At 30.9% G+C, this 105,788-nt stretch overlaps 8 protein-coding genes and 1 pseudogene across 15 annotated transcripts; 5 read left to right on the forward strand and 4 right to left on the reverse strand.

The window, feature by feature from the left end:
• The first annotated feature begins 3,713 nt into the window (after positions 1-3,713).
• Positions 3,714-11,670, forward strand: LOC137837831 (probable GPI-anchored adhesin-like protein PGA55). Of its 4 annotated transcripts, XM_068646977.1 has the most exons (8): positions 3,729-3,899; positions 4,011-4,182; positions 6,277-6,395; positions 6,506-6,549; positions 7,039-9,948; positions 10,238-10,342; positions 10,492-10,666; positions 11,132-11,670. In XM_068646977.1, the coding sequence occupies exons 5-8, from the start codon at positions 7,142-7,144 to the stop codon at positions 11,336-11,338; spliced, it is 3,294 nt and encodes a 1,097-aa protein (XP_068503078.1). In that variant the 5' UTR covers positions 3,729-3,899; positions 4,011-4,182; positions 6,277-6,395; positions 6,506-6,549; positions 7,039-7,141; the 3' UTR covers positions 11,339-11,670. The 4 variants fall into 4 exon arrangements, 3 of the variants coding, with proteins under 3 accessions (XP_068503079.1, XP_068503078.1, XP_068503080.1); XR_011085519.1 differs by lacking the exon at positions 4,011-4,182 and having other exon boundaries at positions 3,714-3,863; positions 10,238-10,422; XM_068646978.1 differs by lacking the exon at positions 4,011-4,182 and having other exon boundaries at positions 3,714-3,863.
• Positions 11,671-27,231: 15,561 nt separating this feature from the next.
• Positions 27,232-31,791, forward strand: LOC137837832 (probable metal-nicotianamine transporter YSL7). The gene is made up of 6 exons (XM_068646980.1): positions 27,232-27,959; positions 29,147-29,301; positions 29,664-29,761; positions 29,854-29,988; positions 30,121-30,310; positions 30,412-31,791. Exons 1-6 carry the CDS (start codon positions 27,536-27,538, stop codon positions 31,513-31,515), a joined length of 2,106 nt encoding a protein of 701 aa, XP_068503081.1. The 5' UTR covers positions 27,232-27,535; the 3' UTR covers positions 31,516-31,791.
• A 2,297-nt stretch (positions 31,792-34,088) lies between these two features.
• Positions 34,089-44,968, reverse strand: LOC137837833 (DNA-binding protein RHL1). Of its 2 annotated transcripts, none has more exons than XM_068646982.1 (12): positions 44,550-44,968; positions 43,343-43,453; positions 42,678-42,764; positions 42,344-42,555; positions 42,026-42,139; positions 41,539-41,743; positions 37,449-37,485; positions 37,318-37,367; positions 37,137-37,188; positions 35,180-35,214; positions 34,558-34,614; positions 34,089-34,431 (listed from the first exon to the last, which is right to left on the reverse strand). In XM_068646982.1, the coding sequence occupies exons 1-12, from the start codon at positions 44,871-44,873 to the stop codon at positions 34,393-34,395; spliced, it is 1,323 nt and encodes a 440-aa protein (XP_068503083.1). In that variant the 5' UTR covers positions 44,874-44,968; the 3' UTR covers positions 34,089-34,392. The 2 variants fall into 2 exon arrangements, with proteins under 2 accessions (XP_068503083.1, XP_068503082.1); XM_068646981.1 differs by having other exon boundaries at positions 37,449-37,488; positions 44,550-44,967.
• Positions 44,969-49,374: 4,406 nt separating this feature from the next.
• Positions 49,375-55,306, forward strand: LOC137837834 (plastid division protein CDP1, chloroplastic). 2 transcript variants are annotated; one of them, XM_068646983.1, is made up of 12 exons: positions 49,375-50,005; positions 50,748-50,861; positions 50,990-51,127; positions 51,227-51,331; positions 51,421-51,543; positions 52,206-52,574; positions 52,731-52,826; positions 52,934-53,050; positions 53,407-53,472; positions 53,557-54,333; positions 54,584-54,774; positions 54,924-55,306. In XM_068646983.1, exons 1-12 carry the CDS (start codon positions 49,751-49,753, stop codon positions 55,006-55,008), a joined length of 2,436 nt encoding a protein of 811 aa, XP_068503084.1. In that variant the 5' UTR covers positions 49,375-49,750; the 3' UTR covers positions 55,009-55,306. The 2 variants fall into 2 exon arrangements, with proteins under 2 accessions (XP_068503084.1, XP_068503085.1); XM_068646984.1 differs by having other exon boundaries at positions 49,445-50,005; positions 50,577-50,861.
• A 3,889-nt stretch (positions 55,307-59,195) lies between these two features.
• LOC137837842 (succinate--CoA ligase [ADP-forming] subunit alpha, mitochondrial) lies at positions 59,196-63,977 on the forward strand. Its single transcript, XM_068646992.1, has 7 exons — positions 59,196-59,474; positions 59,600-59,809; positions 60,499-60,669; positions 61,210-61,333; positions 61,496-61,557; positions 62,084-62,165; positions 63,645-63,977. Exons 1-7 carry the CDS (start codon positions 59,289-59,291, stop codon positions 63,782-63,784), a joined length of 975 nt encoding a protein of 324 aa, XP_068503093.1. The 5' UTR covers positions 59,196-59,288; the 3' UTR covers positions 63,785-63,977.
• A 1,747-nt stretch (positions 63,978-65,724) lies between these two features.
• Positions 65,725-71,596, forward strand: LOC137837841 (dolichyl-diphosphooligosaccharide--protein glycosyltransferase subunit STT3B). The gene is made up of 6 exons (XM_068646991.1): positions 65,725-66,886; positions 67,700-68,236; positions 68,652-69,106; positions 69,879-70,001; positions 70,640-70,699; positions 71,262-71,596. The coding sequence occupies exons 1-6, from the start codon at positions 66,020-66,022 to the stop codon at positions 71,389-71,391; spliced, it is 2,172 nt and encodes a 723-aa protein (XP_068503092.1). The 5' UTR covers positions 65,725-66,019; the 3' UTR covers positions 71,392-71,596.
• A 1,049-nt stretch (positions 71,597-72,645) lies between these two features.
• LOC137837837 (uncharacterized) lies at positions 72,646-75,791 on the reverse strand. The gene is made up of 3 exons (XM_068646985.1): positions 75,356-75,791; positions 74,301-74,437; positions 72,646-73,929 (listed from the first exon to the last, which is right to left on the reverse strand). Exons 1-3 carry the CDS (start codon positions 75,479-75,481, stop codon positions 73,140-73,142), a joined length of 1,053 nt encoding a protein of 350 aa, XP_068503086.1. The 5' UTR covers positions 75,482-75,791; the 3' UTR covers positions 72,646-73,139.
• Positions 75,792-86,782: 10,991 nt separating this feature from the next.
• Positions 86,783-98,055, reverse strand: LOC137837838 (E3 ubiquitin-protein ligase RING1-like). Of its 3 annotated transcripts, none has more exons than XM_068646986.1 (2): positions 96,682-98,055; positions 86,783-87,151 (listed from the first exon to the last, which is right to left on the reverse strand). In XM_068646986.1, the coding sequence occupies exon 1, from the start codon at positions 97,779-97,781 to the stop codon at positions 96,702-96,704; it is 1,080 nt and encodes a 359-aa protein (XP_068503087.1). In that variant the 5' UTR covers positions 97,782-98,055; the 3' UTR covers positions 86,783-87,151; positions 96,682-96,701. The 3 variants fall into 3 exon arrangements, with proteins under 3 accessions (XP_068503087.1, XP_068503089.1, XP_068503090.1); XM_068646988.1 differs by having other exon boundaries at positions 86,783-87,244; positions 96,682-97,922; XM_068646989.1 differs by lacking the exon at positions 86,783-87,151 and adding an exon at positions 89,419-89,739 and having other exon boundaries at positions 96,682-97,970.
• A 4,267-nt stretch (positions 98,056-102,322) lies between these two features.
• LOC137837839 (disease resistance protein Roq1-like) overlaps positions 102,323-105,788 on the reverse strand; it is a 4,020-nt pseudogene continuing 554 nt past the window's right edge.

The following is a 105,788-nucleotide window of genomic DNA, read 5'->3' on the forward strand; positions in this document are numbered from 1 at the left end:
TTACTCATCCACTTAGGATCACATATCACTATATCACATATGTTTTTTTTTTAAAAAAACGTATAATTGAAATTAAGGATGTGCCACTTAAGTGACCTACCTTTACTAAATAGAGGAAGGTCCTTCGCTTAAGCTATAATCCATAATCTATTGGTTGAATAATACCTTATGTAGCTTAAGTGAACTTATGTCACTTTAGTGATAATAACTTCAAAAGAGAGAAGGTATGCTTGACTTTTTCCTTGTTTGAACATAAAAAATGAGATTTTGAATGTCCAACTCTCACTGAAAAGATAATTAACGTTGACTTTAGTCGCTTAAGCGGACCACTTAAGCAATATGTCTTCTAACATCAAGCCACAAGTTCTAGTGTTATATATGTAACATTTCTAAATTATTCATAGCTTGGACAATGAAAGTTACAAATAGTTACTTCAAAATTTCTCTTGCTCAAATATGAAGTTATGGTTTAATAGAAGAAATTTATCTTTTGACCAATCACTTGAGCACTTAAATAATAATATTTTGTGCATACAATAAATATCATCTTTAAAGCTCACTCGAGTGATATATGTAAAAAAATAGAGAAACCTTACTCAAATCTACAAACTTTATAACACGTATTCCTATTATTTGATCATGAAACATACTCAAATTAGTTGTATTTATCCAATTTGACTACTATAATCTAAATAAGATCTAAACCATAATTACATAACACACTTACGGGTTAATTCACTGTCCAAATATACTTAGAAATATCTATTTCATTTCACCAAATTCAACAAATTTCCATTATACCAAAACTAACTACTTCCAAAATTTCTCTTGGTTTTCCTTACCAAGAGATAACTTGCTTTGATAAAATAAAAGTCTAACACCTAATTACTTTCAACTTAAACTTCCAAAATTTCAATCTATAAAATCAACACATCCATCCATTTGTTCAAATTACCAGGAAATTCTTATTCCTTAGTTGATTCAAACAAAATATAAAACTCTCGATGCAAGGAGAAGAAGGTAAAAAGATAAATCCAATTATAAGAAAGTCATAAACTTACTTAAATAAAGATTATTATAGGTCTATTTTTATTTATTTTTGTTATCTCCTCAAATATAAAATGCGATTCTGAAAAAAGAAGAAGTAAACAATGACTCTAAAAACTTAAAGATAATACATAGAATTTAGAAAGATATTTTTATTTATTTATTTTTGTTATCTCCTCAAATATAAAATGCGATTCTGAAAAAAAAGAGTAAACAATGAGTCTAAAAACTTAAAGATAATACATAGAATTTAGAAAGATAAAATTTTATATAAATTGTGAATGAAATGTTTAAATATATTTGTAGTATTTTTTAGAAGAAATATTCCTTCACCATTTATTTAACTTTGAATACCAAAAATTAAAATTAGGATGTCTTTCAAAAATCTCACAAAACACATTAGAAACTAACCATGCATAATTTATATTTTAATCACATTATTTTGTATACATATGTAATGTTACTATATAATTTATTTGTGATGTGGTGCATAGAGTTGGCTAATTTATTGTTTTTGGTAAAAAATTCACATAAACAAATTGTGTTGGACATATTTAAGCATACTCAAAAATGGGCATTTGCAAGTATAGAAATTTAACACTATTAACATGTTATTAAAAAAAATTAATGCCTAAAACAGGAATTAAGTGTTGACTTTATAAAAGATATACTAAATACAATAGTGAATCCTAAATTTTATTAGTTCTTTTGTTGCAAAGATATCAATTGGGTTAATGTTTTCTATGTTACATCAAAATGATCAAACAATTATTTAGTATGAATAATTCTAAATTCTCTTACAATGTATTTCTATTTTTGTATAGTAAATATTAAATGCATTTTATATTTTCAAGATATTAAATTTAATACTACTATCTCTATAGAAAATGAAGAAAATTAGATAAGAGAATATAACATTATACCATGTAGTTGTTATCCTTTGGTTGAGTGAGAACAAAACCAGAGAAAAAGTAAAGTTAAAAAAGAAATTCTCATACAGTAAACTACATAAAAGAAAAGGAAAGAGAAAACTATAAGCTAAAAATACATTTTCCCTTTTTTGGATGAAGAAAATTGAGAAAAGAATAATTTTTAAAATAAGAAATAACGTTTTTTTATGTTAAAAGAATGTAAAAATATTTAAATAAATCCTTTATGTCTAATAAACTTAAAGAAAATACATTAATTTTCTCTTTAATTAAATGATAAAAACTTTTTTTTTCTTTACACTTATCTTCATTTTGTTTCCTTTTATTTGGTTCTATGTCCCATTTGGAATGGGAAAATGAAATAGATAGGTTCCTAAACAAGAAAGTTTTTGCTTTGTTTACCTAAAAAAGAAGATTTCTGTTTAAACAAATCTCTTCTAAAAACGATGTTTATAACTATTAATTAAAAAGTTAATAAATAAATTTTAATAACTTTAAAAAAAATTATTTCTATATGAGATCAGTGTAAAAAGTTCTATAGAAGCTACCTATAAATTGTGAAATATTATGATTGAATAATAATATAATTCTTTTACATCATCAATATGTCACACACAAAATTTTATTGATTAAAATAAAATAATAATTAATTTTTATTTAATGTAACATTATCATCCAAAAAAATATTCAAAATAACTGATATTTTATTTTGATTTAAATATAATTTTGGTACTATAAATAGTTTTATTTGATATTTTTTTTCTATAAAAATAGTTTGTTAATTTTGCATTTTTCATTAACTGTAGTAATTACGTTTTTAAAGGATATTTTATAAAATTATTATTATTTTAAAAAATAAAATTTATAGGATATGATATAAAAAATAAGTAATTAAGTTATCTATAGAAAATAATAAATAAATTAATTAAATTATACACATAAAATGATTTAAATACCTTAAGTTAAAACACTTCTATTACCTTAATTATTTATACTAATATTGTCATATTTAATTCTAAAAATTAACTACAATTATTGCTGAAAAATAAACATGAAAAAGTGTCTATGATTTTTATGTAACTATTTCTTTTACGAGGACTCAAATTTAAGTCTTTTATTTTCAATGCCTTCTTTCCATTTTTTTTATATTATGCTTTAATAAAAGAACTTTAGAGACACTATTTTTTAAATGCGATCAGAAGAAGTAAATTATATTAATTAATTTTATTGAGTAGTGTAAATGCTTATTAATTCCTTATAATGCAACACTTTTTTATATTACAATTAAGTCCAAATATATAATAATTGGGTGAATTTTATTTATAATATCTATAAATTGATTGTAAATCTATATTAATTGTAGTTGTTTTTCAACAATCTTTTGTAATTAAAAAGTTGTTTTTTTCTGTTTTGCTAAAATGTCGTTTTTATTAATTATAGCCGAATAAACACATTTAAACAAGAAAAAAAGAAGTTAATTTTTTATAAATTAATATTAGTCTGTATAAAAAAAAATTCTTATATAATTTTGAGATAAATTATTTCAAATTTTTTCCATTTTATTTTATTTTAGAAAACTATGATGGGTTCTTGAAGGTGTATTTTCACTTCTCTGCAAAAAAAATTGTGTTCTCCATGAGTGCTGCATGCTTCACGCTTGGCTAGTTAATTTTTGTTTTATTTTGTTTATTGGTGGCACGTGTTTGAAAAGGAAACAGCAACACCAACACCAACACCAACCAACCAGTGATTGAATTTGGTCACATTCTTATAGAGCTTCGAATTTGACAAAGGAAAAACCCCACAGAGAGAAAAAGAATTTCCTTGTGTGCCAAAACGATTGGCATATTAAAGGGCATTTATGTGACGATATTGTCCCCTGATGATGTGAGTTTGCAGTCAAATCCAAATCATTTTTCTTTTGTGAGTTCTCATTTTCTTCAAGGCCTTGTCTGTCTGTTCTCTGTGTGTGTTTTGTGTATGGCCACTGAACTACCTCAGTGTTCTCTGGGTGTGTTTTTGTGTTCTCAACAGAAACCGGAGTCGCTTTCTCTCTGCAGAAAGTGACAAGAGAGAGGGAGAGAGATAAAAGGGGAGAGAGTTTTTCAACCCCAAAAGACAAAACGGGTGATTACTTGAGAAAAAAGAGAGCCGTTGAGGCTTGGAAGAGAGCCATTCAGTTCCGGCCCTTTGGAATTGTATCATGGTTTGTCCCAATTATCGTTTCTTTGCTTTTTACTATGTTTTTGTCTAGGTTCTTTTTTTTTTTTTTTATGTTTTTGGAAATGACCCTGTTTGAGCTTTGAGTGTGTGTGATTAGATTGTTTGAAAATTTTGGGTTTTGAAATTGGGAGTGATGGTGGGGTGTGGTTCTTTTGCTGATTTCTTTGGTTCTTTGAAAAAAAAAAGTGATTTTTTTATGTGGGGATAGATGATCGGGCTTATGGGGTGGGTGGAATCTATATTAGGAAATCTTTGACTAATTTGGGTGTTCTTGTGCGTATCTATATTCTGAAACTTGGCCTAAATCTGGGGCGAGTTTTATGGCTAAGGATGCGGTAGTCCTTCTTTTTGATATTTTAGGTTGGGGATTTGTGGTTCAGTCAAATTTTACTTGTAGATTTTGTGTGGATGGTTCAGATAAGCCATGCTTTCAAGTTTGATTTTCTTTATTTTCTTTGTTCCTCTTCGTTTTCTTATTTATGTAGTTTTCAGTTATTGAGGTTGGCTTTGTATAGGCTTTAGTGAGGTTTTGGTTAAATTAGAAGAGGGTAATCTTTGTTATGACTGGTAGATAGAACACAAATCCCTTTGGGTTAATTTAATCGTTTCCTGGTTTTAATTTGGAGAAACCCAAGTTGAGGTTTCTCCTTTCCTGCACATATCTATGTGTGTGTGGAATTGCATTCTTTGTTCATTTTTGAATTTTGAATAGTTTTCTTTAGACTTCAACTTCGTTGTTCGTGAAAACCCAGAAAAGTGGAGGGGTTTCGAGTTTGCATGCATGTCCTATAGAATATGAACCAAAGGCTATCAGCAGCTAGGGGGAACAAAGGCTTCATTGTCTTTAATTGAATGTGCTTGCATAGATTGGATCAGCTAGAAGTTGAATTTGTTGGGTTTAGATGCCATCTGTTATTATGTTAGAATCAAGAAGGTGCATTCGAATATTGCGAAAACAAGGTTAGGAATTTTCTTGTCTGACATGGAATTTTCCAATGAAATTTGTTGACAGAAGTTAATAATTTTCTATATTGGCTTATTTGTTATGTTTGACATGCCACTTGGACCCTGGTTTAGTCCAAGACAGTTTTATTAATTAATTATCCTTCAGCATGTCGCAATTTCAATTTGCCGCGTCGAATTTCTGATTTTTAGCCATTGCATTTCTGATAATGCCTGTCCTATTTCGACCATTTTGATATGAATATTATCATTGCATCTTTTCTTGGATAGAAGTCCCATTTCTGTGTGGCCATCTTCTTTTCAGATTGAAAAAATATGGCTAATTTATTGTGTTTCAGCAATGTGGCTGCTGTTTTTATTAGTTACCCCCAGTCATTGTTTTGAATGGTGGTGTTGTGTCGGAATTTTTCCAACAGCCATTGGCAATTTGTGTAGGGAGAGTCACTATTATGGCTCCATAAACTGCATTGACATGTCCATATGGTGGAATTTGGGCCTTGCCCCATGTTCTGCCACACCATCATTTGATAACATTGACCCCAGCAGTTGTTTGTTACCTAAGAAGAGAAATTAGTTTTGGTAATATGCATATAAGGTTAGGCACACCAGGTTATATGGGTTTAGGGCTTTTAATGCTGCAGGTTTTTTCGGGAATTTTCTTTCTTACTCTGTTGCCAATGTTTCTATTAGGACATTCTCTACTAAATGGCTTGTTCTACCTTTCCAAGGCCAAATTTTTCTGCAAGCAATCCTTTTTTTGTTATTTTTGTTAGAAACATTGAATTAAATTGTTATTGAAAGAAATAGGCTTATAAAATAAGAACGTAAAGAAGCATGCCATTTTTTGTCTGTTTCTTTCACTAATGTTTTCCTCATGTTCTTATTTTTAGCTTGTAAGTTTCTTAAGTTACCATTATCTGTTTATAACTTAGATTGATCTCTAGATGATTTTTAGTTCACTGAGAATCATTACAAGTTGGTAATGCAAAGATTAAAAGTATTTAAACATCAATTATCTAGAGTAATATCTTGTTTATCTTTGTTTTGAAAATTGTAATTTATTTCTTCTCATTGTTTTCCTTTTCTTGTTGGCCAATCATTCTAATGTGGGCAGGCGAGGAAGATGCATTGTGCCCCTCAAGAGATAGGTAATGATAGTCCAAAAGTTTCAGAAGCAAGAAAGGATTCCTTATCAACAATATATCAACAGCAAAATAATTCTCATCTTTAGAGGTGACTATAAATTTCAGTCCTGTTTTCCAAGATTTTTTAATTATAGTTTGGAAAGGTAGTTGATCCTTACCTCCATTTTTTTTTCCTTTAAATTGAATTCTTTTATTCAGGGTTGTCAAGAATCTTCTCTTTCCAGGATTAACTCTGATAGTAGGTAAAATATTTTTGTGTGACTAGCATTTCTTTCATTATCTTTTGTTCTTATGGTAATATGATTCTATGATTAATTTACGTCTTTCTTTGGTATTGTCATTTGGTCTCCATGTAAAGGAGTTGCTCACTCTATTCTACGTTTTTGCATTATTCTTGTATTACCTAATTTTTTTTATCTTGTCAACGGAGGAAATGGGGTTGGAAAAGATTGTTGCGTAGATGTATATCTGTGACAAAAAATTCCATGAGGTTGTCTGGTCTTTCTTTGCAATGAATGAGGGTTATAGAAGACACAAAGAGACCATAACACCCTTATTTGGAATAGCTATTACAATTTTTTTAATTTCTTCATAAAGTTGATGGCTAGTAATGGCTACATGATTCCATTTTCAAAAGTTTTGCCATTGTTTTATTGCTCCTTACTCTTTTATTTTTTATTTATGTATTCTTGGAAGTGATTTATGGTTAAGTTCTTCCCATTATTGACCAGGTGTGCCATTATTTCGTTCAACTTTGAGCCTGATGGAACCTGGAGAATTGTTGCCCTACCAGGGCAGTGTCTCAATTACATTAACTTAGCTTCTGGTGTAAATATGGATGGTGTGCAGCTGCTTGTCTCTCCACCGATTAATAGGTTGAAGATTGATCAATGTAAGGGCCCTAGAATGCCTCTTCCTTCCTATGCTTATTCTGCTAAATCATGTACAAAAAAAGGCTTTACTAGTTCAAATGTGCTTCGTCGATGTCAAAACAAGATTGCCAACAGAGCTTCTAAACTGAATGAATTACCTGACAATTCGAGTTCTCAGAGCTCATTAGTCTGCAGCACTGGTTTGTTCCCTGATAGTTCTGCAGAAGTTAATTCATCCAATAAGCATGCAAGTAAATCCAAGGAAGACGATAAGTCTTTGAAGAAAAACTCAAGAAAACGTGCAAGAAAGAAATTTAGACGGAATAAGAAGAAGTCAAGTGACAGTGGCTCTACTGAACTCGAAGTTCTTACCGAGGAATATGTCAGTGCAAGTTTGACTTCTGAAACCTGCAGCAGCATTGTTGGGGATAAGGAGGGCACGGCAGAATTTTCAACTTCTGATGATAGATTAATAAAATCTGATTGTGACAGAAATGAGATGAATGACAACATCAAAGTTATGGAAGCACCTAACAATAGTAACTCTTATCTTGATCAGGCAGCGATGTCAAAAGATTCTTCACCTATTATTCCAAGTTCTGCAGGAGAATGTGCCACATTTGAATCCAAGAATCAGCTTAAAGGTAGGGGCCCTGAGGCAGTCATTGATAGAGAAATAAAGAACATCCAACATGCTCAGCCATGCAGTTTTAATGATATACAAGACACTTTAGTGATTGATTCAGTTTCAGTTGGTTCCAGAAGTGATGGAAGTATAAATGCAGATGATATAGGAAAACAGTCCAACAAGGCAAATTGCACAACCATTTCAGATTCGCAAGACGGATATTTTCTTTGTCAAAACCTGACGAATGATATTCACAATAACTGTGAACATATGGAAGGGGTTATGCACAGTGGTCAAAATTGCATCAGTAATGATAAGAGAGTTAAGCAGAAGAGAACAATGTCAAACAGTTCAGGTTTAAACAAATTTGGGGGCGTTGGAATTTTGCACAGTCGAAAAGGGAAGGAAAACAGTCATTCTGTGTGGCAAAAGGTTCAGAAAAATAGTTCTGATGGATGTGGCAGTGATTTGAAGAAAGTAAACACTACTTTGTCACAACTTGCTTCCATTGTGGAAAAGGATCCCTCGGTTATCAAAGAATGTAATTCTGTTGGTGTACATGGTGTATCAAAAACTGAGGATAAGAAACAAATGAAAAATAAAATTGGTAAGAAATCAAAAGGTAAAATGGACTTGGTGTCAAAAAAGGGACAGAGCAATTATTCTAGGAAGAATTTGCATTTTAACAGGTCTTTGTCAAATGATCATGGGAAGGTTGGTGTTCAACAGAATGATATGTTGCATATCTCATCTCAGGAATTTGATCAGCATGGATTGATCAATGATTCTGGATTGAATTCTGATGTTCACTGCTTGCGGGACGGGGTCCAGACCGTTGGAGTTGAACAGGTAACATCTGAACAAATTCACAGTGCAGAATTTCATCTGGAGGAGTCAAATCCACAAAATAGTGCCTGCCATACTGTTGTAAAAACAAAAAAGGAAAGTATAGATAGTCAGGATAGCTCATTAGTAATGCCAAGTGAGAATGTCAATCAATCAAATATGTCTGTGGAGCTGTCTCCAGCGTCTTGCGATCTTGAAGGTGATGAGGTTGGTCAAACAGAGAAAGAAGTTTCTTCTGCAGATTGCAATGCACAAAACCAGTGCTCTGGAACTACCTTATGGAAATGGATACCAGTTGGGAAAAAAGATACAGGGCTGGAAAAATCTGAATCAAATATTTTACCACCGGATTATTTTGATGCATCCTCTAGTAACAATTTTAACTATGAAAGTAGTGTTGAACCAGAAGTGGTCTCTTCTGAAAGTAAGGATTCTTCACTAAATGCAAGCAGAACATCAAATGGCCAGAGTTACAACAATGTGTGCTGTCTAGGTGAGGGTGAGAACCATAAATTGGGTGGGCAGGTTGCATTTACATTGACACAGCATAGGGACAAGCAAGAAGTTTCTAATCACATGTTTTATGAAAGCAAAAATCAAGAAATGTTAGAAAAGGATTCTTACAGAATATCTCAAGCTGTGAATGATGCATGTAGGGCACAACTAGCTTGTGAAGCGGTGCACATGGCTACAGGTGGCCCAGTTGCAGAGTTTGAAAGACTACTTCATTTTGGTAGTCCTGTGATTTGTAAATCACTTGATTCAATCAGTTGTTCAACCTGTTCACACAACCATGCTGGTGCTGTCTCACTCTGCAGACATGAGATCCCTAACCTACCTTTGGGATGCCTGTGGCAGTGGTATGAGAAACATGGGAGCTATGGATTAGAGATAAGTGCTCAGGATCATGAAAATCCGAAGAGACAAGGAGGTGTTGGTGATTTTCCATTCCGGGCGTATTTTGTCCCTTCTTTATCAGCAGTTCAGCTGTTTAAGAACCATGAAAATCAATGTGTAAATAGCGGTGAAAATCTTTCAACTTGTGAAGTTTCAGAGGCATGCGAAATGATTGATATTTCAGAAAACTCATCTACTGCCAGTCAACAATCAATATTTTCTGTTCTCTTTCCTCAGCCTCGCAATCAGGATGCAAGCATTGAAACACCAAAGGAGACAGCTTCTATCAGCAATAGATCTATTCCGTCTATCAACTCAATGTGCTCTGGTGATTTAGAACTTCTTTTTGAATATTTTGAATTTGAGCAACCTCAACAAAGACAGCCTCTGTATGAGAAGTAAGATTGTTCTCCTTTATCATCAGAACATAATGGTTTTCAGTGTATCTATCTGTCTTCAATTTTCTGGAATAGTTGGTCCTTTCCATTTGTTTGTTCCTTGACAGATTATATTATACTGAGTAATTTAAATAAGACCATCAACAAAATTTATGTCATTATACTCTGGCAATTAGGAACATGAGGTTTTCATCTTTTTCTTGTCCATAGAGTAATAGATGTTTTGCTGCTATAAGAAACTGGTTTGGTGGTTCAACACATGGTTAATTTGATTTGGATCTTCTTTCAGGATACAAGAACTTGTTAGAGGAAATATACCAATCCAGTCTTCAACATATGGGGACCCAACAAAACTGGATTCAATAAACCTGCGAGATCTTCACCCTAGATCTTGGTAAGTGATCTACATGTCAACTATATTCCACGTGCAAAAGAAAATGTGATTGTATCTGCCTTAAGATCAGATAATCCGAAGTGAGTTTTTTCTTGACTTAATTTTAAGTGATGTTTCAAATGGTAGCGCTAAGACCACCTGAATTGCAGGTTCTCAGTTGCATGGTATCCTATTTACCGCATACCAGATGGCAACTTTCGTGCATCTTTTTTGACTTACCATTCACTTGGGCATTTGGTTCGTAGAAGAACAGGTTCAGATTTGTCAACAACAGGTTCTTGCATAGTATCCCCAGCTGTAGGTCTTCAAAGCTACAATGTCCAGGTATGAATTATCTTGCATCTTATTCTTCCAAGCATTGAAATGAACCTTTCAGGTTGTTCAAGCAAAAAATTTTCCGGATGAGTCCATTGCAAATAATATTTTAGGACACATTTACAGTTATTCTGTTTGTGTGGCTGATTTCAAGATAATTAGAGCTTTCATTGGCATAATCAATCATGTAAACCACAGTTTATTTGGAAGCAATCTTTCCAAGGGTGGAGAAGTTATTTACATTAGGAACATTATTGTAAGATGTAGGAAGTATGTTGTTGAATGGACTTGTTCAAAATATACTTAGTTTGTGTACTATGATTGTGGTTATGTTTGGATAATTTTTTTAATAGAAACTTATAGGAAAAGAAAAATAACAAGATAAAATGAATCAAGCTGCTTCCATAAGCATAAATGAATTTTCAAAACTTTTGATATGTAATATTTAGCACTTGATGTGTGATATGAACACAGGGAGAATGCTGGTTCAAGCTGAAGAACTCTGCAGTAGCAGCAGCAGAAATGGTGGCCTTAGACGCTTCTTTAGTTCTGAGAGAACGTTTGAAGACACTTGAGGAAACAGCATCTCTGATGGCAAGAGCTGTGGTGAACAAGGGGAAGCTAACATGTACAAACAGACATCCAGATTATGAGTTTTTCTTGTCTAGGCGACGGTATTGACACCTAAGTTTTCTCCAAAAATAATCATGAGTAGTAGACCAGCTAGTTACAACTTACAAATGATTTTGGCTACATTCATCTTATAGGATATTACTTCAAATAGGATCTAAGAATTGTTGATGGTGTTGCATGAGTCTTTTATGTCCTAGTTCCTCAACATAAATTCCTTTGTACATACATAGCTTTCTGCAGTACCATTTTTGTCTCCTCACTTTCGATTTTGCTTCTTGTTAGACACTGCAAGAAACACTTGTATCGATTATGTGAGAGATTATTTGCAGTTATTCTGTATTTTTCCTCCCTGTAGTTCAGTTCATCATTCTTGTTTTTCATACCTTCATCTTATTACTGAATGCTGCGTTCATACAATATTACTTTTTGTTGCATTAATGTGTAGATTACTTCATAACATCCACAAAACTATTTGTCATTTGAATTCACTTTGCATCTTTTGTAATAAAATTTTAAGGTTTTTCATCAAAGTGTGTCATCCTCACAAAATTCTTAACTCTTAGCTTATTTCCTTGTAAACATTTTAATACCATTTAGTCTCTCTTTTAGCTCGTATATTCTGTTTATTGAAGCTAAATATCATAATTTGCTATAAAAATATTAGCAGGAATGCTTTTCCAATTTTGTATATGTTTTTTTAATTCAAGATAGTATTGTTATTTTTTTCAAATAATGGTATCATTTATATACAATTAGGAATATTTTTATATTATTAATTATACTAGAATTTTCAAATACCCATTTATCTTTTTTTATTTAAATTATTAGTGCACTCAATTAATTAAATACATATTTTACAGCTATACATCGACCTTCTATATAAAATCTATCTATATCTACTATTTTTCAGTGCAACCTTGACTCATTTTTTTTCTGTAATTTTTTTACCCTTTTTTTCTATCTTTTCGGCAATTTCCCCTATATTGTTCATTTGATTAAAATTTACTAACGTTTCTTTTTTAAAATCTTTTACTAACAATACGTTACAATTATATTATAGGGGTGTGTTCGATATACACTCTGAACAATAACACATTTTCAGAAACAACAAAGAAAATAATTGATTAAGTCTTTTTCAAAACAAAATTCTGAAATGTTGAGTACTCTATTTATAGAATAAATAAATAAATGTTATAATTGACAGAGCACTCACAACTTAAAGATATATAATAGTTATAACTGATGATGATGGAGATATTGCATGATAAAATTGTTACAATTAATAGAGATAGATATTAATATTTCTTATATGAGATCGGCTAAAGCATGTATATCTTATGAAATAATCGAGGATGTAAATGTTTCATTATTTGATTAAAAAAAAATATGAATTAAATGAATAAGATCTTTTTGGAGTTTAGTCCTAACAAAATGACAACTGATTTTAATATGCTTTGTTCTCTTATGAAATGTGAGATTCTTTGTTATACATATAACAAATTTATTGTCACAATAGACGATACAAAAGTTAAAAAAATATTAGTATGACACAAATATTGTAACTAATGAAGTTCAGAAACAAGTGAATCAAGTGTTTTTGTATTCTGTCTCTAAAGAAGATCTGGATATTGTAGACTACTTTTTAGACTTCCATGAAATTAAAGAGTTTTCAATAAACACACAATAACCAAATAATCAATTATAGACCTTTTAGAATCAATGCAAGTTCTCCCATCAGAATCAGAAAAAACTTTGATAACAATTTGATTATTACTAGGAAAGAATAGACCAAGATTATGACATCCTTTCAAATATTGTAATACACGAAAAGTTGTTGTCATATGAGGTTCTTGTGGATTTGAAACAAACTCAAATATCAGACCTAGTGTGAGTAAGATATAACAAATGCCCAATCAATCTTCTATATTCACTAGATCCAAAAGTAATGAATCTTCACTTTCAAAGAGAGATGGTTCCATGTGAGAAGTGATGGGTTTGCAAGCCAATAAACCACTATTAGAAAGGAGATATAGATAATATTTTTGTATCTATATTATCATCTTTTTTATATTAGACGGTCTAGCATTGTGTTAGATGGTTTATGTTGAATCTTTTTTTAATTTGATTGTGAAACGATAGCGATTAGAGATGAAAATGTCTACAAGTTTCCAAGAGGATGTACCTAAAGAACATGGAGATCTACTTAAATGTTTTTCTTGTGCGATGTTACTCATACAACCTCCATTTGATTACATTTAAGGTCAACCAAGCACAAATAACCAGCCAACCAAATATTTGTCTATATGGGGAGCGCCCTTAACGTATTTAAATCCCTTATACCAATGTTGGGGATCAGAAAAACGTTCTGGATAAGCCAATCCGTAATGCGACATTCTATTATAGATTACATAATCTTGAATGTTTATCCAAATCCGAGAGAAAGTTATGGATTGCACAATTCGAAAGTTACACACACATTTCAATTAATTCTAGATTATGTAATCCATAAGGTATTTGCGGATTATAGAATTCAAAAGGTATTTTCAAATCTAGGAATATATTTTTGATTTTGTAATCCAAAAAGTATTTCTTTTTAAATATATATTTCAGATTGTAGAATCTGAAAGGTATTTATGGATCTAGAAATATCTTTCAAATTTTACAATCTGGAGGAGGTGTAAACAGAAAAAAAAAATACATTTTTGGATTATAGGATTTGGAATATATTTTTTAAGGACAAAATGGTCTTTTTACCTGAATTATGGGGGTGTAAGAGAACTTATGGAGTATGGAGGTGGAGGAAGAAATAGCTCATAATCAATGTCACTAATCAAGTGATTGATTATTTTAAGTAATCACTATTATCTTACCGTTGTTTTAAAACATACATGCACACTTTATCTCGTAAACAATTGATTTGTTTCATCTTTACTATTCACATTTTATTGATTAAGTGATGAAATAATATATTAAATAGTTCATTGTGTTTAGATTTATTTTTTTCTAAAAGTTGTTTGTAATGTTCCCTTAAAAAGTAACTTTCTCACATTTAAAAAAGAAACACTATATGAAATTGAAAAATACTCCTATATTAATTATTAAATCGAATGATCACTATTAAACAAAAAATATAGCTTATAGTAAGATGGATTTTTTTCTATTTAATAACATAATAATTCTAATATATATGACTTGATTTATTTCTTATCTTAAACGTTTGAGTTTTAACTCGCATCTCTTTAAATCTCATTTGAGAAACCCATTTAAAGACATAAAGGTTGAAGTTTAAAATAAAATTTTATATAGTAAATTTAAACTTGTGTTAAAACTTTTCTAAAAGTAATTGCAGATCATTAAAAAAAAAACTTGTATAACATGTTTAAATTATGATTAAAACTTTTGTAAATCTCAGCTTAAAAAATACAAAAGTATTTTTCTTAAAAGTATGGTTAACTCTCAAAAGTACTTTTTAAAAGTTATTTTTCACCAACCCAATCATCTACCTAGTAGTTTTCAAAAGTTATTTTTCACCAACCCTTCATCCCATATTTAAATATCATATGGAACTATTTTTTAAATTTTATTCTTGGTTGGTAATATTTATTAAATAGTAATATAAACACATTTACTTAATATTATTTAAACACGTTTCATTTTTATCAAGGTATTTAAAAAAATATGCAAACATAACTCATATCATAAGAAACTCTCTCTTTTTACTAAAGTTAAGATTACAAGATTGTTTTTATTCAAATTTATACTCATAGTTTGTTTTATGTATGCTTGTTATAATGATGAATTCTGATTATTTACGTTATCTTAGTTTAAAATAATTAAAAAAAAAAAGATGGCGCAAGCTTAACGCACATGGAATCGTCGTTATCAAACTTAAATAATCCTTAAAATAATAATAAACAAATAACGCACGCCATCACCTAAATTTCGTTCCATTTCACTATCTAACTTTCACCTTATTGCATTGGATAAAGTTATCATGTGATTTTTTAATAATATTTAAAAAAACTAAAAAACAAATACACCTATATTTTATATTTATTGGACAGTTTTTTTTTATATAAATTCAAGATACTTGCAATTGTCACATGCGACACATTTGTAAAAAGAAGTAAAGAAATTTCTGAAGTTGAGATTGAGACAATCATTTAGTTAAATTCAGGTCAACTCTATTTTGTTTAGTAATCTAAGTAACAAGTAGGTTTTCTTTTTACATTTTTATTTTAAACATCACTACCAACCTTAATATCACGGTACCCAAAGTGTAACAAATGATCATATACCATCACATAGATAGAAATTTGTATAAAAAAGAAGAAAATAAATAAATATAAAAACATAGAAAATTATTCTTATAAATTTTATTTTAGATATTACTATCAACCTTAACATCTCAATGTCAATCATGTTATGTTTGCTTAAAGGTTTCTTTTGTTCACGATGACGAATGTGAGAGGATATCGTGTGTTTGTATTAAGAGAAGTGCGGAGAAAAGGAGAGGGTGCATACCAAACAGAAAGTCACGTAGGCAAGAGTATTTTTTTTTCTTTTTTTTTCCAGTTTTTGGCTCTGTATGAAATGTGGGCACGATACTTTCTATATAGATTTCATGTAGAGATTTCCTGAAGTGCACCATTGAATGTGAAGAGCAATGTTAATGTCGTTGGTATGATTTTGAAATGCATAAATAAAATAGCAATGTGAGTAGCTTAAGTCTAGTGTCAAACGTTTGAAAATTTCTCTGGGAGTTTGATCGTGAGGGCTACTTCCATTCTTGCATTCTTGTTTGTTGTTGTTAAATCATGGTGTATAAAAGTGTCGTTCTCGGTGCCTGTGGGAACCATTGGAAGGTGCATGAAGGTGTATGCAACAAGTGGTCCCATTTCCAGAACTTCATAACACACAAAAAAGACACCACAATAAAGACATAATCAATTTTGTCTTTCATATAATCGATTAGAGACTAAATTTTAGTGCCTAATCAATTATCACACTTGGGTAATTGATTATGGTTTCAGTTTTTGGTTCTATGTGAACTTATGTTCTTATTTCACAAACTTAACTTGTTTGTTTTTGGTTTTTTTTGGTTTTGTTATTGTGTAGAATTGATAAAAACATGATTGTGTTGCTCATAATGGTTTATAAGTGTTAAATTATTTATTCCTGTCTAACTTGTTTAAATTTTTATATATATTGATAATTTCTATCTAAAATTTTGTACAATTATGAATGTCAAAATTTATTTTTAATACAGACACAATTATTGTTCTGACAATTTTTTACTTTTTACAAATTTACATAATTTATATTTTTATCTAAATTCAGTTAAGTAACCCGTATTTTTTTTAAAATAATTATTAAACTATAAAAAAAGATTATTCAACGGTACTTATAAAATTTATTTTATTATTCAAATATTTTTAAATACAATAATAAATTTGTAAACTTACATTTTACATATTTTAGAAAAATTAAAAAATCTCTTATAATCATCACATCACTCATAAATTTCAATAATTTTTTTTTATCTTACACTTTTTTTTCTCAAATCCTTATACACAAATTCTCTGAGTCATCATATATCATCTACTAAATTCAAACACGGTCTAGTAACAAATAACCATATATCATCACATCACCATCACATCAAATAAAAATTTGTATACTAAAAAAGAAAAATATATATATAAAAACATAGAAAATCAAAATAAATTCATGCCCAGAAAAAAAAATCACAAAGTTTACAAAAAAGTATTGAATCAAACAAAAATTAAGAAATTGATACCTATTTTGAAAAAAACACTAAACTAATGATAGGAGGTAAAATATTAAACAACTCAAAATCTAGTCTATTATTAATTCCAAACTTAACAAAATTATATTCACAATAACACGAATCTTAAAATTTATTAACATGAAAACAAAAAGAGAAAAAAATCTATTATCACATTCCAAATATTATTACCCCAAATAATATCATTACAGTGAGCAATGCCCATACCCAAGATTTGATTTTTCTTTGTCATAAATTAAGTTGAATTCTTCTCTTAGGATAATACAAAAAAAAAAAAAGTATGAACAGAAATTTGAAATGAAAGGAGTGGGCGAAAGATTTGCGCATGCATACAGGATATTCTGCAATCAAATTTTTCTCACTATTATGGTCCATGTTTGTGTGTACCACGTTTCAACTCTTTCACATACTTTATTATTATTTTTTTTCAATTCACACTGTTCTCATATTTTTAAAATTTTTGGTCTTCTTATTTTTTAAAATTCATATATTTGTACGGATGATGTGAAACTACAATGACGGTATCGAAAAACCTTTCATTTAAGGTCTAAGGGGAGTGGTTTCCCCCTAGTTGAAGGGCTAAGGAACATTTTTGTTTGATGATTCGTCACGGTTTTATCTTTAAAAGATATCTCAATGAGTTGGAGGAGGAAGTAGTATATAAATTGTCACTGGTCTCGACTCTTAAACGATGTGAGACTATATTGGTGGTACCGAAACATACAGTAATAATTATGTACATTTGTCTTGGTTGTTGTATTTATTTATATGACCTTGATATTGTTGTATCACTAATGTATTGTGATTAAGAATGTATTATCTAATTTATCATATGATTTATTTTAAGTTAATCGATTACTAACCTAAATGCATTTTTATATGCGACCAGTCAATATCGGATACAAGAGTATTTTTGAGTCATTTAGTGTCCTAATGATATAGTTAAATTAAAATTTATGAAACAAATATAGACAAAACTAAAAATTAAACCAAAATTAGAGATTGGAGTAAAAAAAAACCAAAATTATCAATTCATTTCATTCAATTTGTTATAAAAATAAAAGCAATAAAATCAATTAATTTTTTCACCTGTCTCAATTGAAATGCATTTAAATTCCACAAGGAACCTTTTGTTGCCTTCAATTTGAAGACGGTGAGGTAACGAGGTCAACATAAATACATCCATTGGATAAGTAACAAAATATTCTTCTTTCTCATGCCACCAAATATTTTTTAAATATAATAATAGATATTCCATGTTCTATAATTACTTTAAAATAAAAAGTGTTACAAATGTGTTTTATTGTATTATTCAAGATGAACACGATTCCTTCATAATCTAAGTATACGAATATAACTTAAGTTTAGTTGCTTCTAAAGATTGTACACATAGATGTAATTTTATATCATCAACCAATTATATGAATTGTTTTGGATGTGATTTTTAATAACTATTAGAAAACAACAATCTTATCATAATTAATGTTTCTTATTCATATAACTTCAAAATCTTTGAAGGAGATCAAAGGTCAGATAAAAAATTTCAACCAAAAGATATGAATATTATTTAGTATCATGGTAGAGAGTTTATTTATAAAGATAAATATTCAAAATATAAGAAAGACTTACTATGGATATAAAATAAAAGATAAATTATATTTAAGATCGTCAATTTTGTAATTTATTGAAGATCCTACATTGGGTGGAGATAAAAATATTTTATATTATATAAGTGAGTACAAATCTCATTTAAAAACTAGTTTTATAAGGTTGAGTTAGATTTAGAAGTGGACTTTAAGACTTTAAACAATTAAATGTCATTGTGCATTTTTTTTTCTATAATATAACATAACTTATATTCTTTTTTTAGCAATGATAGAGTATCTAAAATATTTTTCCTAAAGGATATAATTAGTAAAACCACAATGTAGTTTTAATTTTAAGAGTTGAATATAAATAGAAACAAAATTTTGAATAGAAGATTCAAAATTTAAAAAAAAAATAGAAGGAAGATATAAGAAATGCTAAAAGGAGATATTAATTTACTTGTCAATAACTTATATTTTGGTATTCACTCTTCAATATTTTGTTTTCTTCATATTACTCAAATCAAATTTTGTTTTGTATATTTATTTGTTTTTATGTGGATGTACTTTTGTAGAAAAAAATATTTCTTGTTGTTTAATTCCTACACAAATCACATATATCATTATTGTCCTCGACAATATAAATCTCAACATGCATATCAAACATGCCACCATATATCATCCACGACATGTAGTAATATTTCCCATAACTAGAAATGACTTCCTCACTTGAGTGATCTCATGTCACTTAAGTGAGATCATAATAGGTTCTAGTCATTCCTCACTCAAACCCCATCTCCACACATTTAGCATCATTACAATGCTTGAGCGACATGCATGTTGTGTCACTTCCAACAAGTTCTAAAATCATAAAACACATTGTTTCACTGCCATTTGAGAAACGAAATCTCGCTTGAGTTCCCTAATGTAATTGCATGTTAACCTCATAATTCTCATGCACACCACCACACCTTACACTTGAGCGACAACAAGTTACTTAAGTGTCAACACTTCCAGAAGAGTGAGATTTTCCTTAGTATGTCTCTTGTTCAAGCTACAAGCTCTAGTTTGAGCTATTCTCTTCATTGCTTAAGCATCCACACTGTTGTTCGAACGATGATTGTAATCATTATGTACCACTTGGGTGTTGCTTGAGTGGCAAGTAATCAGTTAAGTGTTATTTGAGTGGTGAGTCATCACTTGAGTGTTATTTAAGTGGTGAGCCACCACTTTAATAATATTAACCTTAAAAATTGGTTCTCACAAGACAGATAACAAAATCAATGAAAATACAACCAACCTTTATTATAAAGCATCAAATACTTCTTTTACATTGTTTCAACCAATTTACATACTTTATATTACTATATACATACTTTATATTATCACACAAATCATACTAAAACCTTTACATAAAATAACTTTCATGTATATATATCTAAACATTAACTCTCCTTACTTAGACTTACTTAGATGTAACGTGCATTACAAGCTTAAGTTTTTCTTTAACACTTCCAAAAATTCAATAAAAATTTAGGTAATCCACCAACTATCAATCTCTACACAACATTTCTCATTTGCCAAACACCCAAAAAGAAAAGAAAAGTACATAATTTTTAATAAAAATTAATCCATTTACCAAAACTTCTATTTTGATAGGTCTATTTTACTCTACGACAGTAGTTATACTTTTCTCTAAACATTAAAGAGTTAAAAAAATCTTAATTTTAAAAATAAAATGTGAAATAAACAAAAAATAAACATCTAATATTTATTGAGTTTCCATTTTATTTTTAAAAATTTAAAACTTATCTTTAAATAAAAATCAAATTTTATACATTGAAAAAGTCCACAAAAATTGTCATTTATGCATTCAGAGAAAACTTTTGTGTCTGATGAAAGAAACAAACGAAAACTAACTATATCCCAAAATAGACTATTTTTAATAGTGATTAATTGAATATCAAATGAAACATTCAATTTAGGTACACCAAAAACAATCGAAAGCATATAATTTGTTTTCTCTCTATTTTTTATAACAGATTACAAATATGAGAGAATCATGTTTAAATTAAATATTATTATTATGAATGATAAAATCAATTCCCTAATTGCGACGGAAATCATGACGTACGTGTTAAGACATTATTGACTGTATCTATAAAACCATATTAGAGACAAAAGTCCAAATCATGTTAGAATAGCAATCACACTCTCTTTTAATATAATCTTCTAATTTTATATTTTTCAATCTAGAAAAGAACATATTAATATTTTTTTTTGGGTTAAATGTATTTTTTTTTCTATAATACAAAATTAATTTTTGTTCTTAGTACAAATTTTAGATTATGCAGATGTTGTTGGTAATATAAAAATAATTAAAATAGTTCATTCTATATGTAAAATTGATTCAATTTGAAATTTCACTTATTCTATCCATTGAAATTAGTTACAGTGAATTTTCATCTGCAATCTGCAATCAAAACAACAACAAATTTTAAAATTTCTTAAAATATACAAAATGACTCATTTCAATCATTTTCATATTATAAGTATATGGATGGGCTAAATTTTAAACCAGAACGAAAACCAATTTTGTGTTAGAGTACCAACAACGGAAAAAAAATATTTAACCCTATTTTTTAATTTAGATTACAAAACTTTTTCTTCAAATATTTAATGCAACTATATATTTAAAACTTAAACCTGAGATTCGTGACTTAAGCTAAAACAATCTTAATTGTACATCTAATATTAACTAAACTTTTTTCTAATATGCATGATTGGTTCTCAACTTCTTTGTTTAAAGCTTACCAAATTTTTTTATTTTTTTATTTTTACATCAGAAGATCACGATGGCATCGATGTGATCTAAAAGAATATCTTATTACAGAGACAGAAAAGTTGGGAAAAGAACTATGTTGTGAATTTTGATTATCTTTTGTCAACTGTGTGTGATCTACCAAGAAAAAGTAGCAAATAAGAGAAGGTTTATGAGATTGTTAATGGGGTCCAATTATGCAAAATGAATAAGATTGAGACATAAATAGAAAGTGACAATAAATAAATGCAAAGATCGCCATTACCATCAATAGCCAGCTGTTTTTCACGTGAAACTTGCACGCTTTATTATAGCTTCGGAACCTACTACACCACACTTCTTCATTATTATTTTATAAGGAATATCATGTTTTCACATCCACCAAATCAAATATATTTACTTAATAACTTCAAATAATAATGGTTTCGCTGCACTACCTGTATGGATGACGGGCCTAGGTAATATTTATTCACTGATACATCATTTGTTGTCGTGTTGGTAGTCTCCTAATTCTTCGAAACTCTTATTTTCACTGTGTGTGTCCGTCGGTCGAGGTACCTGCTATTGCACTTTAACGCTCAAGTTAGTACTAGTATAATGGGTGTGTTCTCTTAGGATCTGAATACCTTTTTTCCCTTCAGAAGTTCTATTTATAGGTTGACTTAGGTCTCCACTTGTGTGGGCCAGATAATCATGTTGGTTAGAACGTGTGTAGTGATTTCCTGGAATCATGAGAATGGGAAATGTATTGTTCGGTTTATTGTTATGTTGAGATATTTGTTCGAGTATCTCGGAATGTGTCTTTGACTCATTCAACTTCATTTGTAATTGTCTTTTTATTATGTACTTATTATGTTGTAACCATTATTTGATCATGTATTTGGTCATCTGGGGTCCGACCGGTACATCATCCATTAAAATCGTTGAGACAGTATCATCAAAGTCAATCACTGTGTATAAAATATTGTTTGTTTTGAAACTTGAAACTCTGTCACAATTTTATTTGTAAAAGGTGTATGACAACTAAAAGATAATATATCAGTGATCACAGTTAAGATAGTATCACTAAAATCAATCACTGTATATAAGATATTATTTATTTTGAAATTTGAAATTCCGTCACGATTTTATGTGTAAAAAGTGTATCAGAGAACTAAAAGAGGAAGATGTATTCAAATTTTCCTTTATCTCAACTCCTAAACAACTGGAACTATTCAACATCCCGAAACAATAATGTTTTAATTATATTTATGTTATTTTTCACTTAAAATTTTAATATATATTATTATATTAATAGATTATAAAATGAGTGTACTTTTTTTTCAAAGATGTTAAAATATTGTTTTCCTAATTGCAAATATGTCAAAAGCTTTCATACAGTATAATTCTCTATATAATATCATTTAAAAGTTAATATAAAGAAAAACAATTTAAATACATTCTTTTTAACTTTCTAAAACGTTTTTCAGAAACAAAATTGAGATGCAACTCTAAATTTTAAAACAAATAATACTTTAAATATAGTAATTTTTTATAAGTCAATTGACTTAGGAAGGAATACCTTATTTTTTTTATTACTCTAATAATATGTAACTATTTGTTTGAAAAGATAAATTTTGAATAAAATTACTATTATTATTTTCCAATATATTTTTACAGATGAAAGTTGTAAGATTAATATATATATATATATATATATATATAATCCTAAAATGTAAAGATCATCAAAGTAGTTTTTCTAACTCTCTTGACAAAGTTTTTTCGTGCAAGAAATCGAATTTATGTTAGCATGTTTAAGGAATCACCCATCTACCAACTAATTTGTGTTGGACATTTTTGGCTTTGTTTTTTTCTGGAATAGGTAAAATAGTGTTGACTTTACACAACTTCTTTTGGTTTAAATTTATTTTAAATTAGAGTTCTTTATGCTTGAATTGATGATTTTATTCCAAAACAATATAGTCTTGTAACTTAACATATATTTTGTTTTAAATATGCTTTTAATTCTTGAAATATTTCTTCTCTAAATTTTGTAATTAAATATATTTTTTAATTCTATTATAATCAATGTGTAACTTTTGCCTTCCATTTTAAAACAGAGACATTTAATTCACAATTTTAAAAAACCTGTAAAGTTTTGGTTCAAACCTTCAAAAAAAAAAAAATTCCACTTTTGATTTGATTGAATCTAGACGTCTCATATTCATTTAAAATACTATAAAAAATTATTTAACTAATTAAAATATAAGAAGTTAAAGAAATAAATGTACACTAAATTAAGGATTGAATCTAAATTCTTTTTCTATGGATAGAGAGGGTTTTTTTTTTTCTAATCTCTTGAATAATCTCTTTTAAGTTGTATTCTCATATATGAAATAAGGGGGATTGTACTAGTAAAAGGTTGTTTGACACTCAAGTTAATTTTGATAGTTGAGAGTGATAAATATTATCAAAATGTACATTTTATGTGTGTCAAGTCAACCTATTTATTGATTTATATTGGACCTCTAAATGGATGAGTTTGAATTCGTACATATATTATAATTAACATTGTATTAGTTTTGACAATGAAGTTGATTTAAAATTAGTGTTATTGATAACTATGTTGTTTGGCCGATTTCTAAGATATACTCAACATTGTTTTCAAAACTATTTTGGTTAATTATGTTGTCATCAGCTAAATGTGTCGAGGTCTATCGAATTACATTTGAATTTTTGGGCCTTGTTGCAAGCTTTTCACTTGTTATGCGAGATGTTCAACTTGAAACTCTCACCTCAAGCCTTCTTCCATTATTATAGTGTTCGACCTACCGATATAATGGGTTGGTTGTCTCTGGTTGGTGAACCAGAGACATGTGTTCTCACCTTTTACACCTTGTCCTATAAAAATTTCAAGGGTGATTTTTTTTAAATTATAGTAAAGTTTCTAGGTCGCCAATTTTTTATGATAGGGATAAATCAAAGTTTCCCTTTTATGACCTCCGATGATAGCAAGGTCTTCGAGGTTTTAGATCTGTTGTTGAGAAGATCACTCACCTTAAAGATTCTCTTCATTTACCTTTCCCCAACAATAGATGGATTTTACCGGTATTTTTAGGTTTTTTTTTACCTTTTTTATGGTCAGTGTTAACTATAGTGAATGCTTTATTGGTTTTTAGGTGTCATGGCTCACACCACTCTTGATTTTAAACAAGTCTTGAAACAGTTGTAGCAGCAATGTGACAATGCCAACGAGAATGTTCATTAATTTCAACATTATTTTTGGATCCACGTTAAACGTCAATTGTTCTTGTAAGGGCCGAGAGGATATTCCTTCTAATCTTCTGGGATGATCAAGTTAGTTGAGAGCGATAAATACTATCAAAATGTACCATATATCTATATTAAGCCAACTTATTTATGAACTTGTATTAAGACTCTATATAAATAAGTCTGAATTAGTATTGATATTATAATTATTAATTCTAGACTATTTGTTAATTTTATTGTCATCAACTAGATATATCAAATCAATCTCAATTATATAATTTAAGTTATATGATTTCAGTTATATATTTATATGATACACATACTATAATGATAGAAACATTGCTATTTTAAAATGGAACCACTTATTCTACAAAGTAGAAGGATCAAACTAGTATTATAAAACATTATTAACTTTGAATTTCATTCATATTGTTACATCAACTTTATATAAGGTAGACAATATATTGAAAATTGCGATTAAAAACTCAAAAGTATTTCAAAAGTCACTTAACAAACTCAATTTTCTTAAGAGAATTTTATTAAAAACTAAAAACAAAATTATTTTATCAAGATCAGAAGAAAAGTCTAATGATATTTTGGAAAGAAAAGATTAGTCAGAGTAAGAAGGATCACAAGTCAAAGATATTAGTTATTGGATCAATTAATCATATGTTGTTATTAGATTATTTCCATCAAAGCAATTAGTCCTCTCTGAAGTTTATCAATCTTTCACTTGCTTGTTTAAACCTAAAATGTTGCATTCAATCTAAAGCCATTTATAATAAACTTGTATCTATTTTAGTCTTGGAAAACCAGTTTTTGAATTAGAAAAGTTCATCATGTAAAAGTTTCATCGATTAGTATTTGATGTAATTTAAGATAATTTAGCAGAATAGAAGAATGTGGAGAATAATGTTATGGCATGTGATGTGATGTGTGAACAAGTGTAGAGAAGAGACAACTTTGACTAAAAAGTGTGGAAATGAAAGAAGATAGGGTTCTGTTCTGACACCCTTCTGCAGAAAATGTATCCATGGATGGAAAAAAGAACAAGCACTAAAATACTACCAATTATTATCAATACACCATTTCTGCATATTCATTCATTCACCAATGAAACTCATTATTATTTTCCACATTCATTTATATAATGATAAAAATATAACAATAAATATATTATCTGCATCCCAAAGTTTTTTCCATCAGTAAAAAAAATCTTGTGTATCATGAATTTAATTGTTAAACTGTGTGACATTATGAGTTATGTTGATGTTGTCACTATTTTATATACATATCTGGAAAACTAATTTAATTATATTTGGTAAATTCAAAAGTTGAAGTCAAGAATTCTTTATATTTTTTTTTAATTTATTAAAATGTGTTTTTGAGATAGACAATTCTAAAAATATAATAATTTATTTTAACAATATTATCTTAACAGCTTGTAATGAATTGATTTTAATCTTTAGAATTATATACAAAAATTGAAAATAACTATTGCTTGAAATTAGAATCATAAATTAAATTTAATCTAAATATGTATTTAAGGTATCAATAATTATTTCACTTTTATTAAGAAAATCGATCAAATTATTTAATTGTTCTTTAATAGTATTCTTTTTCAAGATTAACTTTAAATAATTAGTGTATAGAAAGAAAATAATATAGCAATGAAGTTTTAACTTTTTAAATTAAACTCTTCAATTCTTGAAATCTCATAAAATAATTAATAATACTTTAATAGAAAATTAATATGTAAGGGAATATTTGTGAAAAAAGAACTAAAAAGTTTTAGACGAAGATTGGTTGGCACAAATCGTGATCATGCATTGGTTTTAGAAAATTTTAAAATAATATTATTAAGGGGAGAATAATATCAAAAAAAGTACTCATAATTTTCATATTAAATGAGTAATTAAGATTCTTTAACCACTACTTTCTTTTTATTAAGTATTTTATTCTATACTTTTGTACCTGAAAATTCATTTTAATGACAATAAAGATTGTGTGAATAAACGTAGAAATCTATTAAAGGGATTCTTCAAGTTTAGTTTAAAGCTAATAAACGATTTTTTCAAACCTAAGCTTTGACTCACTATTTTTTCCTTTTCTCAAAAAAGATTTCTTTTTAAAATATAAAGCTCTATCTTTATATTAATTTAATTATTTATGATATAATTAGTAACTTATTGTTAAAATATTCTTTAACTCGTCAGAAAAAACTTAAATGTTTTTATTTAGAATTATTAAATATTAATTTTTATTTTAACAGTTCAAAACATTTTTATTATAAGAAAAACTTTGTATTGGGATTGTAATTTTTTTTTTATATGGTTGTTTAATATGCTCTTTAAATTTTTCATCAAAAAACCCTTTTTAAAAAACCTTTAAAAAATAATATGTAGAAAAAATTATTGTTGTAGGATATATCAGAAAAAAACATAAAAAGAAAATAAAAATAAAAGATTTCAGTGACATGTATGAAAGTTTGTAGCTTTACATATTTGTCTTCAAACTTCTTAGTTATCACATTCACATTCTCTCTCTCCTCTCTCTGTCATCCACTACTGCTGATATTGATGTCTATGAGTTCATCAATAAATGTCAGTAAATAAACCACCATGCACATTCCAACTCAACCCTTCAAAAAGGTAAAACCTGAGACAAGAAGAGGGTAGTGGTATCTAAGGAGGTTTCATCATCCTTGGAGATTCCGAACTCCCACAAAAAGGTTGTCGGATTTGAATCACTTCACTTTTTCCAAGGACAATCCACACATCATGGCTCAAAATGGAAGTGGGGATAGGGTGGGGGAGGGTGGTTTTGAGTCCCTTGAGCATGTAGATGAGCATGATCACAGACTGAGCCTAAAGGGTAGCACCAAAGGCAAAGAGGAAGAGATTTCTGTGGAGAGGGTGTTCCAACACCTTCTGGTGCCATCATGGAGGAACCAGTTGACTGGGAGAGCCTTTGTGGTCAGCTTTGCACTCAGCATATTGTTCAGTTTCATTGTGATGAAGCTCAACCTCACCACTGGTATTATTCCTTCTCTCAATGTCTCTGCTGGCCTTCTGGGGTTCTTCTTTGTGAAGACTTGGACAAAGTTCTTGGAAAAATCTGGCATGTTGAGACAACCCTTCACAAGGCAAGAGAACACTGTCATCCAAACCTGTGTTGTGGCTTCCTCTGGCATAGCCTTTAGTGGTACCTTCTTCTTTTCACTCTGTCTTTTGGGGATTTGTTTACTGTTACCATGATATTGATATCTGTAGTTTTTTAATTGGTTAACTGTTGATTTTTGCCCCTTTTTGTTTCATGGGGTGGAAAGTTTTTATTTTTTGGTAATTGACTATAGATTTATCAAACAATAGGATTTTTGGTGCCTTTTCAGATTCAACAGTGCTAATTTGTGGGGGGATTTGGATTTGAGAAAGGCCTTGGTTAATTTCTCATGTTGACCTATTTTGTAATCTGATTCCTCAGAGAAAAAATGGAATTACTTTCTCAGTGTTAAATCTAAGTAATAATCACTTGAGTGGCTAATTGAATCAGTATACAATCAACTGTGTTATTTTTCTATGAAGATTTCCTAATTTAATAAATTGGAAGAAACTTCTTTTCATTAGTCCTGCTTCCCCCAGTCAATTTTTTTGTAATCAAAGGTTACTTCTTTTCACTGTGAGACATAACCTTCTAGAATATACTTACTGTGGAAAAGCCATAGGTGAGCCACAAAGTCATCAAATTTGTCCATGCTTTGAAAGATACTTTTTCTTTGTTTTGAATTTCAACTTCTGACAAGAAATTTGGAAACCTTGTTGATGTGATTGAATTAGTGTATGCTTCCACCATTTTCAACCCCACATAAGCAAAAATTCTGAGTCACTTTAACTCATCTTTCATCATTATTTAAATTTTTTTTTATCAATCTTGTATCATTAAATGTATTGCATAGTATTTTGAAATGAAGCAATGCAAAAACTGTCACATCTGGTTAATGTTGTGTTAGGTTTTTAGGCAAATTTGACTTCAGTGCATACTGAAACTCTATAGTGAGATGTTGATATTATACAAGTGAAAGGAATCTTAGGTCCTATTAAGATCATTTTTTTCAAAAGTGTTTATAGGAGAAGATAAAATGAAATAAATTTCTCTAATAAACCTAACTTTGCTCCCGTGTAAGTAAAATGAACTTTTGGAGAAGCTAAAACAAATGAACTTTGACTTATCATTTTATGTATAGACTAATTTTATCTAATGAGAGAAGATCATTTCTTCTCCTTTCTTAATTTTTTTTTATAAATGATCTATGAACACTTTTTTATATAGATATCATGATTATAGCTCAGTTAAATAAAAGTTTTCATTCTGTGATTGATTTGTATGAACAGGAGGGTTTGGAAGTTACCTCTTTGGAATGAGTGAAGAAATAGCAAACCAATCCACAGACACAAGTGATTTTAAGGACCCAAGTTTAGGGTGGATTATAGCTTTTCTCTTTGTTGTTAGCTTTCTTGGACTCTTCTCTGTTGTACCTCTCCGAAAGGTATCTGATACATTCTTGAAATATTGATTGCATTGTTCATTAAGGGTATGTTTAGATGAATTTCTCAATGAGTACTTTCTAAGAAAAGAGAATAAGAAAGTGCAATGAATTAATTAGCTTCTGTCATAAATTAAAATTTGCTTACTCATAATTAAAATTAGCTTTTAGAGATATAAATGAGTGAACCTTTGTAATTTCATTTTACCTTCTTATTTTCATCTTGAATTATTTATTGAGAAGAGCCTGTCCATACAAAACTCAATTTAGAAAACCTGCATGGTTTCATTTTTTTAATCCTTATCACTTTATTACATTTTCAATAATAAGTTATGGTTAAGTTATGCTTCTATTATTTGTGTTAGATTATGGTCGTTGACTTCAAATTGACATATCCAAGTGGTACTGCAACTGCACATCTCATCAACAGCTTCCACACTCCTCAAGGAGCCAAACTTGCAAAGTAGGCACTGTCTTTGACTCCATGTTAGTAGAAGTGACTGCATAAGTTGTTAGAATTCAAACTAATTTACTGTTTCTTTTGTACTCTTCCAGGAAGCAGGTGAAAATGTTGGGAAAATTCTTCAGTATGAGTTTTTTATGGGGTTTCTTTCAATGGTTTTATACAGCTACTGACCAGTGTGGATTTCAAGCCTTCCCTTCTCTGGGGCTTAAAGCATATGAAAACAGGTATGCTGTCAGATCTTCATTCTAAATGAAGTTTCTTGATCTAGATGTGTAAACATGCATAAATCTAAAAGCAAGATACTTCGAATTATGTTCTAATCCAGAATGGCTAATCATATCTTAACTTATTTGTAGGTTTTATTTTGATTTTTCTGCAATCTATGTTGGAGTGGGAATGATTTGCCCATATATCATAAATATATCAGTGCTTCTTGGGGGAATTCTTTCTTGGGGTATAATGTGGCCTCTCATAAAAACCAAAGAGGGTCATTGGTATGCCAAAGGCCTTGGTGAAGGCAATCTTCATGGCATCCAAGGTTATAGGGTAAGTTCCTTGATTTAAAGCACCTCCATTACCACAATTCCTTACATTATTCTTTCTAATGTTCATCAGTTAAACGGATTTACCATGTACTTTGAATTCAGGTATTTATAGCCATTGCCTTGATCCTAGGAGATGGTTTATATAACTTCATAAAGGTGATAACTCATACCCTCTCGGGGTTGTATCATCAATTCCAAGAGAGACAACAGGAGAATGAACTTCCAGTTGCAGATCAAGACTCCCCCTCAAATCCTCAGCTATCTTATGATGACCGGCGCCGCATCCAACTTTTCCTTAAAGATCAAATTCCCACATGGTTTGCAGTTGCAGGTTATGTTGCTATTGCTGCCATTTCAACAGCCACTCTGCCACACCTCTTCCCCCAACTAAAATGGTACTACATAATTGTTATCTATCTAGTTGCTCCCACCTTGGCATTTTGCAATGCTTATGGTTGTGGCCTAACTGATTGGTCCCTTGCATCCACCTATGGAAAGCTCGCCATCTTCACAATTGGAGCATGGGCCGGTGCCTCAAAAGGTGGAGTTCTTGCCGGCCTAGCCGCCTGTGGAGTGATGATGAACATTGTTTCCACTGCCTCAGACCTGATGCAGGATTTTAAGACCGGCTACCTTACACTGGCTTCGCCACGCTCCATGTTTGTGAGCCAAATAATCGGAACAACTATGGGTTGTGTGGTTTCTCCTTCTGTATTTTGGATTTTCTACAAAGCTTTTCCTGATCTGGGGAAGTCTACAAGTGAATATCCTGCCCCATATGCAATCATATACCGGAATATGGCCATATTGGGGGTGCAAGGTTTTGGCTCTCTACCAAAAAACTGCCTCTTGCTTTGCTACATATTCTTTGCAGCAGCCGTTGTGATAAACTTGTTTAAAGATTTTCTTGGTAAGAAAGGGAAGTTCATTCCACTTCCAATGGCTATGGCAATACCTTTCTACATAGGGCCATACTTTGCCATTGACATGTGTGTTGGAAGTCTGATATTGTATGTGTGGGAGAGGATTAACAAGGCTAAGGCAGATGCTTTTGCACCAGCTGTAGCTTCTGGTTTGATATGTGGAGATGGAATATGGACTCTTCCTGCTTCAATACTTGCTCTGGCTGAAGTTAAGCCACCAATTTGTATGAGGTTCTTCTCCAGAGCAGCAAATTCGAAGGTTGACACTCTCTTAGGGAGTTAAGGTGTTGCTTGAATTGGACTTGGTTGGTATCTTGTGAAAAATGACTGGCTTGTAAATCTGTGAAACATCATGAAGTTTGTGGTTTTAAACTTTTACAGCCATATAGTTGAACAAAACATATGTTTAGATTAGAATAGTGTGTATTATATATTTTAGAAAGAGATTAGTATATGTTTAGATTGCATTTGTTTTATATAGACCTCACAAAACATGTTCATTTCGAATATGCTTCCTCTGAACATGCCATGATTCTTTATGTACTGCCTAAGTTTTAAATTGCTGTTGCAGTTTCAGTTTCATTGCTTATCTTTAATGTTGCAGAAAACAGCTGACAAATATTGAGACAAGTTCCTATGCAGAAAAGACTCAAAATCTTAAAATTAGATGATACATAAAATAATATCTTTAATAAAGAGATTTATCAAAAATATTGAACTTAATTTCTTTAAGCAAGATCTGATATTGAACTCAATTTCTTTAAGCAAGATCTGATGTTCAAGTAAGAAAAGTCTGATGTTTAAGAGGGAAAAAACGTGATGGAGAGTAAAGATGTCACTGTCCTGACAGATATTTTGAATCAACAGCATGGTTGAGAAAAAGGTTTTATTTTTCTGGTTTAGATTTTGTTAAAACTATCTTTATGTATAAATAGTCATCAAATCCATCAAAATAAATTGTAAATATTGAATGAATTTTAAAAACTATTTCATAGTTTTATTTTTGCATAGAAAAAGTCATTGTGTTTGGGGAATCATGAAGTAGTCACATCCCTAATTACACTTGCTCATTATTATCTTTTAAAACTTTGGCTATTAGTTAGTGTTATGTGGATAACTTTTCTCTCCTTCTAACTGCTAAGTGCTCTTTCCACTTCATCACTTCTTTCTTTCAACTCATAACTTCAATAACCCAAAACTGCATTATTGTCAAAAATGATTGCAATCTTGACTGAGTTGTGGTTTATCAGAACCAGCATTTTCATACATAAAGACTCGAACTTAAAAAATTTAAAGAAAATTAGTGGGAGAATATTTTGTAAAATATGTCAATAATTAATTTTCATCGAAATTTAACTGATTATATTTATAGTGGAGTCCTCCTTTCAGTAAATATTTTTTAAAAACATTTTCAGAAATTGTTATTTAAAGGAATTAAATATATATTATTGATAATTTGGGATAATCAGAATGTGAAAAAACTGATTTAATGTCTTTACTATGGATAATAGAAGAATAAGAAAATTCATGGATTGTTGAGCAAATTTAATGAGTCAAGTAAAGCTTATAAAGTTTTGTTTTTATTTGACTAATTATAAAAGACGTGGGCATGAACCAAGATGCAACACCTTTTTTGAAAATGAACTATGCAGACAATCTTGACTTCTGAATCCTTTTCTTTACTGAGAATAATTTATTGTGTTGCCATATAAGAACATTGCTAAAAATTGGTGGGTTTCTTGTTCAGGGAAGACATTGTTTAATTGTTTTCCCTTTTTGCATGAAAAATAAAATATTTTATTAGAGTTTGGCTTAGTGAGGAAATGATCATATTATTGAAGTATTATATGAAGCTTTCAAAATGGCAGTTGAATAAAAGAGTCCATCTCTATTCTTTTTAAATTGTTATAGATAATTATAGATACATATAACACCCAAAATGACAATTTTACCTTTTTTTCATCTTTTTTATTGACACTCCTCTTCCCTTTTATTTTGATTCATTTATCTTTTAATATATAAAAAATTGTAGAATAAAGAATGAATTTTTTAGGTTTAAGAATACATTTTTGAACTCTAAAATTCAAAATACAATTTTGTATTATGAATTACAAATCCAAAAAATATCTTTCAAATTATAAAATAGTTTGAAATACAAAACTATATTCCAAATTCTAGTACTCAGAAGGTATTTTTGAATCTAGAATTCAGAATATAAAATTATATTTCAAATTCTAGAATTAAAAATGCATTTTCGACCAAAAAAATACATTTCAAACTCTAGAATTTGGTACAATTTCAAAAGGTATACAAATTATACAATTCAAAAATGAGAAAAAAAATCTTGTACCTTTTGCTTAAGGGTAATTCTGGAATTAAAAATTTATGGAGGTGCAGGGATAAACTATGGAGGTGGAGGAAGAAATTGCCCAAAGCTAAACACCATGACAAATGCATTCTTTTCATAAACATAAAGTAAAAAAAAAAAAAGTAAACTGATAGGCATATCAGATCTTGATGCTAGCAGAAATAATTATATTAATGCAACATATTTGATTTTCTTTGACTACTATATTGAAATTAATAGAACAAAGGAAAAAGGAACAAGGGTTTATGAAGTAAGAAAATTGTGTACAAACTGAGGTCAGTCATCAATTCTAAAATTATTTCTTTACTCAATAAGTCAAGAAAAGGGAACAAACCTGGTTCATTCATTCATTTTTTTATTCCCATCAAGTTCCTTTTAAAATTCAATAAAGCAAGAGTTTGATTCTACACAGATTCTCTCCTAATCACACATTAAAATGTCAATTATGTGATTTTAAGCAAACATTCAATGCTTAATTTAATTCTGAGTTGAAACAACTTTAAGTAATTTATACTTTAGACAAAAAATAATCAGTCAAATTCTACAAATTTCAAAGATAAATTACATCACTTTAAAATTGATTGGAATATATCAAATGACTCCCAACTGAGATAAAGATTGGACCAGTATGAACAAATTTTATTCTCTCTTCCTCATAATCACATGGTATTGTGGTATTATGCCTATTCTCATAATTCCATCACAACCACATGGTAAGCAAATCCAAGTTGTCACCTTCTTATGACAGAAATAAAGGGTACTATTTCTTGTGCCTAGCAACCACAACTTAGATTATGGTGAAGCAGTCCAGTCTTCATCACTTCCATTATCCTAAACAAAACAAATATTATAAGCACAATAGGTATGTAGATTAGCCCCATGCCTTTAATAAAACCATAAGATTGTGTAGGTACATGATCCATGTGAGTAGAGGCATGTGTAAGGTTAGGGAAATACCTCTGAAGCATTTGAAAATTCTTCAATTGCATCATCTTCGTTGTCATCATCTTCATCCTACATTATCATGTGAATATGAAACTAGTGGGTCATAGAGAACTGTAAAACTGATACCAAGTTTCCTATTTGTTAAGATATTTCAAGGAGATTGATGCTTTCAAATTTTAGAGATACCAGATGAAAATATCAATGTAATTATGTAACTATATGGATACATTATATGCTTATAGCAAAAACCAATGCCAGTAAAATTGGAATATCTCTAGTGAAATCAATGATAAGTGAAATACATAAAACATTAAAATGATATTGACTTCAATATATGTACAAATCAGACCAGGAGTGCTCCTAGAAGCATAAATTTAAGTAGATGAGTTTATTAGCATCGAAATCAAGAGTGAGAAGACAATTAGTGCTAAAAATTGTTGAAAGCAAAGCTGATCCCTTGAAAAAATGAAAGAAGCAAATAGATAAAAGGGTTGGAAAGTTACTTCCCCATCAGTAACTGGGTTAGGTAGCATTATTTATGATTAAGCATGAAACATAAGAATCCTCTTAAAGAAGATTCAATCACTAAAAGGTATGGAGTTTCAAGAATGAGAAAAAAAAAAAAAAAACTTACATCGGATTCCTTGCTTTTCGCCTTGATTTTTGTACCTGGAAAATTCACATGCATGGTAAGTTTGCCAAAGTTTTATTTATGCAACAGCTTCTTTTATGACACAAGCTTTCAATGCAGAGTGGTAGTTATATGAAAAGAAAGCAGCTGGATATAAATTATTTAAAATATTAAGACAGATACTACAACAATTAGAAAATCATTCCATAATCTTTCAGTTTCCTCCATTGATTTGATTATATGCTGGCAGAATCCCATCAGAAAACAAGCCTAATAATATATCAGTTTGACAGCATCAACCAGGCCCACTCCCACATCTAAATGAAAGACTAACTACAATACAAAGTCTTAAGTCACTGGCTATTTAAAATATTAACCTAGAACTTATCGTTACTGGATCATTATATTGCTGACAATTTTACTATTTTTGTTGAACAAAGAATTTACAGAGAAAGAAGATTGCAACAGACTAAGCAAGTGAAACACGTATTACAACACAACACCAATCACATTGAACATCTGTGAAAGACAACCTCTTAAAAGAAGACCTTTTGGACAACTCTTTACCAAAGGAATCCAAAGGAGACAATCGACTAGTGAAAGGGGTAACATTTCTTTCCAACTAAACAAATGCAAATTAAAAGGATTGCAAATTCTTTTAGCCTCTTCATTGCTAAGGTTAAAGATATGATTTGGTTGTACGAAGCAGATTGAAGATTTCTTTGAAATAGAGAAAGTCAATTCCGGAAAATATTTTCTAGCTGTCATTATTTACTTTGGCAACTCTAGCAACCAACTACTTGTTGACATGTTTGCTAAGTCTTTCAAGGGCCTTGTGTTAATGACATTTGTAACAAGTTTGTCTCATGATACATATGTTACAACTTGAGGAGGAGTGCCATTGATATGATTTGATTATGTTAGAGATATGATTGATTACATTAAGTAGGGAGATATGATTTGATTACTATTTTCCTATCAAATCATATCATATTTCCCTATTTAATGTAATCAAATCATATCTCTAACATAATCAAACCATATTTCTAACACTCTTCCTCAAATTGATGCATATGAACCATATGTAACAGGCTTGCTAAAAATGGTCAAAAGGCACAACAGTAGCCAAAAAACAAAAGTGCTCAAAAGACATGACAGTGGCAAGAAAGCAAAGGATTATAGGACAAGGTAGCTTCCAAAAAATAAAAATGCTCAAAGGACACGACACGACAGGCAGTCAAAAAGCAAGTGTTTGCTCAAGTAGCTACCAGAAAACAAAAAATGCTCCAGAAACAGTGACTGTGACTGCTAGGGAGCAAACAATGCTCAGTGGGCAGTGACTGTTAAAGAGAAAAAACAGCCATCACACAGCAAAGTGATGCTAGTGGGTGTCGATTGCCAGCCAGGAAAAGCACACTAAAAAAAACTCGCTGGAAAAATGTCAGTGGTGAACATTTATGCCGCCTGGAAAAGGCTTGCCAGAGGAAAGTTGTCAACAGTGAATGTCATATTCGTCATGAACATTGGCAGCAGAAAAATGCACACGGTTTCTAAGAACTTTGCACCTATGAATATTGGATTCACAAGGAAAACAGATTTGATTCCTTTCTCGTTAAGCTCCTGATACCATGTTCAAAAGGATTAGTAACAAAACTAGGTCACAGAAAATTGTACAGCTCTATCTAATACCATGTTGATAAGAAAGAAACTAAGAATAACAATAAATTTTGAGTGTTGAGTACACAAGAGTATTGTAATTTATAATGAAGAAGAGATACAATAATAAGGAACAAAATCAATATCTAATAATGAGAAATGTTTTCCCTATCAAATTATTTCATATCTTCTTATTTAATGTAATCAAATCATATCTCTAACAGCAAACAAATTTAAAGAGTTATCGACATTTGAAAAGGTTTTCATCATTAGAAGATATGTAGGAAAAAGGAATAATACTCACCACCAGGATTTTTGTCCTTGGTCTTTCTTCCCCTTTTCTTGGGTCCTTCATCCTACAACAATAGCCAATAACTCAGCATGCACCCCATTCCAATATGAAAAGCTTATAACCAATTAAGGAAGACTCTTATTCCCACTTGAATGGAAAGATATTCAGGAAATTTAGAAAAAGAAAATTCAACCAGATCAATTTTTCTTTTTGAACCAGCAGGCTGCAACTTCTGGCCAGAAGCTGAAAAACATTAATAATTTTTGTTACTCAATATTCATAATATTGCCTGTGATAATGTAAATGAAACTAGGAAAGTAAAACCTTTTGATGATGGAGATTTCCTTGAATTTCTAGTAGTCTTCTGAAAAATAAGATTTTTGTAAGATAATCAATTTGACCAATGTTGAGCCATAGCAGGCAATATGTATATGATTCAGAAGACTTCGTAGATTTAAACAACCTTGAACCATTTTTCTGTTCTTAGAAAGGTTTAATCAAAGAGATCAAACAAATAATAATAGCTCAGTGCATGAAAGATATTATTTTGCATAATCACAACCATTTCATAAGTGGTGGCTTTAAAAATTTGGGACAGAATGTGAAGACTCTCAAAGCAACCTATGCCTGTGGCTCAACCCAAGCTCTTAATTCAAGTTTCAAATTTTTCAATAGATTCTTAAAAGCAGCATTTTATGCCAGAAAGTGAACTGACAATACTTCTGGTTCTGGTTCAACCATTTAAATTGGCTGGAACTGGATGAAGCACCATAGAAACAATCCTCATGCAACAATATATATATACACGTGTGTGTGTGTGTGTGTGTGTGTGTGTGTGGGTGTATACTGGATGGTTTAGCCACTCAAAGCTCATTTCTTTAAATACTTCCATCTAGCACATCTTGAATGCAGAGCAAACACCTTTTTTATCCAAGAAAATCTAAATACAAACAGGTTGTAAATCTGTTAGTTCAACCAGTTATTATTGACAGGTTTTGATCAGTTCAAAGTGGGCCCAATCTTGAACTTAGTTAACCATAACTGACCAGATGTTGGCCTCACAATCAAACTGGTCCAAACATTCTTTCCAGACTTGACTTAAAACAAATAAGCAGGAAAACAACCCCCACCAGCTCCCACTTAGAAGCACTGCGCACTGATACTTATATCATTATATGCATTGCAACATGAGCTATGAGTCCAAATATTCTAAAAATGGAAAGGTACCAGTTTGTACTGATACATGTTTGACCTTCCTAGTTTCGTATCGTACCGAACAAGTGTCCTCCAATTCCCTATCACAATTTTAGAAATTTACACATGTTTGACATTCCTATCTAACGATTATCCTCCAATTTTCTATTATGTATTTAGAAATTTACTCACCGATACATTTGGAATACAAATCTAATACTTTAAATATGAACAAAATTATGTATAGATCTATCTTTTCCTCTATACCCTTAAAGCTATATTAAATATTAAACAATTATATAGATCCAGGACTTCATTTGAAAAGGACTAATATTTGGTGGCATTCTATCATGGGTTGGAAAAATATATAAATAATTCTTCAACATATTAAAAGGAAGGAGATATTCTTATACACCAAAGTAAACACATCTAACTATTAGTTCTTTTGTTGTGATTAATATAGGTGTAAGTAGGTTGCATCCAACTAAAGAAGCCGCACAACCCAATTACACTTTTGTGACATATGTTGGGTTTTATTTAGTACAGCCAGTTAGAATTGGGAAGGTAACAGGTTCACGAATTTCAAACTCAGTGAGCTCGACCGAACCTGACTACATAATAAATATATAATAAAAAATATTATTCATCTAATAATTTTATATTTTATTATGAGTATTATTTCTGCATGTATTAGTAGTAGTGTCGTGACCTTATAAGTTATAATTAACATTGAAAATATTTACTTTGACACATTTTTAAATAAATGATTTTTTTTTAAATTACTTAACCCAATGACCCAACCCAATCTTAGGTTGCTAAATGATAAAGTTAAACTCGACCCAACATAGGCCAATTACACCAAAATGATTAATATTAGTTTTTTTGTTAATTGAGTTTGAGACTATCACTAATCAATAGTCACCAATAAATGAGAAATGGCCAATATCTCTTTACAAATATTGTGCATTCATGTAAAGTGCTTTTTTTTACATTTAATATTCATGTTAATGTGTATAGCCCATATCTTATTTTGATTTTTTTATCAATTTCTTGTATTCCTCTCCGTCATATGAAGCATATGAGGTTCATAGTTATAAAGATGAACTTGACAAATTTCAGTGTTTGGTGGGAAATTTACTCTGCACTAAAGATTTATCAATTACTGGCAATACATCAAAACCAGGGTTTTAAATGCAGTCTATAGCACCACTATAGTGATGTGGAGCAGAGCAGTCTATTTCTGAGAGTTTATTTTCCAAAAATGAAATCTATAAATGCAATGATAGTGAAAATGATAAAGAAGACTTGGATTTAGAAGATGATGATGATGGTTGATGATTCCTATCTAGGAAACCATGTATTTGACTTTTGTTAGTATTTTTACTTGTATGTTTTGTTTAAAACACCTATGACTTTTTATTGTTAATTATAAATATCACTACTTTTGAATAAGTTCCCATTGTTTAGAATATATGTGTATAATAATATGCAGTATATTAACTATGTGCAAAATTTCAAGTGGCTATCTGACTGCACACGATCTCGCTAGTGCTTTTGGAGTTGGCTCCTACGTGATGCTATACGGGATTTAAAACATTGATGAAAACATAAATATACATGAATAGTTTACAGCTCTACTCATTGAAATTGCAAACAGCAAACATCAACAAAATCAAGCAATGAAGATACATATCAGCCATTTTTTTCTCCCTGGTTAATATAAATGAAAACTTAGCTACATAAACAAGACAAGACTCAAATATTATCATCAGTTCATATTGCATGCATTTATATTAATCTCAGTCCCACGGATATCTATACCCAGAATAATTACAATGTCCCAATATAGTAGGTACATCCTTGAATCTTCTAAAAATAACAGACAGTAAAACAATATCAAAAGGAGAAGGCTTTTTGATGAATGTTGGACCCGATGACTAGCAAGAGATCAAGATAACCTATCACATAGTTGCTTAGAGATAGAGTAAACATACAACTTCGAAGTATCATCACACATCTTATATGCTATTTTATCATAAATTTATTATGTATATATTATGAAATAAGAGGAACCTAATATTGACATGTTGTAAGGTACTGGTAAAGCTAGGTATAGGTGAAGAAAGAAAAAGAGTGCAAAAAAGTAACTTAATATTGAAATGTTGTAAGGTACTGGTACAGCTAGGTACGGATGAAGAAAGAGAAAGAATTCAAGAAAGTGTGAATCTTTGCTCTGACACCCTTGGAGAGAATTCCTTTAGAGGAAAATATAACCTATGTAGCATGGATACTGAACATACACCAAACATGACACAGATGAAGATATATATATATATATATAATCAAAATTTATAAATTAAAAATCATCTATAAACAAGATTAGTAAAATATGCAATCTAAACATACTGTCACCTATTACAAAAATGAATATAATCCATCTATCTAAAATCCAAAAAGTAAAAACAGGATCTAACTGATTTAAGACATTTCATCCCTTTTTTTATCATCATCGTTGAAAAAGACACTTTAGCCGAGATTCATCTTAAGACAAATTAACAATTTCAAAAAATTTCACATTATATGAAGATATGACAGGAGAATAAATAAAAATGTTCCTAATAATACATACATAATCTAAATATTCTTGACTGTATATGATCCACTCCTTATTTCTATCATTATAATAAAAACTTGCACAATAAGTTTATGAGTTTTCAGAACATCACCGTGTCTACCCTTATTAAGGTTGTATCAAAGCAGTGTTAGAACTGAGAGTCAAAACAAATATTTTTTAAATTGAACACTTCACTTATACATGTTGTACACGTGTCAAACACGGGAACACACCATTAAATAGGCATGTTCGAGCTTCATAAAGTATAACATACAACTCAGGGAAATTTGAGAGACCTCTATCCCCGAAACAAACTCCAATTGTCAAATTTGATCCCTCACGATCCTCTCAAATTATGTTCTCATCTCTTTCATAACTAGTCTGCCTCCCCTTTCATATTTTTTATTCAGCTAACTGCAAGTTACAACAGTGTTGGGTCTCTCTAATTCCACCCATTCAGTCCTTCTACTGCGGAATTTATTAATTAGGGGACTAATACATGCATGCAAATATTATATTTTTATAAAATAAGGGATGAACAAACAATTTAACATTTTTCTTTAAATCTAGTAGCTGGGTCTGATTCAAACAGTTTAAAAAGCTTACATTTTCTTCCACTTTTTTGAATAATGTGGATATAGTAGCCTGAACAAGTGAACCACGATTACTGGACTTAACTTCAGTAGATGCACTGACTGAAGCAGGCACTTCTTTATATTTTGATCGACCTGCAGACTCTTTATTTTCCTGGTTGAGTTGATGTACCGGTGCATCATCCTCATTATCTAGGTCAAAAACTACAGTTTTTTTCTGTATCTGGGTATTAAGGAATATAAAATACAAATTCAATGATGATATAAAATTTATAAGATCAATCAAGTTATCAATTCCAGGTTGACAAGTGATCAAAAGGAAAATGAAAGTTGAACACAACCATCCAATCAACTAATAAAGTATATGGGTTGGTTTGGTATAACCTTAGAAATGAGGTGCAAAATACAGGGACGAGGTTTATATAAGATAATTGTTAGAAAAAACACATCGACGGTTTTTCACCCACAATTTTAAGGGGATACCGAACTGACAAAGGATATTTGAGCTATTATAATCATTTACAGCTGTGTCAACTTCTACCACTTTCTCTTCATGATCAGAAAGGTCAGGGCTGTTTTTGCCAGAATCATCACCGGATAAAATCTCAGCAAATCTGGTCCAACAAAAAAACCAAATGAATAGGACTTTCAAAATTTGCTACAATTTTTACTTGAGTCAGACATTAGAATGGTCAAATAAAAACAGAAAAATTAGAATTAAATTTTTAGGGAAATAATGCTTTGCTTAACACAACGCAACAATTCTTCTTGTAACTTTGTAGCTGGAACATGTAAACTAATATAGAAGAGGCTAATACTTAAATGATTTTCCTGCAATTCTCGTTGAGTGCCGAGATGGACCCAATTCCTTCGTATCCTCTAAATTGATTTCACTGTCTGACAATTCATTTGCGAAGGGTGTCTTTGGTGACTCTGGTTCGGCACGTTGAATCCTGGTTCTAGGAACCCCTTGATTAACTACAGAAGCTGCACCTGCACCCCCTTTAAAGTCATATTCAGCTTGATGTCCCTGAAATAGGTCATTCGAAGAGTAGATAACAAAAATGAAATCCATTTTCTCTTCAGGCCAAACAAGGAAAAGAAAAGTTGATAATTATGATCAGACATTTATTATACAGTAAAAGCCCTAACCTCATACAATTCCTTTGGAAAATCCAGTTTGGCTTCTTCAGGGTTTTCATCTTTCCTCCCAATCCACCATGCATCCGAAAATACAATCTAATAAAATCACGATATTTCTGATAAGGAACATAGGTACCCAAAAGGTGCAATTCCAGAAGATACAAATTGGTAAATGAAGAAGAAAAAGGAAATGCATAAAATATTTATTCCTATACCAACAAGAAGTCAAAAGAAGACACAGAGGGAAGAATACCAGTGGTGATAGATATAGACACAAGTATATTTCAAAGAAGAAATGAACATTAACTCTAATATCATAAACACAGGAACTAAAACTGTTATGCATGAAATGGGAATCATGACAGCAGTAACTCATGTTTAGTTCTGTTGGTTACTTTTCCCTATATTCTTAGAAATCAATGCATCATTTCATCCATCTTCTATAACATGAATTCATCGGAGCCCCTACCTTCAGATATCGAGAACGTAACAAGAAACAAAGTGTGCTTACAATACCACAATTACCCCAATATAAAATTATCAAATGAAAAGGGCTATGATAGGCCAGTATGCACAATGAACTTCTTTGACTAAGCATTTATAAGTCCCATTTTAATTAAACATTAATCAATGTCTAAAAGGAAAAAAAAAACAGGAAGGATAAAAAAACCAACCATGTTATCAAAATAGTCCTCACACATTACACTTTTTCCACCTTTAGGGAACTGTAGAGTCAAGTATCTGTTCTTTGGATATACAATGGTCCCAAATAACTTCATTTGACCCTGAAAAGTGAAAGTGAAAATGCATCTTGTCAGTTACCAATGCAAAGCACAGTAGCAAATCTAAAGTCCTAAAAATGCTCGAATATTTGAAAAGAAAAATATTATTCTCTTGATTTCTACTCTCGTCGACAAGATTTTCACCCAACAGGTTATCATTTATAATTATGCTGAATCAGATTTGTGAACTACAACAACTAGCCACTTCAGCTCAGCTGAGTTAGTCAGATGAAATCACAGCCAATAAGGCACGAAACTAGGACCTGGTAAAACTTATAGATCAAGGCAGCCACCCCCAAGTGATGGGAATTCATGAGATGAGTCGTGAAGAAAAAGAATTGAGAGATGTTAGAGGGAGGGAAGGGATGAGGTAATTCGTATATAAAGTCTACACTCTTCTTTCTAACTTTTCTTTGAATTTCTGCCTACTCTACTTATTACTTCTTTTCCTTAACTCATTGAGTATTCTTTGATTGATAACATTAGTCTGTTATTAGTCCTGGAATTATCATATTATGGTTCCAGTTGATACATTCACTAATAGCAAGAATAAAGATTGGAAGAGCCCTTAAAACTTTACTAAGGTTTTCTTTACAGGTTGTCCTTAACTTCTGCTTATGAGCTGTCATTAGCATACACCAAATCCATTCATAACTGAAACAGTCATTCTAGTTCTAGCATATAAGCTTGATGTTCTCGGGCTCATGATAAATCCCCTTCCTTAACATTTCTCCAAAGAAGCCATTCAAAACCAAGATAAAAAACCAAAGCAATAGGTGAAACAAACAGATTGACACTTCCAATAATGTTTAGTTTGAGAACAAGTTCACTTCGTTTATTTTCTAGCTTCACTTTTTATCACAAAAATACAACTCAGCTTTCACTTTATTTCTGTTTTCAAATGTTCATATAGCAAATAGTAAAAATGATCCTTGTTTAAACATTTTATTGTTTCCTAAAATAAAGCACATGCTATTAAACTAAACGAGACCCAAATTACATTAAAAAAAAAACAATTCCAGATTCCACAACCCAGTTCCAAGCCAGCACACAAAATCCCAACTTGTATTCAAAATTCAAAACCCAGATCAAAACCCACCTGGGGAAAATCAAGATAGAGAACAGGGTTTTTGGTTCCCAAGTCCTTAAGGTCACCGATCTTGCCACCAGCAAGGGGCGCAATTAGCCCGGGGAAGGAGAAGAGGTACCTGCTGCTCTTCCTCTGCGACTTCTTGATGATGTCTTTTCCGTGGTGCTTGACCACGACGGAGGAAGGGTTGAGGTGGACGGAGCTGCTAGCAGGGGTCTCCGAGAGAATGTTGTTGGAAATGGCCAAGGATTTGAGCCTCTTGCGCTCTAACGCTTCTGGGTTTGCGACTTCAGTGTCTTCTTCTTCCTTCTTCTTCGCCTTCCCCCGCGCCATTGAAGGGTCAAGCTCGTTTGCTTCTTCGGTGTTCTCTTCCGCCTCTGCACCTGCTATGCTCTGTTACACGCGGGAACAGGGGAATTGCCTACATTTTATTTTGTTTTCTTTAATAGATATTTTGTTCTTTTCAAAAATTAAACTTTTTTCTTTGAATCATGTTTTTCGTGTAACGTCTATTTTCAATTTTAGTATGATAAAAAATTATCTATTTTCGTTAAATAATTGTACTTATGTTTAGTTTTTTTTTAGCATGTTAATGTATAATTACAGAAATTATTTTTGTTAATAATAGTGTCAAAAAGTTGTTTATCTTCTTTGGGTGATTATGTTTAGTCAAATACTAAACTGATAAATTAAGAAACATGAATAAAATTTAAAGAGGAATATACTATAAGCACTATTAAGACTAATAATTTTTTTGGGTAATTATAATAAAAAATAATTTTATATTTCTTTTTATTTTTATGTATAAAATGTGATTATTAATATCTATGTATTATTAATATTGTATTCTATTTTTTTACAAAAATAAACTTGGTGTATAACAACCTTAAATTTTAAGTATTGTTCTTTCTCATTTTAAGAGTATTTAAAAAAAAATTGGACATAACATATGCATGATTGTATAAATTAATGCAATGTTTTAGTTTGCACGCTTTTAAGTTGAGCTTTTCAAATGTTACAGAGATTTTCAAATCATGCATGTATAGAGATTCCTGAATATTGTGGATGAATCGTTTGACTATGGTTGTTAAGCGTTCCATTCAAAATGTGTTACTGCATATGACCTTGGTGCACCTTTGGTTCATGTTTTTTTTTTTTCGTTCTCGCTTGTGTCGGTCTTGTGGTTGGATTTGTTCTTTGTTTTTCCTTGAGGTGGTGGTGTGTGAAGAGCAATGTGGTGGTGTTATTCTGAAGAAAGGTGGTGGTTGCGCTAGTGTTTTTGTGACGGCTTGTTGAGAAACAACTTTTGCATGCATTGAGAAAATTTTTATTGTTTTGAAAAAACTTTAAACAAACATGTCAAGGAAGAAGCAAGGCATTGGTACAATGAAAGATCATAATCGATTATAGGATTAGCATAGCCAATTATGATAAGTAGAAGCAAAATTGATCATATTCATCATCAGAGACCTTCTTCACTTTAAGAGGTTGATTTTCTTCAAGAAATTGAAAAGTATATGGGTGCAAAATTGTAAAAGATGTGGTTTGCAGTGGGTATTTTTTTTACTTTTTGAGTTGGTTTTCCATTTTACTCTTTTCACTGCCTTAGAATTTCCAATTCCAATTCCAATTTTTTTACCTTTTTTCCTAATTTTGTAAGTAGGTTTTTCTGTTATTTCTACTTATATTGTTTTTCTCAATTCAGTTTTTACTGTTTAGTTATGGTTATTGTTTTCAAGTTCTGCTCTTATAATTCATTTTATGTTTTCATACCTTTCAATTTTAGTTTTGCACTTTAAATTCCAAGTTTAGTTTTGTTATAATTATGTAATTTCAAAAATTTACATTTTAGTATCCATTTCATTTCAGTTAATGTTTTATGTCTTCAATTTCAATTTAGTCTTTACATTTCATCCTCCACAGTGCATCCTCTCTATCCTTAATTTGTCAAGTAAAAAATCATCCAATAAACTCAATGCACTTATGTTCTTTGGGATTTGACCTAGGTTAACCCTATACCAAACTAGGGAGAAACTTAGTTTTGTTTGAAAATTGAATGCAAATAAAGCAGTTATCAAAATGGTGTTGTTGCCTTGTAAACAAAAAGCATACAACAACAAAATAAAAAAGGCCATAATTGATTATGTGACGACATAATCAATTATATTGGTTGGAGTTTACTTGGTTGTTGTGTTATATGAAAGCCAATTTGAACATTGTATAAACCATTTACAACATACAATATTACATGTAGGTTTATTGCAAGCAAGTGAAAAGAAAGTTTGAGGTTGAAAAACTTTAGTTCATAGTTTAAGTATGGTCGTTATTGTTGGTTCATTATTGTCACTCGTGCCTTTATTTTTTATTGAGTTAAATATATTTTTCGTCTCTATACTTTCATGCGAAATTAGTTCTTGTCTCTAATCCAAACTTTAAACCTTCTTGATACTTGTCGTAAGAAAACTATTAAATTAGTTTTTGTCAATTTTTTTTAGGTGAGAAACAAATTTTATGTATTATAATATCCACCGCAATGAATCAATATGAAATATTTTAACATCCTAGTTCACATTGAAAATCCGTTATAGTATTCTTACCACAAGTATCCAAAAGATATAAAGTTTAAACTGAAGACAAAAAAAAATTTCACGTTATAATATAATAATGAAAAACATATTTAATCATTTTTTATTTTGTTGTTAGAAGATTTTGTTCCATGTCTTTGAAACAAGTATTGATATTGTATAAGTAAAGATCTTGCTCCCATACGTGAAATTACACATTTTCACTAGGCTCATTGCTTTCAATTTTCTTTATATATTATTTACAATAGGTTGGAATGATTTTTTTTAGAAAAATAAATAAAAGAAACACACGTATTAAATAAAATTAATTTATGTACTAAGTATTAATAAACTCATTTTAAATTCTCAAAAAGTCAATTTTATTATTACTTTTATTTTATTTTATTTTTACAAAAATTAATGTAAATATCTTTTTTGGAATTTTAAGTATGAGAAGAATCACAATGCAATATAAAATATTAAAATAACAATGGTGCGTTATATTAGAACATAACATAAAATATGTTATTGGTCTATGTATTTCTATCATAAAAATTATGGATTATGATGTTGTATGTATGAACTTTAATTTAATTTTAGAGAGACTAAAACAATTATAAAAATCTATATAAGTAGTAGTGATGATCATTTGTATCGTTACTTATAAATTGCATATGTTGTGAAACAATATTAGAAAGTTTAAATTATAAACAAATTATCGTCGACAAAAGTTGATGTTCAAACAAATTAAAAATAATTTCTAATAAAAAAAAATATTTGCTTTCACTCTAAATAAACAGATAATGTGTATTTGTATAATAATAACTTAAAAACAAATAACCTTTTAGCAATAATTTTGTTTGGCACAATAACAAAATCTCCAATGTGAACAAAAACATTTAACAACATAATTAAATAATCAAATGATGTGACTAAAATTCAAATTAGATTATAATGATTGTGTAAAGATTAGACAACAATTGTTAGTAAAATATTTATAAAAAACATTTTAAAAAAAAATAGTATTCATAAGTTTTTTTTTTCTTTTTCATTTTGGCATATGTGATCAGTAAAGCTATGTTACATGCTAATGGCTTGTAATAAAATGTTAGATTTTGACTAATCATCCACACTAATTATTGTATATATAAAATAAACTTAAATATATGAATATTTTTAAATTTAATTGATTAATTAATATTTTGAATTAAATAAACCAACATCTGTAAGTAAATAAAGTGGAATAATTACTATTTTATTAAATTATCCCTTATGGTAAATAATTAAAATTTAATTTTTAATATATTTATCATTTAAATTATAATATTATTAATATTGACATCATTCAATATCATAACACAAAAATTATAATTTTTAAGTTATAGTTATGTTTATTCTAATTTCAATATCTGACACAAATATTATAAAAAATTTAGGACAACGAAAAAGTTGACTTAAACCTTAAACATGGATAAAACTTAAATTAGTCTTTAAAATGATACTTTCATGATAATATAATCTTATAAAATTCAAACAAAATTATATAAGTTTTATCATGTTTAAAAAATAAAATAAATATTTCGGTTCTTTTATACTCAAATTAACAATGTCTCATATACTTAAGGATTAAACTGATAATTTATTCTTTCTCGCTTATATATATATAAACTTTTATAAATAAAATATAAGATGATAAAAGTTTAAATGAAATAATTTTTTTTATTTAATTTCTTAAATTAGTAATTAGTAATTATATGAGTTAATTTTACCTTATAATTTTTTTTACTCTTTCAATGTTTATGAAAGAAATTGTCCAAATAAATCCTAAGATTAAGATTATATATATATATATATATTATCTTATTATTCAAAACATGTTGAACATACATAGATCCACGTCTCTGCTGATGAATCTAGATAAGTCAATTTAGAAAATGATAGAAGAAGTTGTAAATATGAAATAATTTAGTATAATATATAATTAATTTAGTAAGTGGAAAAAATACTGTTAAGTATTACTTTTATTTGTATAAAAAAAAAGTTTTTATATGAAATATATTGAAAAACTATTAGAACTACATAAATGTTAACATTAATATCTTAAACTATTTTTTCATTGCTAATAAAAAAAACTAAGCATACTTTATAAACGTTAAACTAAGAATAATTAATTAATGGATTATAACATATTTATTTATACATAAATATAATTAATAATTAGTATCTATGTTTTATCTATGTTTAAAAGCGCATGAAAGAACCATTAGGTTAAATTAAATCCCCAAAGATAGCTCAATCGGTGATAGATATATATTTGAGAAATACCAGAAATTTCCATTTAACACATTTATGTTCTAATTTTTCAATGTTATAATTTCCCTGAAAATTTTCATAATTTGCATTTTTTTGCTCTTAATTTTCTGTTACATTTCGCTCCTTTCTTTTGCCCTGCAACAACGTTTTCCACACTGATCACTTCGTTCTCACGTTTTCTGTTTCTCTACCAATTCGATTCCCCTAACCACCGATTCCAACTCGCGCAATGCGTTTCTCTGAGTTCCAATTCGAAGAAAAAGCGCTTCGAGGAAGCTGATTTAAGCGCTTTTCGCCGCTTAGGGTTTTAGGTCAGGGAATGAGTGTGAGCTCATGGCGTTCACTTACGCGGCTGCGATCGCTCCCTCTCTCAGCGGCATTGCTCGCATCGGTTTTTGTGACTACAAGGTTTCGCTCGCCGGCTCCCACGGCGAAGTGAATTCGGCGTCGTTTTGCGTTTCGTCGCGTTCGGGGAAGAATGATGTTGTGCTCGAAAGGAGGAAGTTGAAGTCGGCTGATACTCGCGTTGTCGACAATGCGCAGACGAATTCCAGCGTTGGAGTTGAAATTCCCGTTTCGTGCTACCAGGTGATAGGGCTCGCTGCGCTTGTCGTTTTGTGTGGGTTTTTGTTTTTGTTTTTTTTTTTTAATTTGTTTAATTTTTACTTGACGAAAATAGGTAAGTAAGGCTAAGGAAGAATCTTGTTGTGCGTTTCAATTTAGAAAATGTTGTTTATTTTTATAATATTTGTTCTGTTCAACGATACAGAATGCAATTTTTTAATGCAATTATTTTAAAACGTTAAATAAAGTAACTGCAGCGTGACATTTTGAAATGAAAATTATGAATAAAATTGTTCTCTGAAACTGAAAATGTCTTCAAGTTCTCAGGGGTGGATGAGGATCGGTAAAGCACTAATTCAAGTATTGGTTTGATGCCTGAATTGCAGTGGGAATTTAGATTCCACGATGAAAGTCAAAGCAACAAATAATTGTCTCTATTTTTTCAATTTATGGATATGATTTTTGGGACTATAATAAATTTTGGTGGTTATCCAAGCGCACTTACTATCAGACTTGCATGCTGAGCCTTGCTTATGTACAATTATGGTACATTGGAAGTGGTGGATAACTGTATTTTTGTTTTCCATTTATGAAGGTGTTGGGGTTGGGAATTTTCAGCAGCTAGGATGACTTTTTATAATTTCAGGCTTACAACTAGAGTGATGAATATTTGGTTATCTTTATAGCAAAATCCTGTCCAATTTTGTTTTCATTTTTCTTAAGATTTATACTTCACCATTGACCACCCAGTTATGTCATCTTGCAGCTCATTGGTGTTCCTAATCGGGCCGAGAAAGATGAAATAGTTAAGGCAGTTTTGGGTTTGAAAAATGCAGAAATTGATGAAGGTTACACAGTTGATATTGTTGCTGCTCGTCAGGTGTGTACCAGTTATGCTCTGTGATTAGCTGATTGTAAAGTTTTGCCAAATTTGGCTTTTGACATGCATGCCAATAAATTAACTTGTACCGAATGTTGGTTGTTGCTCCTGCTAATTTTGCTTTGTAGGATCTTCTGATGGATGTTAGGGATAAGCTTCTTTTTGAGCCAGAATATGCTGGTAACCTGAGGGAAAAGATCCCCCCTAAATCCTCACTTCGAATTCCATGGTCTTGGTTGCCAGGTGCTCTTTGCCTTCTTCAAGAGGTACCCTTGGCATGTGAATACTTCTTGTTTGATTTTTTCTTCTTCTAATTGTTCACTTGCACGGCTTATGACCATTACTTTTATATTCCTGTTATTCAGGTTGGAGAATCAAAGCTTGTGCTGGAGATAGGACAGACAAGTCTTCAGCACCAAAATGCCAAGCCATATACTGATGACATGATTCTTTCTATGGCGCTAGCTGAGGTAAGACATGTGGACAGATATGTTGAATAATTACTTCCTGAATTTGTTGCAGTATTTACCCTTTCCTTACTGTTGGTGCTTTCTTGAAGTGTGCAGTTGCGAAGATTGGCTTTGAGAAAAAAAAAGTATCCCAAGGTTTCGAAGCTCTTGCTCGTGCCCAGTGTCTTCTAAGAAGTAAACCATCTCTTTCAAAAATGACACTGCTACATCAGGTATTTTTTTTAAAGTCTGTATTCACTAAATATTTTTAAGTCAATATTTTATGAGTGAAAGATTGGGATATAAAGCCTACCCCTTCATTCAACAGAAAAGAATAAAGATTATTAAAGTCAACAAACGAAAAAAATGTCACTCCTAATTTTTATTTCTGTATTTGAGTTTTCTGAGAATTATTCAGTGCACATATTTAGTGAAAAACGATTATTTGCATTTCAACATTACGTTGTTATTGCTTACTATAATTGAAGAAGCTTTAAAAATAGAGACTTCCGGTCAACTTTGTAAATAGCCAACCTAGGCAAAATCAGGCATTACAGTAATATAAATATTTAGTAACTCGGCATACTTATTTGTTTTTAGCAACTTTATTACTCTATCAATTTTATTTTAATTTCGTTCTTCCTCATTTGTGTCACCTCTTTATACTCTTTTTACTGGCCTATTTACTGTTCCGTAGCAGTGGTGGTTCAACTTATTTTGGAAGAAAAATCACATTTTGGTTGTTTCCTGAGATATTTTGAAAAAAAGGGTTTTCTTTTCTGAAACAATCGAAACCACACCTGAAACATCAACTTCTGTTCTGTTTGAATTATCACATTATGTCTCTATATTAGGCATGGAACACAATCCTGAGGATGCTTGTCATGGTTTCTAGATTGAAGAATCTCTTGAAGAGCTTGCGCCAGCTTGCACCTTGGAACTACTGAGCATGCCACATGCTCCTGAAAATGTTGATAGAAGACGAGGTGCAATTTCAGCTCTGCGGGAATTGCTCAGGCAGGGTCTTGATGTTGAAGCTTCATGCCAAGTACAGGACTGGCCTTCCTTTCTAAGCCAAGCATTTGAGAGTTTGCTGGCTAAAGAGATTGTTGATCTTCTTCCTTGGGATAATTTAGCCGTGATGCGAAAGAACAGGAAGACTATTGAATCACAGAATCTAAAGGCAGTAATAGATTCTAATTGTTTCTACAGAGTTTTTAAAGCTCATATGGCGATTGGGTTTTCCAGCAAGCAAAAGGAGTTGGTAATACCCTCTCTGAATCTTGTAGGCATATTATAACACTCCCGTTATACTCTATATTTTATAAGTACTGTTTTCATGGCATTCATTTTCAAAGAGCGTTTTTCTGAATTTTATCTTGATACTAATTGTTTATATTAAACTGTTAATTTTGTGCAGATTAACAAAGCAAAAGGAATATGCGAATGTTTGATAGCTTCAGAGGGTATTGATTTGAAATTTGAGGAATCGTTTTGCTTATTCCTACTTGGTCAGGTACATTTTCAATCTTGGGTTCCAGCAGCAATAATCTTTTCCTCTCTTTCCAATTGTCCTTCGAATATCTGCAGCATAATTTGTCACTACTTTTGTCTTAATTCTAGTGCACGGAGGCTGAGGTGGTTGAAAAGCTTAAACAACTTGAGTTAAACTCAAATCCCAAAAATAATTCAGTCTTGGGGAAGGCAATAATGGATGCTTCTGCTGTAAACCCATCATTGGTATTTGTCTTGTTACTATATTTATTATTGTTTTTGTTGCTGTTGGGACATGTTAACTATGACCTGGATTTCAAACAGTAGTGTATTTTGGAACAATTTATGCTTACATAATGTTTAGCCTAGAATTCAAATGGCGTACTGATATATTCATTTATTTAATTGTTTTTTTTTTTCATTGAAGAAATTCCTTCTGACAGAAAATACTTGTGTTTTAGGCTATAGAAAAATCTTTCTAGAATTTGTTATGTTTTTACGTGATATTGCAGCTTATCTTCAATGCTTTTCATCTTGAGGCTGTGATAAAATCTCAGGTTTTTTTTATTTCTTATGTCAGACCATTTGCTGAACTTGTGCAGGAAATTTGGTTGAAGGATTCAGTGCTTGCATTATATCCGGATACTAAAGATTGTTCTCCAGCTCTGGTGAGATCAGTTATAGTAGACAACAACAATTAGTTTGTCACTTTGATTTTGAAAATTAATGTTTATTGATGACCATTTCTGTAGGGCCTTTTCTTTAATGCGCAGCAGAAATTTTCTGGAAGTAAGAATTCTAAAGGAGGAGCTCAACAAATGTTGCCCAATATATGTCATAGACCTCTATCCTCATCTGGTTCCTTGGAACGAAGAGATGTTGAGGAAGCTCGCTCATACATGAGCTCTTCTCCTAGTCTAGGGTTTGCTGTCAAGCAGCTCACTCCTACTGATTTGCGGAGTTCGTTGCTATCTGGGAGAAATGAAAATGTAAGCAATCCTATTGAATCACCAGTTCAAGTGAAAAGGAACCTTGGTAGTCATCGCAGTTCAGGAATTTGGCATGGTTACTTCCCTCAAGGACACATATTTGGAAGAGTAACATACTTTACTGTACTGGGTTGTATTGCATTTGCTTCCATTAAGTTGTCAGGAATTGGCCTAAGCAAGACTCTTACTGGTTCTCATTGGGCTTTTACCAAAGCCAATGATAACATTAATTGGACTGCAGATTCAGCCGACTATCCTGTAGGCCCAGCTTATATTAGGCAAAGTACTGTGCCCAACAAACTGAAGAGGATCCTTTCAATGTTCAAGATACAGTTGTTGCACCAGTCAGGTGCTAGAGATTGTGATTTACGCACTACTTTTACCTCCTCTTCCCCTATTAATATTTCCAGAAGGCCAATGCCTGTGGAAGAAGCAGAAACCATTGTTAGGCAATGGCAAACAATCAAAGCTGAAGCTTTGGGACCTAGCCATGAAGTTAATTGCCTAGCTAAAGTTCTTGACGAATCAATGCTTGCTCAGGTTAGCGCATGCTGTGGCTTTAACCTTCTCTTTTATGTGACGAATCTATGCTTGTTCAATAATTCATCTCGCCATTCAATGAACTACTTCACTGTAAAATCATCAAGCCCCACCCATATATTTTCTTGATTGCTTTTGACAAGTGACATGTATTTGTTAGTTTATGAATATAGTAATAGAATGGAGTCATAAATAATACAAAGTCATGTAACTCAAGAAAAGAATTAATTGGTGTTGTTATCTTTGACAGTGGAAAGGTCTGGCCAATGCTGCAAAAGAAAGATCTTGTTACTGGAGATTTCTTTTGCTCAAGTTATCCATCGTTCGAGCTGACATTCTATCAGATGGAAATGGAGCTGACATGGCAGAAATAGAAGCTCTCTTAGAGGAAGCAGCTGAACTCATTGACAGTTCCCGGCAAAAGAACCCTAATTATTATCTGTAAGAAGAACTTGAATGCCCAACTGGATACTAGTCAAGTCGCTGGCTATCTGTTTCTGATATGTATTTTCCTTCGTAACAACAATCAAGCACTGCATAGTGCTAAAATTATGTTTATTAACATTTTTTTTTTCATTGATTGATTGCAGCTCGTACAAGGTGAAGTATGCTATGAAGAGGCAAGACGATGGATCATGGAAGTTCTGTGAAAATGACATAATAGAAACCCCATGACATTTGGCTAATTATTACTATGCCACGCCAGGATACTTATGTTGCTGCACCTAACTTGGTTCCTTCCCTAACCTTTTGTTTTCTGGAGCCTTCAAATTCAAATACAGATCTCCATTTAGGTTGATGATGACACCTAAGTATTTCACTTTACACAATATAAGATCCTACAGCCCCCTCTTCTTTCTCATAGTTACCTGTAAGAAATTCATTGGGATTCATAAGATCCTACTGATTGATTGGAATTCATTGTGATGTATCAAAAAACAAAAAGAAAAAAAAAATAGCATTTCTGATTCAATTTTATTCTAATTCTAACAGAAGTAATGGCAATTGTATTTTTGCTATTCGTATGTTTCCATGTAATTGGGGTTTTCACCCGTTTCTCTTTTAGCAAGACATTATCAGACTGCAATATCCTTCAGCAAGCAATGTTGTAATTTAAACTGAGTTTAACTAACTTAATACAAAATTAAAATTAAAGGAACAAATTTCTTTTTTTTTTATAGTTTTGGCTTGCTTTTATGTTTATGCAAAGCAAAGTTCTTTAAAGATAAAAAAAACAGAACAGTAAATATACAACCCACTCTTTCAAAAAAATCTACCTTTTTCAAAAACTATTTTAGTAATCATCATTTCAAGAGTTATTGTATTGTGTATTGTATTGCATGTGTTTAGATTTAGATATAGATATATAATAAAGGATAAATTTGTAAATAAATGATATAAAAAATATTAAAATAATAATATTGAAAAAATATTAAAATAATAATATTGAAAGTTTATAATGTGATTGTATAGAAAATATGGATTAAAAAAATATTAAAATAATAATATTGAAAAAATATTAAAATAATAATATTGAAAATTATAATAATATTGAAAAAATATTAAAATAATAATATTGAAAATTTATAATGTGATTATATAAAAAATATGGATTAAAAAATATTAAAATAATAATATTAAAAGTGGTAATGTGATGGTATAAAAAATATGGATCTTTACTATATTATAATTCAATAAAATATTATTAAAAAATAATAATAAATATAAATGTAGTTGTAATTTGGTTGTTAAAAACCGAGTTAGTTATTCCTTCCCTCCCTCCCATTACCAAATAAGAGTGATTTAAAAGTGATAATACAAATGCAAGCACATTTTTATTAAATGAAAATAAGGATGGCAATAGAACTAAGTACCCGTATCTGTTCCATTAGATGAAAGTTAGTTATGTACTTTGCATGTTTTTTTTTTTTATTGATTATAGGGTGATTAAAATTTAGTAAAAACTTACGAGATAAACTTATTCAATGGTATGTTAAATATACAAAGTTTTGGCTTTTTTTCTAATAATTTTCTCTCGATTAAAAATAAATACTATAAAGTGACATTCAGAGAATGCCGTTATTTTTAATTTACTCAATATTAGATTGTAAATTATTTGCATTGTGGTATTGATAGAAAAAAATAGAAACAAAATTGTAAGATCCTTAATAATATAACTTAAATAATATATCATGCATGCAAAAATCTAATTAAAATATATAAGTCTATACATATCATCCATTATCTCAAAAATATATATCTTTACAGAAAATTTAATAAGAAAATAAAACACTCAATTGTGGAATTATAAAGAAAAAATTAACAATTTTAAAACTTTCAATAAAACTTTGAATTTAAAAGAATTCATTCACACAAACATAACAATTAGTATTCATTCTCCATTTTCAAGGTACTAAGCAACCAAGTGTCTATAATTATCTCATCTCAAATTTCATATCATTCATGCCAAAAATTCACTAACACAACACATACACTCGACTTTACTTCTGGAAGAAACGTGTATTAAAATTAGAACTCAGAGACTTGTATATGTCATATTACCATGTTCTCATCACGACATTGTCTCTCCTTCAGGAATGACATGTGTAAATCCGTATGATTTGCTTTGATAAGTTCTTTTAAATCTCAAATTCAGTCACATGAATCTCCTTCGATTTTCAACACTAGATACTTCATCAATATAATTCTAAGATACCAATAGAGGTATGATCATCCCTTTCACAAAATTCTCACAAATCAATACATCATCTTAACAATCTCAACACAGTATTCATTTCCTGAAAATACTATGTTTTGAACACACTTTTACATAATTTATATTCCACATAAGTTCACCATTCAATCACATCAAAGTTTAGAATTTTAAATAATCCATAAATCTCTAGAAAATCACATAAACACAAAACTAATTGTTTTCAATTGCATATATAAATAAAAAATTTACATAAAATTTAATTAAAACAATAAATAATTATAAAACAAAAGTAAATTTAAAAGTTTAAGTTCTTTTTTTAATTTTCTTTTAGCTTGAGCAAAAATGATAGGCAAAAACTTCATTGCTTTAGTGAAAATAAGGTAAAAAACAGGTATAGTTTCAGTATTATTTTTGCTTGAGCGAGAATCTCCTCGCTTAAGCAAAAATAGACCAAAGAGCAAGCTAATTTTTTTCCCATTTTTGCTTGAGTGAGAATTTTCTCGCTTGAGTGAAAATAGACCCAAAAAACAAGGTGAATTTTGCTATCCTAATCTAGCTTGAGTAAGGATATTTCACTTAAGCACAAATTTCTCGCTTGAACGAAATTAGCATAAATAAAACTCACAAAATCGATATCCCAAGCTTTCTTTCAAAATTTTATACCAAATATGTATTTTTACAAGCATATCATACCAAAATGATTTCGAGTTAGACATGTACTCTCATATAACTCTCATGTCAACTTATATATCTACATATTCATGAATAATAAACCAAATTCATTCAAATTCAACATTTAGATTCAAACAACCAACATTAACCAAATTCAAACACATTCAATAACTTTTTCACATCACAATGAACCTATAATTTACCAAATCAACAAAATCTAACATCTTTATATTGTTACAATTAGTTTCAATCTAACCACATTAATTTACTCAACAATAGACAATGTAAGAAAAATTAAAGTTTGTGACTATGTTACCTTCATATTCAAATATTTTAACATATTGAAAAAATAAAACTAGTTTCCCTTACCTATACCTAAATAGAAACATGTGTTCACAAAGAGTTTCAACTCATAAAGAAAAATAATAATAATAGTCTAACATGCACCACAAAATCATGATTAATTATTTAAACATATCATTATGACTCTGAACGAACAGTGACTCATTGTGAGATCTCAAGTACCACATGCAATGAACTTAAATCCAGGTAAATAGGAAACTTAAAACAACTCAAAGGAAAAATGAGTAGAATTAAACTTACTTCAATCAAATTTTTAATTGAGAGTTTTACTTTACTTACAGTTAAGAGTTTAAAGGTGGCCTTCACTCATAAAACCTATAAAACCTGATGAAGGAACTCGTCAAAATCTTAAAAAATAGAAAAAAAATTCATTTTTAGAAAAATGATGCTTATATTAAAATAAAATCTAAATAATTATTTTTTCTATATATATATATACACTTTTTATTTTAATAATAAAATATTCAAATATCATTTTAAAAATATTTTATAATTCCTTCAACAAACAAATTGTAATATATATACCATGCTCCTAATTATAATAATAGTTGTAAGTTTAAGACCGAATTATTACGAGACACCTATTCGAATATATTGTGACATAAAATTTAAATTTCTCTATTACAAAATGGAATTTATATTTTAAATCTGGAAAATTAACACGTAAATCAAAAGTTATTAAAATACATGTCTTAAAATTCTTTTATATTAAAACAAAAAATCTTAACAACTTTTACAAAGATACCATAATTTACTTACATAAAGTAAAATAAAATCTTGATCATTGTATTAGAGAATAGAAGGCTTATTCACCAAAACTATGAAAAAATTTAATTCAATTATTTTATTTCTCAATGTAATTTTAAACAAGTTACTAACTATATCTCTCTTAGCTTTCTTTCTATTTAATGCCAAAGAGATTTTCAAGATAATCAAAATGAAAACAAAGATATAATCGAAAAAAATTATGTTATTTTTGAAATTTTAAAAATGACAAATAAAAAAGATTAGAACAATATTTTTTATATATAAAAAAAACAAAAGTTTTTTTTTTCATTTTAAATAATATTTTTTTTTTGTTTAAAAAGTAAAAAGTCCAAAAAGGAGGGAGGTATTTGGGGGTATTTGGTTTTGGTTTGGATCTGTGCAGCAGCAGCAATAGTAAAAGGAATTCACATTCTTCACTCACAACACACACACCCAAATGGGAAGACAAGCCGTCACCAGATTGCTGTCCTCCATCGCCGCGCGCCGCCATGGCCTCCGCCAATTCTCATCGGCCACTCCGGCGGTCTTTGTCGACAAGAGCACACGCGTCATCTGCCAAGGCATCACCGGCAAGAACGGCACCTTCCACACCGAACAGGCCATCGAATACGGCACCAACATGGTTCCTTCTGAATCCCCTTTCTCTCTCTCCATTTCGAATTCGATCCATTCGTTTTTTCGTTCCTTTCTCGTTAGCTCCACCATCGCATCAACGCTTTTGCGTTTGCTAACCCTAACTGCTAACAGGTTGGTGGCGTGACTCCTAAGAAGGGCGGAACCGAACACTTGGGCCTTCCCGTCTTCAACACCGTCGCTGAAGCCAAGGCGGAAACCAAGGCCAACGCCTCCGTCATCTACGTCCCTCCGCCGTTCGCTGCCGCCGCCATCATGGAATCCATGGAGGCTGAGCTGGATCTTGTCGTCTGCATCACCGAGGGCATTCCTCAGCACGACATGGTAAGTCGTTTCTCGCAAATTCTGAATTCGTAATTTGCAATGTGTGGAATGCGCTTTGCAGTTTAAGGTTTGTGTTTTTGTGATTATGATGATCGCGTTTTGATTTTGGTTGTAGTCTGCCTGCGTATTCGTGTAATGCTAAGATCATGTCGTGGCTAATTGTTGCCTTTGTATTGCTTAATTGCTTTTGAGGGGGGAAATGGATTTAGCTCCTCAAAACGGAGGAAATATCATAATATTCTAACACATTCATACTCTTTTATACTTGTGCATGTACTACCAAAAGTTGAATTTAAATCAATGATGCCCTGTTTGAATAAACTTTTTAGACGTTTATGGGAAAAAAAATGTAAAATATATAAGTTAAAATCAGAGTCTACAGAAACTAATATGTAGAAGTTCTTCCATTTTAGTTTTTCTAAAATCTGGTTTTAACTTATGCATGGACTGGTTTTATCTTATAGAAGTTTATTTCATTTTTATTTTTATTTTATTTTCTCACAAGTTTCTTGGAGAAGATTATTCGAACATGTTGAGGTTACATACTTTACCCTTTAAAGTGAATTGCTTGGTTTAGAGATATCAGATCCAACAAGGGGCTAGTGTCAAATACCTTGTGTACTTTACTTTTAGATCTATGCTGATGAGTTAAGTGTAGTGGCTGAAGTTAATATTTTTTTCTATTGCAGGTGCGGGTTAAGGCAGCACTTAACCAGCAGTCCAAGACTCGTCTGATTGGACCAAACTGCCCTGGTATTATCAAGCCTGGGGAATGTAAAATTGGAATCATGCCAGGATATATTCATAAGCCTGGCCGCATAGGAATTGTCTCTCGTTCTGGTACCTTGACATATGAAGCAGTGAGTATTTGTTTTCATGCAGGGAAAGACTATTTATTTTATTGCAATAGTGTGGGAGATTTATTATGCTGTGTGTATGGTGATTAGAATAAAAGCTTTAAATTGACGCATCCCTTGAACAATGATGTGTTGTTGACATATAAAAAATATAGACCCATTGTACTAGAATAATTTCTGTCTATTAATGCTACTTTTAACTGACTGCATTCCTGTGGATCTTTTGTTCCACTTGTGATATTATAACAATTCACGTCTTGATTATTTCCCTCAGAACTCAGTAGTGTTTGGCATAATAAGCGACTTGCTTATTTTCTCTGGAACATATTACAGACATTATGACAATTTGAAGGAATTCCAACCTTTCAAACATCTTTTTAAATTTTAAATGTGTAGCCTTAAAAAAAAAAAACTGATGCTTGTCTATTACTGAGTAACAGGCTTGTCCCTGGGAATTATTACCATTTGAAAATTAAATTTCCTTTGATAATATGATGCATGGTCACCCGTGAATGAACCATATTTTTGTTCTTAACTATTCAGGTTTTCCAAACAACTGCTGTTGGCCTTGGACAATCCACTTGTGTGGGTATAGGAGGAGATCCCTTTAATGGAACAAACTTTGTTGACTGCCTTAGGAAGTTCATACCTGATCCTCAAACAGAAGGTATTTTTTATCATATTTTATTTTGTCATATATATTAATATGTGTTCTGTTTATCCATGACCTGGGTTTTGTTTTCTTTCCACAGTTTTTATCCCATCAAGTGTTCCAGTATGATTAATGGGACAATGTAATTTATCATTACTGTTTGTTTGTGCAAGTCAGGTATCATTCTTATAGGAGAGATAGGAGGAACTGCAGAAGAGGATGCTGCTGCACTAATTAAGGTTCCTTTTTAACTGTTACTGGTGCATAAACTCATTTATTTTAGTACGTATCAGTATCCTATAAATCAAAATAAGTTTGTCTTGTGGGGAAGGGACCATCCCTAACTCAACAGATGGAATGTCATTATAAAATTATTTACTTGATCATATGGTGTTGCCAGCGTAAGTCGAAATGATGGAGTATATTAAATATCTTTAACTGTCTATGGCTAAAGCTGTACCTAACTGGGCTAAGAGATCATTAGAGGGTATACATTGATTCCATGTGCCATTTCTATGTAAAGAAAAAAATCGGATGTGCTCATTAAAAGCTCAAATTCTTATCTTGGTAGATGTGAATCTCCTATTTTGGGTGACAAAATGTTAAATGGTTATTACTTATTAGTAGTTACTTGGTGATATTTATGTTAAATATCTAATTTTATAGAGAAAGCAGTAAAATATGCTCATTGTTATCTTTTTTGGTCTCTTATCTATAGGGATATTTTCATGAGTTTTTAAATTGATTTTATGAATGGCTGAACAGGAAAGCGGCACTGAGAAGCCTATTGTTGCATTTATTGCTGGTTTGACTGCTCCCCCTGGCCGTCGTATGGGTCATGCTGGAGGTAAGATTACTTTTTTTAGAATTGATAGCTTCTGAGAGAAAATATCATTCTGCATGTTGCTTTATTCATCATGATTAGGCGACATGCTTCTTGGGCTTGTTTTGTTTTGTTTTACATTGGCATTTGATTTCCATTTTTTTAGTTTGTAGTTTGTGTTGATATTTTTGATTATTTTTATATGTTGCAATATTATTGCACGCGGTATAATCAAATAATGCGCAGTACACTATACATGAAATGGACATAAGTTTATTACTTAAAAATTCATATACAAGTATGGAAAACAGCAATAAGCTCAAGTTGTTATTTCGTTAAAAACGTTTGAAACCATTGAGGATTAGTTGAATGTTAAAATTTGCTTGACACAATCCAAACGAATATATACGTGTCTGAGCATCTTACTGAGTATATGATGAAAACAATCTTAGCATAATAGTGGGATACTTAAGCCACATTCTCAAGGTGGGTTTGAGCCCATTCTTGCTACTCATCATTATTTCATAGGCTTTGATTACAAAAACTTTATGTATTGGCTGAAACCTGATCCGTGACAGGTTCTGTTAGGTTTATTCCTGCTTTCAAGAAAAAGACCCTTGGTACTAAGGTTTGCATGAGGAAGGGTAATAAAGGAGTAAGTGGATCAAGTCCTGGTTGCAAGGATAGTGAAATAGGGAATGTTGAGAATATTCCTGCTAGTGAGCTGCAGCTTAAAAAAATACTGTGGTGAGAGTGGGAGGAGGGGGAAGGTAAGGAGTATATAGTTGGAGGTGGGAGGATGGAGTGCTAGCATGAATTGAGTGTGGGGTTTTGTAGGAGCTCAGGGGTCCCTCATCTTCAATGATGTGTTAATTTTTTTTTTTTTTTGGGTGTTTCCATTAGTTTTATGACGTGAGGGGGATAAAGTATTTTGTGAAGTAATTGGGAGTTTTGTTCACTTTTTTTAATTAAATACTTGGGGGCCTGTGATAGTTCTGGAATTGCAAATCAAAGTGGAAAATGGCTGATTATCCAATTATATATATATATATGGTTTGCATATTTCAAATATTAAAATTGTAATTCTCACCCTATTTTGATTCTTTCTAAATTTCAATTTGAAATCCCAATTTATTGGTTCTAACTGATGGAAAGGAGATCTAATTGTAATATAATGTGGCATTTGTTAGTTTGGTATACAAGCAACAGTTTTTGTTGATGGTAGCCCTCATTGTTCTGTTTCACTAGTTCAAAAAACTGTGTTTGATATGGTTAGATGCATCTCGGGCTTATGCACAATACTTTTAGCTTAGTGAATATGCACGAATGGCAGCATGGTAACCATGTATGTTGAATGGTTCCTTGAGTTATTAATGATCTTTATGTCTCGTAAAAAATATCATTACATTTTGAAAATGAAGTTAGCATGGGAAATTGCATGTTTAGTGACAACCATAAAGCGATATCACCTTTAATTTATTTTGATTTTTATGACATGAATAGCTATCGTGTCGGGCGGCAAGGGCACTGCACAAGACAAAATTAGAACCCTCAGGGAAGCTGGTGTGACAGTTGTGGAGTCCCCTGCCAAAATTGGAGCTGCCATGCTAGATGTTTTCAAGCGGAGGGGCTTGGTGCAATAGTTCGGGTTCATATAGTTTCATCAAATCATTTTGGTTCCAATTATTTATAACATGTTCAAAATTTCTTGATTCCCATTTGTAATGATGGGTTATTTTTCCTTTTTTAGTTTTGAAAGTTACGAAGAGGTGCACTAAAATAAAATTCAAGATGCTTTATATTTGCGGAAGTTTGAAACATTCTCTTTGAACTCCAGTTTTTTGTGGCTTTGATTTGTAAACGCGTATCCAGCAACAACGAAATTAACGTAAACATTAAATGCCGAGGCTATAACGTGTGGCGCAGTTATGTCCTATGATAAAATTGTGTGAATTTCTGTGGTAGCATTTGTTCTTATGGAGCCACTTTAATGTTGCATATGTTTGGAAAGCCATCTCTTCCAAAGGTATGGATAAATTCATTTCAGATCATCTGAACTGTGTTGGAAATTTGACCACTATCTTAACAGCAAGATATAATTATTGTATTTTATAAATGTTCCTTTAGATTCTCTGCAGCATTTTTGGGCCCTGGATTCAAGTCACTGCTACAGAGCTACAGTTTATTTGTTGATTAAGATTTTATCTTGCCATGTTTGTTTTCCGAAACAGATTAAAAGAGACTCTTGAATAAAATATTTTTGGAATTTTTTATTAATAAATTTACTTTTTTATAAATGTTTTTTAAAAAATATTCCATTCCATTAGCTTTTCTATATTAAAAACATTTTAATAAATAAACAAATTATTGCGGTTTAAAAATTTAATTACAAAATGTTAGATTAGAGAAGTTTGTTTTTGGTAAAATAGAAAAAAATGTACTAGGCAACTTTGGCCAAATCATAAAAAAAAAGTTCAGTACATTTTGGAGGATTTATAACTTCCATCCGTTGTATTTTTATGCTCCTTCCCTAATCATCCATAACTCAATTTATGCTTTCATCACATCTTAATAAGATTCATGCCAATTAGTAAAATTCTCTTATTTGAATTTTGAATGGTGTATCTAATGCACAACAAAAACTTCATTTACGTGAATGAACTCGAATTAACTCGTAGTTATATATAGAGCTACAAAACTAAAAATTCAGCAAGTTCTCACCTGATATTAGATATATGTATTATAAAAAAAAAACCTAGTATTTTAAGAAATTTGATCCGGATTTATTTATATCAAAATTAGAAAACAAATAAGAATAATAACATTAAATTTTAAAGTTTTAATAAAAGATAATTCAATTTACTATGATTAAGATATTGCGATAAAAAAAAGAAGACCCCACTGACAAGAATATTTGATAAATCAGGTCGATTGACACAGAATTTAGAATAATTCTTAATAAAGCCAATGGTTTAAGCAAGAACCCTAACAAGAGTTTATGTCACATCACACTACATAAAAATCAGAAATAGAATTCTACTCATTTCCAAATTTATTATTACAGTTACTTCTCCTGCCTTTATAAGTAAATAAAAGAAAACTAAAATCCCAATTGCAAGCATAACTCCATACTTAAGTGGTCAAGTAAAGTGTAATTAAGGCCTCAAATGCATCTTATAATTATTTACACCTTTTACCTAAAATCATCACCGTCTAAGTTCAACATATTACACCATCTTCCATCAACCAAAATTATTTTAATGCAAATCACCTCAACAAGATTAGTTGTATTAACATGGCACTCTCATCACAATAAATCATGCTTAAATTCGGAAATCTGAGTCCCTCCATTGATCAAAACTTACCAAGAAATATTCATTCTTCACACCCATTAATTCAAAATCACCACTAAGTATCATAAAGATTTTAATTTACCTCTAAATGTCAAGAGGTTTGTTTACAAAAACAAAACCAGTGTCAAGCGAGTTAATAATTAACAATTAAATTAATCAACCAATTATTAAACAAAGACAATTAATTAATCCATTCCAATATAATAAAATAGTAACCCATTGAGTTTAATGAGTCTATTAAAAGCAGCAAGTAAACAACCTCAAAATCCACAAAAACAAACATTAAAAAAAAACATGTGTTAAATGTTTGAGTGAGTGAGAGAGAGTGTGTGGATCCAAATGCAAAGGTAGTGTTTGGAATGTCCACTTTGGAAATCCCTACTCTGGATTTCATTTGATTCCAACAAACCGTTGACTCTGACTCTTCTTCATTCCTTCTTCAGATCAGATTTCAGATCCAGTGCATTCCCAAATTCTCCATGAAAACCTAATTCCACCATTTCTCATAACCTTCAAACCCTATCAATGGCGCAAGATCTAAAACCCTCCATCAGTTCCTTCTCTCTCCCCAAAACCCTAAAGCTGAAGACCAAGCAGCAGGAGCTTCTCATCCGCGTCGCCACACTCGCCCTCATCTACATCCTCGCCTTCATCACGCGCCTCTTCAGCGTCCTCCGCTATGAGTCCATGATCCACGAGTTCGACCCCTACTTCAACTACCGCACCACGCTCTTCCTCACGCGCAATGGCTTCGCCGAGTTCTGGAACTGGTTCGACTCCGAGTCCTGGTACCCGCTCGGCCGCATCATCGGCGGCACGCTTTACCCCGGCCTCATGCTCACCGCCGCTGCCATCCACTCCCTCCTCCGCTTCCTCCGCCTCTTCGTGCACATCCGCGAGGTCTGCGTTCTCACCGCCCCTTTCTTCGCCTCCAACACCACCCTCGTCGCGTACTTCTTCGCCAAGGAGGTCTGGGACTCCGGCGCCGGCATTGTCGCCGCTGCGCTCATCGCGATCTGTCCCGGGTACATATCGCGCTCCGTCGCTGGTTCTTACGACAACGAGGGCGTGGCGATCTTCGCGCTGTTGCTCACTTTTTACCTCTTTGTGAAGGCCGTCAACACTGGGTCGCTGGCGTGGGCTTTGGGTTCGGCGTTTGGGTACTTCTACATGGTGTCGGCGTGGGGAGGTTATGTTTTTATAATCAATTTGGTGCCGCTTTATGTGCTGGTTCTGCTTGTGACGGGGAGGTACTCGTTGAGATTGTATGTGGCGTATAACTGCATGTATGTGTTGGGGATGCTGCTGGCAATGCAGATTAGGTTTGTGGGGTTCCAGCATGTGCAGTCCGGGGAGCACATGGCCGCAATGGGCGTGTTTTTCTTGCTGCAGGTTGGTTTCTTTTCTCTATCCGTGTTTGTTTGTTTAGGATTTTAGCTGGGATGAAAAATAGATGCAGTCGTTTGGGTAGTTTTGAAGAAAAGGTTGCGAATTGGCCAATATCAAGTTTTTTGTGATTTGGACTTCTGCACCATAATTGACAATGTGTTGCTGTGGTTTTGGCTGCAATGTCTAGGTTTCTGAGTGTATGCGCACCACCAAGGTTTTAAATTGTGGTGACAGCTTTGATGGGATACTTCATGATGCTGGAAATTTTGGACAAGTGTGTAGGATTTTTCGTGGTACAAAATTCAGATGCAGTTCTTTAGTTAATGTTAGGAGGTTATGGAAAAATGTTTGTAACCACGATTTCGGTTGCAATGTCAAGGATTTTGGGATTGTGTGCCACGGTTGATAGTCTGCAATTTTTTAAGTCACAATGCCTAGGTTTGGAATCTGTGACTGTAATTTCAACCACAATATCAAGATTTTCGATAACGTAGCTGCATTTGTCTGCAATTTCTTGCAATATTAAGGATTACAATCGAATCGTCCGCTCAATTATGGCTTCATTTTCCTGCAATATCAAGGATTATGATGGAGTTGTGACCAAAATTTAAAAACTTTGTTCTTCAATCAAAGTCAGAATTTCAATTTTGGTAATCTAATAAATATTTGCATCAATGTCCAATATAGATGACTAAATTGGAACTTTAGTTCTTGATTAAAGAACAAGAGTGAAAGCACATTAGGAACTGCGCTTATGTTTTGTCCTTTCACAGGAGATGTTTTTCTCTGAGTGTCTAACTTGGGTTGTTTTTGCAGGTGTTTTTCTTCCTGGATTGGGTGAGGCATTTGCTTAGTGACACCAAGCTGTTCCAGGCCTTTTTGAAGATCACTGTGACCACTGCAGTTACTGTTGGTGCTGTTGCTTTGGGATTGGGCATGGCGTCTGGTTATATTTCTCCATGGACTGGAAGGTTTTACTCCTTGCTCGATCCAACTTATGCTAAGGATCACATTCCGATTATAGCATCTGTCTCTGAGCATCAACCAACTGCTTGGTCATCCTTCATGTTTGATTTCCACATCTTGCTGTTTCTTTTCCCTGCTGGTCTCTATTTTTGCTTCAAGCGCTTGTCTGATGCCACAATCTTTTTAGTTATGTATGGTCTTACAAGCATGTATTTTGCTGGGGTTATGGTTCGGTTGATTCTTGTTGCTACCCCTGCTGTGTGTCTCATTAGTGCTATTGCGGTTTCTGCTACCGTCAAGAATTTGACACGGGTAGTGAGGGCCAAGAGCCCAGCTGTTCAAAGTGGATCTACTAAAGGAACTAGCTCTGCAAAAGGTTCTTCTAAGGTTAGATTTTTTTAAGTAGCTCATTTAGTGAAAGGCTTCCTCAGATGAGTTGCATTCTATTGTGTTGAATTAGTTTCTCACCTTTATAATCACATGCTAATCCAGTAAAGAGTGTACCCGTCCTTCAATTTTATCCACTTGCTTTCATTTCATTAATTACAAGAAAGAAGAATTTGTTGTTGTTTGGTATATTTCAATGAAAATAATTACTAAAATGCTAATGTGCACCAGACAGCAGATATGGTAATTGCCATGTTCTTTCACAACAACTATATGTAACTTCACCTGTTCATCTTTTTTCAGCTTTTTAATATTAAATATTGTATTAGAATGGTGTTTTTTTTGTCTCTTACTGTTATTGCAGTGAATGTTGATGTGACTACTTAATAATAGGTGTATGATTGCTGTTGTTTAGGGTGTAATTGACAACTCCCAGCCTTTCCAAAGGAATGGTGCAATTGTGTTACTCCTCGGTGCTTTCTATTTGCTCAGTAGATATGCTATTCACTGCACTTGGGTCACATCAGAGGCTTACTCATCTCCCTCAATTGTCTTGGCTGCGAGGGGTGCTCATGGCCAAAGGGTCATCTTTGATGATTATCGTGAAGCATACTTTTGGCTTCGCCAGAACACTCCACCAGATGCCAAGGTGATGTCATGGTGGGATTATGGTTATCAAATCACAGCCATGGGAAACAGAACTGTAATTGTTGACAATAACACCTGGAACAACACTCACATAGCTACCGTCGGGCGAGCAATGTCATCATATGAGGATGAGGCTTATGAGATAATGAGATCGCTTGATGTGGACTACGTATTAGTCGTGTTTGGTGGTGTTACTGGTTATTCTTCTGATGATATTAATAAGTAAGGACGAAAGAAGTATTATGTTTTGCTTTTATATCAATATTTACCAAATGCGTGTGCCATTTCTTTATGAAAAATACTACCTAGACGATTCTTGCATTCAGAGCTTTTCACATACAGGTGGCTTCATTAAAGTTGTTGAGCATATATTTGCTTAAAGGCATAAAACAGTTACTTTTTTTTTAAAGGGTGCATTCACCTGTATTGTGCAGTAGCATTGCTCTTTCTCTATTTTTGAGACTGATCACTCTCATCTCAATAGTTGGTTCTTTTAGGCTGTCCTTATTCTTTATTGTGTTTCTTACCTTCCCCTTTCATAGCAGTAGTGAGTACTACTAGCCTTCATAATTTCCAGAAAATAAAAAATTTATATACATTCCATCATGAAGTTTGTGCAGATTGGCTGCCCATTTTTGATGGAAACATGAACTAGGAAAACTTGGTTCAAATATATTTCCAATTATGGCCTTATAGGTAGTCTTATTCTTATACTGTTTTGGTGTGCAAAAACATCTCTAGGTTTGTAATTACTTGACTGGTCGGAATAAGCTTTAGATAGGATGTTGTAAGATTATATTTGGTGTAAAGTTTTATTCCTGTCTGAAGATGTAAGTATTTACACTTATTGAGTATGTCCCAAATATTAACGTTGCAGTTTTTCTTCTGAACTTTATTTGTTTCTTATTTTAATTTGTACAATACTAGTATATCTGTAAATTCTCTGCTGTAATACTTGCAATATTTTTAAATCATACCCCCAAATTTTGTGTAGATTTCTTTGGATGGTGAGAATTGGTGGCGGAGTTTTTCCTGTGATAAAGGAACCTGACTACCTTGTCAATGGAGAATATCGTGTAGATAAAGGAGCTGCTCCGAAGATGTTGAACTGTCTTATGTAAGTTTTGTAGCGTTACTAGTTTAGCAATACAAGTCTGTGCTTGGGTTTTGGTGTAAAATAGAGAATTGTGAACTAAAATTGAGGAGATGAAATCATGGAGTAACGGTCAAGTTGGACATGTGTCCTATAGGGACTCAGAAGTTTAACTAGGTTTGAATTTGTAAACAGTGTATGACCAAGGAATTTGGGCTGACCTAGGTGGTTTTTGATTTACCTTATTTTTGGGTTCTCATTTCCTGAAAAAGAGAAATTGTGCAAAACAATGTTTTGTAGATGCTCTTACCATAAAAGGAGTGTTTTTATTTATTTAAGAAAAACAAATGACAAGAAAAAAGAGTTTTTAGATCAGGTACTTTAGGAGCTTCATGCTGCTACTTATTTAGAATCCCAAGACCCCAAGTACACTGTAAAACAGTTTCAATTTAGTAAAATTAAACTAAAAGGGCAAATGCTACCCTGGTGTTTCCCCAGTGGGAATCAGGTCCTATTTAAGCACATAAAAAAGAGTAGGGAAAGGATATTGTTCAGGACTCCAGGATAATATTATTTGCTGGTATTTGTATTACATGTAAAGGGACCTCATGAACTGATACATGTTGAACTTAATTATATTTTTCTTCATCTGTAAATCTTAGGTACAAGCTGTCTTATTATCGGTTTGGGGAGCTGACAACAGAATATGGCAGGCCACCTGGGTAAGTTCCATAGCTCTTGTTGGTATTATTTTTATAATGACACCAAAAAGTCTAGGTGTCCTTACATTAGTGGTTTTGACAATGGGAATGAAGAATCTATGTCACTTGATTAGCTAGCAATATGGAAATCACGCTAGTTAAAAATATCCAAATTATGTTTTAAGTTTTTGGACTTCTATCGTCGTTTTTTATAATTTACTCATCCAATGTAGGAAAAGATTGTTATGCTTAAGTTTAGGGTAGCCGCCCATGTAAATACTCAATGTAGTAGGCAGTTAGATTGAAATATGTTCACTCCCAGGATCTCTAGTTCAAATTACAGCCGTATGTCAAACCTGTTAAATTTTCATAACCAGGTGTTTCTTGCAATGTTGTTATCTTCGCTTTCATAGGAATCAAATATGAATTCTTGTATCCGTTTGCCCAATGACCATCCTCAATGATGATTTCAATTTGGAAGGATAGTAATTTGTGTAATATTGTGTGTATGCTTGCTTGTTAATATGTTCTGTTTGATGTAATGCACATTTTTTATAGCCGTGTGTGTTTCTTGCAATGACAGATATGATCGCGCTAGAGGTGTTGAAATTGGAAATAAGGACATAAAGCTTGAGTACTTGGAAGAGGCACTCACTACACAGAATTGGATAGTTCGTATTTATAAAGTGAAACCTCCTAAAAACAGGTGGTAACTCTAATCCCCCATCCCCAAATGCCCAAAAAATGCAAAAAACAAGGACTGTTTTCTCCGCGGGAAATGATAGCTTGTAGTGAACTTGAGCGTTGAAAATCTGTTTACAGATTCTGGACCAATTTTGAAGTCTGCAGAATTAGTTGAGGTCATTTTATGGATTTTACTCTTTACTGCAGTTTATGACTTAGTGCCAACTTAACTTATTGGCTTGGTGTCACATGTTTGCCACGAATTATACAATATTGCCTCATATAACTTTTAGAACCAGCCAAACAAATCATACTGGTGTGGCTAATAGTCTAATATTTAGTTTCAAATAAATATATGAAGGGAACAAGATAAAATAAAATTTCATTTAAAAAAATAATAGATTGCGGGCTGATGTTTTTCTCCTTTCAAAGGTTCAACATGGCAAAATTAGCTGGGTAGATAATTGATAGCTGAGATGCTATTAAACTAATAACCTAATCTATTGGATTAAAAATGTTTGGAAATTATTTGATAAAATATAAAATGTTATATACATGAGATTTGTATTTTTTTAATAAGAATATATTTTTATTTTTTTTCAAAGTAATTAAATTTTCATTTCTAATGTTGATTTTGTGGAAGTTGTATGTGTTTTTTTATTTGAACAAGTAATTTTATTTAAATGAATTGATTTAATGAGTAAAATTAATTAGAAATTGACTTCTTTATCTAATTTAAATTATTGCTATATTGAATACTAGTATTTTTTACATAGTTATTTCGATTTGTAATATTATTTATTTATTTATATTATATTCAAAATTAAAAAGAGTAATAATATAATAATTAGTTGTATTAGATTTCCTAGGGAAAACCTTAATCCACAAATTATAGCCTCCAATTTTAAATTTCAGCAATGATGATATTTGTTCTTGTCGGTAATGTGATTCAGCCATGGTCATGATCTAGTGTAATAGAAAGGGGGAACACGCATGTGACTTAATTAATCCCTTCATTACAAGTTGTTTAGTCTCAATTCAACTCATTTGCTTTACTCGTCTCATCACAACTTTAATGTACATTTATGTCAAAAACGCAACCACCATACTTTGCTTATGAACACGACAACAGATCTTGTACAATGTGATCATTGAATGGACCACTTCATGGAGCTTTATATATACATTTTGAATCAAATGATCAACTTCAGATGAAGAACTTGATTGCTTAGATTTATGAAATGAATAGATGACAGAATACAGGCACATGTTAGACATATGAATGAGGGTAAAAGAACTAATCCAATTATCATTAGAGTAGCCATGTAAACATGGTTTACACAATAAATCCTATTGCAGTATAATTGGTCTGAAGAAAAAAAATATCATAAATACTTACATAATGTATTCAATAATAATAACATGATCCAGTGACTTTCACTTGACTTCATTTAACAAAGGAAATTATGAATATGTAAATAACTCTTTATAACCCAGGTGGGATTGACCATTTACATTATTGGTACACATTTGAAAAACCAGTTGCTTCACATTTTCATGTACCTTTTCCTCCGTTGCTTACTGCTGAAGTTTTTCTTCTTAGGAGGTCATCTACCCCTTCCTAGGCTTGGAATAAATAAATATCCTACTTGTGTAATTTTCTTTTTTCTTTACCTTCTCTTCTCAGGCTTACTAACCCAAGCACTTGTGCATCTTGTTGCAATTTATGTTCATGTAATGTCAAAAAATAATTTGCTCAAAAGGGAATCAATTTACACTAATCAAGGGCAGTTTTGCTTCTGCGGCCAGTGATTGGGATAGGCAAACCATCAAAGATAGGCTTTGAAATGGCTGCTTGCAAGTCTGGTTTCAAGTTCCATATCGCCGGCGGCCAGGCTGTTGCTGAGTTCATCCTTTCCTGCTCTCTGAGGCTTGATGCACTCGATGATTTGCGCACTCCAGAAAAGCCATCGGTAAATATAGATTCTCCCAACCCCACCGGAATTGAATCTAGCCATCCTGATTCTGACTCAGGAAACAGTGCTGCTCGGCTAGCCGATTTCGGCCTCATGGCTAATGTTTTTCCAGTTGAAGAAAAACCATTTGATACATTACCATTTCCTTCTTTCATAAGCTTTTCTGGGGTGCTGGCTCCATTATCAACTTCAGCTTTCTGACGTCTTCGGACAGATTTCTCATCAGCCTTCTCAGATCCCCCGTCCCCAATTTCCGCAAGAGGAATGTAATCACCATCCCCTGTCAGTAGATCATAGACTAAATTTGTTGACTTGGGAAAATCATTTGTAGCTGATGGCAGGTCTGAAACTGGAGAAGCATTGGGAAACCATTCCCCTCTAGAATGATCAGAACTCACGGGTGTATAAACTGCCATTTCTGTTCCATTGAATGTATCTTTTGAATCTGAAGATTTGAGGCCATAGAATTTCTGTAAAATGCTCATAGCTGGAGAAATATCTGGTTGAGGAGGTTTGAGTCTTAAGGAATGAAGAGGTTCCTTCATGGCAGATTGACCTATGCGTAGGGGTTTCTTCTCAATGCTAGAATCTCTGCAATGAGTTTCAGTTAAAAATGAGTTTCCATAATCCAGCACATGATTTTAAATATAAATCAAAGTTACTGGTTGGTGAAACTATGTTATCTGCAACAAATCCTAAGAATCAATCAAAACTTTTTTATTCAGCTGTTTCATTCACTGTACTTCAAATATTCAGAATATGATGTAGCTGACAACTATGTATGCACTTGTACTTTCAAGTCTGGGACAAGGATTGCTGTCAAAATCTAAATGGAGTACATTGTTCTATAATATACACAACATGCTACATAAACAAATTAGGGCAGGAAGATATATTGTAATTGTAAGAAAGATATTGCAAATGAAAAGAGGGAAAAACTGAAATGAGTACAATTGAAGTACCCCAACTTGGCAGGTTCATCGTGTGGACCAGGAGCAGGAGATGGTGGATGACGTCCTGGTAAGGGAATTTTCAATGTCTTCAGTGCAAACATTTGAAGATCTGTGGCTAAGCCATTCATCCTTTTGATGTCAGCTACCTAAATCATTACAAGGAAATTTTATCAGAAGATTTCAGTATCATTTTATTATCACAGAGCATAAAGCAGCAGTAATGCATACATGTATGCACATCATGTCAGTCACTAGACAATTTAACATTTCCTCAAGTTTAACCTTAAAAGAATTCGAAGTGAGGTATCTCAAAAAATAGTCAATAGAATTGTGATTTTCCATGCTATACAATATCACCTGTGTCTCTTATAAAGGCATTTCTAAAAGAAAATGCATTATGCTCATAAAGTGTTTGGCAAAATATAAATATGTAAAGATCTAACCAATGCAAAGAAAAAATGAAAGCATTCATAAGTATAAGTTCAAAATATCTGCTCCTTCCATCCTGAAGGCCACAGTAAGATGGAAGGGGATAAATTTTTTCTTCCCAATTTCCTAACTTTTCTACCATAAAACAGCTGCCAAAACTGAGAACCATTCATTCCTGTCCTTATTTTCCTATCCATAATCTTTCAACTTATCACCAAAAACATCCTAAAAGTGGAGAACTAAGAACCATACACACTATAAGTTTGACCCCTTTAACAAACTCTCCCTAATGGCATTACTAACGATTAGAGGAAAAACTGAGGCACTTGACTGGTTGTGTCAGATTAGCTTACCCCCAAAGGATAAAAAACAAAACACAAACACAAAACCTCCATCCCTCCAAACAAAAACAGAGAATCTTGTGAACAACAACATAACACGCGAAATCGTTATCTTGTATTCTTGTTCATATACATATAAAACCCTTAAACTAAAAAACTAAAATTTTGCACACCTAGAAAAAAAAAGGAAGAAAAACTACATAACCCAAAAGAACAAATATAAAAAGCAACCAACTTTACCACGCCTGAACCAATTCAAAGTCCGAAGCCAAAAAAACATAGAGAAAAAATTACCTCAACACCATACTTAATTGCCACACCAGCAAGAGTGTCAAGCTTTGAAACATGGTGTTCTATGTAAGTCAACCCATTACCGCCACTTCCGCCGCCGCCGTTCTGCAACCCGTTTAACGGCGACATCTACTCCGATCAACCCACCGACAGCAAGATCTACGATCTGAGAGAAAGAAACATGAAATTGACTTATAGGGGAAGTGGGTGGAGAGGGGAATTTGAGAGAGAGGGAGCAAAAGGGTCAAAGAAAAATGTGATCTTGGAGGAAGAAAAGGAAAGTTGAATATGGATAAAAGGAAGAAACAATAGACGGAAGCTTGGTTATTGGAGTGAGATTTTTATTTCGATTTCAGAGAAAGAAAATATAAATAAGAAAATAAGGTTTCTTTCTTTTCATCCTTTTAAGCTTCTACAGGAATTTGACTTTATTCCACACACACTGCAAATATGGGAATTTCCAATTTCTTGTTATTTAACTTCTTTCCCTTTTTATTTATTTATTGAATTCAGTGTTAATATCAACCATCAAATTCTTCATTTTTCTTTTTCAAGACAGATTCTTAACAAAAATTTAGCCAATGTTTAATGTGAAACCAATTCAGAATTTAATACTCATATCAAATACTAATCTCACAAAATGGTCAAAAAAATATCTAATCACAAATTCCTATAAATAAATTTGTACCCAAAATTACTATTACTATTACTATTATTTTTTGTAGTAAAATATAATTTATGTATAATGTGCTACTATAAGATTTTTCAAATATCATATTAAGTTTGACTTATAAAATAATTCTTGTAAATATTAATTAAAATAATTACTATACATGATCATTCATTGTTAGATCCTAAAACAAAAATATTTTATAATAGTTTTTTTTTAAAAAATTATATTACTTTTTATATTTAAAGTAAAAAAAACTTTTACCCACATAGTAAATGTTCATAAAACTCAAATTTTGATAATTGAGCACCCTTTCCATAAACTCTTTGTATTTTATTCGTGATATTCAATTCTTTGCATTTAGAATTTCCCACAAATTTATTTATTTTTGTCCATAGAAAATAATACTTTAATAAGCAAAGATAAATTAAAGATGAGATTGGAAACACGACTCATAGTTTTAAATAAAGAACGTGTTTGTTTTGGAAGCAATTTGAATGTGGCATTATGCAAATTACTAAAAGGAAAGAGAAAAAAAGAAAGAAAGTCAAATGATTATGAAAACTCCTTTGAACCACTTTTAGATTTGGAATCACGATGATGAACTCGACCCTTCTTTCATCATTTTCTTAATTAAGTTTCTGAATTTTTTTTATTGTGTTTGGGAAATTTGTGTGTTAATTTATTGAAGAGTGGTGTTGTAAAGTGTAATAAAGAGGGAAAAGTGGTTTTAATGTTTCCAATTTGATTATATAATCGGTTAACGCGGTGAGATATATATTTATATATGTGCACCGACACACACATATATATATGAAACAACTAAAACCTCTCAATTATGTGGTCCCTTCCTTACTCATTCTAACACTTTTTTAACTTTCATTTTATGGATTATACCTCTCATTCTTCACATTTCATTCTTTATTTTTTAATGTTTTCTCATTTTTATTTTGTCTTATTTTACTTAGTTTTACTAAAATAGTATTATTTGAGTGTTCCTTATTGAATTTGAATTTGTATCTGATTTTTTTTATAGAATAATAAAAGTATTTTTAAATAAAAGAAGACGTGGATCAAAATATATTTTATTTTTTTAAAATACGTATCTAATTGGTAGTTAAAACTTTGCTAGCTAATTAGATACAATTTTAAAAATTATTTAACAATAATAGAAATTAATTTATAAACTAAATTTTTTTAGTCTTTGAAATGATTTTTAGTTTAGTCAGTATAGTAACTAATTATTTTTTATTTTTAAAATTGATTTTTATTTCATGATTTTTTTTGTAGTGTGTGATTAATTAGCTATGAAACTCATACTTTTCTTAAATGACATGTCGGTGTCGGATACTCGTATCGGACACAAACACTCGTATGACACTTGTAGAACACGTATCCATGAAGTGTCAAATTCAAAAAGTATTTGTTAGATTTATGACAATTCTAGTACGATTCTAACACAGTTTTAAAAATGAAAAATACATTGATTTTCTAAAATCTCAAATTTATTGTATAAATTTTTATTATGATTATAAAAATAAGAAATAAATCCTTTTAAACTAGTCATAAAAGATATCTTTCTGCTCCAAAAAATAATCTGGAACATACTTGTGCACATAAATCTTTATTATCAATTTATATAATTCATAATTATATAATATATAGATTCGTGTTCCCATATCCTACATTTTAGAAATTATACGTATCTTCATGTCCGTGTTCGTATCAGTGTTCGTACTACATAGACATGGTTTTAATATATTTCAATGTTTTTCTACACCATCAAAGTTTACTGTAATTTTTGTTTTTGCTTCAAAATATTGAAAGATAAATAGAAAAAAGTATTTAATTATCTTAATAACTTGTAAATAAGTTTCAAGAAAGTTTTGTGCATGCAAATGACAATAACCAAATCATGTGCTCTTCACCAACATTTTAGTAAAAAAATGCTTTAGACATTAATTGATACTTATGATCTGAACACATCTTCACTGATTTTTTAATTTTTTATACATCTTTTATGTTTTAAAATAGTTTTACTGACATTTTGAAAAACACTGTTACAAATTAAAGTTTTTCTCAATAAAATATTGCATTTATTACTATCAATTAAGTCTTAGTTGATAACTACTACTAATAAAATATCACTAGTTAGTTTTTAACCAATTTTTAGTATAATAATTAACAAAATCTATGTTTATTTTGAAGATCATGTCAAAATTTTGAATGATTAGGCGTTAATATTATTTTTTATGTTTGTATTTCGTTCCAAGTAAAGAAAATATATAAATGTTACACTTTCAATGCAACTTTAAATAAGTTACTTATTATACTCTTTTTAATTTTCCTCTTCAAATAATTTTTAATGCATGATAAAAGTATAATTGAAAAAAATCTAGTTACTTTTGAATTTTATTCACACTAAAATCATTAAATAAAAACTAATTTTAAATATAAAAAATAGTTAATAACTATATTTACTAAATTAGATGTTAAGTTGGAGACTAAAAAATTATTAATATCTAATTAGTTATCAAAATTTTAAGTACCAATTATTTAGATTCTAAAGTTAGTAGTTAAAATCTGAATAGTTAATTAGATACTAATTTATTAATAATAGAAACTAATTTAGATATTAATAATTTTTTTAATCTCTAAAATAATATCTAATTTAATCAATATAATATTTAATTATTTTTTATCTCTAAAATTAGTTTTTATTTAATATTTTTTTAGTATTATAGTATCACTACAAGAAAATCATGAAATATAAATCAATTTTTAGAGACCAAAATAATTAGTTACAATAATAACTAAATTAGAGACCATTTTAGAAACTAAAAAACAAATTGGTTTCTAAATTAATTTCTATTATTGTTAAATAGTTTCTAAATTGGTATCTAGTTAGCAACCAAAGTTTTAATTATCAATTATTTAGTTTCTAAATTTGTTAGAAAAACATGGTTGCTAATTAGATATCAATTTAGAAACTATTTATCAAAATAGAAACTAATTTATAAACCATTTTTTTTTCTAAAATGGTCTCTAATTTAGTTACTATTGCAACTAATTTTTTTGGTATCTACAAATTAGTTTCTATTTCATGATTTTTTTTTAGTGTATCATATAATTACTTAGTTAGTGACACTAAAATAGTTGATTGGTTAACTAATTCTGCAGAAAAATAAAAGTAAACAGTTGAATAATGAAAGTTAATTTATTGTATAAATTAGAATTAGATTAGTTAAAAATGCAATTTGTGAATAGTAAAAGAGAGTTATTGGTGTCATAAACTAATGCCTAACAAATAATCAAAGTCAAACAGTGCTGCTGAAAAAGTCAATGGATTCTTTCACATTGTTAAGATTCCTTCTTAGGGTTCTATAATATAATATTATTATATACTTTATATATTATAATCTTAAAGGTTACTCAAAACATTCAACTTCATAGAAACTATATACATTTACTAAATGACATAAAAAATATATTTTTTCATACTTCATAGTTAATTTTTTGAATCTAGAAAAATGAAGCATCCTTTAGAATTTAGTTTATGAAGTTAATTATGCTATATTATTATTGTAAAAAAAAAGTACACCATTTAACAATATGCTATTCTATTGTTTTAAAAATTTAATATGTTGTTTAATTAATAATATAGTGAAAATTTATATTTAGAGAAATATACAGCAAAATTCAAAAGCCAAAGTTTTTTTAATTTATTCAAAGTGAGAATGCAAGGGGAAGATGTCAAATGTACGAAACTGAAGCTTTATGTATAAATAAAGTGTATGCACGTTTAAATATATTATTAGTTCATACAAATATTTTTTTATTGCAGTTAAGAAATTTAAAAATAGACCTATTAAAATATTGTTCTCCTTTTGCTGTGTATGGTTTCAAAAATAAAGAATATGGACTATAAGAATAGAGAAAAAGATAATAAATTAAGAAAAGGTGAATAAATAATAAATACATTAAATATTTAATTATTTAGTAGAATAAAATAGAAAAAAAAATTAAAAATGATATAGTTCATTACAAGAAAATCATGAAATAGAAATCAATTTTAGAGGCAAAAAATAATTAGTTGTTATAGTGACTAAATTAAGAAACTATTTTTTTTTTTTTCTAAATTAGTTTATTATTCTTAAATAGTTTCTAAATTAGTATCTAATTAGCTACCAATGTTTTAACTTTCAAATATTTAGATTCTAAATTTGGTAGCAAAAACCTTGGTAACTAATTAGATACCAATTTAGAAACCATTTAACAATAATAGAAACTAATTTAAAAACAAAATAAAAATTTGGTTTCTAAAATTATCTCTAATTTAGTCAATATAGTAACTAATTATTTTTGTCTGTAAAATTAATTTTTATTTCATAATTTTCTTGTAGTGATTTAAATAATTTAATAAAACGTCAATATAGATAAAAAAAAATAATATAGCAATCACATATATTTTTAAATTAAGTTTCCTCTTTAAAATCAACTAATTAATTTTTTTCCTTTTTTTTTCTATCTCTACCAATCAAACCCTTAATTTCACCATCAACCATTTTAAAAAGACAAAGGACTGCAATCTTTTTCTTCACACTAAACATGTTTAGTGTCCACATCTTGAAATTAAGATAATTAAAATTAAAACATTTAGCATCTCATGGCAATGAAAAAGTATTTACTTTCCATATGAAATTATTATCTGTGTTTATTGTTTTATGTTAAACTTTGATAAGAGTTAGTAAAAAATAAATTCCCATGAATTTTTTTACCATAGAAAGGAAAATAATAAGGAACATTCACTTGTTATTTTATATTTGGAGAGACAAAGATAGAAAAGGAAAAAAAAATATAGACATAGTAGCTAATATGATTTGATTGGTTGGAAGAAAAATAAATGTTAAATAATATTTAAATATTAGCATTTATTAAGAGTGTTTTAGTAAAAAAGAAAACTTTTAGTTTCCTATAAATCTAGAAAATTATGTTGATTTATTTTTAAAATATAATATTTTTTAAAATTACATACAATTTAGAAACCATTTAACAATAAAAATTAATTTAAAAATTAGAAAATTTTTGTGTATCTAAAATTGTCCCTAATTTAGTAGCAACTAATTTTTTTTTTTTTATCTGATTTTTATTTCATGATTTTTTTAGTGATAAATTACAAATTTAATAAAAAAAAAATATTACTATTTATTTTAAGAACATGAATGTTTTCAATAACCTTTTTTTATCAACTAAATAGATTTTACTAATAGTTTGGAATCATAATTCCAAAGATTTACTATTTTCAAAAATCATGATTCTTAGGGTATGAAAAAAAAACAAATCCTTAAAAAAAATCATAGAGAAACCAATTTTTAAAGAATAACAACAAAAATATTAAAAAACCCAAATCGTTAATCAAATGTACTAATTTATTTAAAAAGAACTGAAATAGTCAACTAATATACGATTTCATTAAAACCCTAAATTAATGTAGGATTACATTAAAATCATAAATTAATGTGCGAATTTATTTAAGAAATTTCGACAAACGATTTATAAAATTAAAATATGAAATTACTTTTTTAAACACAATTTCAATAAAAAAAATTTGAAAACGTACTTTGAAATATAATTTTAACCTTGTAAATGTGTATGTTTCAAATCATTCTTATTTATATTATAAAATCATATTTTAAAGCACGATTTACTTAATATTATAATTTTAAAAAAAATATCTATTTACGTAATTTTGAATATAATGGTACCAGTTTCATAAAAAAAAATCACAATTAAACATTAGTTCTGCAACATAACTTCATTGTTACTGAAGAATAGTTGTGTTTCAAATTATTCATTTCAAATTATTTTTTGAGATTGAGTTTCTAAAATTTTATATACCATATATGCTATTTTTTTGGTAATTTAAACAACTGCAATCAATTTTTGTTTTACAAATATTGAGATAGTATTTTAAAATATCTTTTTTTAGGTGTGAGTCTTCTGTTAAATGTTTGAAGAGTAGAAATTCTACCTCCACTCAAATCAATTAAGAAATAAATGATATAATAAATGTTTATAAATGTGCTATAAATGAATAATATATATATATATATATATATATATTTATTGTTATCTATTTATACTTTTTTAAGTGGACTTTTATTTGTTTTAGTATTACTATAAATTCTTATAAATTCATATTGACTTTTGTTAGATTTAAATTCAACATATCATTTGTTTTATTTTGATTGTGTGGTTAAATAATTAAGTGTAAAACATAATTTTATATGTATCAAATCATTAGATACAAAGTGTTTAGTTTAGTCCGATAATCACAAATTGTGTGGTTCAACAATTGTAAATATTTTTTAATGTGTTTCATTTGACACACATAAGCATTATGCATATGCTCTTTGTCTACTAAGATTTTACTTAGACAAACAATGAATATACTTCATATGACATAAGGAATCCTAAAGTAGTTTATAGTACACATTAACCTTATAATTGTTTATTTTATGCCCATAAGAAATGTACACTCTTTATTCTTCTAGGAGGATCTTGCAACGTTTTATCAATGTCAGATCTTTTGAAAAACATGTTGAAAGTTGCTTTACACGAACAATTTTTTTGGAAAAGACACAGTGTAGACCCTCTAATTTTTCCTCAAAAGATAGAAAAGACTACATGCCTCAGCTTAAGAAGATTTATGTGTTTTAGAGGTGTTATAAAAAAAGTCACACATATTTAATGTTAAGTCAAGAGTATTTATTTCACTTGAGCTACAGGTGTGACCAAACGCAATAGGAAGAAGTACCAAAATAAGATACTCACAATGACTTCAATGGTTTTGCAACAACTCTTTTCTTCTCGAGCTCTTTATAAAAAATATTTTTTTTAAAAAGAAAGACTAACAAAACTCTTGCAACAAGAACATGCCAAATCTCTTATTTTCTTAAGCAATACTTAAACCTTGTAGTTATGAGGAAAAACAACTGTTTTTGTTCATAGTTGTTTAGAAGAGTGTGATTTATCGTGTATCTATCGTAAATATAAAATATCTTTGTGCAAATCTCTTTTCTACCTTATTTTTTACGTTTTTTCATCACATGTTACTCTGAAAGAAAACTACTTCACAAATTGTTTATCAAATATAACTTTATCTATTAAAACTTGTTAGACCAAGTTTTTCAAAAAAAATTCAAATTTCTTAAAGTAGTGTTCAATGCTCCTTATTATGTTTTTACCTCTTTTTAACAACTTAATCCAAATATATTCGAAACTCATACGTTTTTTTTACTTATATATCTTCTATAATTTCAAATTTACTTAAATTGTTATATGTTTAAATATTGGGAAAAATGATTGTAACTTTGATTGATTTTAGAGAAGATCTTAATTTCATAATAAATTCCACTATTTGTAAAATTAGCTATTTTTAGGCGGTTTTGGAAAATCACAGATAAAATATTATTATGTTAAATTATTAAATTTAAATTCGACTTAGTTATAATGTAATGAATGGGTGATTGTCAATAGGTTATTTGTTTTAAATTTTTAATCAATAATTATTTTGTATCAACATTATGAATTGACTTTGACATTTTAAATATAAATGAGTTTAATTTCTAGTATAAACTTAAACATATTAAGTATAAAATTATAAGTGTATATAATATATAGAATTTAGTGTGATTAATAATGAAAAGTGATATTTACATTTTACTTTACCAATATTATCGTACCTAACTCATGAACCAAGTATTGGTTCCATACCTTCTTTGATTAGTTAAAAGGGCAATTTCTGATTGCATAAAAGTAAACAAGAAAAAGTTATTGCTATCATAAACTACTGCCTAACAAATTAATCAAGTCAAATAGTGCCTAACATTTAGATTTTGCTACTTTATAATAATATGCAATGTTATTACAACATGTTTTAATCTTTAAGTAGCATGATTGAGAAATTACATATTTTATGTGATTATATAATAAAATTTTGTCTTAAGAATCAAAACCAGAGCTTTTAATGCATAAAAAAAATATTGAAATCCACCAACTATAAATAAAAACATTTCATAGTATATAAGTAAATCAAAACATCTTATAAATTAAAATTATTTATGTATTTTATGTTCTGAACATGCATTCTTATATTTTTATTATGAACTGGTGATATGACTTCTCATGAATATAAAGTGAAGGTAGGGAATTGTATGGTTAAGTATAATAGTATAAATTTCAGAATAAAATACATTATTAATGAGGGTTGGAGTTGTCTCTAATGGTGGTTGACTTTTTTTAGAATATACCCTCTCAAAGGATATTATCACAGTATAGCAATTTGAGATTGTAGTAAACTATAGTTTTCAACTTTAGTAATTTCACAGTTTTAGAAGTTAAATTTGCATTTTAAATAGTATAACTTTAGTAATTTGGGTGATTTTTAACATTGGAGGAGCGAAAATAAAATATGTATTTTTGACAATCAAGAATACCTAATCAACGGGAAAAAAATGTTACGTATTATCTATTTTAAAAAATTGTTTTAGTAGTAATATATGAAATAATTGTAATGAGCAAGGAGTTTTAGAGTAATTTATTAGATGAAGTGAATATGTTTAGAGGTAAAGGGGATGTTAATGAAATTGATCATTATGTCAATCATGATTCAACTAAAAATAAAATAATATAAGAAAATTGTAATGATGTTTTTTACGATAGAAGTGGTAAAACATATATATTTTTTTTAATTATTTATACTTTAAAAAAAGTTTTATATGATAATGTTGAAATATATTTTTGAAGGTGATAAAACATACTTTTTGTAATTATTTTATACTTTAAAAAATTTATATATGATAATGTTGAAATATATTTTTGAAGATAATTTTCTGAAACATAAGAGATCACTGTCAACAAAAACTTACCTGCAAAATATTGTGTAAGTATCCTAGGATACAACATGACTTTCTCGGATAAAAATCAATAATATTAAAACTAGCAAGCAACTCTTAAAAAAAAAAGCAAGGATACTGAAAATATCGTGAGAGATGTATATTTGAAGCAAAATGGAGGCACAAATGTCATGAAAAACAAGTTTATAACTTACAAAAGTTGCGTGCCACCCGTTTGTCTGGGGATGAGGGAAGCAAAGTAATTCGGCAATAAGTGACTCGTGTCACAAGGTACTGTACACAATTTCTAATAATTTTACTTTTTAAAATTTAAATTTAAATAATTATTCATAACAAAAAAATTAGTTACCTAATAAAAAAAGTTACCTACAATAAAATTAAAATAATTTATTTTTATAATTTTAAAACATACTCTTATTTTAATAATGATAGTAATAATATATTATTATTATCATTTATGCTCTTAATAAATAAAAACTCAGTTATTGATCTTTTAATAAATAATAAATAATTTTAAGAAGATCATAATTAATAATTATAAAATTATATGTGTGTGTATATATTAAATTATAATAATTTTTCTACTTTTTTATTAATTACTTATAAAAATAATATGTATTTTAACGAAATAAAAATGTGAAGAGCTATGCATGTATTTTTACTAGTCGTGAGATTAAAATAATTATAACATCTAGCATTCCCATGGTGATGGAAAAATGTATTTTTCATCATTTTTCATGGACACCACCTATTTACTGTTTTATGTTCAAATTTATTACGAGTCTGTAATAAAGAAAAAAATTGGAAAGAGTTCATGATAGGTAGATTTCAATGATTTTTTTACGTATAAATAAACAGAGATTATTAGATAACACGTCACGTCATCAGAAATTTGAATTATATAAAACATAATTTGCTATCAATAATAGTTAATTAGTATTTTAAAATTCATTTTAAAAGATTTAAATGGTTACTCACACATTTATGATGATCTTAGTTAGAAGTTTGTCCATTCCATCTTATATGGGCACTAATTTACAAAATTCAGAACTTTTTCATCTTTCCATCTCTATCAAGTATGTGACGTGCCAATTATCTTACCTTTGATGTTCTTTGAATCATAAGAAACCTTTTCTAAATGAACTAGTTGATGAGGAGGAAGTTATTGGGTCAAAAGTAGCTACATAAATTGGGTTTTCTACTCACTTCTAAGGCATCACATCATCTTTGAAGAAACTGAGTCAAAAGTAATTCATGTCAAAATTCAGGAAACATTGAAACTTCTCAACAAATGATTAGACAGCACCTACGTTCATTTACAACCTAAACTCCTAGAGTGATGGCAAAGTTAATGCCACCATTTCATGGGTGAATGTACCCAACTACTCTGTAAAGTTAACAAATGTCATTACGCTACTCACCAAATCTCCATTTAAGAGTAACGTTTCAAACCAGACATACAGATTCAGCACAAGACTATGCGTAGGAAAACTGGACCAATTTCTGAGAAAAGAAAAAGACAAAAATAGAATGGGGGAGAGTCCCATCTATGAAAGTAAGTTTCTCACACAAGAAATCTTCCTTCGGGGGTTTGAAGGCTTCCTCTGCTCCATATTTTCAGATTATTGAAGGACTAATAACCATATACTTTCTAACACATTCATTTTAATGCAATTTGAATATTATTGACATTTATTGAAAATTACAAAATAAAGAATTGTGAATAAATTTCGACTAACAAGAGGGGGGAAACTCAATGCATTATAGCTTTGGCAGCAATGCATCAGAAGGATTTATTGGGTTAGCAGAAAGGAGTATAAGGGAGAAAGGACAGGAGTCACGTAATAGAAAACAAAATTAAGAAAATATTGAACCAATAGTAATGTACATATCATCAATAGTAGCAGTAATATAAATTCTATCCAACCACCTTTCTACTCATCCACGTGTTGGTTTTTTGTGCATTGTGGACCTACACATCTTTTGCTTAAATTTTTTATTACTTATACACACACTGTTTTAATTTTCTTTTTCTGCCTGTGCGTCGGACAGGTATTGCTCTAGTTATAGAAAGAAAGAACTCAAAACATGGTGGACAGTTGCGTAAGTTCATTATAATCCAATAACATTTTCAACTGTCACGAACCACTAATTGATATTTAACATCATTTCTATTCAACAAATGCTGCAAATTTGAAAAACTCCACATACCTGCAAGAAAGTTGAGAAAAATGAAAACCTGCTCAAGTGTATGGCATCTGAGAAGCAATATCACGAAAAAGATGCTAACTACATTGTAGCATCCTGTAAAAGGTCAAGAACAGAAAATATAAAAGTAGCTTAAAGGACATCTAGAAGTGGTTACGTTGCTTATTAAAAAAAAATAGAGAACGCGCTATCAATAGCATAAACAGTAAAACACTCAGTCCACAAGTAATGGCCTTGATCTTTGAAATTTAAAAACTCCCAGTGATAAATAACTAATCTAACTGTAACACTACATTGCACGATTTGACTTTCTTTACAATGAATGTCACTGGCAAGAACAATACCCACTTGTGAAGATAGAATTGACATTGATAAATAGCATATAACATTTTGTGGCAGAGATGGCTCACGTTTTTCATAGGAAATTTTGACTTTTGTTTGTAAATCAGCAGATGAGAAATACAGAAACATCAAAAGACGAAGATCGTAGATAGATAATTCATACAAATAATTTCCACAATTCATATCTTCAAGAAACCAGGGCCGCCCCTAAAGCAAGCAAGCATGACTTCTATAAAGTTCAACAATGTATTTCATATTTAGAGGTGATAAAAATCATATATTTGCTCAACTGATGTATTTCATATATATATAGAAAAAGAGAGAAGAGTAAAATACAAGGGATAGCTATAGCATGTAACACTCCATCCTTAGGATAGGCATATACACCCAAAAAAACAGGTTTATGAAAGCTCTATAATAAAATAATAACACAATCTCAACACTTCCCTTCAAGCATGAGCATATAAATTGTATGCACCAAGCTTGAAATATATAAACTAAGGCTCTCCCAAAGACTTGGTTAGAATGTCTGCAAGCTGGTCATTAGATCTAATAAATTTGATATAAAGTTCCTGGATAACAATTTCTCGTTAAGAGAATGACAATCGATCTCTATGTGTTAGCTTCTCTCATGAAACACTAGATTGGAGACAAGGGCTGGTTGATTATCACAATACAACTTCACAAATTTTCAGCTTTGAAGGAGTTGCTTAATCCACACAAGTTCATAAGTGACCAAAGTCAGATTTATATTTGGCTTCTCCACTGGACCAAGCAACATTTCGTAGACAGTATTACCTCCAATGAGAACATATTATCCTGAGATGGATCTCCCTATTAATGGGACAAACCAGCTCAATTTGCATCACAACACCTTATAATTTGAGTATTTCCCGTGTCCTCATTTAACAATCCTTATCCTTGAGCCTTTTTGATATATTTGAGCGTTTTCGTTGACTTCATACAACAATTCGCATAAATTGACAAACAACTCCAATTGCATAAGAGATACTAGGTCTCATTATAGTAAGTGTAAGATAAATAAGTTTTTCCACTAGCCTCCTATATCTCTTTGGATTTTGAAAATTTTCACCTTGATCCACCATTAACTTTTGATTTGGTCCATAAAACTATCAATACGTTTGCAGTTTGCCATCCTTGTCTCCTCAAGAATATCAAGAACATATTTTTGTTGTGAAATAACAACACTTTCCTCTAACGGAGACACTTTTCAATACCCAAAAAGTATTTCAGATAACTAAGGTCTTTGGTCTAAAAATGGCTGAATAAGTGTTCTTTTACTTGAAAAATCCTAGTGGCATTGTTTTCTATAATAACTATATCATCAATATAAACCATTAGATGAGCACACTTTCCAAGAGAAGTATGACAATAGAAAACTGAATAACCTTCCTCACTTTATTTTAATCTAAAAGTTTGCATAGTATGATATGACTAAATTAACCAAACCAAGCTCGAGGTGATTGCTTCAGCCCATAGAAATAGTGGTGTAATTTACATATTAAACTATACTCTCTGAGCAACAACTCTAGGAGGTTGCCTCATGTAAATTTCTTTCTTAATATCACCACAAAGAAAAACATTTGTAGTGTTAGTGGTAAAGTGGCCAATGGTGAATGACAACCTTGGCCACAATAGTCAAGTCCATAAATTTAGGCATACCCTTTGAATACTAACTGAACTTCAAGACAATCAACTGTCTTCTTCCAAGGGGAAGAGGAACAAGCCTCCATGTGTCATTGTTTGCAAGAGCCCGCACTTCATTCATAGCATGTCATATTTCAAGATGATTAAGTGCCTCATGGACATTTTAAGGAATAGGAGTACAAGATAAAGAGAAAACAAAAGAGAGTATGATGGAGACAAGCGAATATAAACAAGATATGGATTACCAGTAGATTGAATACCTTTCCTAAGTGCGATGGGCCATTTTGAAATGGAGTCATGTGAAGGAGTAGATAGAGAAGGATCCATGACATGGGAAACTATTGGAGGAGGATATTAATCTCGAGAGACTTCAAGAATCGTGAGACGATCTCTCTGTGTCTTGCCCTAGAATGTAAGGAGGGGTAGTGGAGCTACATCAATTGAACAATGAAAAAGGGATGAAGGCAAGTTTTCATTGAGATTGGAGTGAGAAGAAGTCAAAATCATCAATGGACCAAGGATGAAATATTGAGAATTTGTTGAAAAGGAGTTTCCACGGGGGATGAGAAGAAAGGTGTCTCCTGAAAAAGATAACATCATCAACCAACATATAGTAAAAGTATCTCGAGCCTTCTTCTGAAAAGTATCTCTAACACATTGTGTTAAACCTATTGTCATAAATCAACACATATATGGAAGTCAAGTTTTTGCCACCAAGATTTATTTTTAGTAGGAACAACATTGACTTCCTTCTCCAAATGGTCAACATATCCTTGACCAAGGAACCATAACTCTACAAAAAGGGGGGAGACTAGACCACCTGTCCAAGGATGTTGAAACAGGGAACCAAGGGCAGAAACATGTGCAAAAGATGCTAACTAGATGAATGGCGGTGGTCCAACGGATTCTAGCCACATGAAGACAACATGTGGAGCACACAAACTGTGCAAAACACCAACAAGATCAACCCATGGAAGTGTGTCTCGGAACTTTTGGTCATGCAAACACCGGGGGTTGGGTTGCACTCCTAGGGCACACCTAACCTTAACTTTTCCAGACAAAAAAAAATTGCTGGATGGTGGCAGCGGACAATGACAGTTTGACAATGAGAAGACAAAGCAGGATCGTACCCACTCTAATACCTACTTAAATTTAGAGGTGATAAAAATAAGTAGTTATTGTGCTCAACTGATGCATTTCATGTATGCAGATAAGAGAAGAGTACAATACAAGGAATAACTACAGCCTATAACACTCAATCCTTAAGATAGGTACATACACCCAAAAAACAACTTTATGAAAGCTGTACAATAAAACAATAACCACAATTTCAACAAAAAACAGAAATTTGAGAATTTAAATCTTCCAAGAACAAGAGGATACCGTTCAATAATAGATGAATATATGAACCATATTATTTTATTATCTATATAGTCCTTTAGATTTGAAAATAGAAAATCAGAAGCATATGAAGCCATGACCTTAAATGATGAAGTAAAGTTTTAAAGAACCCTGTATAACCGTCATCAAATATAACTACCTGCCAAATTAAAAGGGCATGGTCCAATCCAATTCAAATTCACTATAGGGCAACAAGTATGCCATCTGGATCAGGCAGTACAGAAAATTTCTTGTAGTCTGTGTCATTTTAAATCTTTGATAGTGGCTAGCTCCACAAATGCTAGGTATAGTGTATAGCAGAATAACTACAAATTTTTAATTTTTTATATTGTGCATATTATATACTTCTAAATTCTAAAGAATGATAAATTGACATTAGTGATATTCATAATTAACAATAAGAAGTCATAGTTGTCTTAAACAAAAACATACAAGTAAATAGCAGCAAAAGTCAGAACAAGTTTTACCTAGATAGGAATCCCTAATCATCCTCTTCTAAATGCAAGTATTTTTTAACATTTTCACTGTTATTACATTTATATATTTCATTTTTGGAAAATAAAATATAAAAAATAGCCTTCCAAAAATGTCCTAATGTCTCTGATTAGATGGCTATTTTAGAATCAACACATACCACCTGCTGAGGCCTGCAATGGCTGCCACACTAAACTGCTAAACTGAGCAGCCTCTATGAGTAGTGGATAGGGGCAACTCTTACCTCTCTATTTGAAACCCTGAAAAAATCAATTGAACAGGTTTTCCAGAGTATTATAGTCTTAATGTAAACTGTGTGTGTATACACACACACATGTTCGTTAATTACCTAAAAATGGATTTGTATACTGGCTTGTTTTATTTGAGGCTTATTTCTCCACAAGCTTTTATAGGAGATAAAATTGAAAAGAAAAAAAAAACGAAATTAACTTCTACAAAAGCTAAAATTAGCTTATGTACAAGTTAAAAATAAAAATTTATAGAAGTTATAAGAGAGTTTCTACAAGTTAGTTCATGTATAAAACTAATTTTAATTTATGGAGAAACTAATTCCAGCAGCCAAGCACAATCTTCCACACATCCCAGTTTGTCCACAACCTACATCTCACAATCTTTTGATAATATTTATGGTAATATCTCCTCGTTCTCTTCTATTTCTTCTCCAAAAATTCCTCACTTCATAACCTTAGTCAACGGATCCAAAATTTAGAGATGTTATAGGAGAAAGTTGGTAAAGTTTTACTTTCTCCTTCTTTAAACTTAAAAATCTGTTTTATTTGTTCTTGCATGCCTCTTTAATCTTATCTCTCTAAGTCAATTAACTAAGTAATTAAATAGTTTTGTAACCTTTGATGCCAACTCATTTGTTATACAAGAAGATGGTACAGGTAGACTGATCAACAAAGGACATAAAGTGCGAAGATTGTACTATTTTGGGACCAGATCACTCATGTCTTGTATTGCATTTCCTTCTCCTAAACTTTTGCAAGATCGCTTGAATTATTCATATTAAAACAAATAGTTCTTGAACTCGGTAACCTTCAAGTCCTAGAGTATGGGTCATGTCAAATTAGAAAACATGTTAGATCCTCTTTTCTCAAGCTAAATGAGTTAAGATGTAAATTTTTTATCATTCACTTCAACATTTGGGGACCAAGTCGTGTTTACATACTCTTGGTGCACTTGAGCTTATATAATGAAAGATGATTTTGAACTTTTGTCTATCTTTATATCTTTCTCGAACAAAATAAAAAAATCAAATTGGACAAGTTATCAAAATCCTCATAAGTAATAATGCCAAAGAATATTTTTCTTCTGCATTTTCTACTATTGAATTCACATAGAATTTTACATCAATCTACTTGTCTACATACACCTTAGCAAAATGGTATATGATAGAGAAAAAATAGACATTTGGTTGAAACTACACACCTTATTACTTGTTACAAATATAGTTCATCAATGGAGTGATGCCATTCTTACAATTTTCATCTTATCAAAGGAATGCCTTCTTCATCGATTGATAATAAAATTGCATATTCCATTGTGTTCCCAAATGAACCTCTATTTCAAGTTACTCTTCGTGTTTTTGGATGTTTGTATTTTGTAGATGACTTATCTTCAGTCTCGACAAACTACCGACAAGAGCCATCAAATGGGTCATCCTAGGATATTGTGTTTCCAAGAAAGATATTGTTGTTATTCTCATGAAACAAAAAGGTATTGTATGCCTACAAATATCACCTTTTTTGAAGACATATTTCTTCCTTTTCTTCATGAAGTTGATTATGTCCAACAAGTCTTCCCCATTATAGTCGTTGAACCCTAGTTTTTCCATGCTCTTCACAACACTCCAAATTCCTCTACCACTTTAAACCCACCAAGGTCATCATCATCGCCCATCAGCACTTACCAATGCAAGCCACAACTGATTGGTCTCATAATACATGATGAATCCTCTTCATTAACTCATTCACAATTATCACTCAAAATTGTGACTACGAATAATGAAGATTCTGGTTAACCCATTTCTCTCTAGAAAAGTTCTTGTTCTATCCGTAATCCTAATTCTATTTACAATTTTCTAGACTATCATTGGGTATCCCCTTCCTATTTCTCACTTATTTTCTGTGTCTTCTATTATCATTTCAAAAATGTGATGGAAACACTTAATCATCTTGGAAGGCGACAAGCCATGATTGTTGAAATGTAGGCTCTTGAACATAATCACACATGGCACTTGGTTCCTATGTCCCCCAAAGTAGGAGACAATTGATTGTAGATAGGTGTAGTCCATTAAAGTTAGGTGTCTCAAATACTTCCTAGGCATTGAAGTGGTTCAATCAAAAGAAGGTATTGTGATTTCTTGAAAGAAATATGCGTTAAATATCTTGAAAGTTTGAGGGAGAGTGTTAGAATTATTTATATTATCATATGAGCAAAAGTTGTTTTGTGTTGTATCTATGTAACCTAGTGTCCTAGAGGTTTTTTTTTTCCTCTTTCCTTAAGCTTTTGTTGTAAGGAAGGAACTGATCTTTATAAATATATGAATCTAAAAAAGTAGAGAGATAAGTTAAGATCTCTCAAGCTATTTTACTCATATTTTCTTTAAGTATTATCAACTTGCATCTAGTAACGATCCTTTCGTGAGGATCATGTATGAGAAAAAGAAGAATATATAAGAATTTTTTCCTATTTCATTCCATTAGTCTCTCTCTATCTGTGTTACATCCCGGAAGTCTTGTATCCAGAAAATGTCATAAATATGTTTGGTATGCTTAAAATATTCTTCGGGATTAGAGACAAAATTGTATAAAAACATCATCCCTTCACGGAACTTGCCCCATGAGAAAGTTTTTATGGGAAACTTAATTAAAAACAATTTCAGGAAGCGTTTAGGTTCCAGGGAATTAATTTTTAAATTGTCCTACCAAACATAAAAATTTAACATTCTCAACCTTAAGATTATAGGGAAGCTTGAAAGAATCCCCCCACCAAAACCCCCAACAGAGTCAGTGTGTCCATCTCCAAGTAGCTCATTATTAGGAAAATATATGATATAAAATAACTGATTCTGCAATAGCAAATTTATTGAAATATGGACGTAAATATTACACATTTAATGTACATATAGATTGATTGAATAATAAATATAGACTTGTTTGTAAGAAATCCCAAAAATTAAGAGATTGGGATTAGGAGATTATTTGGTAGATTTGCTCCAGATTTAGAGTCTTTATTTCTGGAGATTTATTTCCTTTTATGAGGATTTTGTTTTTGTTAAATACCCAAGTATTGTTTCTTTTTGAAATCAAAAGAAGTAATTCCATAATTATTTCTTACCGTCTACACAAATTTTCACACATTTTTGGATTAATGTTCAAGCTGAGAGGTTTGCATAAAAAAATGACTGTTGATAATCATGTATCAGGACTTACAAGTATATATTTCATAGTTAGAAACTGCATGACCATACTTATGCATTAGAAGTATACATCATACAATAGGTTGTGTAATTAAAAGGAAATGCACAGTTTGTGAACAGAATATTTTTCATAGTAGACTTTTGTCTCTGGTGTAGCAAATGTATTGCTGTACTACGTGTTATTTTGGTATTCAGTATTACATTTTATTACTTTATCAGTTGATTTTTTATATGACAAAACATAAAATGATTTTATAGATATTTTGGCTTAAATAAAATAGGGACTAGTTGTTGGAATATAATCGCTCAGACTTCCTGAATGGCACTCTAGCAAAGTGCGGTCTGTTGAAAAAGGAAAGACCTTCAAATAAACACTTTCTAGAGATAAAAGGTTTTCTTAGTATCCATATCCTTCAGATTTAGCCAGAATAAAATAATAACTTACTTTTAAAAAATTTATACACTACTGAATATTTGGTATTGAAGGAATTTTCATGTTGCCAGACAGACAGGAAATTTTAATTTTGACTTTAGTTGAGCACTATTGACAAACTATATGAGCAGCACCAAGTTATTAACCGGACAAATGTGCTACTATTTCACAAATTATACTTCACATATTATGCCAGGGTGAATGACAAAAGCTATTTATCCTCAACAAGAGTTGATGGATGGGAGGAAGCAAAACATATAAAAAAACTTACTGAAAAAAGTATATGATAAAGTATCAAGAGAAGTGTCGTACAAGGCTCAATTTTGAGTTCTAACTTATTCAATATAGTTTTAGATGTCCTTACCAAAGATATGCAAAAGATTAACCCCAATTTAATTCATATTTAGGGATTAAATAGTTTTGATTGAGGAATCAGGGAAAGAGATCAACTCTAAAGAATTTCGGAGATAGATATTAGAAATAACAGAGCTATTACTTGAATATGACTCGGACAAGGTAGATGTCTTGAATTTTATTACTTTGAAAAATTGGTTTTTGATCAAGCTCAATGACGTCATGTGATCTATATCACCAACTTCATCTAGTGGAAGAAGACTTTTGTTGTAGTTGCTTTATATTTGTCCATATCAAAATTATCTTATACAAATGAAATCATATGAAACAGAATGCAGGGATACATTTGGTCGACTAATGGGATTAACAAGGTGGATCAAGTAGTCTACAAGTTGGATAGAAACTCCTTATTCCATTTATCCAATAAGTAGGACCACCAACTAATTAGTCATTTAACGGATACTTGATTAAGCACATTAAATATTTAACTTGGCAAAATCACATAAAAAATAGTATTTTTTTTAAGTGCTCAATACTCTTGATCATAGTTTTTTTATCAGAAAAACTACAACTTCCTAAATTACAACAGTGCAATATGGATCTCCTTGATCGCCAAGAAGTAAATCATTTTATAAAATATACCCACCTGATGGGATGCATTTCATTTGATCTTAGCATTCTAGTAGATCTTTTTCCAAGCAAAAGGAAGCATACGCCCAACCATTAGACACGCACATTATGAAAAGAAAGTTCTAATCATGGAGGTTCAAGCTTGATTTAGTAGTGGGTAGCTCCTCAAACTTATACAGTACGAGATATAAAAAGAAAAAACTGTGGCAATGCTATATTTATCTCCTAGGAGGTAAGAACTAAAGTCTGCCATAAATCATTATTTAACTCATGACTTATGCTTTTCAAGTCAGAAAAAAGAGAAACCATATTCACATCCTTTGGTCCACTTCTACAATTAACAAATTAATAGAACAAATCTCTTCATATTTTACACCAACAAAGAAACATAAAAAAGATAAAGTAGCAGCAGAACAACTACTTAGCTGAATTTGTATGTTTAGAAACGACACTATTTCATTGATTGAGGTACCTAGATCTATCTAGTCACCTAATGGCTAACGTGCGACAAATTTTAAATCATACAAACTATCCTAACAGACACCGGACAATTAAATTCAGTCGAGGAGAATCACAAAGAGCCAAAATAAACTAGCATATCACTATAATAACCCAAAGCCAAACAAAGCATAACGGAAGACTTTTATTCTAATTCATCATCTTAGCTACGCCATCAGAAACAGACAACAGCACAATGCAAAACCTTGATCATAATTTGCAAAAAGCAAAACATCCAACAGAACAAAAATTCAACACTCAAAAGAAAGAGGTAACATCCAAACTTACATATCAAACACGAGTGCTTCTCAATCTAGATCTTCCTGTCTGGTCTCCGACTCAAAATTCTGATTCCCCCTATTTCCAGAATTCGATTGCCCACTATTGTTTTCCCCACTATTGACATTACTGTTATCATCATTGTTGCCACCGCCAACATTACTTGTCTCAGCACCAGAAGAAACAGATTGCCTGAAGGGCCACAACGAAGACACCCTAAACCTCCTCCGCTGCGAATTGTCTCCGCCACCAGACGAATCCGCAGAACCACCAGGCCCCACAGCCAGGTTCCAATTCACCTGGGAAGCCACCCCACTGCCGGTACCACCGCTACCACGTTGAGCCCTCTGCTCGTAATCAGGATCATCTGTGGGCAGCTCATACCGACAAACTGGACAGGAATTATGCATTTCCAACCAAGGCAAAATGCAGTCCGCGTGATATATATGCTTACAGGGCATCTGCTTCGCGGTTTCACCGAGTTCGAACGTGTCTTTACACACTGCGCATTGTGAGGAATCCGATGCAAGCAGCTCCTCGGTGACCGAGACGTCCGGCAGCCCCTCGACGGCCGTCTTAGAAGCCGGCGGGGTGCCATAGCGGTTCGGATCGTTCTCGGCGAGGTGCTGGATCAGCTCCTCAAGGCCCGTCCCGAAGAAGTAGTCGCCGTGGGTGATTCCGGGAAACCGGAACGCTCCGCCGGGGTCGCCGGACTCAATCACAAGTTGAAGGTTGCCGCCGCCGCCACCGGCTCTTAGGGTTTGTAAGTAGTTCTGGAGGAGGACAAAGGGCGCGAGGGCAGTATCGGCGGTGGCGGCGTCAGATCGAATGCCAGAGAGCGTGGAGAAATCGTCAAAGGGCTGGCCCGCTCCTCCTGGGAAGACGAAGGGAATGGCGGTGGCCCCAGCGAGAGGGAAGTCAGGGAAGAAAGGATTGGATGGGGTAGGGTTAGGGTTAGGGATTTCGAGTTCTTCGAGGAAACCGCTGTTGCAATCGGGGCAGATGAGATCGGAGGAGGGGGAAGGGGTTACAGAGACGGTGCGATTGCACTGGTGGCAGAAGTATTGGCGAGGCTCACCGGAGGTACCGTCGCCGCCGGCAGAAGACATGTCAACGGATAAAGGAGAGAAAAGAGAAAGATAACGAGAGAAGGAAATGGGAGAAGAAATTGTATCGACACAAACAGAACAGAGAGAAGGGAAAAAGAGTGGTGGCAATATCGTAAATATTCTGAACGTGCAAAATCTGAGTCGGTAAACGGACGATGAAGTCACGCGCTATCTTAGGGAGTTGACACTAAGCGCGGACTTGGACCAGACACGACCTTTAACCAAACAAAATAAAATAATTTTTGTCTGCGTTTCCCATTTTCTTTCCAAAAATTACACACTGCTTTCCAAAATTAGGTTAACACTGCTAAATAGATTGTTGAAATTAAATTTAGGAAGTCAATTTAGTCTTTGTTGTTACTCATTTGGTTAAAAAAATGTGTGATGTGAGATACTATATATTTTGAGTTCCTAGATTACTTTACATGAATCTTAATAATTGGTTCTCATCAATAAAACATTCAAAAAATTATATGATTATAGTCATGAATTGTTTTTTTCTCCACACCAGTAGTTAAAGTCACATTTTTAGTTATGAATCAATGACTAGTTATGGTTGGACCAAAAAGGTTTCAACTTGATTTAGTCTTTTCAAAATGAGAGATACCCATGTATCTTTTTTCGTGCCTAGAATTACAAGGTTTGTGAAAAAGATGAATTGATAGAATTGGTCCACTTTAACAAATACATATTCCATGACCCTATAAGGATTTTTGATGGAATGATTCTTGAGTTGTAATGTCATTCATGTACTCTCTTCCTTCAAGCTTAGTCAACATAGAAAACAACATTAAGTTGGTGCATGTTTTCAAATTGTAGAATGCCTTACTCAACCAAAACTCTTAACTATGAAAGGAAGAGTTAAGCTACCAAGATCTTCATGTTGTGTTTAGATTTGCAGTAGTACGATTTACGAACAAGGATGAGCGTGAATGAAGCATGTTTGGATTAGTGTATGAGAACGAAAGAATGAGTGAATGAGATTTTTGCATCTTCACTCAAGTACATAGAAACTCGAAGAAATACGAGTAAAAAATCACTATCATATTCAGGTTTTACTTCATTGTCCTTGTTTACTGTGCATGACATTCATTTTTGTCATTATGTGCATGTGAAAAGTAATGCATTGAGACACTGTCATGAAAGAATCCCCGTAGAGTCATGAAAAAGGAAAGGAATCCAATATTGAAACTTGGAACCAAGTGAACCATAATTGATTATGTGCAATAGTACACTAAGGTCCTAATCAATTAACCCTTTATTTCTAGTAGATAATTGATTATGTATGAGAAAATGCATGCAAATTAACCCTTTTTAATGTAGATAATTAATTATGTATGATAAAACACAGGTAAGATAATTGATTATGTCCTATATTTTTTAAGCAAAATTGATTATGTGGTGTCTTCAACCTCAACCATAATTGATTACCAATTGTTTTAAAAGCTATAATTGATTATGTTCGGTGTTTATCTTTAGGTATGTTGGACATCCCACATCGACTAGAGATTAAAGTCTTTCATAGTATATAAGTGGGTGCAAACCTCATCTCATGAGCCGGTTTTATGGGGTTGAGTTAGACTTAAAGTCCACTTCTTAATATGATATCAGAGTCATTTCGAGCATATCCTAGCGAGTATTTGTGTTGGGCCTATTGTGTCACCCGCTATCGGATCACCCATAATATATAGTTCCACGTACGAGTTGACAGTCTCGGCGTGAGGGGTGTGTGTTGGAGTTAATAACTGATTATGTTTATATTTGGTAAGCTTGCAGTGAAGCTTGGTTTGGAGTTATGTTGAGTTGTTTTAATTAATGTGTGTTAAATAATTTGTTTTAAAAAAATATTCATTTAATAATTAGTCACTATGTAGATTTATGCTTTGTATATAATTGGTTATATAATTGATTTAAGGTTCTTGATAAATAAATTAATTTTTTAACTTAGTATTTGAAAACAGTGAGTCATTTGGTCTTTAACCCTATACCTTAAAATTTTATTGAAGTGTATTAAAATTAGTTATAAATTAAATTTTCTGCATTGAATTACATATAAATTAATTTTTTTATTATAATCAGTTAAAAATTAATTCTTGTGTATTATAAACAATTATAAAAAATTGTTGTGTATTACTGGAATTGTTATAATTTATTTTTATGTATTATATTTTGTTATAAATTTATTTATGTGTATTATAATTTGTTATAAATTTATTTATGTGTATTATAATTAGTTATAAATTTATTTATGTGTATTATATTTAGTTATAATTTTTTTTAATAATATAGTTAGTTATGATGGTAACCCTACCCCTAACCCTAAACCATAACTCTAATCCCTAATATTCTCCAAGTGTAATTTTAAGGTTAATAATTTTGATTATCCATATCTATGTTGTTTATTATGAAATTAAATAATTATCCATATTTGGTATTAACAACTTATAGTAGGAAATCTCTTGTTTATGAGTTTAATGAAGGATCATCACAACCATTTATACTATCACAACTATTTCTTAGTACATTTTATTCTAGTTGGTAGTAGATTACAAGGGAATTCTTTTTTAATGATATGGTTCATGTACTCCTATACTATTTCACATGCAAGTGTTTTATATGATAGTATCATATATATATTTATAGATAAGAATATTAAAGAATTTAAGTAAATTAAGTGAGATTTTGATTGAGAATGTGGTACTACAATCTCATTAATAAATTTATGCAAACTCTTCCTACTCAATGGGATATCAAGAAACAACTTGGCGTTCACCTAAGAATCTTGACAAGATTTTCTTAAAAGAACTTGAATCTTGAAAGTGTATGAAGAAGTGCTTCAACAAGATGCTTAGAAGTAGAAAAGAACCACATCATCCAAGGTGCCAATGGTAACTTTAATGATCAATATTTTTTATGACTTTGATGATGAGCTAGACTTTAATTATATTTATTCTGTTACTCAAGCATATTATAAGGATATTATTATGAAGTTATTTCTAATACTTCCAAAATGACTAATGTTTTTTAAATGTCTTTAAAAGGTTTAAAAAAAATGTGTCTAAGAGCTTGAGCTTTTAAAAACCAAGTTTGAAACATCAAATGATTTTATCGAGAAAAAACCTTAAGTTCAAACAGAAATGGAAAACTTCATGAAGAGAAAAAAATCTAAAACAAAGACTTGACACCTAAAGCACATAATTTGAAAAATTAAAAAAGAAAGTTATTTGAAAATTGAAGTTCTTGGAAAACGTTTTATACTGATCGAAAACACTTTCTTAAGGAAAATCCTATTTGAATCTTATATAGGTGGGAAGTCTTTTGATCTTATATATAAACCCCATGATAAAACCAGTATTGGATATGAGGAACTAAATGATTCATGATAGCAAATGTATATTTATCATCCTTTTATTGATGAATTCTCCAGTCGCATAGACGTATCAAACAAGATTTTACAATTAATGTAGTGTTAGAGATTAACTTAAACTGTATTCATAAGGAGTATTAACATTTAATCTCATTTTCAAATTCAATTTCAGAAATAGGTTTAGAGATTTTTTATGAGGTTTTAATTATTCTAAAGTCTATGATTAAAATCTATGAAAAGTAATGATTAATTAGGTTGAATATCCACTTGCAAATTAAGGTTTTCACCTTAAAGTCAAATCTTAATTAGACCCAAATGTAGTTACTTATGCTTATATTTTTACAAAAGAAATTATTAATCCTATACAAAAATATTTTATTCCTATTTACATTTTTACAAGGCTAGAAAAATGAAAATGGGCCTAATATTTTTTTTAGATCTCAGAAAATAATTAATTTTTAAAAAATCAGAAACTAAATACAAAATTAAAAAATCAAAAACTAAATACGAAATTAAAAAATCAGAACAAAAATAAAGTTGAGTATAACACAAAACAATGAAATAAGAACCAAAATACAGATTAAGAAAAAAAAAAGGACTGAAAATAGAGTTAATTTATTTCCTAAAATAGTAAAACCAAAAGACTGAATATGAAAAACGAGAGAATAATAGTGGTTTTAAAAAACTAGAAATAGAAAAGGGAACAAAAAGAAGAAAAAGAAAATAAATGAAAAAATAAAATACTCAGAAGGAGGTCCTGATATTATAATGGTTCACAAATGCATAAGAATGAAAAAAGAATTAATTTATTTCATAAAATAATAAAACCAAAGGAAAAAAAAACAGTAGTTTTGGAAAAGTACAAAAAGAAAAGAAATCCAAAAGAAAAAGTAAATAAATGAAGAAATAGAAAATCTTAGAAGGATCTTGCGATGAGAAAAGTATAAATAGTGTAATGGATGCATTAAGAACACATTAGATTAAGTTTAATACTAAAACCGTGATAGCAAGTGTTCAAACACAAAGGTTCTTAATTTGGTTTTAGATAAATATAAACCCTCTAAATCTTAAAATATTTAAGATGCGTATTAAAAATTTAATATAATTTTATTATTATTAGCATAAATAATTTAGAAAGTAGAAAAACAACTATAAAAATATAAAAACTTGAAAATGCCTAAAATCATGAAGATACATACATTATTAGAGCTCAATATGGACACAAGTTGGGTTTATGAGAATCAAAACAGATCATTGTTAATATATGGAAATATCTCACTCAAATAAAATAAAAAATAAAAGCAAGAAAACAAAAAGAAAAAAACCTAGGAAAAATTTGCATGTAGTGAACAAACCTATGCTTTGTAACAAGGAGAGGTTTTGTGATTGAGAACCATTTAGATATTTGTCTACTTTCTTGTTGCTATAAGGATCATCAAACCGAATGTCCTCCATGATGTTGTTTTCCTCTTTGAATACATGGATTCCTGTTGCTTTAATAATTGAGGTCTCTATCACACCTTCATATGTAACCTCCACATGCTTCCATTCCTTTGCTAAAGGTACTTTAAACAAACTACCATAGTAAAATCCCACTTGTAGATCAAAGAGGTATGTGTGATCCAAATTCAACGGCCTCTCTATTTGATTGAAACGATTGAATTTTGATCCTTGAACTTTGCCATCAATGAACACCATAGGTCTAATGAAACCTAAATCACCCACAGGTGCAATAAGAAGAGAAAGAACTTTGGCAGGAAACTTATTACGAAACCAGAAAGAACACGAAGGTCCACTGCTTTGGTGATCAAACCACTCTGGAATACTTGCTCCTGGAAAATTGAATTGAGTTTCTTGAGCCTCGTGCTGTTGCTGTTAGTCATACATAATTCATAAAGAACTCATTAGCTATAACAAACATAAAGAGCACTACGTATTATCAATTAGAAAAGTATTTAAAAAGCAAGACAAAACCTTATTCAGCAACATGCTTCTGCTCGAGGAACTCAAGGATATACAGTTTTTTCCCATGAAACACATTAATTTTGGTGGAATCCCTCTAATTTCCTGAAGATGCTCGCAATAACTCACATTAATAGTGTTAAGGTTGTGAAATTCTTTGATGCATTCCGGAAGGAATTTGAAATTACTTTCACTTAGACATAAATAATAAACTTGTGTCAACTGCATGAAACCTGCTGAGAAGAAGTGATCATCAAGGTTGCAAAACATGGCTATAAACAATTTTCGCGTCCTAGAAACCATTGAGCTTGTGTTATCTTCATCCTCTTCTGATTTTACCCATTGCCACTCGTTGCAATTAGCAACCTTAATAGCCAACAACTTAGGCATCATGAAAATACTACTTGGTAAGTGAAGAATTTCACATGACAAACTTAAGTCTTCGAGTTCAATAAGGTTTTGAAACGAAACTGGCAATTCTTTTACGGAAAACTTCAATTCAAGTTTCCTTATGTTTCCCATCTTTCCTAGTATTTCTGGAAATTTCTCTAGATTCGAACAATATGAAAGTTCTAGACTTTCAAGAGTGGGCAAGTTGAGAGGTGGAAAACTCATAAGCTTCCTGCAACCTTCCGCATTCAATATTTTCAGTTTAGTCATAAAACCAATTGAGTCGTGAACTGCAACTAAACTCTCACACCCTTTGAATGAAACTTCCTCCAAATTTGGAAGATTAGACATATCAGGTATTTGTGTTAAAAATTTGCAATAGTCAAAATTCAAGACAGTTAGATTCTCGAACTTCTGCAAAGAAAATAAAGAGAAAGAAAAAAATTAAGAATCTAATGAATAATTGTTTTTATCAGTTTACAATAAGGGGAAAACACTCTTTAAACTTGCCTTCAACGAGCCATGGAACCCAAATGACACAAGGTTGCTGCCAGTTAACTTGCAGATGACGAGTTTATTTGGAAGAAAATTTGATGGTAAACAAATTGAATGGTATCCATGCCATTCCAGAACGCTCAAACTTTCCGGAAAATAATTGGGACCTTTGGAAAATTTACTATTTCTAATGATAAGTATTTTAAGGTTTTTCATCCTTTTGAAGGCGTTTGCATTCCATTCTAGTGTTTCTTCTTTCTCACTTATAGACAAATTCAGACATATGATTTCAATTCTGCTAGTTCCCTGTTGATGCAAAAGTCATCACATTCACGAATCAACGAAATCCACATGTTGAGAGAAGTTTAAAAATCTATTCAGACAAAATAACTTTGCAAATTGTCAAGGAAAAAAGAATACTATGGTGTGAAAAGATGACAGAAAAATATTGAATCAAAGATATTAAAGCAAATCACTTACTGTGTTGTGTTTTAAAACATGAATGATATCTTTAGGTAACCATAATCTCCTGCGTTTCCCTGGCTCTTTGGGTGACTCTTGCTGGTCAATTTGCCTACCCATGTCCTCAATCAAGTCGTGCATTTCAACAACACTACGCCTTCCACGCCAAACCTTTATGAGAGATTTTTCTACCAACACCCCAACATGATGTTTCATGTTGTTATCATAAAGAGCACCAAGTATATGTTCAACTTCTGTCAAATTACTTCCTTTGAAGCAACAAGCAATGTCAAGAAAAACACTTTTTTCTTCTTCCCCCAAAGCATCAAAGCTTACTTTAAGTATCTTTAGGATTTCACGATCAGGAATTCTTTTGTAATGTTCAATAGCAGACTCCCATTCCTCCACACTTTTTCCAACCAAGTTGGAACCTATTACTTCTAAAGCCAATGGGAGACCAGAAGCATAAGTTGCTACACATTCCAAGACATCCTCGTAACTTGGATCAAAATTTTCCCTTTTGAAAGCATTCCATATAAGCAATTGAAGAGAATCATTCTCGTTCAATTCCTCCACCTCATAAGTTCTTTCAACCTCATGAGATTTTAGCAGATGTTTGTCCCGAGTGGTAATGATAACTCTGCTGCCGGGACCAAACCAATCGGATTTTCCAGCAAATGCTTGTAACTGCTTTCGGTTGTCAACATCATCTAGAATCAAGAGAACTTTCTTCCTACGAAGCCTTTGTTGTATCACTGAAATTCCTCGTTGCACACTTGCTAAGTTGATGTTTTTCTTTCCAAGTATGTCGAAAAGAATGAGGCTCTGAAGGTGTTTTAACCCATATTTTTCTGATTCTTCTCTAACATTTTGAAGAAAACACGAGCCATCAAAATAATGAGCAATCAAATTAAACACTTCTAGAGCAAGTGTTGTTTTTCCTATCCCTCCCATTCCATGGATCCCTATCATGTGGACAACATCATCACATCCAACATCCAAAAGTTCTTTCACTTTTAGCACTTCTGACGACAGACCAACTGGGTGATCCGCAACATGTAAAGGAACATGATTAATCACCTTAGAAACCCATTCAACAATTCTCCCAATAAAATGGTGCTGGTATTCATATCTGTTTCAAAATATTAAAATTTATGAAGTTAAACTATAGTCATTATCGAATGGAATGATTCTCAATAAGATATCTTTAAATCAGAATCAATCTAATAAAATTGAATTATAAGATTAGGTCACTCATTTATATAATATAAAATATAATATGAAATGTGATAATTTCTAATGGTGGGATCTCAACATCCAATAAAAGTTAA

Source organism: Phaseolus vulgaris, chromosome 4 (genome assembly GCF_000499845.2).
Source record: "Phaseolus vulgaris cultivar G19833 chromosome 4, P. vulgaris v2.0, whole genome shotgun sequence".
In the NCBI taxonomy this organism is placed as follows: Eukaryota; Viridiplantae; Streptophyta; class Magnoliopsida; order Fabales; family Fabaceae; genus Phaseolus; species Phaseolus vulgaris.

Excerpts from the sequence above, each read along its gene's own strand:
- LOC137837831 (XM_068646978.1), top strand. The coding sequence starts at position 7,142 with ATGGATGGTGTGCAGCTGCTTGTCTCTCCACCGATTAATAGGTTGAAG. Across the intron at positions 9,949-10,237 it reads AGACAGCCTCTGTATGAGAA|GATACAAGAACTTGTTAGAG; the intron begins GTAAGATTGTTC and ends ATCTTCTTTCAG. Across the intron at positions 10,343-10,491 it reads GATCTTCACCCTAGATCTTG|GTTCTCAGTTGCATGGTATC; the intron begins GTAAGTGATCTA and ends CCTGAATTGCAG.
- LOC137837832 (XM_068646980.1), top strand. The coding sequence starts at position 27,536 with ATGGCTCAAAATGGAAGTGGGGATAGGGTGGGGGAGGGTGGTTTTGAG. Across the intron at positions 29,302-29,663 it reads CTGTTGTACCTCTCCGAAAG|ATTATGGTCGTTGACTTCAA; the intron begins GTATCTGATACA and ends TATTTGTGTTAG. Across the intron at positions 30,311-30,411 it reads ATGGCATCCAAGGTTATAGG|GTATTTATAGCCATTGCCTT; the intron begins GTAAGTTCCTTG and ends CTTTGAATTCAG.
- LOC137837833 (XM_068646981.1), bottom strand. The coding sequence starts at position 44,873 with ATGGCGCGGGGGAAGGCGAAGAAGAAGGAAGAAGAAGACACTGAAGTC. Across the intron at positions 42,765-43,342 it reads AGGACTATTTTGATAACATG|ATTGTATTTTCGGATGCATG; the intron begins GTTGGTTTTTTT and ends TGATTTTATTAG. Across the intron at positions 35,215-37,136 it reads CAAGGACAAAAATCCTGGTG|GTACAAAAATCAAGGCGAAA; the intron begins GTGAGTATTATT and ends TGAATTTTCCAG.
- LOC137837834 (XM_068646983.1), top strand. The coding sequence starts at position 49,751 with ATGGCGTTCACTTACGCGGCTGCGATCGCTCCCTCTCTCAGCGGCATT. Across the intron at positions 50,006-50,747 it reads TTCCCGTTTCGTGCTACCAG|CTCATTGGTGTTCCTAATCG; the intron begins GTGATAGGGCTC and ends GTCATCTTGCAG. Across the intron at positions 51,332-51,420 it reads TTTCTATGGCGCTAGCTGAG|TGTGCAGTTGCGAAGATTGG; the intron begins GTAAGACATGTG and ends GCTTTCTTGAAG.
- LOC137837842 (XM_068646992.1), top strand. The coding sequence starts at position 59,289 with ATGGGAAGACAAGCCGTCACCAGATTGCTGTCCTCCATCGCCGCGCGC. Across the intron at positions 61,558-62,083 it reads ATGCTGCTGCACTAATTAAG|GAAAGCGGCACTGAGAAGCC; the intron begins GTTCCTTTTTAA and ends ATGGCTGAACAG. Across the intron at positions 62,166-63,644 it reads TCGTATGGGTCATGCTGGAG|CTATCGTGTCGGGCGGCAAG; the intron begins GTAAGATTACTT and ends TGACATGAATAG.
- LOC137837841 (XM_068646991.1), top strand. The coding sequence starts at position 66,020 with ATGGCGCAAGATCTAAAACCCTCCATCAGTTCCTTCTCTCTCCCCAAA. Across the intron at positions 69,107-69,878 it reads TCTTCTGATGATATTAATAA|ATTTCTTTGGATGGTGAGAA; the intron begins GTAAGGACGAAA and ends AATTTTGTGTAG. Across the intron at positions 70,700-71,261 it reads GAATATGGCAGGCCACCTGG|ATATGATCGCGCTAGAGGTG; the intron begins GTAAGTTCCATA and ends TTGCAATGACAG.
- LOC137837837 (XM_068646985.1), bottom strand. The coding sequence starts at position 75,481 with ATGTCGCCGTTAAACGGGTTGCAGAACGGCGGCGGCGGAAGTGGCGGT. Across the intron at positions 74,438-75,355 it reads CAATTAAGTATGGTGTTGAG|GTAGCTGACATCAAAAGGAT; the intron begins GTAATTTTTTCT and ends GTAATGATTTAG. Across the intron at positions 73,930-74,300 it reads GATGAACCTGCCAAGTTGGG|AGATTCTAGCATTGAGAAGA; the intron begins GTACTTCAATTG and ends AACTCATTGCAG.
- LOC137837838 (XM_068646986.1), bottom strand. The coding sequence starts at position 97,781 with ATGTCTTCTGCCGGCGGCGACGGTACCTCCGGTGAGCCTCGCCAATAC.